Source organism: Spermophilus citellus, assembly GCF_964194105.1.
Source record: "Spermophilus citellus genome assembly, chromosome: 18".
Taxonomy (NCBI): Eukaryota; Metazoa; Chordata; class Mammalia; order Rodentia; family Sciuridae; genus Spermophilus; species Spermophilus citellus.
In genome coordinates, this window is record NC_138200.1 from 51,221,649 (window position 1) to 51,352,058 (window position 130,410).

Sequence of the window (130,410 nt, forward strand, 5' to 3'; positions counted from 1 at the left end):
TACAGATGTATATGGGATTCATCTTGAAAATTACAACTTTCTCTTAAGTACTTATTTGCTGTCTTTAGTTTTATTAGTTTCATTTTATAACAGAGTTGTTTGATATACAATGTAGACTACTCCACATGTCTTCTTACATTATTAAAAATGAGCATTACAACTTCCCAGAGTATCTACCCATTCTACCCTAAAACATATAATACATCTCATACTCTCCTAGCCAGATGAGTTCTGCTTCCAGTGACATTTATGTTATGTCAAAAAGAAATAAATGCTAAAGTAGTTAAATGTTTGATGTATTATAGGTAAAGAGAACCACTAGGTGTCATTGTAGACCAACTACTATATAGGTGTCCTTTACTGTAGCACTTTGGCTTCCTGAAAGATATATGCTAAAAAATTTAATAAAATGTAATTTTCAAATTCTTTAAGGAGCCGAGCTTTTTGTTGTTTCTTGATGGACTATTCTCTCTCTCTCTCTCTCTCTCTCTCTCTCTCTCTTCTTTTTTTGTTGTGCTGGGTGTCACACCACACAAGGTCTTGCACTTGCTAAGCAAGGCCTCTATATTGAGCTACACTCCTATACTTTGGTGGTCCTTTTGTAAAGCTGTCTGTATCCTACTCTGTGTTTTTAGGATATTATCAACTCGATGGTAACAACATTATTCATGGTCATCGTATCTGTTTTGGCACTGATACCAGAAACCACAACATGGACAATCGTTGGAGGGGTAAGTAAAGGTCTTCCTAGTTATTTGAAAACCAGAAGTACAGAAAACTGTAATATATTCTTTGGGTTCATAAGCCAATATATGGTGCCTACTGGCTTGATATTCTGTATGAATGAATACATGCCCCTATTCTTTTAACATGAAGAGATATGAGGTTCCTACACAGACCTTATTGGTATAAAGGCTATATCAGACTGAAAAAAAAGCTGGTAGAGTCAGTTTCAATACTTAGCCATGAGAAACCTGATATCAAGCAAAAGAAAAACATGATGAGGTATACAACGAGTCAAAATGCATTCTGCTGTCATATATACCTAATTAGAGTAAATAAATAAATAAATTTAAAAAAAAGAAAAACAGGTTTCGTAGCTCACATTTTTTAAAGAAAAAGATACATATCACTTGTTAAGGTGAGACAGATTGTTCTGATACTTTTTCAGGTGGACTATAATAGATATCCTTATGACAAAGGATGTGGTAGGAAGGCTTGCAATTAAAGGTTAACTTTAACACCACTTGAAGAAAAATAAATCAATTTAATCTGACTTTACCCTAGAAAACAACCAAAATAAAAGAGTCAAGAAATTATATTTCCATCTGAGATTCTTCTGGGGTTCCAAATCATTTGATTTCTAATTTCTAATCTGGAGAATTGAATTACCAAGTTCTTCTCTCCTGCTTCCTTGTTCTTTCACAATATGGACCACTTAGAAGAATGGACCCCTCTTAGACAGCCATATATTTCAGAACCCATGGTTTTCACCTCCCTTTGGCCTAAGCAACTTCTGGAGGGACCAGAAATGCTAGAAATGAGGCAACACCATAACAGCAATTTCCCCTAATTGTTTTTTAAGACAATCTTATTATCCCTCTCTAATTGGAAGAAAAACAGCCCAGGCATAGGACTTACATTCATTCGTCTATCTACTTAACTTGTTCATTCATCCTTTAAGTGCTGACACAGTAGAGGGCTATGCTACCCTATACAATAGTCACTAGCCAAATGTAGCTACTCAGTACTGGAAATGTGGCTAGTCTGGATTGAGATAAGATGTAAGTATCAAATACACACTGACTTTCAAAGATTTACTAGCCTGCCCCCCAAATATACTTCATTAATAATTTGATCATATTAACACTATGTTAGATGATAACATTTTAGATATATTGGGCTAAATAAAATATGGCAATAAAGTCAATTTTACTTGTTTACTTTTTTAATGTGGCTCTGGAAAAAATCTTAATTATGTGGATTATATTGACGACTCACTAGCCCTTTTGAACGGTACTGGGTTAGAGTATGAGCCCTGTTTATCCTCAAGTTGCTCAAAGCCTTACCCAGGAGATAGACATGCACATAGCTGCATAAAAGCAGTTGACAGTAATTCTGGGCATAGACAGAAGAAAAAACTGCTTCCCCCTGGCAGTGAAATTGCAGTTTACCTACAATGAGGAGAAGAATAGGGGAAAGTTTCCAGAGGGAAGAACCAACAATGTGCATAAATGCCAAAGTCATAAAAGGGTTGGCAGCAGGGACTTAGTGTGCTCAGGACCTAGGAGGCAGTGGCTTGAGACTAGGTGGAAAAGGAGACTGCAGGAGCAGGAAAATCAAATTTCCTGGTGGCTGGACAAAGCTGACCTAGTGGTATAGAGACAATAACATCTCCCTCCTCCATCCCAGGTGCTAGCTCTCAAATAGCCATCAAGAGTACCTAAAGGCCACCTCCTGTTCTATTGGTCCCTTTACCTCAATTTTCTTTCTTTATTTCTTTCTTTTTTTTTTTTTTTTTTGGTACTGAGTACCCCAGGGGCACTTTATCCCTGAACTACATCCCCATTCCTTTTTTATTTTGAAACAGGGTCACACTAAGTTGCCAAAAGTCTCACTAAATTGCTGAGGATGGTCTCAAACTTTCAATCCTCCTGCCTCAGCCTCCCAAATCTCTACGATTATAGGTGTGCACCACTACTCCTGGCTCAACTTTATTTTCTTAAAGCCTGTTTAGAATCTTACCCCTTTAAGCAGTTGTAGCCCAGCCATTGGGAGTTCACTGAATCATCACTCCAGTTTTCCAATTTTTTTTTTTTTAATCACAGTTGTAGTCCCCATGATTTAATCTTGAGCTGGTATTAGCTTTGACACTTTCTGCAGTGGTTTAGCAATAGAGAAGTCAAATAATTGAACACTTGGGATAGAAATGTTGATCGATAACTAAATATGGTCTGTAGGGTTGAAAGGAATACATGCAGGAGCAAGTTGGCAGAAAGACAAGTTGGGTGTGGTAGTGCCTGGCTGTAATCCCAACAGCTCCTGAGACTCAAGCAGGAATATCCCAAACTTGAGTTCAGCCTTGGCAACTTAGCAAGAATATGTCTCAAAGTAAAAAATTAAAAGGCCCAGGGTTATAGCTCAGTGGTAAAGTGCCACTGGGTTCAATTTCCAGTACAAACAACTTCACTAGTATTTCAGTTCACTTAAATTATCTTTTTCCTTTCTGTAGGCAGGAAAACTTGGTAAAGCCTTTTCCAATTTTAATTTCGAGGGCAGCAGCAGGGAGCAATCTCAGCACCCTATCAAAAGGGGAATTCCTTGGGCAGACCACTTAAAACGGGTATGAATGACAGAAGTCAATGAGACCATGTCTTTGTTCCAGGTGTTTGGACTTATCACAGCAGTGTGCTGCCTTGCCGATGGTATCCTGCTTTACCGGAAGCTTTTGTTTAATCCAAGTGGTCCTTACCAGAAAAAGCCTGCTCATGACAGAGAAGTGTTCTAATCTTGTGTTTCTTGTTAGTTGGCAATAAGTATTAAACGTGTTTCTTTATTCCACATATTATCTGCTGTTCTTTTTGAACACTCAGTATGGGAGCTGGAGGGAGAGGTTTCCCCACCCTGTACCCAGCCGGCCTTACTAGAACTCTGTGGGAGTGCCTGGAGCCCGGGGATGGAATCTGGTTTTCCCTGCTCCTGGGTCTGTGCCAGGGAAAGAAGCATCAGGACCCCTCCAAATCGTCTCCAGAACGCTGTTCCTCCCGGGCTGGCCAGCAGCACCCAAGGGTGGGTTTGAAGAGTAGAGATTCTAAGTTTCCATGCTAGGCAGTAGCATCACATCCAGGTGGCGACAAGGGTGGCAGACAGACTCAGCTTGGTGTGCTCGCGGCAAGAGCCGGGTGCACGCGAGGAGTAGGCGTTCAGCAGCCGTTGGGTTGCGACGCTGGCTCCAGAGAAAGCTGTGGGGTCAGTGCTGGCCTGAAGTCACAGGGCTAGCCTGACAAGGCCAAGCCTGAGGGCCCATCATGGATCCCCAGGACCCCGAACATGAGGAGCCTGCAGTACCTGCAGCGGCCCCGGAGTCCCCACAACCATCTGATCCAGCACCCTCTGCAGACCAGCCTTCTACAATCCAGCCTTCTGCATCGGTATCCAAGCCTCCTGAGTCCAAGCCCGGGGTGGCCAAGCGCCCTGCGTCCAAATACCCTGCATCCAAGCGCACTAAAAGAGCCAGAACCTTTGCTCCATCTGGACGTGCAGAGCGACCGTACCCTGCTCAGGGTCAAGCGCGCAAGGCGCCTGAAGATCGCCGCAAACCTACAGAACACCCTGGGACACCACAAGCCCCAAAAGAGAGTCCTGGTAAACCCCCTATGTCCAGAAGGGCGATGGTAGCTGTTCAAAAGCGTGCAGAGGGCCGAGCTAAAGTCCCGGAGACATTCAGGGACAGCGCCAAGTATTTTTGCTTCTCGCCTACTGGATTGTTGAAGATCCTGAGACTGGTGAGCCAAGAGCTGATGACCTGGCTGGGCGGGATGCAGGCCGCGAGGCCTCAGGGAGTGATGTCCAGGGGTGCCCCCTCTGGAAAGCGTCCATATCCCCTCTGCCACTCTCTTGTATCACCTTACCTTTCCTCCTCACTTCTTGCCCCTTCCACACTTAACACTTACTACTAAATTTGCCCCCTACCTCCTGCCCGTGTCTTTTATATATCTGAGCCTTTCCCTCACAACTGAAATTAGAGAAGCAATGAAGATAATAGAAAATTTGTAAGTTAGCAAACATAAATAATAGGTTTGATTAATGTAAGCATTGTCATTTGAAAGAACTATTGATAGAACTCTGACCAATATAATCCATTAAAAACTGAGCAAGAAGCAGGTGCGGTGGCGCATGCCTGTAATCCCAGTGGCTCAGGAAGCTGAGGCAGGAGGATCACAAGTTCAAAGCCAGCCTCAGAATAACCAAAGAGCTAATCAACTCAGTGAGACCCTGTCTCTAAATAAAATACAAAATAGGGCTGAGGATGTAGCTCAGTGGTTGAGTGCACCTGAGTTCAATCCCCGGTACCACCATCCCCCCCCAAAAAAAAAACTGGGGAAGACAGAATATATAAAGTTAGAAAGCAGAAAGAAAATAATCACAAACTCTGATGAAAGTGAAAGGATCTATAGGAGATTACAAAGCCAATGGATGTGAATAATTGGATGAAATGGTTGATTTGCTATGAAAATGTAAATTACCCAGACTGATCCCAGAATAGATAAAAATCTAAGCAAATATAAACAGAAGAAAATAAGAACCTTATCAAAGTAGTACCTTCCAAAATGAACCAGGCCCAGATATGTTCACAGGTAACTCTTTCAGATTTTCATAGACTATAATTCTGATACTACTCAAACTTCTTCAAAGATTAGAGAAAGAAGAAACACTTCTGAAATGTTTTTACCAAGTCAATTGAACACTGATGTCAAAACCTGATCAAGTTTAGAAAAATAAAACAAAGATCTCACTTGTTCCAAAGCAAAACAATAATATAAATGGGCTGGAGATGTGGGTCAGTGGTAGAGTGCTTGCTTACAGACATAGTGCTGGGTTAGATCCCCAGGAAGACCAATAATAGTAATAGTAATAGTAATAATAATAATATTTATTAGCAGAAAATGTTAATCAGTATTAAAAAACATATCACCGGAAGAAACATTAACATGATTCAATATTAGGAATCTATTAACATAATCCACCATATTATAAGTAATATGAGATAAAATTATGAGATTAGATAAAAAATAGGGTTCGGAACACATGACAAAATTTAACATTCCTTTCTGGTTGCCACAAAGGAGGATGAGGAAAAAAGAAGCCAGTAAAGCAGGGAGACATAGGTATTTCATCAACGTTGTAAAAATAAGCATTTCAACCCAAAAGTCAGTATCATCTTTAATTAAACAGCAGAAGTATTCCTATTAAAATGAAGAAGAAAAGGACACCTACTAGCAACAATATTATTCAATATTTTCTCTGGAATCACTAATCATCACAATTGAGAAAAAAAGAAATAAGTAAGAACATTTGAGAAGAAGCAGCAAAATATATCATTTCTTTCAGCTGATATGATTGTAAATCTGAAAAACCCCAAATCAATTTTAGAATGTCATAATTTAGGTGACAACTGAGTTAATGAATAAAATAAAAGCTTTTCTGCAAATAACCACCTAAAATATAGAAAATATTTCTTTTCACAACAATAATCAAAAGGATCAAATACCTACAAGCAAATTAAATAAATATGAAATACCTACACAAAGAAAATGTTAAGACTACCGAGAGGAAAAAAAGAAACACTAAAATAAAGGGAAAGACTTTTCATTTTAATATTCTTTTTTAGTTGTAGATGGACACAATACCTTTATTTATTTTTACGTGGTGCTGAGGGTCAAACCAGTGCCTTACATGTGATAGGCAAGTGCTTCATTACTGAGCTACCAGTCTATCCCCAGCCTTTTTTTTTTAATTCGGATTTTATTTTTATTTATTTATTTATTTACGTATTTTTGTGGTGCTGGGGATTGAACCCAGGACCTTGTGCATGTAAGGCAAGCATTCTACTAACTGAGCTATATCCCCAGCCCCTATCCTCAGGACTTTTGATCTTTTATTTTAATCAGGGTCTTACTAAATTGCTGAGGCTAATCTCCAGTTTGTAATCCTCTGGAATCACTGGGATTATAGGCACGCACTGCCATGCCAGACCCATACTTGGTTCTTGATTAGGAAGACTGAGTTTTGTAATCAGAAAAAGTTAGAAGGTATGTGAAATCCCAATCAAAAGACCAGCAGGCTTAGTTTGGGGAACTTGACCAAGATAAAAATGGGAATAAACAGTCCAAAAATGAAAAACAGGAGGAAGACTCGGCCACACAGCATAGGGTGAACTTTCTGATTTTTTTAAAAGTACTCAAAGGAGTTGGCGATTTAATGAGAACATTCAGATTCAGGTATATCTGAGAACTTAGTATATGACAAAGATTGGACTTCAGATCCATTGGAAAAACATTGGCATTTCCTAGTCCATGATGTTGAGATGATCAATAGTTGTTTGGAAAGGAAAAAAAAATAAGGCTCTACCTCACTCTATCAAAATCATACATATTTACTTCACTTTACCAGTATACGTACAGACTTCTTTCTAGAAATATAAACCTGGCAACAGTGATTAATTTTAAGGACAGAGACCAGGAAACATTCAAGATGGTGGATTAGAAGAAAGTTGTAATTCCAGTTGGTCCAGGGCTCGAGATTCAAGCAGTAGGAATATTGCTTCTCAGCAAGGTGGGTGGAAGAGGGAATTCCCTCAAATTCGATATTAGACAATTGTCACATCCCACGACTAAACACTCAAGGTCACTCCACATGAAATAGGCTGGCACGAAATAATCACACAGAAGCAGAGAAATACCTTTTTCTTTGGGTCCTGTGACAGCTCCTCTGACTTTAGGGGTCTGTGAAAAGAGAAAGAGGAGTACGTGCTGAACCCTTTTATTGGGAAGGAGCCATTCAAATGAGGCAAGGGGTAGGATTACAGTGGAATAGGTGAGTGTAGCTCAACCCCTCCACACACAGGTGATGCCTGCACCTAGAGCCACACTTTGCTATCGGAGCTGGAAAAACGCCCATGTCACCACGAAATATAGTGATTGGTCAGAGCCTCGTGCTTCAGGACTGGAATCCCTGGTCATTCAGAACAGCTCCCCACAGACAATCAGAGTCTGTTATAGACTTAAGAAATTTGCATGCCTGGAACAAAGAGCAATAAACAGTACTTTGAAGCCAACTCAGTTGCAGCAGCAGCAGCAATACTGGTTCACCAAAGAGGGAAGGAATAGCACAGAAACAGCAGATAAAATTGGCATGGAAAACATCTATAGATGAGAAAAGCAGCCTGAACTTTACTGTTTCAAAGGATGCACAGCTAACTGGTGTTTGGAAATTGTTCTTTATTTCTCAACGGGGAGCAGGGAGCTGAGGCAGGAGCCCTCTGGAGGCGACCACATTGCAGCAGCTACTGCTGGAACCCGGGAGAATGATCAGGGCAAACATTGCCCTATTGCCCCAGCAAGTGCCTAATGCATGGCCTAGGGTATATTTACCAGAATGTGAGTGAAACAGGGCACAGAGAAGATTGTACCTGGGGATTCAGGTCAGAAAAATGAAGTCAACTCCAACTCGCTTTCCCTTTGAATCTGGAGGCCCACGTGACCAGCTGAAGAAGGTCAGGAAACTGAATACACAGGGACTGAGCTTAGGAAGGCCATATTTGTGAGCAGCAGAGTGTATGAGAGCTGTGGAAGACTGCTTCCTGCCCTGAGGAGAATTCTTTGGAGGCTCCTGAGCCTCACACTCCCAGCAGAGATCAGCATCTTCCAGGCCCTAGAGGTGCGTTGATGGAATTTCTCCAGAGCAGATAACACCCACCAAAGCCCCTAAGTCCTGGTCAGACCTAAGTCCCAGTCCTGGAACCCCCCTCACAGAACTCAGCCGCAGCCTCTCCCTAGGAGTGAATTGAGCTGATATGTCCAGACAAAACTGCAATCAGCAGTATTTCCCAAACCATCCCGCCTTATGCAAGTGAGAAGGGAAGCTGAGAGCTGTTTCAATCAACTTAGGTTTTAGGCCACTCCACCTGGCAGCTCCATGAGCAAGCAACACAAAAAGAGGAAGGGGTTAAACTCTAGCCCTTGCATGTCTCTGTCTCTGTCTCTCTCTCTCTCTCTCTCTTTCCCCCCCCCCATAGTGCAAGAAGAAATGGAAAGAAGGATAATCAGGCATAAGCAGCAACCATCCATCCTTGTCTACTGTTTTGACCACCTCAGTGAAGAATTCTTTCATTTTTCATTAATGGTCATTAATATTTATTTTTAGTGTTCTTGCCACACTGATTAGTTCGTAGATACACATACATATTTCTTTTTTCTCCTTCTTAGCATTTTTTATGAGAGTTATTTTTCCTTGTCTTTTGAGGGTTAGGGTTTTGATTTGTTGATCTTGTTTTTGTTTCTCTTTGTTTCTCTTTCTCTCCTTCTTCCACTAACAACCAAATTGTCTTGTTCTCTCTTTCTCTCTCCCTTTGCTTTTCCTGTTTTTATCCTCTTTTTTAAAGCCAACCCTTTTAGCATCTCTTCTGCATTCTCACTCTTCATATTATGAACATTCTAAACTTCCTTATAAGCCCTACCACATATTCTTTTCTCTTAACTGAATTTTTACCATCCTTTAGAACGATTTGGTTTATGTAACTTACATCCCCACCACTCATGTTTTTGCAGTTACTAGCATTGTGCATGACAGAGATGACACCTGTTGTTTACTTTAATGCCAGATCTAGTTCACCATATTTGTGTTTGCTATTGGCAATTGCTGACACCACCATTCCTGGTTTTGTGGCAATTAGTGTTGTGAATGTCATAGTGCATACCAGATATTTATTTTGATGTTGTATACTGTTTGCATCCATTGTTACTATTGTTTGTTTCCCCCTTTTCTGTGAGGTGCTGGTAATTTACAGGGAAACTACCCATTCTCAGGGTAGAAACTCTCCTGCTAAACTAAACCCAGCCAAAAGACAATGCACCTTGCTCCACATACAAATTAACCAACTCAAACTTCAGCTATACTTTAATACAAGAAATTGAAGAAATAAAATCCCCTAGTTACCCAGACCCAAGCAGGAATGGCCTCAGGTCCCACACATGGATTTCTACTCCCACAGGGGGGAAAAAACAGAGAAAATTAACACAAAGACTGTGAATACCACACCTATGAAATGTTTCAACCTAGACCACTCTAGGACACTTTGGCAAGAGAAAGATGTGCCCTAAAAAGATCCACACATAGAGTGGAAGAAAAATCCATCCCAACAGATGCATAAACCCAACACAGGAATACAAAAAAAAAAAAAAAATATGAAAAAACAAGGTAGCATGACACCACCCTAAGTTTGTAATTTATCAGCTACTTCAAATAGTTTGAATGGATGAAATATCAGCTAAAGAATTCAAAAGTGATTATAAAAATGATCAATGAATTCCAAGAGAACACAGAAAAATAAGGAATTCAATAGAGGTCATCAATGAGAGATTCAATAAAGAAATGAATACAAAGCAGTTAAAAGTCTCTCTCATACAATAGATCATTCTGAAGAAAGAATCTCAGACCTAGAAGACAAAGATGGCTGGCCTTGAACATTCAGACAGTATTAAAGAAAATAAATAACCATGACTAGATTATACAAGAACTTCAGAACAACATTAAGAGACCAAATATAAGAATCACTGGAGTTGAAGAGGGTTGTAAGATGCAGGTTAATGGAATGGATAACCTCCTCAGGGAAGTAAAAACAGAAAATTTTCCAAAACTTGAGAAAAGGATGGACATCCAGATACAGGAACCCCAAATAGACAAGATCAAAAATGAATCACTCCACAACACATTATAATTAAAATGGTTAACATACCAAACAAAGATAGAATTTCAAAAGCCTTGAGAGAAAAATGTCACAGGTCAAATTTAAACAAGTCAATCAGAATTACAAAAAGAAAATAGCAGTCAGCCAAGATTAGTGTATCTAACAGAGCTATCTTCCAGAATCAAAGGTGAAAAAAGAAAAAAAAAAACCTTCCAGGATAAGCAGAAACAAAATGAATGCATATCGACTGAGTCAGCACTGCAGAAAATGCTTAAATAAATATTTCACAGAGAAGAATTCAAAAACAAGCCCCAGAGCTCATAAATGAACAAATCTCATTTTAAGGGTAATTAAGCAAATGAGAAACAGGACCACATTAAACATTAGAAATAAATCAAATATAAGCAGGAACTAATAAACACTTCTCTATAATAACATGAATGTAAATGGTCTCAACTCACTAGTTAAAAGACATAGACTGGCAGAATTATTTGAAAAACAAAATCTAACTATGTTATTTGCAAGAGACATACTTTACAGGCAAAGACGCCATAGGCCAAAAGTGAAAGGATAGAAATTAATATATTATGCAAAGTAGCTACTCTGTATTCAACAAAGCCAAAATTAATCAAAAGAGACAAAGAAGGTAACTTCATATGGGAAAAGAAAAATAATATAACAAGAAAATATAATGCTAATAAATATTTATGCCCCAAATGTTGGTGCACCTAATTATGTAAAAAAAAGACACTATTCAAAGACTCAGCTAAACCCCACTACTACAATGATAATAGGTGATTTCAACACACCTTTCTCACTGATAGGTCATCTAAACAAAAACTTAGTAAAGCCTCTTTGGACCTGAAAAATATTGTAAATCAAATGGACTTAACAGATATGGATAGACTATTTTATCGAACATCTAAATATACTTTCTTCTCAGTGCTCCATGGAGCCTTCCCCAAAATAGACCATATTTTAGGTCACAAAGAAACTCTTAGCAAATACAAGTAGACATAATTCCTTGCATCTTATTGAATCATAATAGAATGAAATTAGAAACCAACACACACACAAAAATCCCTACAAAAACTATATAAACACATGGAGATTGAAAAATTCACTTTGAATGATGAACAAGTGATAGAAGAAATTAGGGAAGAAAGGTAAAAGTTCTTAGAATGGAACAAGAATAGTGACACAACAAACTGGAACCTGTGGGGCACTATAAAGGTGGTTTTTAAAGGAAAATTTATTGCTATGAGTGTTTACATAAGAAAATCAGAAAGATTCCAAATAAACAAACTGATGATGCATCTCAAGGCCCATGAAAAATAAGAATAAACCAATTCCAAAGCCAGTAGGAGGAAGAGAATAAAATCAGAGCCAAAATTAATGAAATTGAGAATAATTTTTTTAAAAATCAACAAAATGAAAGGGTTTGTTCTTTCTAAAGATAAACGAGATTAATAAAACCTTAGCCAAATTAACCAAAAGAAAAAGAAGACTCAATAAAATTAGAAATGAAAAAGGAGAAACCACCACAGACATCACAGAAATCCAGAGGATTATTAGGAACTATTTTGAAAATTTATACACCAATAAATTGGAAAACGTAGAAAAAATGGATACCTTTCTAGATGTACACAACCTACCCAAACTAAATCAAGAGGACATAGAAAACCTGAGCAGACCAATGGCAATTAGCAATGACAGAGAAGCAGTAATAAAAAGTCTTTAAACAAAGAAAAGCCCAGGACCAAAGAAAAGCCCAAGAATTCAGCTGGATTCTCATCTGAATTCTACCAGACCTTTATAGAAGAACTAATGCCAGTGCTCCTCAAATGATTCCATGAAATAGAAAGGAATGGAATACTTTCAAATTCATTCTATGAAGCCAATATCACACTCATGCCAAAACCAGATAAGGACACATCAAGGAAAGAATACTACAGAACAATATCCCTGATGAACTTAGATGCAAGCATCCTTAATAAAATATTAGCAAATCGTGGGGGAAATCCAAGATGGCGGGCTAGAGGGAGGCTGCAATCTGTGTCTCTGAGACCTGGGATTCTGCGAGTTATTAGAGGACCCCTGACAGTTGCTCTGGCGCAGTGTTAGTACTCATGCAGGAATTCCAGCCACCACTCCCATGTGGACCTCCATCTACCAACATGGGGCTCCTCCAGTCACCTCCATCTTGGGGTATTGCAACCACCCCCACAGTCCCCTACACATGGTAGCCTGCACCTGGGGACATTGCACTGGGGCAGGTGACAGATGCCAGCCACAATACTGCATGCCACAGAGCTACATCTCTGAACATGCTGCTCAATGCCACCACCAAACCCCACCACACATGGCACCCCATTGCTGAAAGTAGCTGTCTCCATCTTGGGACACCTCTATTGCCATCTTTAGTTGGGGAAACTCCCAACTTGGAACACCAGCCAAGGCTTAGAAACAATAACAGGGTACCAAATGTCCCCAACTCCCCCAACTCCCTGGCAGCCACTAACCCAGCACAGTGCCTGCAGCTATGTGGCCAATCCGTAGCTTGCAAAACCAGGTCACAAAACCGGGTACTGAACTACCCAATATAAAACAGCTTTCCATGACAGGTGTGCAGCCCCCAGAGTGCAGCCCACAACAACTCTGAAGAGAAAGGTTCCTGACTAGGAAGTAGAAAGGGAAGGGGTGAGTGAGATACAGTTTAGAGACTAAATTACAGACCAGGAATTGTGAAGTCTACAGGCAATATAAGGAAATAAGACCAGGCACCCATATCACACAAGTGGGCCCCAAAGGAGATCCTTGAGTGCAGTCTCCCATCAGGGACCAGCAAGTATTATACCCCACCTCCAGGAGCCCTGCACCTAAGACCAACCCTCCCACTCTAATAACCCTCACTATCCTGAGGGTGGAGATACCAGCAAACAACAGACAACCCCACCTATTGGATAACAAGGGAAGCTGGAAAGATTCTGATCTCCAACAAAAACAATCCTTGTATTTTCCTTGGAAAGTTTTCTCTCTCTCTCTCTCTCTCTCCCTCTCTCTCTCTCTCTCTCTCTCATCCCATCCTCACACCCCCAACATTTGTGAAACCAAGTATTTTTCATGAATTAGGCTACTGAGGACTGGGATGTTTGAATAGTATATTACACTGGTGTTCTATATTCTTTTATCTCCTATTTTTACATTTTTTATTTTTCTTAATATTTATATTTGTTTGTTTGTTGTACTCTACTGTCTTCCCACTTACTTGTATCCCCCAAAATCACTTTCTCTCTCTTCTCCTGCTACTAACCAACTTTTTAAATTCTTCGATCACATGTTCTAAGATCTAATAATTCTATATCCTCACCTCCTACGCCCTCAACATCTCATCCTACACCCCACCCCCGGTTCTTTGTCCCCCATTAGAAACTGTAGACCCTTTTGCAAACCTACTGTTTATATTGTAGTTAATAATTGAACTTGCCATTTCTGTATATTGAGACAAAACCGTAAACATCTTAAAATAGCAGCTATTTGGTTTAAGGTTGTATATTGTTTGTTCTCCCCATAAAAGGAGAAGTTTTGGAAACCTGCAGAGACACTATAAGCCTACAGGGTAAAAACGGTAAGGTCTCAGATCTGCAGTGCTAGAAGGGAAGACACACAAATAACATGAAAAAACAAGGGAAGAAAGTGCCCCTCAAACAAACCAAGATAATACATTATTAGAATCCATGGCCAGCATAACAGAAGAAATGACAGAGAAGGAGTTCAGAATGTACATAATTATGGTCTCTAAATTAAAGTGTGCTATACGAGAAATAATACAGGCAGCAAAAGATTATTTCAGTAAAGAGCTACATAAGCAAATACAGGAAGCAAAAGATTACCTCAATAAGGAGATAGAGGATCTGAAAACAAACAAACAAAACAGAAATCCTTAAAATGAAAGAAACAATAAACCAAATTAAAATGTCAACAGAATGCATCACCAACAGATTAGATCACTTGGAAGACAGGACCTCAGACAATGAAGACAAAATATATAATCTTGAAATGTTGACCACACAGTGAAAATGGTAAGAAACCATGATCAGAACATTCAAGCATTATGGGGTAACATAAAAAGACCAAACTTAAGAATTATTGGGGAACACACCCTGGGAGAATCCTCTGCTGCTCAATGAAGGCCATTCTCTCCAGAGGGGCCGCCCATGACAATTAGGTTTCTAGATAAAAAAGCATGCCTATTGCTAAGCAAAAGATTTTGGGAGATGAAGTTCAGAAAGAAAACTATGGAGGTTGAGCTTCTTTACCTGCTGTCCACACTGTGTTTTAGGAAAAGACGTGAACACAGCCACGTGAATACAGCTCTCAACAAACAGCTGTGACTCAGCATTAATCCATCCGGCTGAAACAACTGGTCAGCCCTTCTCATCCTACGGAGGTAAATGCCTACCGAGCCTTCATAAGTAGTGGCCACAGGTTTGAAACGGGGCTTGGGAGAGACAGTAAGGACCCACACGTTGCATTGGTCGCCCGGCAAAGGGAAACGAACTGTCGCCATTTGCAAGAGACACCACTATGGCAGAGAACTGACGTCATCAGACTGCGGCGGAGGAGATAACTTCATTGAAACCTGCGGCTACAGCATCTAATAAATTTATAGGAGTAAACAGTAACTCAGCAGTCAAACAGAACAAGAAGTAACATGAGCAGCTTCAAAAAGGAAGGAAGAAAAGGAGTACAAACAATGCAGGACAGCCTAAATATTCAGGAGGACCTAGAGTCATCAGAAAAATGGTCATATAAAGAAGTCAAGGAACACCTTAGACAGATGGAATGGAACCTTAAAGAGGATACAAGACAGCAAATTCAAGCAGCGAAAGAACACATTGAGAATGAATTACATAAACAGATAAAAGAAGAAGTTAAGCATCTTTATCAGGAGATAGAGATTATAAAAAATAATCAAACAATAATTCTAGAAATGAAGGAAACGATAAACCAAATTAAAAACTCAATTGAGAGTATCACTAACAGAGTGGAGCAAGTAGAAGCCAGAACGTCAGATAATGAAGACAAAATATATCATCTTGAAAAGAGTCTAGCCAACTCAGAAAGGCTCGTAAAAAATCATGAGAAAAACATCCAAGAGTTATGGGATAACATAAAAAAACCAAACTTATGAGTCATCGGGATAGAAGAAGGTACAGAGATTCAAACCAAGGGAATGAGTAACCTGCTGAATGAAATAATTACAAAAAACTTTCCAGAAATAAAAAAGGAAACAGATATACAAATTGAAGATGCATACAGGACACCGAACACACAAAATCACAGTAGACCAACGCCAAGACACATTGTTATGAAGATATCCAATACAGAACAAAGAGAAAATATTAAAAGCTACAAGAGAAAGGAGACAGATTACATTCAGGGGTAAACCAATAAGGTTAACAATGGATTTTTCATCACAGACACTGAAAGCAAGAAAGTCATGGAACAATGTATTTCAAACACTGAAAGACAATGGATGCCAACCAAAAATTCTGTACCCAGCAAAATTAAGCTTCAGGTATGACAACGAAATAAAAATCTTTCATGATAAACAAAAGTTAAAAGAATTTGCAGCCAGAAAACCAGCATTGCAAAGCATTTTGAGCAAAACACTACACGAGGAAGAAATGAAAAACAATAACCAAAACCATCAGTGGGAAGTGCCTCAGTAAAGACAGAGGGCGAGGGGAAATATAATCATGGAGAAACAAACTAAATTTTTTAAAAAAAGGATAAACAATCAAACATGGATGGAAGTACAAACCATATATCAATAGTAACTCTGAATGTTAATGGCTTAAACTCTCCAATAAAGCGACATAGGCTGGTATCATGGATTAAAAAAACAAATCCAACAATATGCTGCCTCCAGAAGACACATCTGATTGGAAAAGACATACACAGGCTGAAGGTGAAAGGATGGGAAAAAATATACCACGCACACGGTCCTCGTAAGCAAGCAGGGGTGGCCATCCTCATATCGAATAAAATCGACTTCAAGACTAAGTTAATCAAAAGGGATAAAGAAGGTCATTATATACTGTTAAAAGGAACCATTCACCAACAAGACATAACAATTATCAATATTTATGCACCGAATAATGGTGCTGCGACATTCATAAAACAAATTCTCCTCAAGTTCAAGAATCAAATAGACCACAACACAATAATTATGGGTGACTTCAACACACCTCTCTCACCATTGGACAGATCCTCCAAACAAAAGTTGAATAAAGAAACTATAGAACTCAATATCACAATCAATAACCTAGACTTAACTGACATCTATAGAATATATCAACCATCATCAAATGGATATACTTTTTTCTCAGCAGCACATGGATCCTTCTCAAAAATAGACCATATATTATGCCATAGAGCAACCCTCAGTAAATATAAAGGGGTGGAGATAATACCATGCATTTTATCTGATCATAATGGAATGAAACTGGAAATCAATGATAAAAGAAGGAAGGAAAAATCCTACATCACATGGAAAATGAACAATATGTGACTGAATGATCAATGGGTTACAGAAGACATAAAGGAGGAAATCAAAAAATTCTTAGAGATAAATGAAAATACAGACACAACATATCGGAATCTATGGGACACAATGAAAGCAGTTTTAAGAGGAAAATTCATCGCCTGGTGGTCATTCCTCAAAAAAAGAAAAAACCAACAAATAAATGAGCTCACACTTCATCTCAAAGCCCTAGAAAAGGAAGAGCAAAACAACAGCAAATGTAGCATAAGGCAAGAAATAATTAAAATCAGAGCGAAATCAATGAAATTGAAACAAAAGAAACTATTGAAAAAATTAACAAAACTAAAAGTTGGTTCTTCGAAAAAATAAATAAGATCGATAGACCTTTAGCCATGCTAACGAAGAGAAGAAGAGAGAGAACTCAAATTACTAACATACGGGATGAAAAAGGCAATATCACAACAGATGCTACAGAAATACAGAAGACAATTAGAAATTATTTTGAAAACCTATATTCCAATAAAATAGAAGATAGTGAAGACATCGATAAATTTCTTAAGTCATATGATTTGCCCAGACTGAGTCAGGAGGATACACACAATTTGAACAGACCGATATCAATGGATGAAATTGAAGAAACCATCAAAAGACTACCAACCAAGAAAAGCCCAGGACCAGATGGGTATACAGCGGAGTTTTACAAAACCTTTAAAGAAGAATTAATACCAATACTTTTCAAGTTATTTCAGGAAATAGAAAAAGAGGGAGCTCTTCCAAATTCATTCTATGAGGCCAACATCACCCTGATTCTGAAACCAGACAAAGACACTTCAAAGAAAGAAAACTACAGACCAATATCTCTAATGAACCTAGATGCAAAAATCCTCAATAAAATTCTGGCAAATCGAATACAAAAACACATCAAAAAAAATTGTGCACCATGATCAAGTAGGATTCATCCCTGGGATGCAAGGATGGTTCAACATACGGAAATCAATAAATGTTATTCACCACATCAATAGACTTAAAGATAAGAACCATATGATCATCTCGATAGATGCAGAGAAAGCATTCGACAAAGTACAGCATCCCTTTATGTTCAAAACATTAGAAAAACTAGGGATAACAGGAACTTACCTTGACATTGTAAAAGCTATCTATGCTAAGCCTCAGGCTAGCATCATTCTGAATGGACAAAAGTTGAAGGCATTCCCTCTAAAATCCGGAACAAGACAGGGATGCCCTCTATCACCACTTCTATTCAATATAGTTCTCGAAACACTGGCCAGAGCAATTAGACAGACAAAAGAAATTAAAGGCATAAAAATAGGAAAAGAAGAACTTAAATTATCACTATTTGCAGATGACATGATTCTATACCTAGAAGACCCAAAAGGGTCTACAAAGAAACTACTAGAACTAATAAATGAATTCAGCAAAGTGGCAGGATATAAAATCAACACACATAAATCAAAGGCATTTCTGTATATCAGCGACAAAACTTCTGAAACGGAAATGAGGAAAAACACTCCATTCACAATATCCTCAAAAAAAATAAAATACTTGGGAATCAACCTAACAAAAGAGGTGAAAGATTTATACAATGAAAACTACAGAACCCTAAAGAGAGAAGTAGAAGAAGATCTTAGAAGATGGAAAAATATACCCTGTTCATCGATAGGCAGAACTAACATCATCAAAATGGCGATATTACCAAAAGTTCTCTATAGGTTTAATGCAATGCCAATCAAAATCCCAATGGCATTTCTTGTAGAAATAGATAAAGCAATCATGAAATTCATATGGAAAAATAAAAGACCCAGAATAGCAAAAGCAATTCTAAGCAGGAAGTGTGAATCAGGCGGTATAGCGATACCAGATTTCAAACTATATTACAGAGCAATAGTGACAAAAACAGCATGGTACTGGTACCAAAACAGGCGGGTGGACCAATGGTATAGAATAGAGGACACAGAGACTAATCCACAAAGTTACAACTATCTTATATTTGATAAATGGGCTAAAAGCATGCAATGGAGGAAGGATAGCATCTTCAACAAATGGTGTTGGGAAAACTGGAAATCCATATGCAACAAAATGAAACTGAATCCCTTTCTCTCGCCATGCACAAAAGTTAACTCAAAATGGATCAAGGAGCTTGATATCAAATCAGAGACTCTGCGTCTGATAGAAGAAAAAGTTGGCTCCGATCTACAGATTGTGGGGTCGGGCTCCAAATTCCTTAATAGGACACCCATAGCACAAGAGTTAATAACAAGAATCAACAAATGGGACTTACTTAAACTAAAAAGTTTTTTCTCAGCAAGAGAAACAATAAGAGAGGTAAATAGGGAGCCTACATCCTGGGAACAAATTTTTACTCCTCACACTTCAGATAGAGCCCTAATATCCAGAGTATACAAAGAACTCAAAAAATTAGACAATAAGATAACAAATAACCCAATCAACAAATGGGCCAAGGACCTGAACAGACACTTCTCAGAGGAGGACATCCAATCAATCAACAAGTACATGAAAAAATGCTCACCATCTCTAGCAGTCAGAGAAATGCAAATCAAAACTACCCTAAGATACCATCTCACTCCAGTAAGATTGGCAGCCACTATGAAGTCAAACAACAACAAGTGCTGGCGAGGATGTGGAGAAAAGGGTACACTTGTACATTGCTGGTGGGACTGCAAATTGGTGAGGCCAATTTGGAAAGCAGTTTGGAGATTCCTGGGAAAGCTGGGAATGGAACCACCATTTGACCCAGCTATTGCCCTTCTCGGACTATTCCCTGAAGACCTTAAAAGAGCATGCTACAGGGATACTGCCACATCGATGTTCATAGCAGCACAATTCACAATAGCTAGACTGTGGAACCAACCCAGATGCCCTTCAATAGATGAATGGATAAAAAAAAATGTGGCATCTATACACAATGGAGTACTATGCAGCAATAAAAAATGACAAAATCATAGAATTTTCAGGGAAATGGATGGCACTAGAGCAGATTATGCTTAGTGAAGCTAGCCAATCCCTAAAAAACAAATACCAAATGTCTTCTTTGATATAATGAGAGCAACTATGAACAGAGCAGGGAGGAAGAGTAGGAAGAAAAGAGTAACATTAAACAGAGACATGAGATGGGAGGGAAAGGGAGAGAAAAGGGAAATTGCATGGAAATGAAGGGAGACCCTCATTGCTATACAAAATTACATATAAGAGGTTGTGAGGGGAATGGGAAAATAAACAAGGAGAGAAATGAATTATAGTAGATGGGGTAGAGAGAGAAGATGGGAGGGGAGGGGAGGGGGGATAGTAGGGGATAGGAAAGGCAGCAGAATACAACAATTACTAATAGGGCATTATGTAAAATTGTGGATGTGTAACCGACGTGATTCTGCAATCTGCATTTGGGGTAAAATTGGGGGTTCATAACCCACTTCAATCTAATGTATGAAATATGATATGTCAAGAGCTTTGTAATGTTGTGAACAACCAATAAAAAAAAAAAGCTTAAAAAAAAAGAATTATTGGGATAGGGGAAGGCATAGAATTCCAAACCAAAGGAATGAACAATCTATTCAATGAAATAATATCAGAAATTTTTCCAAACATGAAGAATGAATTAGAAAATCAAATACAAGAGGCTTACAGGACACTAAATATACAAAATCAAACAGATCCACACCAAGACACATTATAATGAAAATGCCTAGCACACAGAATAAGGAGCAAATTTTAAAAGACACAAGAAAAAGCAATCAGATTATATATAGGGGGAAACCAATTAGGATATTTGTAGATTTTTCAACCCAGGCCCTGAAATCTAGAAGATCCTGGAACAGGGCTGGGGTTGTGGCTCAGTGGTAGAGTGCTCACCTACCACGTGCAAGGCACTGGGTTTGATCCATAGAACCACATAAAAATAAATAAATAAAATAAAGGTTAAAAAATAAGAAGATGATGATCCTGGAACAACATATACCAAGTTCTACAAGAAAATGGATGCCAAACAAGAATCTTATATCTAGCAAAATTAAGCTTTATATTTGATGACAAAATAAAAACCTTCCATGATAAACAAAAGTTAAAAGAATTTACAACAAGAAATCCTTCATTACAGAACATCCTCAGCAAAATATTCCACAAGGAGGAAACAAAAAACAACAATCAAAATCAGCAAAGGGAGGTATTACACTAAAGGAAATACTAATCAAAGGAGAAACCAAGTCAAGTTAAATACCAAATATAAACAAATGTGTCCGGGAAAACAAATCATGTCTCAATAATAACCCTGAATGTTAATGGCCTAAACTCACCAATCAAAAGACATAGAATGGCAGATTGGATTAAAAATAAAAAAGACCCAACAATATGCTGCCTTCAAGAGATTCATATCATAGGAAAAGACATCCATAGACTGAAGGTGAAAGGTTGGGAAAGAACATATCACTCACATGGACAGCAAAAACAAGCAGGGGTTTCCATCCTCATACCAAATAAAGTAGACTTCAAGCCAAAGCTAATCAAAAGGAATAAAGAAGGACATTTCATACTGCTTAAGGGAACCATACATCAAAAAGATGTCCCAAAATCTCTGGGACACTATGAAGGCAGTACTAAGAGGAAAGTTCATTGCATGGAGTTCATTCCTTAAAAGAAGAAAAAGTCAACAAATAAATGACCTAATATTACATCTCAAAGTCCTAGAAAAAGAACAAATCAACACCAAAAGAAGTAGAAGACAGGAAATAATTAAAATCAGAGCTAAAATCAATGAAATTGAAACAAAAGAAACAATTGAAAAATTGACAAAACAAAAAGTTGGTTCTTTGAAAAAAATAAATAAAATTGATAAACCCTTAGCCATACTAATGAAGAGAAGGAGAAAGAAAACTCAAATTACTAACATCTGTGAGGAAAAAGGAGATATCATAATGGACACTACAGAAATTCAGAGATAATTATAAATTATTTTGAAAATTTGTACTCCAATAAAATAGAAAACATCAAAGGCATCAACAAATTTCTAGAGTCATATGATCTACCCAAACTGAACCAGGATGATTATACACAAGTTAAACAGATCAATTTCAAGCAATGAAATAGAAGATACCTTCAAAAGCCTACCAACCAAGAAAAGCCCAGATAGATACACAGCTGAGTTACACAAGACCTTCAAAGAAGAACTAATACCAATACTCCTCAAATAATTTCATAAAATAGAAAAAGAGGGAACACTTTCAAACTCATTCTATGGGGCCAATATCACCCTGATTCCAAAACCAGACAAAGACACATCAAAGAAAGAAAACTTCAGACCAGTATCTCTAATGAACATAGATACAAAAATTCTCAATAAAATTCTGGCAAATCAAATACAAAAACATATCAAAAATATCAGGCACCATAATCAGTGAGGTTCGTCTCAGGGATGCAAGGTTGGTTCAACATACAGAAATCAATAAATGTAATTCATCACATCAATAGACATCACATCATATGATCATCTCAATAGATGCAGAAAAAGCATTCAACAAAATACAGCACCACTCCATGTTTAAAACACCAGAAAATCTAGGGATAACATATCTCAACATTGTAAAAGCTATCTATACTAAGCCCCAGGCCAACATCATTCTAAATGGAGAACAAAGAAATCAGAAAAACAATTCCATGTACCATGGCCTCCAACAATTAAAGTACCTAGGAATAAATCTAATCAAAAAGGTGAAAGACCTCTTTTTTTTTTTTTTCCTTAGTTCTCGGCGGACACAACATCTTTGTTTGTATGTGGTGCTGAGGATCGAACCCGGGCCGCACGCACGCCAGGCGAGCGCGCTACCGCTTGAGCCACATCCCCAGCCCTGAAAGACCTCTTTGATGAAAACTACAGAACATTAAAGAAATAAATCAAAGAAGACACAAGAAGATGAAAAGATCTGGGTTCATGGATAGGTATAATTAATATTGTTAAAATGGTCATACTACCAAAAGCAATATACAGATTCAATTCAATTGCATCAAAATACCAATGACATTATTCCTACAACTAGGGGGAAAAGAACAGTTCTAAAATTCATTGGAAGAATAAAAGGCCCAGAATAGCAATTCTAAGGAAAAAAAAAAAAGGAATGCTGGAGGCATCCCAATGCCTTTCTTCAAATTATACTCCAGAGTTATAATAACAAAAACTGCATGGTGCTATCATGAAAACAGACACATAGACCAATATTACAGAATAGAAGACACGGAGACAAACCCACACAGATATGGCCATCTGATCCTTGACAAAGTTGCCAAAAACATACATTGGAGAAAAGACAGACTTTTTAACTAACAGTGCTAGGGAAACTGGTTATCTGTGATGGTTTAAATATAAGGTGCCGGTTGGGCACAGTAGCACATGTCTGTAATCCCAGCAGCTGGGAAGTCTGAAGCAGGAGGATCTCAGATTCAAAGCCAGCCTCAGCAACAGGGAAGCACCAAGCAACTCAGTGAAACACTGTCTCTAAATAAAATACAAAATAGGGCTGGGGATGTGGCTCGGTGGTCGAGTGCCCCTGAGTTAAATTTCTGATACCCAGAAGCAAAAAAACAATAAATATGAGGTGTCCCCCAAAAGCTCATATATGAGACAATTCAAGAAAGTTTAGAGGTGAAATGACTAGGTTATTAGACACTTAACCTAATCGGTGCATTAATCCACTGATAGGGATTAATTGTGGTAACTATGGACAGGTAGGGGGTGGCTAGAGGAGGTCAGTCATTGGAAGCTTGGCTTTAGGGGTTGTATTTTGTCTCCAGGCAAGTGGACCCCACCCCCTTTCTCTCTTCTTCCTAATGGTCATGTCTTGAGCTATTTTCCCCCTTCATAACCTTCCACCATGATGTTCTACCTCACCTCAGGCACAGGGCAGTAGAGTCAGCCATCTATGGAGTCGGCCATCTATGGACTAAGACCTCTGAAATTGTGATCCAAATAAACTTTTCCTTCTCTAGAATTGTTCTCATCAGGGCTTTTGCTCACAGCAGCAAAACATTATCCATATGTAGAAGTCAGCTTGAAGTAGATCAAAGATCTAGGAATCAGACCAGAAACAGTGCAACTCCTAGAAGAAAACATAGGGTCAACACTCTAACAGACAAGCATAGGAAAAGAACTTCTCTATAAGACCCCCAAAGCTCATGAAATAATGCCAAGATTTAATAAACGGATGGCTTCAAATTTAAAAGCTTCCACAGAGCAAAGAAAACAATGAAGAATGTGAAGATAGAACGGGAAAAATTATTTGCTAGCTACTCTTCTGACAGAGAATTAATATCCGGGATATATAAAGAACCAAAAGAAATTTTCCAAAAAACCCAATTAATAAATGGGCAAATGAACTAAACAGATACTTCTCAAAAGAAGAAATACAAATGGCCAACAAATATATAAAAAATGTTCAACATCATTAGCAATTAGGGCAATGCATATCAAAATTACACTGAGATTTCATCTCACTCCAGTTAGAATGGCAACCATCGGAATACAACAATAATAAATGGTGCAGAGGACATGGAGAAGAAGGAAACTTTCATGTGGTTTTTGGAATTATAAAATCATACAACTACTATGAAAATCAGTATGGAGGTTCCTCAAAGTATGAGGAATGGGACCACCATGTAACCCAGCTATAATACTACTCCTTGGTATTTATCCTAAAAAGTTAAAGTCATCATACTGTGGCAATACATGCATACCCATGTTTAAAGCAGCACAATTCACAATAACCAAACTATGGAGCCAGTGGAGGTATCCGTCAATGGATGAATGTAGTATATCTACACAGTGGAGTTCTAGCAGCCATAAAGAAGAATGAAATTATGTCATTTGCAGGAAAATGGATAGAACGTTAGACCATTATATTAAGCAAATTCAAGGAAAGTCAAGGGTTGTATGTTTTCTCTCATTATGTGGAAGCTAGAGAAGAAAACGGGAAAGAAAGGGCAGAGGGATCTCATGAAAATTGAAGTGAGACCAGAAAAGTAGAGGAAAGGGACCAGGCAGAGGGAAGAGAGGAGGGGAATGGGAAATACTGAGGAATGATATTGGCCAAGTTATATTGTTATGTTACGTGAATGTATGAGGATGTAACAACAAATTTCACCATGATGTACAACTATAATGCACAAATAAAAAAATATGGAAAATAATAAAATAGTAATCAAAAAAAAGAGAGAGAGAGAAACTAGGGTTGGGTAGAGGAGGAGAAAGAAATTGACCTCTTTTTTTAACCTTTCTATCTTGTGTTCATTTTGATTATTTTCATTTCTTACAAATATAAGAATTTTCCAAAAAAATGTATGTGCAAAATAATACAGGCAATTGCCATATGATCAGACTTACATGATTTTTTTCTTTAATATTTATTTTTTAATTGTAGTTGGACACAATACCTTTATTTATTTATTTTTATGTGGTGCTGAGGTTCAAACCCAGGACCTCACATGTGCTAGGAGAATGCTCTACCACTGAGCCACAACCCCAGCCCCTCAGGCTGATGTTCTGACTATTTTTGTTGTTGTTGTTGTTTTTAAATGGCATGTGCATTTAAAGAAATTCTGTTTCTTTCATTTCAGATTCTCCTCATAGTAGCAACCGCCTGTTTTGTCTCCGGCAAAGCCCACGAGACATATATAGCAATCACAATTCAGGAAGCCTGCATCGTCCTTGTTTTCATTCTAGTATATGTGGTAACCCTTCAACACTTGCTGGTCTTTTTACATTGGCCTTTATTTGTAAGTGTTCATTTTCATAATTCAAGCATAAGCTTTGCCCTTGGCCCCAAGAGTAAAGGCCCTCCTCAAGGCAAAAACAACAGAGCTTTCTCTCTAGACAAGGACATTAGCTGAGCTACAACAGTGAGGGTGTTGCTCTGGTCCCAGAGGAGAAACCAGCCTAATGCGCAGAAAGGTTCTTTGGACCCCTCTGCCACAGGAAAGCCAACGCCACCCACGCCTACTTTCAGAGTATAAAACCCATCTCGTTAACATACCAAACACATGGTGCTTTGGAGATGCAGAGAGGGAAAGTGTGATGATAGTAACTACCTCATAGTGTTCCTATAATATTTCAATGTGTGTAGAGCTGGCACAGTAGTTGACACAAAGTACACATTCAATATGAGCGGTTCCAAAAAAGAAGACCAACCCAATCCACCCATCAGGTGGTTGGAGGCTTTTGTCACTCCATCTTGCACAGTGAACAATCCTGGCTTGGAGCCCACACCTCACTTCCTCATAGCACATTGTTCTAACCTTAAAGTAGGATTGGTTGCTGTTGAACTAAAACTCAAATATTTTCTTCAAATGCATGAGGGGTTTTCTGAAAAGGCTGCTGAGCTTACTCTGTCCCACAGAGTACCAAGCAACAGGAAGCAGACAAAGCAAAATATTTGGACATTGGAAGACCCTTAGTTATGGAGAGCTATAATCATGGAGAGGTTTCTGAGGGGAAACTAAAATCTCTGTCCATGGAAACTGTCAAGAAGGGAAGGTAAAGTAACCATTTTTGAGCACATACCATGTGCCAGATACTTCTTCCTATATTGCCTTATTTAATTCTCACAACAACCCAGTGAGGATGTGGTCACCCCCCACCCCCATTTAATAGATGAGAAAATTAAAGACATGGAGTTGCCCAAGGTCATGTGTGGGTGCATTGAAACTCACTTTAAAGCCCAGGGCTGTCTGTCTCTAAAGCCCAGACTCTTCCCAGACTTGATGGTTTCTCTAGCTCCATCCTGCCTAACGCCTCCTTAAGGCAAGGAATTCCATGAGACTATATTTTCCCCTCATCCTCAGATTCTCTAAATTCTCTCTCTGTATCTTCTCCTGTTTCCTCATGTTTTTCTTGAAATGTGGGGCCAAAGGTGAATCGATTATCCTGCACTGTCAGCTGTAGTCAGGAGGACCAGAGCCCACTGAGAAAAGAATTCACTCAGCCTAGATCTACTGCCATAAAACAGGAGAGCTATTCATGGCCAGCCTGGGCAACTTACAGAGACCTTGCCTATTAAAAATAATTTGGAGAGCTGGAGAGGGTCATGAGACATCAGGGTCCAGGGCCAACGTTCAGGAAGTATCCCAGACAGGCTAGATAGAGGTAGGGTCTCTGGGGATGAACCGTGTCGTGTCTTCTCACAGTGATCACAGGGAGCTCACATCAGCTCTCAGAGAATTGCAGTCTTTGATCAACTTCAGTAAAGCCAGGTCCCCTTGCCTCATCTGTCTAGAGTAAGAGAATCCTCCTTTCTTTGAAGACGGCTATGAGAGTCCAGATTTTGATTCAGAGCCCCTGCCTTTTTCTTGCTACTCTTCTCTAAGGTACAGGCTAGGGTCATAGCATATAGATATGCCTGGTGAGCTCTCAAAAGCTTCAGAGTGGAGAAACTGTCTTACCAAGAAGATGGCCCAGTTCTGATGCTCCACTAACTAATCTTATGTGTATTGAGCAAGCACACAGTTGGTTAGATGGTAAGTGATCTAATTGATTTGGGAGTGCTTAAAGACCCATCAAAAAAGGACCCAAACTCTCCTATCCGGTCTCTTCCTTTCTAATCTTCCCTTTTGGATTCCATGAGATGTAATATTTGTACATACCTATTTCTCAGGGGATAGGTAGCTACCGCTTGGTAATAATAGGGAGGCCTTGGCCCAGCAGGTAAAGTGCTGGTGTAGTGAGGGGTGTTGGTGCTAGAAGGTGATGACTTGGTACTTCAGACTGCAGGTGGACTTGGAAATGTGTTGACCTTAAGCTGCAGGAATCACTTGGGATCTTGCCACGAGATCAGTACAGGAAGCCACAGAACCCTCAACCTGTTTCATACTGGAACGGTTTTCTGGGCTCTGCACGGGCTCATCAGCCAACAAGAGTCACCCAATACTCGTGGCTGCCACTTCCTTTCAGTCTTTCTTTCCCAGGAAAATAGTTTCATTCCCAGGAGGTAAGATTAGGGTAAGTGGTGATTTCTAACACCAGGGTAGAGTTCCTTGTTTCCCTGTTCTCATTCTTATCTGGCAAAGGACTGAGGATAAAGGTCCCCACCAGGAAGACAGAAAGTCTAACACATCAGGGCTTTAGATCCTCAGCAGGGCAGCTTCAATACTGAATTCAGATACAGGTGGTCTGCTGAGATCTGTGGACTCTGGGATTACATTTTGCCAGGACCACCTTCTGGACAGTCTCACACTAAGTCTGAGTTTATCTGCATTTTTTTTTTAAAGAGAGAGTGAGAGAGGAGAGAGAGAGAGAGAGAATTTTCAACATTTATTCTTTAGTTCTCGGCGGACACAACATCTTTGTTGGTATGTGGTGCTGAGGATCAAACCCGGGCCGCACGCATGCCAGGCGAGCGCGCTACCACTTGAGCCACATCCCCAGCCCCCTTATCTGCATTTTTTAATAAGTCTGTGCCAGGGACCCTGACACCATGGGGAGGTATCATTTTGAGGGTTATCAACTTTACCTATCATGGTCTCTTGTCATCTGCCAATATAGCCAACAAAAGTATTGTCTTCCGAGTAGCCCTTTTTTAAACATTTCTCTGCTGTCAAAAGTATTACCCAGGATGGTCAGAAAAACTGAGTTCCAGTCAAGGAGATGTTTTTGCCAGTAGAATGCAATTCTTTTTAAAAAAAGAATATAATAAACATAAATTAAAGCCCTATAGAAGTGATGATTCCAAAACTATCTGCAACATCTTCACATTTATAAGAAACAGCATCCACTTTAGAATGTCCCCTTCAGCAGGGCCTGGTTGTATATGAATGTAATCCCCATGACTCAGGAGGCTAAGATGGGAAGATCACAAGTTCAAGGTTACCCTTAGTAACTTAGTGAGACACTCAGCAATTCAGTAAGAACCTATCTCAAAATTAAAAATAAAACAGCCTGGGAATGTAGCTGGGTTGTAGAGTGCCCCTGGGTTCAATCCCCTGTAACAGAAAAAAAATTTAAAGTAGAATGTCCCTTCAAATAAGTTTATTGTAAAACAACAATTTCGGTGATTTCTGGTCAGCTTCTGTCATGTGTTTGGAGAACTCTGGGAGTAAATGAAACCAACAAAAGTTGCCTTTAGTTATTGTTATTGTTTGTAAATTCCTATTGCAAATTCCACATTTTGTAAAACAAATTATAAGTGTTTAAATTTGTTTCTGATATTCAGTGATTTTTAAAAATAAGCATTCAATATTAAAGCATACTTTTTCTTTCCTAGTTACAATTTTATGCAATTTTGTATATCTCAGAGGCTGATTTGGAAGATTTATCTGGAAAATAATAGTCAAGTAGTAAACCTACTTCTCATTTTAGTCAGAGGACACTATTTGAGTCAATAGGATATTTGGGAAAAAATGAAAAAGATAATGAGTAAGGACAGCAGCCAGGGAAACCTGAAGTCCTGCAGCATGTGGCTGGGTCCAGCTGCAATCATAGTCCAGCCATCAGGCAGAACACATCTGTCTGTCTGTCCAGATGAGGCCAATAAGGTGGTCTGTGTCTAAGGCAAAGGGAGGAATATGGTTGATAAGGTGGCCTTGGGCACTGGAGTCAAACTGCTGAGGGTCCTAGCTACTGGCTGGCTCAGCCATCCTTGGGCAAGTTGCTTACCCATCTTTAAATTGGGGATAATAAGAGTTGTTGTGAAAATCAAATGAAAACACATATTGACAACTTGGCACAATGCATGACACATAGTAAGTGCTCAATAAACGTGAGCTACAGTAGCAAGCTACAAGGCGACTCTGAGTTGTGAGGGACAGTTCAGGACAGTACTTCTTTGTGAGCAGGGACCAGAGCAAATTATTGTGTCCAGTCGTCTACTGAGGAGATAGGACACGGAGTCAAAGATTAGCTAGGCCTAGTCTGTGGCTGGTTTATTTTATATTACTATTATATCATTATTAATGTGCTTTCATCCAAATTCTTAATGATCCTGGACCACGGCTGGTTCATTGGGATTTTTAAAAGTTCACACTCTGCTTCTTAGTTGTAAGCGTTCTCATTTGCATCTTTGAACATTTTGGTTAACACAGCCCTCAAGTGCTAAGCCTTCTGCACTGCTGTCAACTCTGTGCCTGCTTCAATTAGGCCTACCCACTGTAGGCAGACTTCTCACTTAGCCTGCAGAACCCTACCGGGACTTGCTCTTTCCAGAGGCAAGTCATGTTCCATAATAGAGGTCCTGGCTCACCAACCTCAACAGGAAGAACACCTGGAGTTTGTAGAAAGTTTACTACTGTGCACATTTGGGGGGCAGATGTCAGGAATCCATATTCTGATGCACTCCCACTACCTACTAGAGTCCTATTATCAGATGTTTTCAGATTCGTTATACCATTTAATCCTCAGATCAATCCAATGATGATTCCCATATTAAATTATCAAATTGGCAGAGGGGCAACAAAACTTGCTCCAAGTCACACATGTAAGAAATGACAGGCCAGAAGAGTTCAGCAACAAAAACACTCTCAACTTATTTGTTCCATACGTTTTGACCTTCCAGACCCATTCCACAGAAAATGTCAAAAGTGGATTAAGGGCTGGGGATGTGGCTCAAGCAGTGGCGCGCTCGCCTGGAATGCGTGCGGCCCGGGTTCGATCCTCAGCACCACATACCAACAAAGATGTTGTGTCCGCCGAGAACTAAAAAAAAAATATTAAAAATTCTCTCTCTCTCTCTCTCTCCTCTCTCACTCTCTTTAAAAAAAAAAAAAAGTGGATTAAAACCAGTCATGGTGGCACATGCCTGTAATCCCAGTGACCCGGGAGACTGAAGCAGGAGGATTATAAATTAAGAGGCCAGCCTCAACAACTTAGTGAGGCCTAAGATACTTAGCAAGATCATGTCTCAAAATAAAAATTGAAAAGGACTGGGGATGTGGCTCAGTGTTTAAGCTCCTCTGGGTTCAATCCCTGGTATCAAAAAAAAAAAAAAAAAAAAAAAAAAAAAAACAGATACGATACTACACTTTTAGTTTAGGTCTCTGATCAGAGGCAACAGTGAGCTGAGTTCTGTTATTCAATATTAGGCAACTTAATAATCTTATCTATGCCTCCTTTATGTTTACTGTAAAATGGGGATCATAATATTATTGACTTTGGAGGCTGCTTTTTGATGGTTAAGTGAGAAAATGACTGGAAAATGCTTGGCACACTGATGATGTTACTCATTCGTAACATCCTGATCCCATACACCGAATGGCAGGGCTCCTGTCTCTGTTTGAGCACTAGAATGCTCTATTGCCAGTCAGGCCATCAATAGTTCAAATATTCAAATTAGGTATCTGGACCATCGGGTGATTCTAGCACCCCAGGCTTTGGCCCCTACTCACACACGGGTGCCACTGGCTGGTGTTACTTGGCCATGGAAGTGCAACATCTGCTCACACTGCCCTGGCTCACCAACCTCAACAGGAAGAACACCTGGAGTTTGTTCATCCTCACCCTTTCTTTCAGCATAAAAAGAGGTAGGTTGAACTATCAGTTCAAGAGCTCAATACTGAAATCCAGAATAAAGCCTCGAAGCCCAGAATGGTGGTGCAGGCCTGTAATCCTAGTGGCTGAGGAGGCTGAGAGAGGAGGTCAAAGCCAGCCTCAACAACAGCAAGGCCTAGCAACTCAGTGAGACCCTGTCTCTCAATAAAATAAAAAATAGGGCTGGAGGTGTGGCTCAGTGGTCGAGTGCCACTGAGTTCAATCCCTGGTACCAAAAACAAACAAACAAACAAACAAAAAAAAACCCTCAAAGAACCTGCAGATGTTGGGGCAGACAATTCTGGTCACCTCTCAGGAAAGAGCAAAGTCAACTGCACAGCCATTCACTCCAGAAAATCAGTCCTGGTCCTTAGAGGAGTTCACTCATTCTCAGAGCATGTAAACCCAGAGAATGAATGTGACCGCAACTTAAAAAGCATTGAAGATTTAGGAGTGGAATCCAGTCAGTAAAGTGATAATCTAAAATTATACTTCTCCTCCAATATTATTTTTACGTTAAAACAAATGTGTTATAAATAGAATGCATACTTGGCATAAGTTTAAAATATAAGACTTCAGAAAATCATATTGAGGCAGTGCCAATTTGGGCTAGCCCCTAGACCATTAGGGTTTTTTTTTTTAATATATATATTTTTTTAGTTGTGGTTGGACACAATAACTTTATTTATTTATTTACTTATATGTAGTGCTTTGGATCAAACCCATCGGCTTGCACATGCTAGGTGAGCGCTCTACCGCTGAGTCACAACCCCAGCCCCAGACAATTAGGTTTTTTTTTTTTTAATAGTTGTAGATGGACAGAATGCCTTTATTTTATTTGTTAATTTTTATGTGGTGCTGAAGATTGAACCCAATGCCTCACACATGCTAGGCAAGCACTTTGCCACTGAGCTACAGCCCCCATTAGGTTTTTAATGCTCACTTTCCTATGCACTTTAAGTTGTTGGTAGTGGTGGATTTTTTAATGGTGTTCCAAAAGGAACCCATCTCTGGAAAGTCCCTATCCAAGACAAAATATTACATAAATTCATGTCTCTAGAAAATATAAGAATTATGCTCTGAGGGTTCTTTTTAATCTCAAAGGGAAAGTGTATAAAAGGCATCATTCTTAGATGTGTAATTGACCAATTTAAATATTTTATGAAATTACATTTTCATAAAAAGTTGACCATTTTTAACTTGCATTACAGGATCTTATCAACAGTATCATTTCAACTGTATTCCTTTTAGTAGTCGCCATCTTGACAGGGCAAGAAAAGGAAAGAAGGCCATTATTTTATATTGGAGGGGTAAGTAGACTCCATTTGAGATGGGTATTCTAAGACTCTGAAGAAAGGAAACTGGCAGACTATCATTATGCAATTAACAGAACAAAATCCCCACTGCCATGCCTTGTTATTTGCAGTGACTTCTTCAGATGATATAAAGTTACACAAACTCTAAGCTCATGAAAATCACAATCCTAATATGCATTTTTCAAATAAATACAAAAAAACACCAAGAATTTGCAGAAATCCTTTTGAGAATCATATACACTACTTTTGAAATATTATATAAGATTTTTTTTGCCTATAAGTAAGACTGACTTTTCTGGGCTAGAGAATTATATTTTAGAAACAGATGAAAAGAGAGATTGTAGCACATTGTCAAAAGTTGAGTAACCCAGCCCCTTCAGGAAGGCACTTCTGCCTCGAGCTCAAGTGCCAGTGAGTGTCATGCACCAGGCTAGGCATGTTCTGACTTCATCTTTACAGACAAAGTTCAATACCTTGCCCTGGGTCACAAGACTGGGACAAACTGGGACTCAAACCCACATCATATGAGAGAACACAAGAAATGGCACGTAAAGGCTTGGAAGATGGGGGTGGGTGGGACTTTGGTTCAAGGAGTTAAACAATGGGGACAGAAATTAATCCAGAGGGGAAGGAAAGAGTTTAAATTCTTTGAATTTATTCCACCATCAATAAAAAATTTGTCAATACCACTGGATTATGTGAAACCACAGCTCAGTGCTGATAGTAGGGCCCTGTCACCCTGGGGAGCTCACACATTAGCAGAGGCAAGACCTACCAAGTAAACTTCATTAAGCATCCAGGGATCAAGTAATCAAGTGATCATGAAAATAAACATCCAGTTCTATTGCCCTGGTCCCCATCTACTAACTCAGCGACTAAGTCTTGCAGGGGTTCCTACCCATTGTTGTCTAAGTATCAGTAGCCCAACACACACACACACACACACACACACACACACGCTCCTCCTTGCTCCAGCCTTGTTCACGTTCCATTTATCCCATGACCACTGCAAGTGGGTTTTTCTGAGTTTCAAGCCTTTTTCTCACCAGACTCTGCATGGGGGCAACCTCAAGTCTGACTCTTCTCTCAGAGGTTTGGCCTCACTACATTCAGGAGATTTCAGTCTAGTGCCTGGGTTCTTTTCTTCCCAGTTGGGTCCCTTGGGCACTCCATTTTGCTCTTGCAAACAGATCAAGAATTCTTTCCACTGAGACCTTCTCAGAAGCCCCCCACCCCTACCCCTGCAAGAGTTTCCCTGGTGCTTTCCTGATGCCTCAAGGCATGGAAGTTGTAAAGGTGGGGGGATGGGGGCGGGAGTGTTACACTCTGGCAGCACAATCACCATTTCCAACATCGCCATCTGGAAGAAAGGCAGGGCAGGCAGCGAAAGGGTATGGGAGGATGGAGGTTACAGGAGACCCCTCTCAACAGCTCCTGCCCTGCGGTTGGGAGAGCCTTGAGGGGTTGGCGCTGAGCTGCAAAGTAACCCAACTTTCCCTTCCCTCCTGTGGCCTTGTGTGTGACAGGTCTTCTGTCTGGCAGCGACAATCGTGTGCCTCATTGATGCATTGGTGGTCACCAAGGAGATGAGGACTGCCATGAAAAAGGCTGCCAAAGTCAAATTCGTGCTTCCCAAAGCCAAGAAACCCACGCCCCAAGCGAGCTGAAGGTCGTGCCAGCACCTTCGCGGATCCACCCGTTTGTGTCTGTGTGTAACCACTCCCTCCGTGCTACATCCAATCCGGCCTCCATGTGAACATAAAATCAGGACTGCTAAGTCGGAGGCACTTCTGCCTCTTCGTGTTGCCTTGTGTGAAAGTCCTGTGCACGGTATTGCGCCGGCGGAGCCCCCAGCCCCCGAGGCTGCGAGGAGGGGCGTGGCCCCAGGGTTCCTGCCTACCGGGGCCCCAAGGCATGAGCGAACGGCGCCCACAGACCTGGGGCTGCCTGGCAAAGTCTCGCTAGGAGGAAAGTTCCTCCCTGAAGTGGGACCCAGTGGAGGCTCCTGCGTGGAGGGTGGGCGGATGTGGCCGCCGCCGAGTGGGTGCGACCTGTGCAGGGCCACGCGGTGAGGCAGGCGGGCGCGCGCGGAAAGGGCGCAGGCGTTGGTTTTCGCTGATGAAGGCAGTTAGCTAAGCTGGGGGCGCCCTGAGAGGTCAGTAGCACCAGACTCTCCCACAGGTCCGACCTGGCCACGGACTGCAGGAGAGGTTAGCAGGCCGCGAGAAGGCGAGGGCCCCTGCCAAAGATGGCTGATAAAGCCAAGAAGCCAGAGCCCGAGGATGAAGTGGGCACCAGGACCGGATTTACCCGCTACAAATGGGAATTGAAAAGCAGCAACAAAGAGTTCTGGCGCTCAGGGCACGCAGTGGTCAAGTTAATAAGTGTGGTGAGACGGACCGTAGTTCTAAGATCAGGGATGGGGAGGAGGAAGAGCTGGCTGCAGGGGTCCTCGGAGGGGCTCGGGAGTCAGGGACAGCCCTCTGCAGCTGCTCATGTATATTTTTGCCACGCAGATCTGCCTGTTCATAGCACTGGCATACTTCAACGCAGCCACGGCGCATCCTGCCTTGACTCTCATCATCACCTTGGAGGTGTTCATCTTTTTCTTCTTCATTGTCGTATACAGCTTTGCCATCCAGAGATACCTGGTTTTCATCTTGTGGCCAGTTTCTGTAAGTGAGGGGCAGTGGGAAAGGCCGGGTTGGTGTGCCCTTCCTATGTCTTTGTTAGCAACTGGAAAGTGACTGAACAGAACAGCCTCACCTCGCTTGCTCGTGCTCAGGACTTAGATGCGGTCCAGGCAGGGGCAGCTAGGCAGGTGGGGGAAAGCTAGGCAGAAAATGCTCCCCCAAACCAAGCTGTGTGTGTTGGGGTGGGTGGTGTAGGGAGGGGACTCTTATTGCCAGTCAAAAGCTTCACCGTTTTTGAAGGGAGCAAAGATGTAACAACCAGCTCTTCCTCCTAACGCGTTTGCTGGCATACACTGATTGGGAAGATCATTGCAGAATTCAAAGAATAAAATCAACCAACTTGTAAGTTAATAAGATAAAATGAGAATTTCTTTAAAATATCATTTCTAAAGCAGCCTTACATCTCCTGTGAGTATTCCCATGAAGGATGTTTAGTTCAGAAGGCTGTCAGCCCAAAGCAGTCCCCTAACTGCTGGGCATCTACTCAGCCTGTTTCCTCATCTATAACATGAAGACAATAATAATCCTTGTGGGGCGGGTGTGGCAGCACACACCTGTAATCCCAGGAACTTGGAAGGCAGAGGCAGGAGGTTCACAAGTTCAAGGCCAGCCTGGGCAACTTAGTGAGACCCATCTCATTCATAAATAAATAGGCTGAGGATGTAGCTCAGTGGTAGAGCACCCCTGGATTCAATCCCCAGTACCACCAAATAAATAAATGAACCTGCCAAAAAGTAAGTGACTTACGTAAAAATTATAAAATTTTTATTAATGGATCATCAAAGATAAACCTAGATAAATGGAGAAATACATCACATTCACAGGTGTGAAGAGTTGCTATCATAGAGATGACAATTCAATTCAGAACTTAATAGGAATTTTCGTGGAACTTTACCAGGCAATTCTAAAACTCTTAGGGAAGAATTAAAAGAATTATAAGGGATGGATTTGCCCAACAAGACCTCAGATTTCCTAGCTCAGGGACTGATAAAAAAAATCTAATAGGATTGTTAGAGCCCAAATTTTTGTGTCCTCTCCAAATTCATATGCCAAGGACCTAATTCCTAGTGTGGCTATACTTGGAGATGGGGCCTCTAAGGAAGTAACTAAGATTAAAAGTGATAAGGTAGGGACCCTGATCCCATAGGATTCATATACTTGTAAGTAGAGACATCAGATTGATATATATATATATATATATATATATATATATATATATATATATATCCATCTCCATGCACACACATTTAGTGAAGAAAGGTTATATGAAGACATAGGGAAAAAGTCATCTCCAGCCAGGAAGAGCCTTTGCCAGAAACCAATTTTAGCACCTTAATCAGGGACTTCTAGCCTCTAGAGCTATAAGAAAATAAATGTCTGCTTTTTAAGCCACCCAGTCTCTGGTATTTTCTTATGGCAGCCTGAGCAGAGTAATACAGAAATAGAAAAGAGAACTTAGACTCCATTATATGGTGGCTTGATATGTGACAGAGGTGGCATTACAAAACCGTTGAACAGAATAGTCATCAAGTGTTCCTGGGAGTACTGCGGGAGATAGGAAGAGAGAGGGACAGACTATGTATCCCTTACAATTAAAACTTTACAACAGAAGACATAAAAATTTTAAAACAAACAATATACAAATAGGACAAGGGATGTGAAGAGGAGGTCCACATACCTAAAACATGTGTTTTTTTAATATTATTTTAATATTCATTAGTGACCAAAGGCATCAAAATTAAAATAGCATGGAGGCACCATTTCAATTTATCAGATTGGCAAATATATTAATAATCCAGATGATCCTGGGTGTTGGCAAGGACATGGGAGACAGGCGCATGGGAGACAGGAGCTGTTACTCATGGCTGGTGCAAGTGTAAAACCTAGCTAAGGAGGTTGGCAGGGGTAGGTGGGGTGCACAGACAAGGGGGATTATCATTGCAGCAGAGTTTGGAAGAAGGATTTTTTTAAAAGGTAGAAACAAACTCTCTATTGGTTCATTCCTACAGTAAACTACATCAGCTAATGGTGATAAATATGTTTCTCAATATGGATAAATCTTAAAAACTTTAAAAAGCAAGTGTCGGCTGGGCATGGTAATCCCAGCAGTTCAAGAGGCTGAGGTAGGAGGATTGTGAGTTCAAAGCCAGCCTCAGCAATGGCAGGATACTAAACTCAGTGAGACCCTGTCTCTAAATACAATACAAAATAGGGCTGGGGATGTGGCTCAGTGGTTGAGTGCCCCTGAGTTAATCCTCAGTAACAAAAATAATTAAATAAAAAGCAAGTGTCAGAAAATATGCTACCTTTATTTAAACTTTTGAAACACAAAATATATTGTTTATGAATATATAATATGTAGGAATATTCAAACTCAGGAAAAGTGCATATCAGTTTCTGGGAGACGGAGGGACAGGAAGAGGGATGGGAGGATGAGATGGTAGCTCATTCTGTAAAGTTAAGGTCTCTTCCGTGTTTTTAAGAGATCGTGAAGCAAATATTGCAAGATGTTAATATCTATGAAATTTCAGGGCTTGGTGATCTGGTGGAGGTGGGATGCTGTATTATTTTCTGTGCATTTGAAATGTTTCAAATTCAAAACAAAAGACCTGAGATGTAGTGGCCAGGGAAGGACAACCAGCAGAAGATGGCATGATGGAAACCCAGGGGGAAGTGGTGTAGCCAAACATTGCAGGATTGGCAGCCTCTCATGGGCAAGCACATTTTTGTCCCAGGCTCTCATCCCAGGACATTAGAAGGGGAGGCTGGTCTGATAATGGTCATCATTTGGCCAACTCAAAGAAGCTTTATTAGTAGGGCCAGGGAGGCAAGAAGATGGCAAGGGCAAGACTGAAGCCGCAGGAATGGAGGGAAAGGTCTACGAAGGAGGCAGCCTTCCTGCCTTAAAGAGGGCAGGGGATATAGGAAGAAAGGCAGGGGCAGGGCTGAAGAGGGAGCTTCCAGGCTCCCAGTGAGGGACCTCCTGCTAGCAATGCAGCTCACCCCTGCTCCAGAGTGCAGGCCCTGAGAACAGAAAGAGCACGCCAGGCAGAAGGAACACCAGGAAGTTGTATGTGTGGTGGGGGGACCAGATGTGTGATTTTATAGAGGAGATGGCTGGTGGCAGTTGTGTGTCTCCCCAGGCTCTAGCTCAGGGCAGTTAAGCATGGACTTTGAATCCCCTATTTAAAGACCCCAGCTGGGAGGCACTGGTATATCCACCTAGCCTGGGCCACATATACCTTTTAATATGTTATATATAGGTTTTAAAAATCAGGAGTTTGAAAAACAGGAAGCTATGCTGGGTCAGATGTTGCTGGGGATTGGCCCTTCAGAGGCTGACTCTCTCTCCCACTCTCAGGACCTCCTCAACGACCTATGCTGCTTCGGGTTCCTTGTGGGCGGCATACTCTTTGCTGTAAACAGTCGAGAAACAATGCCAGTGGAGTACGTCATTGGTGTGGTGAGTCTTGAGTGATTGGGGTGTTTTCCTTATTTAAGGAAAGAGCTCATTTTCACACACACACACACACACACACAAATTATTGAGATGAAAGCCAAGTTTAAAACTAACATTGGTAAATATTTCCAGTGAAAAAGCCATTTGGTTAATGATGCCTAGGGAGCTGACCCAAGTTAATGGCTTCCTTCTTGAAGCTGCTGACCCCAAAGCAAATGGTCCCATCTAGTTGGTTCTAATACTTTTTTTTTTTGTATTGGGGATTGAACTCAGGGAAACTCGACCACTGAGCCACATCCCCAGCCCTATTTTGTATTTTATTGAGAGACAGGGTCTCACTGAGTTGCTTAGCGCCTGGCTTTTGCTGAGGCTGGCTTTGAACTCGTGATCCTCCTGCCTCAGCCTCCTGAGCAGCTGGGATTACAGGCCTGCACCACCACCTAGCCTGGTTGGTTCTAAAGAGAAAAAGAGACTTAAGGACAGGGGAGGGGGAGGATTGAACTCATCAGTGTGGAGGTTTGAGTGGACAAGGGGGTATGTTAACTGGCATCAGTGGATGAATTACAAAACAGGATGTTTTTTGCAATGTTCTGAGGATCCTTTTGTTTTCCAGGCCCTCATGGGTGTGGCAGCACTGTTTGCTTTTATCGATTTATGTCTTCAAAGAAAACACTTTGGCAAGAAGGGCCCTCCAGCTGCTCCTCCACCAGCGTCATGAAGGAGATTCCCGTTTCAGAAATGGAAGTGTATTTTACAGCAAAACACTTGGACTGTCTTCCTGGTCTGCTTTCTAGAATGGTTTTCTTTTCCATTTTAACAACCTCCTCTTCTTGGAAAAGAATTTTCTCCTTAAATGAATTTTAAAACTCGAAGTTGATGTAAACATTCTTTGGTTCACTTAACAAAAGTTACTGGACCTTATGGTACAGAGGGAGAGACCTGAGACCCAGGGCTCCCTGGGATCACTCTTGGGCCAAGGCACAGAGAGTTTAGGGGACCAGATACACCAATGACACTGGTGTTTGTCAACACTGACCAGCCAAAGGGGCCAGAGGAAAATAAGAGATTGGAAAACAAATGAATGCATACATTTTGTTCACATTAATATTCTCATTTTATATTTTTTAAAGCATCCAAGTGGTCATTGTGAGAAAAATACGTGTGTTGGACTTCCTTGCTCTTACATTGGCTGATCCTCATTTGAAGTTCACTAAAGAGGGGTTGGGGGGAATGTCATCACCTCAGGGCCTAAACTGGGCTGGAAATATGGGCTGAACTTGGGCATGAGGGGACACTGGGGGTACTTCACTCAGAGATGACCAGCTACTTTTCTGGGACCTTGGGACCTGAGTCAGACTCCAGCTAAACCCTGAAGCCACAGTCTCCACCAAGACCCCTGTTTTAGTTAGCTTTTTCACGGTTGTGACTAAAGGACACAACCAGGACAACTGTAGAGGAGGTAAAGTTTGAGAGCTCACAGTTTTAGAGGTCTTGGTCCATAGAAGGCTGGCTCCATTCCTCCAGACTCAAGGTCTTGAGACAGAACATCATGGCATAAGAGTACGGCAGGGGAAAGCAGCTCATATGATGATCAGAAGCAGAGAGATTTCACTCTCCAGATACGAAATATACACCCCATAGCCACGCCTCCAATGAACCACTTCCTCCAACCACACCCCAGCCTGTATCCACTTACCACTAAGTTAATCCCTTCAGGGATGAATTCAGTGACTAGGTTGAGGCTCTAACCTAATCATTTCTCCTCCAAACCTTCTTGCATTGTCTCATGTATGAGCTTTTGCAGGACACCTCATACCCAAATCGTAACAGTCTCCCAGGCCTCCCCACCAGGATCCTGCTCTCACTGGACAGACCAGCCATCCTGGCTTGAGAAGGGCCATTCTCAAGAAAAGAAAGTAAGCCTCCAAATGGATGCCTGAGGAAAGGGGTTTCTTGGAACCCTAAGCCCAGACAGGGACAAAGTGGGAGAGAGGTTGGGAGGAGGGTAGGCTGGGCCTTGGGGGCCAAATAAATGACTTGGGCCTTTATCCCAAGTGACTTGGCACTCCATGAAGATGAGGGAGTGACAGGGTCCACTTTTCTCCAGGAGAGAACCAGACTTGGCTGCTGCTGCAGAGTGGGTACTAACTGGAAGGAGGCTGCAGCTTGTGCAGGTCAGGGAGATGGGTAGCTGGGACAGTGTGAAGACCTGAAATGTGGAGGACTCAGGCCGGCTCCTCCACCCCACCTGTCCACTACTCCCTCCTCTGTGCTCCCAAACCACCCTGTGCAGGCTGCAGGCAGTGTGAAAGCAACTAGAGGGAGCCCCATGATAGGAAGAAAAGAAAGGAAAAAAGAAAAAACCCACTACCCTGCCATGTAACCCAGAATTCCTAAGAATTTAGCCAAGAGGAATGGTACTGGATAAGATAGGATAGATAGTAAATAGACAATAGAAGAATGGGATTCCATTAAGGTTTCTCTAAAGCCATCTGTGAAATTAATCTATAGAAGGAAACCAAACATTCCAACCAACTCTTTTATCCAGGGATAGTGGGGAAAGGGAGGCAAGACAGACCTGAGTATAGGCTACAGACTCAAGGGCTAATCAGTAGTCTTGGTACTTTTCCAATTCCTGATTAGCATAACCAATCGATGCCTATACCCAGTAGCTATATAAGCCTCTAGATTAGTACCCTTAAGAGGCAATTCCTATTGGGTCCCCCCTTGCCCTCCAGGAGGTATATCTGTTCTCACTTGAACAAATCTTTTACACTCACTTTTCCTTGTCCATGGATTTCACTGTTCAAATTCACAAGACAAGAACCCAGAAAGAAATTATGGTTGAGCTGCTAGGGCATTCTGCAATACTGGGAGACACAGCTTGCCACTGAGAGCTGCTAATCAGAATGGGCTTTCTCAGCTGCAGAATCCTATAACTTACACAGATCCTATCCACTGGCAGAAGCAGAGAATCTGATTTTGTCTTAAACTCCAGTTTCAATATACTGGAATGTTCCTAACAGCCAAAAAACTAGACAGATAAACTGTGCTGTTGTGGAAATCACGTTCAGCAAGAGACCAAGCACCACTCAGGGTTGAAGAACTCAGGTTAGTTATGCCAGTAGACCCAAATTAGCTAGTGCTCTGAAATTCTGGACCCTGAGCTGAGGTAACATGGGACTTTTATAAGAAATGTGACTTCATTTCTTAGCTATTACAACATTGGTGGGTTTGAATTCTTGGCCTATGTGACCAAAGACCATGCACAGGAATTCTCTCGATAAGCAGTTCACAGATGCAGGACAAAGGCAGAGAAACACCTGCGAGTGATATCACAAAGTGGCCTTCACTACAGGCAGCAGTTTCCCAAGATAACTGTAAGCTTACATCTCTAATATCTATCTATCTAAAAAACCTAGCATAGAAATGTTACAATTTAAACAAGTATTTAAAGGACACTCTTAGAGACCAGTAATTAAGTAACACTCTTACAAAGAATGCTATAAAGTAATATTCCCCTCCTCAGTGGTACTGTGCCACTATAGCTTATTTTATTTTATTTTTTTATTGGTTGTTCAAAACATTACAAAGCTCTTGACATATCATATTTCATACATTTGATTCAAGTGGGTTATGAACTCCCATTTTTACCCCATATACAGAATGCAGAATCACATCAGTTACACATCCACGTTTTTACATGTTGCCATACTAGTGACTGTTGTATTCTGCTACCTTTCCTATCCTCTACTATTCCCCTTCCCCTCCCCTTATAGCTTTTTTTAAAACTGATACTTTTCCCCTTCCTCTTCTCCCTTTCCCCTAATCCTGGGGGGTGGGGAGCAGGAATAACTTTCTTCCCATCTCAGGAGGAGTTATCTGTCCTTTGGCTCACACAGGAAAGAAGAAGTCAAGACTTCAGAGTTGACTATTAAAAATACATCGGCTGTGTTTGTAACGGTTAAGTCTTTGAACACCCACATGCTTTGCTTTCACTTCTACCAGGTAAATAGCATGAGTAAAATGGCTGGGTCACACAGTAAGCCAACGTTAAACTTTTTAAGAAATGGCCAAACTTTTCCAAAGCAGTGATAATAATTGACACCCCCTATCCCCAGTATAGGAGAGTTCCAGCGACTCTACATCCTCACCTGTACTTAATAATGCTCTCCCATTTTAAGGTATTTTAATAGATATATAGTAGTATCTCACTGCAGTCTTAATTTGCATACCTAGATGTCTAATGAGGCTGAGCATATTTGCACTTTATTGAATATTCATATACCTTCTTTGGTGAAATATCTGTTCAAATATTTAAAAAATCTTAAAAATTGGGTTCTTACCTTCTTATGACTGAGATACAGTCAGAGCCATATTTTTAATAACAAATCAGAACAGGGTTCTGCTCTTTTAGGACTCCCACCTGGCCTCTTGCCTAGGGAACTGTAAATAAAATCCAAACACCAGGTTCTCCACAACCCCAACCTGCCCCTTCTCTGATCAGTTTCCTCTTCAGTCCTTTCTTTGATATTACTGGCCTGGCTGTCCTCTGAGCCAGTAGACACCTATTACCAGGAATCATCTTATTTGGAATTCTTTGACTACTTAGGACTCTTTGCTCCCCTGTAACTCCCCAAACAGCAGAGTTTCTCCACAGTCTGGGCTTCCAGCACTGCTATTAAATGAACAGATGAATGTTGAGAAAGACTTCTCTGAGGAAATGACACTGCATTATGGTCCCTGAGGAATAAGAATTTAATCAGATAAAAAAAAAAAGTTGAGAAAGAGCATTCCAGGTAGAAGAGAGAGCATGAACAAAGGCCCTGCAACAGGAAGGAGCATGGTTTGTTAAACAAACTATAAGAAGGTCAATGGTTGGGAGAGACAAGGGAGGAAAGAGTCACAGGGGCGTTTAACTTGTGTACACCAAATCCTGAGCAAGATGGGAAGTTGCCCAGATTGGGTTTGGTTTGGTTTGGTTTGGTTTCGGGGAGGGTGGTGGTGGTGGAAGTGACTGTGATTGGTGATTTAATCATCCTTCTGGCTGCCAAAGGAGGAAAGCAAGATGCTTCTTAAAGAGCAACCACAATTCAGGAAGAAAGGAGCAGTAAGAAATGGACCGAAGGAGGCGCTGAGGTCAGCACCTCCAATCCCAGTGACTTGGAAGGAATGTCGGAAGTTCCAGGCCAGATTCTGCAATTTACTGAGACCCTGTCTCAAAAATTTAATTAAAAAAAAAAGGCTGGTATGGGGGAGTCGAGGTTTGTAGGTCAATGGTAGAGCATCCTGGGGTTCAATTACTAGTACCTCCCCCCCCAAAAAAAAAGATCAGAAAGTTGGATAGGCCTTGGTAGTGGACTGTGAGGGTGAGGGTGGAGGGGGACAACCCCCAGTCTCTATTTGTGAGACTCAGGACAAATGGTAGTGCCCTTTACAGAGGCCAGGAGGACGCTGAACTCTAGACGCCCTGGAGACACGTGGTGTGTGGCGGGGTGGGGGAGAGGGAGAGAGAGACGGGGGGGGGGGGGGAGGAGGGAAGATGGGGGTGGGAAGGAGAGAAATAGGGACAGCAGCGATGCGTGGACGTCCCCCGGGATGGACTGGAAAACCCCGGCCCGGGGCAGCCAACAAAGAGGCCCGGAAGGAGGAGGCGCTGGACTAGGACGGACGCGGGTTGACCAAGGAAGTCGCAGGGAAACTTCCAGCTCCGAGAAAGAGGAGGGAATGGAGCGGGGAGCTGGAGGCCGACGCAGGGCCAGGGCCGAGGGAGGACGAGGCGGGGGTCTTTGCAGTTGAGATGCCTACGTGCTTGGGCACGGGGACGGGCAAGAAGTTCGACAGACGACAACGAATGCAGACAACCAACCCTGCCCAGGGACGGATGCGGGAGCTCCGTCGGGTGCTCAGGGGCGGGAAAAAGGGGTCTACGCGGACGAGCGAGGTGGCAGCGGCTGACCGGGCGGCCTGGTGGCCCGGGTGCGAGAGAGGGGAGGGGAAGGGAGAGGAGAGGAGGGGACCCGGGGGCGGGGCGGGGGCGGGGCGGCACGGGATGCACCCCGCGCTGGGCCAGTCTTGCCTTTTTCTCCTTCCGCACGGTCTGGGTTTCCGCTTCCCTCCCAGGCGCGGAGTGAGGAAGGAGGCAGAGCCTCGGCCCTGCAGCCGCTGCCATGTGGCCCCCGGACCCGGACCCGGACCCCGACCCGGAGCCCGAGCCCGCGGGCGGCTCCCGGCCTGGCGCTGCGGTCCCCGGGCTCCGCGCCCTGCTGCCGGCGCGCGCCTTCCTCTGCTCGCTCAAAGGCCGCCTCCTGCTGGCGGAGTCGGTGAGTGCAGCGGGGACCCTGCCCGCGACCCTGCCGAGGCCGCCCCGATCCCCGCCAGTCAGCCTCCGCGCCCAGCCGGGCTGCCACCGCCCGGCTCCTCTCGGAGGCTGACGTCGAGGTGGCGGGGGAACGGATGTCGCGCTCCATCCCCATCTGGGCGCCCCACTCGCGCCTCCCCTTGAAAGCCCCCGAAGTTGGACCGACGCCCGCGAATTTTGGAAGGCTTCACTGAACCCGAAGCCGAGTCGGCAGCGAGGCGGGTCCCGAACCCAGGCCTCCCCGAGTTCCTCAATCCGCGAAGCCCAAGTTGGGGGCCAGAGGACGCGGTGTGGGGGACCCTGGTGAGGAGTTTGTCCCCGCGGGCGCAGCGGCCCGCGCTGTGCGGTTTCGGGCGCCTCTACCCTCTCTGGGCCCTCGGGAACCCCGCTTGGCAGCGTGCAGAGAGGATCTGGCTGCTGGACCTTCAGGACTCGCGGCCGTGGGGGAGGGTCTGCTTTCCGCCTGGGCCTCGAGCTGGGGCCGGAGGCTGGGAGGGGACCGCGTTGAGTGGGAAGCCCCGGCCCCGGGACTGGGTGAGGCCTGGATCTCGCACTGGGGGCGCGGGTAGCCCCAGCGGCTCGGGGTGGGGGGCGGGAGCCAGCGGGGTGACTTCATCTCCCTCTTCCCGGCCCTGGCTAAGCTCCTTCCTCCTTCCCGCAGCTCCCCACCCCTCTGTCCCCACCCTGCCGGGCAGGGCTTCTTTGTCCCTCCGACACTCCTGATAACTCCCACACTGTCGCATGTGGGGCGGGGACTGGCGAGGGGCCTCCGGGAGGGGGGAGGAGGAAGAGGCCGGGCAGAGGGGAGACCAGAGGAGGGACTCTGCAACTTGACAATACCTGTTTTCATTCCCACTTGTGGATTTGGGGAGAGAATGCTAGCAGAAGCAGTTAGGGGCTTCAGCAGGTGGCTTGGTTGAGGGGCCAAGTTATAGGAGGAGTGTGGGGATTGAGGAAATATTCTGCCCCAGGACCTTTCCCTGGAACCCCATGGCAGAGGGCAAGAGGTGGTCTACAGCCTTTTCTGACTTGGTCAGCAGCCCAGCACCTACTTAGCTCCCAAGTGAGGCCAGGCAGACCCAGGGACTACACTCCCAGGGACAGCCTCCAGGTTGGCCACCTCTACCTGCCCCCTCACCTCTGGACCTCCAGCCCCACCCCACCAGCACAGCCTCCTGGGTAGCGGGTAGGATTGCCAGCCAGGCACACAGGCCCTTTGGCCTAACTGAGTGCAAGAATCCAGGAAAGAAGGGTAGGGGTGGGTACTCAGGATACAAGGGAGATCTTCCTAGTCACTCCTTCCCCCTGGTCACCTTCCTCTCACCCCTAGGCCCAAGCAAGTGGGAAGGCTGGACAAGGAGCGGGAGGGAAGAAAGTGGCCACCAAAAATGAGGGAATAATAAAATGGGAATCAAGGTGGGTTCCCCAGAATCCAGTTTGAGGGGGCATGGGAGGCTGGAAAGGGAGGAACCAAGAAAGCCTTTGGCTGGGGAAATAGGAGCTGTGGACAGGGCCGCGCAGAGCCTTGCCTTCCTGGCAGAACCTGGCAGCTTCAGCGCCCCTCTGCCTTCATTTCCAATCTGTCCAAGATGGCAGTGGGCCCCTGGGGAGGCTTAGCTACCCTCATGGCCCTGTTCAGGGCAGACCAGAGTGCCCTGGGGACTCCCTGGAGTTCCTGCAGCTCATTTGTTTGAAATAGCCACAGTGCTTCCTGTGGGGCATCTGATGTCCTTGTAGGCCTCCACGCAGCCAACCCCTGAGCCCCACTTCAAGCTAGTCAGCCATGGACACTCTCAAATCCAACCACAGTGACAGAAACCAGGGTAGATGAAGGCCTCCAGGGCCCACAGATCAACAAGCCCTGGTTCAAATTCTGGTGCCTCTTATTAGCTGTGTGTCAGAGTCTGCTCATCTATGAATAAGGGCTGTGAACAGCTCCTGGCCAGTGAGTATCAGAGGAGATACCCATGAGTCTCAGCAGGCACTGGGAACAAAGGAACCACTGACCCATCCAACAGCCCCATGTTCTTGGTCTGCCCTGCACTGCACACCATCTGCAGGGCTAGCGGGGCCTCAGCATCCTCTACACCTACTGCCTTTTGGGCAAAGCTGCAGTGAATATTTTGATTCTTATGTTCAAGTACAGCTAGCTCCACCTTTCATAAAGGCTGGCTGTATGCAGGCTACAGCAGGGCCCAGGTGTCAGGGCCAACGTACCTTCCCTGGGTAGTTTTTTCCTTCTTATTAAGAAAATTTTATGTGACTACATAAAAGAGCTGAAAGATTTATATTATTCATCTCATGCATCCACCACCTAGATTGTATAGTGGTTAATACTTTGCTATATCTGCTTTGTCACCTATCTCCAACCCATTTTTATGTTTTGATGCAAACTAAATTGCAAACCTCAGTACATTTCAACTGTAAACACTTCAGCATGCATATCATTAACAGATCAAGATTTGTTTTTTGTTTTTCAGATAAAATTTATATTCAGCAAAAAGTCCATATCATGGGGGTTGGATGTTACTTTTTTGAAACTGGTTGCTATTTAGTTTTGGTTTGCCCCTGCTAGGCACCATTTGCATTGGGTGGATTCTGTCAGAAAGCCAGTAAGGGGAAGGGTAAGCAGCCCCAGGAAGTGGCCTCCTGGGGGGCTGGATGCACATGGAGGGTGGGGCTTCAAGATTGGGTGCTGGCAAAGGCCAAGGCTCAGCATCATGCCCAGAAGGACTGAGGCTGCCTGGGTGTGGGCCTGGGCTTCATGAGGGCTTTCATCCTAGCTCTGCCATTTCTAGCTACAGGACTGAGATATTCTGGACTGCAGGGCCTGGACCAGGCAAGAAGAGGCTCTGACTGTGCCCTACTTCCCTACAGGGTCTTTCCTTTATCACCTTCATCTGCTATGTGGTATCCTCAGCGTCTGCCTTCCTCACAGTGCCTCTGCTGGAGTTTCTGCTGGCCCTCTACTTCCTCTTTGCTGATGCCATGCAGCTGAATGATAAGTGGCAGGGCTTGTGCTGGCCCATGATGGTGAGGACCAGGGGAATCAAAAGGGAGGGGTGGGCTCTGATGATATTCATCACAGAGCATCCATATGAGGAATCCAGAGTCCTGCATTTCAACCATTCCCGGTCTTCAGAGAACTGGTGGGACAGTTTGCAGCTGGTAATCTTCAGATAATCCAGGCCCCACCATCCAGCAGCTGGACCTAAAGCGGGTTGTGGCATCTGCAAGGCAGATCTGTGAAGCAGGGAACCTGGCTGGAGGCTGTCTCTGACCACCAGGTGGCGCTGTTGCTCCCAGTGGGGTCGTGGAACCCAGGTCAGCCACAGGAATTCAAGTCATTTTCAGAGGCAGGGCAGGTTAGCTTACTTGCAGAGCTTACCCAGACTTAAATATATGGCATCCTAGCATTGTTTGATCACCTGGGAGCCTCAGACCCCGGCCAGTGGCCTCTGCTAAATGAATGTGCTGTAGAAAAAAGACAGCAAAGGCTGGGCTCCAACCCTGGTCTCTTGGCTTTACCTCCAGCATCCATCCTTTCACCCTCTGGGGAGGGCTGCTCCTCCATCCATAAGCAGAAACCAGGATCCATAAAGAGATTGGCCACAGTGTGTGGCAAAGCGAGGCCAAGGGCCAGGTCTCCCTATTGGAGAATCTGAAAGGAGCAGGTTGACCACATTTCCAGCTTTCACCACCACCAAAGGGCCAAGCCATAGAGCAAGCAGGGTCAGGGTCAGGGCAGTGTCAGCCCTGACAGGAGGCATGGCAGGAGGGATGACAAGGTTCAGGACAGGGCAGGACTCCACAGTTGCTGGACCTGGGTATGCCAGGACCTGGCTGCCAGGCCCCCTCCACTCTGTGCCCCACTCCAGAGAGCTCAGGATGGTGTGGCCATGCCCCTCTCTCCCCAGGACTTCCTGCGCTGTGTCACCGCTGCCCTGATCTACTTCGTCATTTCCATCACAGCCGTCGCCAAATACTCAGATGGGGCTTACAAAGCAGCTGGGGTGAGCAGCAGCTCTGCCTCTGAGAAGAGGGTGCCAAGCAGTGTCCCCCTCCGAAGCTCTGATTCTTCTCTGGATACTCGATGGGGTGGGACCTGGGAACATCCTTTTCCTGCTTGGACCTCTTGGGATCCCTGTAGGTCTCAACTATTCCAGAGTCCTCTTATTAGAGATTTATTCTGCCCTGAGTTTTAAAACGCTGATTGTCAAACCAGGCTCACAGCTTATTTCCCCTTATTTGGAGGGTCTGTGCCTATCTGGCTGGGCAGCTTCTTAGTGCCACCCCCCACCATGCCCAGCTTCTTGGACCAGGGACTCCATGCTTCTAGTGATGTACTCTATCTACCCTGAGCAATGTCCCCTGCCACATTCCCTGCGTCTGTCCCACAGGTTTTTGGCTTCTTCGCCACCATCGTGTTTGCGATTGACTTCTACCTGATCTTTAACAACGTGGCCAAATTCCTCAAACAAGGAGACACCACAGAGGAGAACACAGCCCAAAGGGCAGAAGGTCAGTGATTGCCCTGAGGTTTCTGCCAGGGAACCCAGCTGAACACCTCTAGGATCACTACTGGGGCCTTGTCCTCCCTTGGGGACACTTTGCTAATCTGAACCTGACATAGGGCCAGGAAGTGTTTTTATAGCCTCATTGTCATATCCCCTCATGCAGTCACAAAACCTGTCCTACCTAGGGCCTTGGGCTTTCAAGGAGGGGCAAGCTGAACACATGCCCAGACCTTGGGCCCTACAAGGCTCCCATCATAGATGAATCCTCAGGGTAGCCAGTCATTCTCAGGACAGTTCTCCACCTGGGATCCAGAGTAAACACATCCCTGGATCCTGCTTCCTCTGTAATCTAGCCTGCCTCGGCCTGGGGACCAGGGACCCAATCTCTCATCCTTTTCTGCAGCTCCCAGGCAAACCAAGGAGTGTTTGGGTTTTATTCCCATGAAAAGTACAGTAAACATTCTGGCCTATCAAGCCATCCTTGTCCAACTCAGAAAGGCCAGCATGTATATTACCTGATCTCTTAAAAAACAGAAAAAAAAAATGCTGAAAGTTGGAAGGTTCATTGATCTGTCTGTAACAACACAGCCATACTGTTTTGCCTTTACGTGCTTACGCTCTGCACAAGGCCTGTGTCAAGGCTCTGCACAGGTTTATCAGGAGGTGCCACAGCTAGTTTGGAACTGCAGCCTCTCCAGGGCCTGCCTTAGTCACAGTCCAGAGAGGCAGGAGGGACTGCATGGATATAAGTGCTGACCCAGAATGGAGTCCTCCTCAAGGGCTCCAAGGCCTGTTGCCCATTTCTCGGCCCTGCCCCCAGGTAGACTTGAAAAAGAGGCCACTGCAGCTCAGAGACCTTGCAACTGGGTTGATGAGATGTTTGGCTCAGCACCAACCTCACACCATCCTGGTGTCCTCTGTGCTTGCCCAGGCCTTTGTGTTACCCCTTCTTTGACCATCATGTGCTGGCATTAGGTATGCACAGATGGACATGAAAACTCAGTCCCAACAGGAGTTGAACCCCAAAGCAGAGCTACATTGGACATAGCAGGGCATGTGCCATACTAGGGGTGCAAGAGGAGGTATCAGGGAAGATCTCCAAATGGGGTGCCAATTACAATAAAATGGAAGCTAACAGGTAAGAATAAAGCAACTGAGGGTGGTCCACTGTGTGGCAGCCTTATGGAGGTAACCAGAGACTTAATAGAGGAACCCTGGAAACCCTAGAGCTGGGTCTTGATGGATAGTAGTGTGCAGGAAGAAGAAATGGGGCTGGTGGGAGGAGAGGAAAGCAGAAGATAGGGTGCTTGGTCTAGGTGAGACAATTCTCTGGAGCCATCAGTGCTCATAGCTGGGCAGATAGACAGGGAGCTCTCAAGGCCTATAGGCCCCACCTTGGAGTTGAGACCCTCCCACTGAGTGCCTGTTGTCCCAGGTGGGACCCATGCTTATTAGGAACCACCAGGTTCCCAACAGCTGGGCTCTAGGGCCATGGAGATCTGTGCAGCAAAAGATGAGGTTGAAGATTCTAAGAGTGCTGGGCTGGCCACAGAAGAGACAAACATCTAAAATAGCAACTGGCACTGGGGTTGGGGCAGGAGTGGGGTGTTCTCCTTTCCTGGGCTGGGGAGTTCCAGAGGGCTCTGATCTTCAGTAGTGGGATTTCAGGAACCCTGAGTCACACCTCACTGACAGGCCCTTAACATTATAAAACTGTGATCACAATATCAAACAAGGAAGGAGGAGGAAATTTGAAACTATGAAACAGCTAAAAATGGACTGCTGAGTTTTCGGTATATTTTAATTTGGGGAATAAGAAAGTAGTTATTTTTGCCTTCTCCTGCTAAATAAATTGGGGACATCCTCTGGAGTCTTGTGAGGGTATAGAGAAGGGGCAACCAGACTTCAGTCTGGAGTGGAAGTGTCCCCATCCCCCCCACCCCATCCCCTACTCAGAGACTGCCTGGGGCTCCTGCCAGCGACCTAGCGACCTAGCTGTGCCTCTCCAGGGACTACTCCCAGGCACTACTGCCCTAGAGACTCCTCTCTGCTTTCCTTTCAGAGGAAAATTCCGACTCTGACTCCGACTGAAGGCCTGCTCATGCCAGCAACCTGAACCACACAGGACCTTCAGGCCAGCACCTGCCTGACATGCTGAGGAGCATGTCCAGGGGAAGCTATGTGTCAGGAGGAAGACTGCCCAATGGCCCTCCCCACTGCCTCAAGTTTACATTCCTGAGCCCAGCACACGAGACTGCACTCCTTGGCTTAGTGCTGTTGAACCACTCCACAAGTGAGGGCATCTTGAATATTCCACCTCTTCCCATTTCTGTCTGCATACCTTAAGCCCTTCAACCTCAATACCAAAGACAAGCACAAAGAGACGCAGCAGACAGAGCTGTGTTACTGCCTGCCACAGCTGTCAGCTCCGGCTGCAGGGCTGAGTCAGGGCGGGAGGGGGATGGCCTGTTTCAACTAACAGGCGTGAACAGACACAGAACCACCGCAGGCCAGCCCACCAGGGCCCCGTGGCCTTTGCATGGAGTGCCCCTGCTCACGCAGCACTTTGGTAAGGAATCTTTTGTTCAAGGAGCACAAGTTCCTTCCTCATTGTGAAACAGGAAGGAAACTGACCTTGGCCTTACTGTCCAGGAGTGGATGACACCCACCCAGCACTTCACACTTGGAAACATCTTCAGGTGAGATAACTGTTCCAAGTCTAACCCTGTTTCAGACAGGAGCTCACAGATGCACAGATCAGGGCAACACAGAGGAAACCCATTGATCCGTGGCAGTGACCATGTCATGGGCAGCTGGGCAGGCCCAGCCAAACCTTTCTGGTGACAAATGTTCTCATCATCCTTCCTCTCATCATCCTTCCTTCTGGATACGGGGGCAGGTCTACTGACCACCTCATGAGAGATGAGCCCTCTGTATTTGCCTAAGGATTTTTTAGTGTTATATATCTTTGATGGCATTTTGTACCTTTTTATAATTTTTTATACAAAAGCAGCTTTAGCAAATGGCATTTTCTGTGAGGCAAGAGGCCTCATGAATGAGCCAAAGTTCTGACCCATGTCTTGGGCACTTATAACCTTATTCTTCTCATGCATGTGAATCTCCTAACCTGAAAAAAAGCGTTTAATGGATTAAACCAGACTGACTACCTGCTTGCAGTGTGATTGAAAAACTCTTCCACCACCCAGAGCAACAGTGTGCAATATCCTAGCATGCTTCAGCACAAACTGGTAACACACGAGTGAACCCTTACAGCTATAGGTCTTAGCAACAAGGCATGCATATTCACTCGTATGCCAGGCCTAGCATAAGAATCTGGCCAGCATTTGATCCTCTTATTTCATCTCATAGTCAAGGAAATGGAGAGAAAGGGTAGGACTCTGGCCCAGGGCCCTATCACACATCAGGATAACCTCCCACAGCAGCCAGACCCTAGGCCTTTTGAACAAGGTACCTGAGTTGCAGCCTGGAGGACCCTGGTGAGTGTCTGGCCCAGGCTGATGGGAAGAGGCAACTGTCACACACAAAGTGTCCTGAAAATGTGATAAAAGTAGAATGGGAAGAAGCTGACAGAGGTCCCTGGTGGAGTTTCTGCTTCACCTTGCCAGTCCATCAGAGCTGGTATCACAGAGGCCATTGCATCCTGTGGACTGAGTCTCTGTTCCACCTCCACTGAGCAAGACCATTTCAGAAGCTGGGTCCACAGCCTTTTGGGGGGCAGAGGCAGCAAGGCAGAGAGAAGAGACAATAGCATTTTTATATGTTCATTTATTAAACAAGAACTCCTTCATGACAATTTAATACAATATTTATTAGCGATTAGTGTTGAGAAAATTATTTCCCTCTACATACAAAAATACAGATTTGAACAATGAAAACAATCAAGACAAGTACCATGAAAAACTGGTCCTTCAAAAGAAATAAAGGGGGAAGATCTAGGGTAATGTTAGGCTTTGTATGCTGTCAGGGACAAATCAACAGGAGCAAATGCTTTGGGGCCCACAAACCACATCAAATGTGTAGGAACAAACCCAAGAGCCAGTCAGAGCCACAGGAGGCTCACCCCACAGCACCCATGTCTACTTGAGAGGTCAGGATAGAACTCTGTCCCAAACAGCACAAACCAACATTTGTCCAGTGGCCATCACCTCAGAACGCCCCACAGCTGTGTCCATAAACTGCCAAAAATACTTTCCACAAGCAAAGTGGGACAATTAACATTGCCCCCCAAAAGTGCCACTAGCTGAAGTACCGATGAATGATCTGTTGGAAAGTTATTATTTAGCTTTTGACTGGACTTCCATCATTATAGAATTACATGTTTTGAATCTTCAGAAGGACAAAAAAAATAAAGCTACAATTTCATGTTTCAGTAAATATGTACCTTCATTCTGCAATGGCTCAACTGGTTTGCAAGATTATCCTTGACCAGACATCCTCAGTCCTACAAGGGTGGGAAAGCAGAAGGAGCCACTATAGAGTCTGCCTGTGCCCTGGTTTCACCCATTCCTCGCAGCAAAGCAGCTACTGCATCCAGGCCTGAAACCCCAAGAGAGCCATGAGACACCCAGGTCATCCATGAACCCACATAAAGTCTGAGAGGAAGTGACGCCTAGAGAAGGCTAATGTGTTTCTGGGAACCAAGTGACACCCAGACTACCCTGGAAGACTCCAGGCCTTAGAACACCTTCAGGTTCCCAGGGGAATGGGACAGGGAGCCAAACACTTTCCACCATTTCAGACTCAATGAATGGGAAGTCAGGGCATGGGTGACCTTTTCTTTTGGAAGCACTTTCCTCTTATTGTTCGAGGTGAGTTACACTTAGTCTCTTCTAACTGAGCAAAGGATTAAATAATGCCAAATGCAATTATACTGACTCATAATTGTTTCACAGAAATGTACTATTACTCTCAGACTATTTAAATAAGCAGAAACAAGATGTGGGGGACATTCAGCAGAGAAGAGACAGGAGTAGCAGGGAAATTTTTTTTGTTGTTGTTTTGGTTTTGTTTTCTTTTTTAAAATACTTATTAAGTTTAAAGGAAAAGTGGCCCAAACCTCAAGACCAGCATTGTTGAAAGGAAAGCAATATTAAAAGGACACAGTCTAAAATCATACTACAAAAATAGTGTTATCTGTTTTAACTAAATGTACATCTTTTCTTCCAATTCCATGATTGACAAGAGTACTTATGTGACACATGGAAGGCACCAAAGGTGAAGTGATTATTTATCTTAAAATATACAAAGACAGAATTAACTGCTTTGAAAAAAAAAATACAGTCATACCTGTAATAAATAGTTTAGTGTTTTGCCTAAAATTTCAACATATACAAATAGTTTTAATCCCTAGCATTCTCTTAGAGGGAACCACGTCAAACTAAGTCAAGTTCCAAAAGCACTGATTTTATGCAAATAGATCAACTTCATTGTGATTTGAAAACTCATTTTTAAGAGGTCGAGAAGAGAAAGCTGGAAGCAGGCGGCCCCAGCTGGGCCTGGGTCAGTATGGGGTTGGGGGAAATCCTAGGCATCCTGTCCTTGCCCATGTCTTCCCCAGCCCAGGGACCAGGCAGTTTTCCCTTCAAGGCCTGAACATTTGCATTCCACACTTCCACAGAGAGGAGAAGGAAAGCTTGACACTTGTAATATCAATTTGGGAAAAATCGGAAAGGCAAAACAAGAGTCTGGAGAGGGGAGCAGTCATCAGTTAGGCCTGGCCTGGCCTTGGGTGGGCACCAGATCTCCCTTCACTGTCCTTAGTTCCTGGTCACTCCTTGGGTGCCTTGCCTTATAAATAGGGGATACTTTCAATGGGGTGTCAGCAGCAGCATCCAAGACAACTCACACTAGATGGTTCAGATTGTTACTGAACCCCACAAATCATCAGAACCTTCTTTCACACCATTTCTTTTTTCAGGCATAATTATGAAAAGAAACTCTAGACCTTGCCCTAAATCGCATCAACAAAGATGATTAAGATAGTGCCAGACACATTCTTACCATAAGAATTAGAACATTAAAAGTTCCAACAGCTCACCAGAGTCCAAGCAGTATTAACCCTTCACCAAAGGCTCGCCTGAGTTCAAGTCTCAGCACAGTGTGTGAACAACTAGCTCAATGAAACAAATCTGCTAAACTTCATTCTGGGCAAGCTGCCTGTTGATTCAAGCTCACTGGGCTAGTGGGTCATTCTTTTCTTTACTGTTACATTTATGGAATAAGAAAAACTAGAAAGGAAAAGAATTCCAAAGGTTGAGAAATTGTATTCAAATGGAAAAAGAATATATTCCAGACAAAAGAAGGGAAAATATAAGACTGCTGCCTCTGTTTCAAGCCAAGGTGTGTGCGAATGTTTACGGTCATGAAGAAAATTCAGTTTCAGAAAAAAAATTCTTCTAGATCTAACATACTGAAGGTAACTTTTAGAGACAGTTTATAAATAAAGGAAACATAAAAGGTCAAATATTTCAAATTACTTTCTCAACCAGACAGATCTTCTGATTTTTAAGGTATCTGCTGAGAAGAAAGATTTTAGAGTCAGGAAAGTTTAAAAAGCAAAAGGGTGGCCCTCTTAGGTCTGTGTCCTTCCTGGGGTGCATCTGAGCCAGGTCAAACCCAGAGTAGATGTCAGGAGGCAAGAGCATGGAGGAATACCAGTCTCCAATGGTCAGCTCTTGTCTTCAGGCTGATTCTGAAACCCAAGATCTCACCCTTCTAAACATAAGAGCATAGGAAGGTGGTGAGCCAAAAACACATTCCTTAAGTAGCCTGAGGTATAAACACACCTGGTGCCAACAAAAGCCCCCTTTCCCTTCCTTCTCACTTCTCACCCACCCCTATGTTGACCTCATTTGCCCACCAAGTCCCTTGCCTAGTTGGTCCTAGGAGTGGGTACTGATCAAAATCAGACAGACCAAGGAAACAGAAAGACTTGGATCCTGCAACTTCTCAAGAAACTTAAAAGGCACCTGGAGACCTCCTAGGTGACAGCAGTCCCTAGAGCCAGAAACAACTTTTCTTCTGCTCATGAAAATTGCCCAGCAGCTCTCAGCCTAGAAAGTGTGTTACCAGTTCTGCTACAGACAAGGTCTAGAGAAAATGACAATCAGGTAGTGGCACAATGATTTCATGATTGCTTTGTTTTGGACACAGATGGCACAACAGTAACCACTTAATACTAACTTGGCCACAAGTCTTCATGCTCCTTTTTTTTTTTTTTTCTTTTTTGGTTAGGACAGGTCCCAAGACCTACCCACAAGAAATCTGGCACAGACAGACATGAGACCCTGGTCCACCTCTGAAAGCACATTGATAGGTAAGGGGTTTCTTCCAAATAGTGCATGCAAAACTAGGAGTAGAGGTGAGCTTGGGCCACACACAAGGGTTATCTGAGGCTCATTCACAGCAAGCAAGAATTCACATACAAGTGCAGATAAGAGTTAGGGCTTCCTCTCCTCAGAGAATGCCTGTGGCTTAACCCACGTCTGAGTCACTAGGAAAGCTTTACAGAAGGTGGATAAAACTGCAAACTTGAAGAGAGTAGGAATGTTTTCACAAGGCTCTTACCAGAATCATCTAGCCCAGGTTGGAGGCCAGATACCCTTGGCCTGTTGCAGGGGATGGTAAAGTGGACCCAGGGCCAAGCACTCAGAGTCTGGCGCCCTTGCTGATTTCCCTGTGGCTGTGCAGCCAACTGCAGCACTTCAGTGACCATTGCTAAGAAAGATGTGGGCTGGAAGTAGGGTCATTACTACATTTTTTTTTGTAGATAAAAAACAATCTCCCTTGGATGTCTCTTTGTTTTAAATCAAATTCCACTGAGAAGATTTTAATCTGTTTGCCCTTACCATAGGCCAACAAGCATTTTTAGGTTTTCATGGCAACAGTCTCTCTGTATGAAAGGAAAAGGGGTTGCCTTCCATGTCTTCAGCAGTACAAAAAAGGGTAAAGGAATCAGAAAAGAAAAGCACCCAGCTAACAAAATCAATGTCAAAATAAACTTCCTCTGAAGATGTCAGTGTTTGCATCCATCAAAACCGCCATAGGTTCTACCAAGTGCTGCGGGTTGCCACATCTCCAGGAACACATCTCCCTTCAAGTTGTACTCCAACAATGAAAGCCAATTCATCCCACCAGAAAACAGAAATCTAAGGTTGCCTTAGCCTTAAAATACCTCAAACCTAAGTGACACTGGTCTAAACTGGAACTACTAGTTGCAAAACTGCTTCTTCAATTTGCTAAGAGATCAATTTAAGACCTCCAAATCTAGATTGTCTTTTGTTTGTACACAGAGGCAACATTAAGAAAAATGCAGGTTTCTTTACATTCGCAGTAGACAGCCGTATTCCCTTCATAACTTTCCCTCACCACATTATGGGTATGTGAGGAGACAAGGCTATGCACTACACCAACTAGAAAGTGTACAGGCCACTTCATGGAGAAGCCTCCTGACAAATGATATTAAGTAGTTACAGGGACATAAACAGTCCAAAGATTCTGTCACTAAGATGCAAATTAACTCCAAAGTCTCTCTGGGTATAGGCATCATCACTTTTTATCATGCCTCAGCATTTCTGGTCTTGATTGGCCTCAGAACTTTTTTCAGCTGACAGTACATATTAGGAGGCAAGTCAACAGTCTCCTTTCATCAGATGACAAACTGGTTTTACTGAAGTGACTTGGAAAACTTGAGCAATGATCTTGCCTGAATGGTTTTCTCTTTCAGTCTCACTTCAAAAGTAGCCTTAATAAAAGGCCAAGTAACTTGACTCCCAGCAGATATCTGATAAAGTTCAGGGTGGTCCTTCCAAGTAGGCCCAATCCAATGCAAGCCTCAGTCTTTGTGATCCTATTTTAAGTGGAATTCTCTTTTTAAGTGGAAGATAACCTCAGTTTTGATTATGTAGACTCACTCATCAATGCAGAACAAATATGTAAAATGAACAAATAAAATTCAGATGTCATCAGCTTCCCACACATCATTACATATCACAGGTTCAAAGTTTGTGAAGCATGCTACGTACTGACTCACAACAGGCACGGGAAGAGGGCTCCATCAGCCACACTGCACACTATACTCAGCTGTAACCAGGCCAGGCTGACCTCTGTGGGAGAAGAGGGGAGTAACCACAAGACTAGCTGGGTCATCCTCTGATGCAGACTTGTGCTTGAACATGTGATCTGGGCCACTGTCTGGACAGGAAGTGCACCAGAACTGATCTATACTGGATGTTGGGTTAGGGAGCTAACCTTTAACCTGACCACAAGGCACAGCTTGGCACCACTTCCTGTAGAGTTCTAATCTAGCAGACACCCATCCTCACTGTTGAACAGGATGCTGCTCTTTTCTGAAGAACACAATGCCACACGTGCACTGGAGGGGGCTTCCTACAAATATTCCTCTCCTTACCCCAAACATATACCACCCCTCTTCTCTCTTCCGGGTTGTCTACCTCACAAGACATTGCTAAAGCTATAAACAGTCCTCAGTACAAGATCCTGGGGTTTCTCCAGACTACTACAAAATCCTCCCACCAGTGGTACCTTTTCCTTGGTGAGGGCTAAACACAAAATATGAGAGCTTCAGTGATGTCTGTAAACATTAAACAGTTTAAAGAGTGAAAACCTGACAAACTAAAACAAATTTTTCATTAAAAGATATTAGTTTTTAACAACAACAAAACTATAACATTATAGGGTCTTATTTAACCCTCTCATTCACCACACACACACAAATCTTCACTTTTATCAAGAATCAATCAAAAACCTTAAGTAACTAGGACTTCCCCCAACAACTCCCAAGAGCTGCTATTGATAGTGATGGCGCTCAGGCCCCCAGGGCAACAATCAGTGCCTACTGAAATGTCAGTGAAGGACGCGTCCTAGTGCAAATTCAAGTATTTTCAAATCCTGGACAAATCTACTCAGAATCACTTTAGAACTCACTTAGAAAATGAACACACACCCCTAAAACAGAGGGAAGTGTTTGTGTGTGCTAATTTGTAACACAAATGTGGTCCATGAAGGCAGCAAACAGGCAAGTGCTTTGGCTGCTAAAATGTACTGTTTCTTTTGTGGCTTTTACCTGAGTCGGTAAAATTACAGACACCCCACAATTCACTCTCAAAGTATTTAGGGTAGACAGGAATCTGGAAAACAAGGTGGTCTCCATATTCCTGGAAAAGAATCTGGGACTCAGGAAGATGATTCATTTGAGGAAGAATCAAGTGATTTCTCAGCAGAGCAGGAAAGAAAAAGTGACTCTCCCGTGAAGCAGGCAGTCCTGTGGAGCTGTCCCCCCACAGGACACCAGCTTTTCCTGTCCTGTTATGACCAGGCAGAAGATCTACCAGCACATTCATCACCAAAACCCTCAGAGTCCCCTGTGGCCTTCAGGATGTGCTAGCTGCCTGGACACCAGGTGCAGGGAAGATGAGGAGAGTGGATCCTGGTACCCAGACTCAATCCTGCCCAGAGCACTGGTGACTGTTTTAACCCTAACCTTCATTCCTTGACATGTATTTCCCCTCTTTAGCAGCCCCGTTTAACCCAAAGTCTTGACTCATCACAAATACATGACAGGATGGCTCAGAGTCAGATGGGAGCCTGCACTCTGGGACACTTAAGCCCTAGAGTAGACACAGGAGGTCAGCGCGGCCAGAGGCTCCCACAGCCACCCAACACTCGAGGACATGGGTCTTTTCTGGCCACCACACACCTGTCCACTGGGCCACTCTGGATGCCCTTTCCCAAAGTGAACTTAAGAAGACAAAATTCAACTAAATCACATGAAAGTTTGACGTGCCAAGGGAAAGAAAACTTGATTGGAAAGATGGGCATGAGGATGAGAGGAAGGAGGACTCCAGCAATCCTCACGTGTCCAGGCACTGGATCTCGGGGCGACTGTCCACGTCTCTGGACTCAGTGCGGGCTCGAATGTAGTCATTGGCGCTCTGCTGGTGGATACTGACTCTCCATTTCTGCACAGCCAGGAATGTGCTCACCGCATAGGCTGCTGTGGCCAAGGAGCCAAATATCTAAAATACAAAGACACAATTCACCTCAGGCATGCAATCCAAGTGGCTTCATGGGGACCCCAGCTAGATGCAGCTCCTTCTAGCTGCACCCCATCTACAGCCCTGTGGAATGTATGGCTGTTACACCTGGTGGAGGTACTCCTCGTGTGATCCACAGAAAATCCTGCCTCAATCAAAGCCAGCCTCAGCAATTTAGCAAGGCCCTGTCTCAAAATGAAAAATAAAAAGGGCTGGGGACATAGCTCAGTGGTAAAGCATCCCTGGGTAAAGCACCCTCAGCCCTCTAGTGTCATCTTTTGTTGTTGTTGTTTACTGGGTTAAACTGCGGTACCCTCCAAATACATTTTGGACCTTTTTTAAAAATCACATAAGTATCTCTTTTACTGTTTGTATCTTCATGCCCTGTAGTCTCAAATGTGAGAATGAAATGCAGACAAAATGTGATGAAGAGAGAATAGTAAGAGTCTCACATGTAAGCCTCAAATCAAGCCACAGGGCTGAATTCCAAATCCCACCCCCATCTGCTGCCACTCACCTAGGCAGCTCCAGATGAGTCACGGTGGGGTTTTAATTACTTGGTAAGGTTTGGAGAATCTACTGCGAGGCACTGGGAGAGAAGTCTTTTAACTCTCCCCAACTACAAAAATGAAACTTGTTCTTTGTGAATCAACAGCAACACAGAAGCCTGGTGTGTGGGGAGAGAGCAGGTCCCACGCATCTCCCCACCCTCCACATCAGCCTCCACACTCAAGAAAGAATTCAAGGAGGATGAGTAGTAGGACACATGCCAGAGGACAAAGGACAGAAAGTCACAGGAGGTGTGAAGTCAGCCTGCATTTTACCAACTCAAGTTATCTTACCATAGCAGCAATTTCTGCTCCGGTTTTGTGGTTTAAAGCAGCCAGTACAATTGAGGCAATAAAGAAAAAGAAAGTGCTGAGTCCAGTGTTGACCAAATCCTAAACAAAAAAATAAAAATAATTTGAAAAGAACAATTTGAAAATCAACTGAAGATCTTCCAAAATAGGACTCACAACATGCAACCTCCAATGGCCCTGAATCTCAGCCTTGAAGACACAGAGATATTGGTCACACAAAGGAAGACAAAAATAATAGTTCACAGTTAATGGTTGCTTGGCAAACTGGCACAACAAAATCCACGTTTTAACCCACCACATCACCAATTCCTGACTTAAACAACAGCCATTATTTACTGTTTAGCATCCTGGTATCTTTTTAATTTTTTGCAGTGCTGGGGTTAGAAATCAGAGCCTCACAAGTGCTAGACAAGAGCCCCACCACTGAGCTACACCCTCAGCCCTCCAATGTCATCTTTTGTTGTTGTTGTTGTTGTTTAATATTTTCTTAGATGGTGCTGGACCTTTATTTTATTCATTTGTTTATATGTGGTGCTGAGAATCGAACCCAGTGCCTCACACATGCTGGGCAAGAACTCTACCACTGAGCCACAACCCCAGCCTCTCTAGTGTCATCTTTTTAAAAAGATGCTCACACAATGGTCTTAGTGTGGACAAAGCATCCTAAGGGTCCAAATGTACTGAGACTGATGCAGTCCCCAGCATTCCTCGCCTCCATATGTAAGGTTTAAAGCACATTATTTTCAGACATTGCGAACACATGTTCTTACCTAGATTTTCAAACCTCTATGTCACTAAAGTCACTGCAGAATTTTCTCCTGAACCTCTTGCAAAGCAAATGAAGTTACTTACCTAGTGTTTCACAGACTTAACTTCTGTCTTATTTATGAAAAGACTATAACACTGATTAAGAGCCATAGCCAGCAGCCAGGCTCAGTGGCGCATGCCTGTAATCCCAGCAGCTTGGGAGGCTAAGGCAGGAGGATGGTGAGTTCAAAGGCAGCTTTAGCAAAAAGCGAGGTGCTAAGCAACTCAGAGACCCTGTCTCTACATAAAATACAAAATAGATCTGGGGGTGTGGCTCAGTGGTTGAGTGCCCCTGAGTTCAATCCCTGGTACCAAAAAAAAAAAAAAAAAAAAAAAAAAAAAGAGTCATAGCCAGCCTAGGGTCTAACTAATACTATGACTTCAGATGAACTGCTGTGTTCTATCTTATGTGGAATAGCAGCCCCTTTTCCCCAGAGCTGTTCTGGAAGACAAGTAGAACTATGTAGGTGACAAGCCAAACACAACACCTGGCCACAGTTGGATCCTCTACACTGGTACTTCTGTTATTGCTTTGGCACTAGACCCCAATAGCCTGGGTCATACTATATGGCCTCTGTGAACTATAAAAGGGATGAAAATTCAGGAAAAAGACCAAACTGCTTAAGTGCTGGTTGACTATACCATCAACACCTGGTGGTTCATCCAGTCTGGCCTGACTTCAAGATTGACTTGCTCTTTTTAAAGATGCAAAGAGACAAGTTTCAATTTAATAGTACTGAGTCTGGGTAGTAGAAACCACCTGGAGTTCTGCTACGCTTCTTCATGGGCTAGGGCAAAACTGTAATGTAGGGACTGTGAGGCTCTCTTCAAAAACACCTGCCAGCAGGACAGGGTTCAGATGTGATCTGTGAAGCCAGGGAAATTTCTCACAAATTCAAGCCAGAAAGTATCTAGAAATACTTGGCTCTGGGATAAGATACTATTGGGGTGAAAAATATAAAACATACTTCCCAAAGCAAAGATTATTCAGAAAAGGAAACATATTTTATGATATAATGTTGGAAGTCAAGCATCAAGCAAAATTGTGACTATGTAAAAATAGAGATGTGATAAAAAGGGCTAGGAAATTTTTAAAAAAATTTAGTTGTGATGAACACAATACCTTTATTTAATTTATTTATTTTGCTGTGATGCTGAGGATCGAACCTAGGCCTCATACTTGCAAGGCAAGGGTTCTGCCACTGAGCCAAAATCCCAGCCCAGGGTTAGGAAATTTAAGGGGAAAAATTTAAAAATTGTAGGAGTACCAGTGATTTTAAACTTGTTTTAGCAACGACAATCAACATTAAATGAAGACTGAAAAGATAAATATGATCAGAGAATATAGTAAAAAAATTTAAAAAGATGTTTTACAAAGACAAGATAATATCCTACTATGATCCCCCACCAGGTTATTCAGCCAATAAGATGAAACAAGGGGGAAAACACAAGCAACTGCTAACATGAGCACATCGGCCTTCAAATTCCACTGAACTAACCCATTTTTGAGGCTGAAGCCCTCGCCTCAATAATGAACCTGCGTATTACTGTGCTTCTAGAGCTGTGCTGTCTCAAACACATGTGGCTACTGAACATTAAACCCACTGAACTACATAAAATAAGAAGTTCCATGTTTCAATCACATTAGCCCACTACAAGTACTCAGTAGCCACCTGCAGCTCATGGCTGCACACAGAGCAGTACAGATCAGAAAACATTTCCACTGTTGGAGAAGCTTGTTGGCCAGAGTTGCCCCAGAGCCAATAACCAGGTCACACACAAGACAGGGACAGAGGAACAAGTAAAGCCTCACCACCAGGGCGCTTGCAGCTAACTCCAGACTGTAAAACGCTTCACAGGATAGACAAATGACCCAGTGTTTCTAACAAATCAATAAAATAAAAGGAATGAATGGAAGGGGGTTATTTGTGTGAACCTCGTGTAGACTGTGACCTGAATAAGACAAATGTAAAAAGATATTTTGAGACCAACGGGAAAATAGAGTATGAACTGAATATTAATCAATATTAAAGAATTGCTAATTTTATTGATATAACAATCATATAATGCTATCTTTTAAAAAGAAAGATAGTGAAGAAACAAAGGATTTTGCTAACTAATGAAAAAAATCATTTTAAAAATTTGTATTTTTATTTAACACTATAAACCAAAATAAAACAAAGAAAATAAAAATTATATGAATAAAGCAAAACCACAAAGTCCCATGTGTATGTTTAAAAACCCTTCACAAAAAATACTTTTTAAGCTTTACACCAAATATAAGACATCCAATAAAATCTTGATAAATAGTAAACCTTTAATAAACATTTGATAAAATGACCAATATTCTTAAGAAAATGTAACAAAATAAGGAAAGGCCATGAATAAGCAATTTTTTTTTTTCCTTTGATACTGGGGATTGAACTCAGAGGCACTCAACCACTGAGCCACATCCCGTGCCCTATTTTGTATTTTATTTAGAGACAGGGTCTCACTGAGTTGCTTAGAGCCTTATTGTTGCAGAGGCTGTCTTTGAACTTGCGATCCTCCTGCCTCAGCTTCCCAAGCCACTAGGATTACAGGCATGCACCACCATGCCTGGCTATAAATAAGCAATTTTTTAAAAGTATAAATGGGGCTGGGGTTGTAACTCAGTGGTAGAGTGCTTGCCTTGCACATGTGAGGCCCTGGGTTTAATCCTCAGCACCATATAAAAATAAATAAATAAAAATAAAGATATTTTTAAAAATACAATGGAACTTTAAAAATGAATAAAACTTTAAAGTATAAATGGCCAATAAGGAAGAAAAATGTTCAAATTTACTTGTAAGCAAAGAAGTGAAAATTAACTTGGCAATTGCATGCTACTTTTCTGGAAAAGACTACAACTTTGTATATGTATATATGTATGCATGTATGTATGTGAGAGAGACAGAAAGTCAGACACTGACACACAGACCAGCCAGCAGGGCTCACATGACATAACTTTCAGGAAAACTATTTGCTAATAGGCATACAAGATTTTGAACAGGTTCATATTGTCTACTTATAAATTCCACACTTGGAAATTCACCTTAAGTACTAATAGAAAGTGCTAATATACCAAAGGTCTAAGTATAAGGACGTCCTTCGTGACATTATTTAAAGAAGTAAAAAACCGAAAGCAGGAGCTGGGGCTGTGTCTCAGCAGAAGCGCACTTGCCCATGTGTGAGACACTGGGTTCGATTCTCAGCACTGCATAAATATAAATAAAGAAAGGTCTATCAACAACTAAAAAACTATTAAAAAAAACAAAAGCAAACAAAATGCTCAAGAATAGGGTATTTTACTAAATAAAATGGAATTTCCATAATAACACCATGCAGTCATTAAAAATAATGATGTAGCTTGTTATAGTTTGGATACAAGATATCCTCCCAAAGCTCTCTATTAATGAGGAAGTAAAATGATTAGATTAAGAGAGCAGTGACCTCTGATTAGGTCAGTGATTAGAACAGTGATTAATCCAGTGGATTAATCTATTTGATGAATTAATAATTTGAAAGAAGTAACTGGGTGGTAACTATTGGCAGGTGGGACATGGTTTGTGCCCTGTAAGTATTCATCTTCCCTGAAGCCCCTTCTTTTTCTTCTCTCCTCTCCTCCCTCTCCCCTCTCTCTCTCTCTCTCTCTCTCTCTCTCTCTCTCTCTCTCTCTCTCTCTCTCTCTCTCTCTCCTCCCTAACTTTGCCATGAGCTAAGCAGCTTTACTCCACTGAGCTCTTTAGATTAATGGTATCACATACACTGACAAAATGGAATTAGGGGCATAAAGTCTAAAGGAGAATGGCATAGTTCATCAATAACACTTGAGAAAAGATATTCTCATACTGGCAGCAGCCCTACTGGTTTGAGAGTTTACTACATGCCGTTATTCCCATTTTCTTCATTTTATATTTAAAACAATCCTGCAAGGAAAATATTATCTCCATTTAACCAATAGTGAGACTTCACTAATAGAAGGCTCATGTGATTTACCCAGGTTCATGCACAGCCCTTAAGAACAACCCTGGACTTGATCTGACCAGGTCTATTGGCTTAAAACCTCTGATCTTAACCTTCCCAGAAGCTACTTCTTTGTCAAACAGGTCTTTCTATGGGGTGTTGAATGCTCTATAGCCCAGCCTGCCCTCAGAAAGCACCTACTGAGAGGACCTTGGAAACAACAGGCAACTGGGATACCAGCAAACAGGATGAACACCTTGACCTTGTCCCCAGAGTATGCATTAGTTGGGAAGGTTGCAAGGCTCACTTAAGCTATCTGTCTACTACACTATTGGTTGAGGTCACACCTCAAGCATTTTTTAAAAAATATTTTTAGATGTTAATGAAACTTTATTTTATTCATTTATTTATATGTGGTGCTGAGTATCAAACCCAGTGCCTCATACATGTTAGGCAAGCGCTCTACCACTGAGTCACAACCCCAGCCCCCTAAGCATTTTCTTACATATAACACAAACTTCATCTAAAAAACAGTTGAAATGTTTAAACTTCTCACAAAAACTTACAAAGTGCTTCCAGTTATCTTTTGGTTTTGAACAAAGTTAAATTTAAAATACCATCACATTTTCCTTAGCTTTCAGTGCTAAGACAAAACTTGTAGAGTTTTCAACTGACATTAACTTTTCCAAATCAGTAACTCTCCTTTCATTTTTCTCCCCAAAACAGTTTGTGAGAGCATTCTGTCAGGAAGATCTTCCTATCTGTACACCCAGGGACACCATGCTAGCAGCCCTGCCAGGCAGAGCGACAGCTCAGGCTTCCTCCCACAGTGTTGCCCCCCACTCTGCATGGAGCACCAGCCAAAGAAAGAAAGAGGTGTTCTGCAGTGCTCTCCTCATACCCCCAGCAGCTGTGAGTCCACAGGCTTCTCTCACAAGCACAGAAGTGTGAGGTGGCTGGTTGTACTTCTGAGTTTCTCCCTTACTGATTCCCCCTGAGCTCTTGCACACGCTTGTTTACAAAGAAATATTAAGAAAACCGAATTATATTAAAATTCCTTCTTGTTCAAGAACAAATAAGGACAACTAACACAGTTTAGAAGAGATAGCCTGGGATTGGCCAGCCCTCAGCTTCCCATGCCATCTGACAGGGCTGTCCAAACAGGGCTGAGAATTCAAAGTATGGAGACGAGTGGACATGTATCCACTCAAGATTTTCTGATCAAATCACCCAAACCTTCAGTCCTCCTAGTTACTTTGAGTTTAATAATATTCCTAGGCTTTACACAATATTGACATTTTCAATTCTTCCAGAATCAATATTTTTATAGATGGCTTTTGTGTGTAGTCTGAAAAATATGCAAATGTATTAATTCCATTTCTTTCCCATATTCTGCAAATACCAGTATAACTAGTCTTCTAAGGTGATCATAAAATAGAAATGACATCTTTAAAAGGACCAACATAATTTTGTTATGTTTCTACCATTAGTTAAGATTCAATTTATTTATTTTTTCACTCAATGCAGTAAAGAAATATAAAATTTCACAGCTGAGTTATAAAGGAATGTTAAAATATCAAAATAAACTAGAACCAAACATGTCATGGAGAGATTCCAACTTTCCCTTGGAGCCAAGCAGCATTTGATCCTTTCACAGAAAGAATGGTAACTTCTACTCACTGTCAGGTTCCAGTTGATCTGGGGGATCCTCATGTGAAGGTTGAGACTGAACAGAATCAGCAAGACTCCAGTCACCACAAATGCACTACAGCTTACAAACTCAAAAAAGTAGAGGCCTTCACATGGGGAGCACTCCATGATGGTCTCGATACAGATGAATGCAATCAGGGCCAAAATCTAGGAAGAAAATTGGAAACATACATGCATGTATATATTTAGTACACATCTGTGAACATACATGCCCATCATATTTATGCTCAGCTGCAGAGTTTTCCTCTGGGGACAGCAGTATAACTGTCAGAAATATGAATTACTTCAGTTTCTACTTAGGTAGAAACAGGTAGAGGGGCCTGAATGAAAGGTTGGAATTCCTAATGTAAACAGCGAAGGCTCTACCACTACACCAAAACCAGTCCAGGGAGGAATGCCCCCGCCCGTGTGAGTCACTGGCCCTGGGGAGGAAGGAGGAAGTAGAAAAGAACACCTCTGTGACATTTTAGTTCATCCTTTGCCATCATAATTTCAAGTTGCTTGTTTCCAATTTATGATCTCTACCACAGTCATGCCAGACATGGAGAGGATGGAATCTTGTGCTATCTGCAACTACTTTGGTGATTCATGTTGGAGTCACATAAGCTAACTAATGATTGGTACAATCTCCTCTTTCCTCAATTAGAAGCCCCTGAAAGAAGAGGCCCCCTAATTAACCCATATGCTTGTGAAAGTGTTATCACTGGACTATATTACAAGAAGATAGAGTGGCAGCTTATTAAAAATTTAAAAATCTGCCATTAACAGAAATAATTTCTTTCTGAAGGACCAAAGTAACATTATAAGCATTATGTCTCACGAATGTAAAAATCATAAAGTCAAACAGATTAAAAATGGAAATTACCAAGTGAACTTTTAAAGGTAGAGTTCAGGAGAAGAGGTGGCCCAGGGTTAAGCTGTTGGTCCTAAGATCAAGGGAGGTCAAGTAGTCTTGAGCAATGAACAGCGGTTCAGCCTTGGGCTCCTGGCCTCACCTCTGTTCCCCAGTGTCTCACAGCCCACCCCATGTCAAGCCCACACTACCATGTCCAGGCCAATCCCCACCCTGCAGCTCAATGCAGAAAAAGCAGGAAGGCAGATGCAGGCAGCCCTGACATCCTCCAGAGACATGTCCCCCAGGGCCAGCCTCCCAGCATCCCAGTAGCCTTGTGAGCAATGGGGAAACTCTGTCTCCCTTCCTTGTCCCGTGGAGTCAGAATCTGCTTCCTGACAAGATCCCCAGATTAACTGTGAAAAGCAGCCAAGACACAGGCTGTTCTGGGGCTCTTCCCTGCCTACTCAAGTCCTACTCACACATACCAATGCTCCATTCTCAGTGCCACCTCCTCCTCATGCTGTCCCTGAATTTCTCCCTGCCACATGTCATTTTATTCTACCCTGTCCCAAGAAAGCATTTTACCCCTACCCCATGCATCTCCTCTGCACCCTGAGTGTTCGGTGTGCAGGCCACCTCTGTCCCTTCCTAAGGCACCAAGCACAGTAACTTGCAGAGTTGGCAAATGTGGGCACAATGACTTGCAAAGCCCCACACCTTCCTGTCAGGGTCTCTGTATAAAAGGAAAGCTGTTTCTGCTATTACCATCAGGGACAATTCCATGCTAATCTTATGTGGCCTTCTTACCTTTCTAGTCCAAGTTAACATATTAAAGATGCAGATCTTGTTGATCAAAGGATACAAGATTTCAGTTTGCAAGGAATAGTTTAAGAGATCTATTGTGCAATATAAGGGCTACAGTTTTTATAACAATGGATTTATTTTGAAAATTACTGAGAGAGTAAAGCTTAAGTCCACTGGAAAAAAAAATAAGTGAGGTGATGCTCAAGTTCATTAGCTTGGCTGGACCATTCTACAATGTATACGTATTTCACATCATATTGTACACAATTAATATGTACAATTTTTAGTCATCCATTAGAAAATGAAAGACAAGACAGGGATCTCTAAGTACACGCTTTGTACTTTTCCTAAAGACTCTCTTTATAATTCTCCACAGGACCACAGCCTTTAATTCTCCATCTGAATTACATGCTTAACTTGCAATCAATACACAAAAGAAACAGTTCATATAAGGCAAACTCCTAAACATCCTTTTTTTTTTCCACCCCTGTAATCGGATCTACTAATCTTGGGCAAAAATAACATACTGTACTGATGAGTTACAAATGTTTCTGGTATGTTAACTTCAACCATATTTGTGTGGAAAGGTAACACCTAAATTCTTAAATATTAAAAAAATGGCTTCAAGAAAATGCAAATCCAATTGGCTGTTCGTTGTAATAGTGAACATAACAAAATATCCCTGCTCAACAGCTCATAATTTAAGTGTTTTAATTAAATAAAAAATAAAGTAAGTTAGACAATGATAAGAACAAAGGAGAAAAAGCAGGGAAGGCAAGTGAAGTGTAACTGGAGCCAGGGTGTGAAAACTGTGGACTGTGGACCCTAGAAGGCCCAGCTGAGAAAGAACTACAGGAAGGCAGTAAGGTCCTGGCTTGCAGGAGGGAAGATCAGATACACAGAGCCCAGAGACATGGGCAGACCTGGATGTGATAGCCTACTGTGCTCTGAGTGTGAGGAAAGAACTAGAGAGAGGCACAATCTGATTTGGATCTTAAAAGGGCCACCAGCTCAACAGACCAGAGGCAGGAGGCTAGGGCAGAGACTAGAGAAGAGCTGGAAGGCCTCTGCAACACCCTGGAGAGAAGATGGTGGTATGGATCAGGGTGGTATCTGAAGGTGATCAGCCCAGATGGTGAGAAGTGTTGAATTCTGGGTGTATGTTGAAGGCAGAGCCACAGGATCTGTGCTGACACATGATGGGATGTGAGAGGAAGAGGAAGGCAAGCACATTTCTAAGGTTCCTACTTGAGCAACTAGAAGAATGGCATTGCTGCACAGGGATAGAGAAGCCTGCAGGGGAGCAGGTTTGGGGAGGAGTTCAGTTTGGGACATGCTAACACTGTAACAGCTATCAGGCTTCAAGCGGAGCTGATTGTTAGATATATGAACCTTTAGTTCTGGGGAAAGATTGGAATGGAGATGCAATTGGGAATTGGGGGACAGGATGGAATGGCCACCCAGAGTGTGAGTAACAGACAGAAAAGAGGGCTAAATGCTAAGCATGTGATACTCCAACATGTTCATGACAGAAATAGCCACACAGCCTAAATTTTAATTTGAGTTTGCTAGCTACCAACTGGGTGTGGCAGCCAGTCCCTCCAAGATGGCCCCAACAAGGAGTCTTCTTAGTAGTCTCATCTCTGTGACACAATGAAGAAGGCTGACCCTCTTGCAGAAAGAACTTCACAGGTTAGGCCAGAAAACTCAAGTGTGAATTCTTCCTTCCTCTCTGTCTCTCTGGGATCACTTACTCTGGGGAAAATGAGCTGTCATGGTCATGAAGATACTCAGGTAGCCTTATGGAAAAATCTAAGTGCCAAAGAACCAACAGCTATGTGAATGAGGGGTCTTAGAAGCAGGTCCTCCTGTCCCAAGTGGGCGGGCCTTAGGTGATACCATCCCAGACAACAGCCAGACTGCAACCACACGAGAACCAGAGCAAAGCCACTCTGGGATTCCTGACCCACAGAAACTGAAGGATAATAAAGTTCTATGGTTTTAAGCCACTAAGTTTTGAGGTAATTAGTTAACAGTAATGGATAATATATTAGGGAGGGAACCTCAATAATATTGTAATCACTAATATCAATAAAAATTAACTACCAGGTTTTGGACAACATGGCGGCCAGCGAGGAAACAGCACTGTCAGTACCTCTGCTGTAACAGGATCAGAAAGAATACACCCACAGGCGTCCTACTGAGAAACCTCTAGCAAAATTCAGCTGAAAGGAGACCTGCCTGGAACTAGTAAGTTTAATTGGAGGTGGCAGCGTGTCCCAGACGCCTGAACCTCGGCAACGCAGAGCTGGGACACAGTCCCGCCGGCTGCCGCCAAATGGCGGCAGTCCACACGTTGCGGTAAACAGAGAAGCGGGCGCTGTCTGCCTAGTCCCACGCCGGCGGTTCTGGGAACCGGCCCCAGCCGCTGGCTGCAGCGACCTTGGGGGCGGGCGCTACCTGCCTGGACGCATCCCGGTGGCTCGGTGAACTGGCCTTGGCCGCTGGTTGCAGCGACCTTGGGAGCGGGAGCTCCCTGCCTGGAACCAAGCCGGTGGCTCTGGGAAACGGCACGGCTGCTGGTTGCAGCGACCTAGGGGGCTGGCGCTACCTGCCTGGTCCCACGCTGCGGCTCGTTGAACCGGCCCCAGCCGCTGGTTGCAGCGACCTTGGGAGCGAGCGCTACCCGCCCGGACACACGCCGGCGGCTCGGTGAACCGGCCCCTGCCGCTGCCCATACGTTGCAGTGATTGTGGGAGCGGGCGCGGCCTGACTGGACCCGCGCTGGCGGCTCTGTGAACCTCCGCCAACAGCTGCTCACACGTTGCAGCCAGTTTAAGAGCGGGCACTGCCTGCCTGGGCCCCCGCCCATAGGGCTCTGTGAGTGGCCGTCAGCTGCCGCCAAACGCCCACTGCCCACACGTTGCAGCGACAGTGGGGACGGGCGCTGCCTGCCTGAGCCCGAGCCCGTCCAGCTCTGTAAATTGACACCAGCCGCAGACAGGCGGCCGCTGCCCACATGCTGCAGTGAGTGGGGGAGAGGGCACTGCCTATCCGGCTCCAGCAGGCCCAGATCTCTGAACCCCCTCTGGCGGAACAGGGCTCCAGACGACCACATCCAAACTGCCAGCCCAGAGCCACAAACGACCCCCGCCGGGCTAGGCAACAGGCCCCGCCCACAGGGCGAACAGCAGGAGTGGAGACCCGCCCAGTCCGGGTGGAAGATCTGCTGCACAGAGATTGAATCCCGACCACTGAGAGGAGGATCTTGGCCCGGTGGCCACAGCGCCATCTACTGGAAGAACAGTTAATCGCACTCTAGGGCTGCATTTATAAATTTTTTTTTTCTTCTTTTTTTTTTTTTTTTTTTTCTTGTTAATTTTTTTTAATTTAATTTTATTTTATCTTATTTTATTTTTTTTTATTTTTTTTTATTTTTTTTATTAATTTTTTTATTATTAGTATTATTTTTTTTATTGTTACTGTCTTTTTTAAATGATATTTTTAATCCATTTTATCTTATCTTATTTTATTCCATTTTTAAACTTCATCTCTCATTTCTATTACTATTATTTGTCCTTAAATTCTCTTTAATTCTCTATCCTTTTCTCTCTTTCCTTCTTTTCCTCTGTCTTTACATCTCTTTTCAATTTTCTTATTCCCCCTTCCTTGAATTCTACCTGCTTACTCTCATTCTCTTTAGTGACCTCCTCACTTCCCTTCTAATACCTTTCATCCCAAGCATCAAATAAATTTATAGGAGTAAACACTAGCTCAACAGTCAAACAGAACAAGAAGCAATATGAGCAGCTTCAAAAGGCAAGGAAGAAAAGGAGTACAAACAATGCAGGATAGCCTAAATATTCAGGAGGACCTAGAGTCATCAGAAAAATGGTCATACAAAGAGCTCAAGGAACACCTTAGACAGATGGAATGGAACCTTAAAGAGGATATGAGACAGCAAATTCAAGCAGCGAAAGAACACATTGAGAATGTATTACATAAACAGATAAAAGAAGAAGTTAAGCATCTGTATCAGGAGATAGAGATTATAAAAAAGAATCAAACGATAATCTTAGAAGTGAAGGAAACTATAAACCAAATTAAAAACTCAAATGAGAGTATCACTAATAGAATGGAGCAAGTAGAAGCCAGAACTTCAGATAATGAAGACAAAATATATCATCTTGAAAAGAGTCTAGCCAACATTGATAGGACGGTTAAAAACCACGAGAGAAACATCCAAGAGGTATGGGACAACATAAAAAAACCAAATTTAAGAGTGATTGGGATAGAGGAAGGGATAGAGAGTCAAACCAAGGGAATGAGTAACCTGCTAAAAGAAATAATTACAGAAAACTTTCCAGAAATAAAAAAGGAAACAGATATACAAATTGAAGATGCATACAGGACACCGAGCACACAAAATCACAGTAGACCAACGCCAAGACACATTGTTATGAAGATATCAAATATACAGAACAAAGAGAAAATATTAAAAGCTGCAAGAGAAAAGAGACAGATTACATTCAGGGGTAAACAAATAAGATTAACAACGGATTTTTCATCACAGACGCTGAAAGCGAGAAGATCCTGGAACAACATATTTCAAACACTGAAAGACAATGGATGCCAACCAAGAATTCTGTATCCAGCAAAATTAAGCTTCAGGTACGACAACGAAATAAAAATCTTTCATGATAAACAAAAGCTAAAAGAATTTGTAGCCAGAAAACCAGCATTGCAAAGCATCTTGAACAAAACACTACACGAGGAAGAAGTGAATAACAATAACCAAAGCCAACAATGGGAAGTACCTCAATAAGGACAGATGGTGGGGGGAAAGCTAACCATGGAGAAACAAACTAAACTATAAAAAAAAAAAAAAAGAGATAAACAATCAAACATGGCTGGAAGTACAAAATATACATCAATAGTAACTCTAAATGTTAATGGTTTAAACTCTCCAATAAAGCGACATAGGCTGGTAACATGGATTAAAAAAACAAATCCAACAATATGCTGCCTCCAGGAGACACATCTGACTGGAAAAGACGTACACAGGCTGAAGGTGAAAGGTTGGGAAAAAATATATCATGCACACAGTCCTCGCAAGCAAGCAGGCGTGGCCATCCTCATATCGAATAAAATCGACTTCAAGACTAAATCAATCCAAAGGGATAAGGAAGGACATTATATACTGTTAAAAGGAACCATTCACCAACAAGATATAACAATTATCAATATTTATGCACCAAATAATGGTGCTGCGACGTTCATAAAACAAATTCTCCTCAAGTTCAAGAATCAAATAGACCACAACACAATAATTATGGGTGACTTCAACACACCTCTCTCACCATTGGACAGATCCTCCAAACAAAAGTTGAATAAAGAAACTATAGAACTCAATATCACAATTAATAACCTAGACTTAACTGACATATATAGAATATATCAACCATCTTCTAGTGTATATACGTTTTTCTCAGCAGCACATGGATCCTTCTCAAAAATAGACCATATATTATGCCATAGGGCAACCCTTAGTAAATATAAAGGTGTGGAGATAATACCATGCACTTTATCTGACCATAGTGGAATGAAACTGGTAATTAATGATAAAAGAAGGAAGGGAAAATCCTATATCACATGGAAAATGAACAATATGTTACTTAATGATCAATGGGTTACAGAAGACATAAAGGAGGAAATCAAGAAATTCCTAGAGATAAATGAAAACACAGATACAACTTATCGAAATCTATGGGACACAATGAAAGCAGTTTTAAGAGGGAAATTCATCTCCTGGAGGTCATTCCTCAGAAAAAAAAAAAACCAACAAATAAATGAACTCACACTTCATCTCAAAGCCCTAGAAAAGGAAGAACAAAACAACAACAAATGCAGCAAAAGGCAAGAAATAATTAAAATCAGAGCAGAAATCAATGAAATTGAAACAAAAGAAACTATTGAAAAAATTAACAAAACTAAAAGTTGGTTCTTCGAAAAAATAAATAAGATTGACAGACCCTTAGCCATGCTAACGAAGAGAAGAAGAGAGAGAACTCAAATCACTAACATACGGGATGAAAAAGGCAATATCACAACAGATGCTACAGAAATACAGAAGATAATTAGAAATTATTTTGAAAACCTATATTCCTATAAAATTGAGGATAGTGAGGACATCGATAAATTTCTTAAGACATATGATTTGCCCAAACTGAGTCAGGAAGATACACACAATTTGAACAGACCAATATCAATGGATGAAATTGAAGAAGCCATCAAAAGACTACCAACCAAGAAAAGCCCAGGACCGGATGGGTATACAGCGGAGTTTTACAAAACCTTTAAAGAAGAATTAATACCAATACTTTTCAAGTTATTCCAGGAAATAGAAAAAGAGGGAGCTCTTCCAAACTCATTCTATGAGGCAAACATCACCCTGATTCCGAAACCAGACAAAGACACCTCAAAGAAAGAAAACTACAGACCAATATCTCTGATGAACCTAGATGCAAAAATCCTCAATAAAATAATGGCAAATCGGATACAAAGACACATTAAAAAAATAGTGCACCATGATCAAGTAGGATTCATCCCTGGGATGCAAGGATGGTTCAATATACGGAAATCAATAAATGTTATCCACCATATAAATAGACTTAAAGATAAGAACCATATGATCATCTCAATAGATGCAGAAAAGGCATTTGACAAAGTACAGCATCCCTTTATGTTCAAAACATTAGAAAAAATAGGGATAACGGGAACTTACCTCAACATTGTAAAAGCTATTTATGCTAAGCCTCAGGCTAGCATCATTCTGAATGGAGAAAAATTGAAGGCATTCCCTCTAAAATCTGGAACAAGACAAGGATGCCCGCTCTCACCACTTCTGTTCAACATAGTTCTAGAAACACTGGCCAGAGCAATTAGACAGACGAAAGAAATTAAAGGCATAAAAATTGGAAAAGAAGAACTTAAATTATCACTATTTGCAGATGACATGATTCTATACCTAGAAGACCCAAAAGGGTCTACAAAAAAACTACTAGAACTAATAAATGAATTCAGCAAAGTGGCAGGATATAAAATCAACACACATAAATCAAAGGCATTTCTGTATATCAGCGACAAAACTACTGAAACGGAAATGAGGAAAAACACCCCATTCACAATATCCTCAAAAACAATAAAATACTTGGGAATCAACCTAACAAGAGAGGTGAAAGACCTATACAATGAAAACTACAGAACCCTAAAGAAAGAAATAGAAGAGGATCTTAGAAGATGGAAAAATATACCCTGTTCATGGATAGGCAGAACTAACATCATCAAAATGGCAATATTACCAAAAGTTCTCTATAGGTTTAATGCAATGCCAATCAAAATCCCAATGGCACTTCTTGTAGAAATAGATAAAGCAATCATGAAATTCATATGGAAAAATAAAAGACCCAGAATAGCAAAAGCAATACTAAGCAGGAAGAGTGAATCAGGCAGTATTGCAATACCAGACTTCAAATTATATTACAGAGCAATAGTAACAAAAACAGCATGGTACTGGTACCAAAACCGGCGGGTGGACCAATGGTACAGAATAGAGGACACAGAGACTAACCCACAAAGTTACAACTACCTAATATTTGATAAAGGGGCTAAAAGCAAGCAATGGAGGAAGGATAGCATCTTCAACAAATGGTGTTGGGAAAACTGGAAATCCATATGCAACAAAATGAAACTAAACCCTCTCCTCTCACCATGTACAAAAATTAACTCAAAATGGATCAAAGACCTTGATATCAAAACAGAGACTCTGCGTCTGATAGAAGAAAAAGTTGGCTCCGATCTACATATTGTAGGGTCAGGCCCCAAATTCCTTAATAGGACACCCATAGCACAAGAGTTAATAACAAGAATCAACAATTGGGACTTACTGAAACTAAAAAGTTTTTTCTCAGCAAGAGAAACAATAAGAGAGGTAAATAGGGAGCCTACATCCTGGGAACAAATTTTTACTCCTCACACTTCAGATAGAGCCCTAATATCCAGAGTATATAAAGAACTCAAAAAATTAGACAGCAAGATAACAAATCACCCAATCAACAAATGGGCCAAGGACCTAAACAGACACTTCTCAGAGGAGGACATACAATCAATCAACAAGTACATGAAAAAATGCTCACCATCTCTAGCAGTCAGAGAAATGCAAATCAAAACCACACTAAGATACCATCTCACTCCAGCAAGATTGGCAGCCATTATGAAGTCAAACAACAACAAATGCTGGAGAGGATGTGGGGAAAAGGGTACTCTTGTACATTGCTGGTGGGACTGCAAATTGGTTAGGCCACTTTGGAAAGCAGTATGGAGATTCCTGGGAAAGCTGGGAATGGAACCACCATTTGACCCTGCTATTGCCCTTCTCGGACTATTCCCTGAAGACCTTAAAAGAGCATGCTACAGGGACACTGCCACATCGATGTTCATAGCAGCACAATTCACAATAGCTAGACTGTGGAACCAACCCAGATGCCCTTCAATAGATGAATGGATTAAAAAAATGTGGCATCTATACACAATGGAGTACTATGCAGCAATAAAAAATGACAAAATCATAGAATTTTCAGGGAAATGGATGGCACTAGAGCAGATTATGCTTAGTGAAGCTAGCCAATCCTTAAAAAACAAATACAAAATGACTTCCTTGATATAATGAGAGCAATTAAGATTAGAGAAGGGAGGAAGAGCAGGAAGAAAAGACTAGCAATAAACAGAGACATGAAGGGGGAGGGAAAGGGAAAGAAAATGGGAATTACATGGAAATGGAGGGAGAGCCGCATTGTTATACAAAAATACATATAAGAGGCTGTGAGGGGAATGGGAAAATTAATAAGGAGAGAAATAAACTACAGTGGATGGGGTAGATAGAGAGGATGGGAGGGGAGGGGAGGGGAGGGGGGATAGTATAGGACAGGAAAGGTAGCAGAATACAACAGTTACTAATATGGCATTTTGTAAAAATGGGGATATTTAAATGATATGATTTTGTAATCTGCGTTGGGGGTAAATATGGGAGTTCATAACTCACTCAAAGCTTATGTAAGAAATATGCTATGTCAAGAGCTGTGTAATGTTTTGAACAACCAATAAAAAAAAAAAAAAAAAAAAAAAAAATTAACTACCAGTACTGGTTACCTACAATTTCTTACTCTTTACCATTCAGTCCCTGACACAAACCTATGAGGTAACATTAGTCCCATTTTATAGACAAGGAAACAGAGGTCCTATGAGATAGATAGCAAGAAGGAATGCCAGTATTTCACAGCCAAGATTTGATCCTCATCCTCTCTAGTTTTTATTGCCTTACTATGCTATTCTTCTTATCAATTCCTCATCCCCATAGCTGTCTTCTTTGCATATCTCAAATGGACATTATATTCAAAATCAAAATATACAAACGAGAACTCAAACAGTAACATGCTGTATAAAAATAAGGAAATAAATGGTGTATTAAGAATTGTAATGCAAAAATAAATAAATAAATTTTAAAAATAAGGAAATAAAATTATAACCTATACATACAGTTTTTAAATCAGATAATATGTATTATACATCTTGTTTTCTAGCCTTTTTCTTTTACATAGTATCTGCAGGCATTTCCATATAAAAAGAAACATACATGTTATTTTTTTGACTACATAGGATATACAAATACATAATCTATAATTTCATCAATACCCTGTTGATAGGTGTTTAGGTGGTTTCCAATACTCAGCCATTATCACCAGTACAGTCTTTTTTGGAGGGGAGAAGGTACCAGGGATTGAACTCAGGGGCACTTGACCACTGAGCCACATTCCCATCCCTATTTTGTATTATTTAGAGACAAGGTCTCACTCAGTTGTTTAGTGCCTCGCTTTTGCTGAGGCTGGCTTTGAATTCATGATCCTCCTGGCTCAGTGTCCTAAGCTGCTGGGATTACAGGTGTGCACAACCACACTAGGCCCAGTATATATATATTTTTTGCCTGATATTTAGCACAGCAAAATATCAAAACATCTTCCAGCACTGTGAAATCTAATAATCACTGGTGAATTAAGCCCACCTATTGCCTGATAAGGACTCAGACCAAGTCAGATTGGAAGCCAATAACTTGTAGCAACAGAGGAATCAAAAGTAACCTATCTTCTAAAAACTTTGCAGTGGACAAATATCAAGTATAAAAATATATATAAAGACGTTAATGAGATATAAATATGGGAAAGCTAAGGTATTGCTAATCAGAGAGCCTTTTCTGTGTAGTTCTTACCAGCTGATCTAGAGTATTTTCGTAGCTGGTAAGTAAATTGGCATTATAAGATTATCAAATTTACCTAACTGTGGCTAATTAAGGTTGGCAACATCAAAAAGGAAGAGAGGAGGACAAGGGGAGGGCTATCTTACAACACTTTGTAAATGCTCATAAAGTCCAAAGTTAAACTGCTAAGTCCTTTCTGGAGGCTGTGACGTGAACAGGACTGTTCACCAACACATCCGAGTCTCCTCTATCCAGGCACATGGGGGTGCTGCAGAATTTTCCAGAGGCAGATTTTCTCTAGAAGACGAAGTTGATGCTTCAAAGCCCCTCCCTTGTGTCAGCTCCAGAAATGTATTCACAGGGTTCTGTTTTTGTAAAACCTAAAAAGCAAGTTATTTTAACTGAAGTTAGCTAAGACCACTCCCTACCTCCTTCCATTCCAATTTCCTCTTTGGGCCAGGTGATGATGAAATAGCAATGGGCATTTTGGGGATCCTGCTAATTGTAAGTTGAGGGAGGGATACATTAAATTTGGGGTTAGCTAAAATTCCCACATATGGTTAAATTCCTATAGCCCTCCTAGGTTAAGAATGGCTTCCAGATATGCTTCAACATCCACTGCACTGACTGACCAGACAATGTAAAAAAGGGACAGGCCCCCAAATTCATGAGATAAACATACCCTACAATGCCCAACTAGAATAGTCTGTGAACAGGGGAGGAAACATAAGGAGCTAGAAGCTCATCTGTGGGAAATTCATTAAACTAATAAACTGTGAGTGTCTCCACAGAAGCTGTGCCTTATCAGGGATATACTCAGTAATGCCGCATCTCTCTCCAGCCATGAGTGCACTCTACCTTTTCCTCCCTTTCATGGTGGAAATCACATGAAATTGAACTCATTCCAGGGCTTGTAGGTCACAAACCTACAGTGTAGAATAGATAGCAAGTACACATGTGGGAGGCTGCAGTTTTGTGTATCTCAATGTACTGTACTGAATTTTGATATTTCTGACAAATTTTGAACTGACAAAGTCTGACAGTTCCAATTAGAATGGCACACAAAAACTGCCTGCAACTCACTGAAACATCCTGAAGAAACAAGTGTTTCAGTGACAAACTCCTACACATATTCACCAATAAATCAATGTATGTAGAAGAGCTTTTGCAGGGGGAAGGATGAGTGCTAGGGATTGAATCAGGGCCTCATACATGCTAGGCAAGCACTAGACCACTGAGCTAGTGCCCCAGCCCCTTAGAAAAGAATACTGATTGTACAACAATGTTCTTAATACAAGGTACTGGCAACTAGAATCTTAGAATTTCTTGTGTAATAAATCTAAATTTCAGAGTGATTTTGTGTACTTTTTCAAAATACCTAATCATACTGAAATTGAAATACAATAGGAAGGATCCATTTTAATGGAGGCCAAAACAAAAACAAAAACAAAAAGCCTTCTGAATTCATAATTTAGTGTGCTTCTTATTCTAAATAAATATTTACTATTGTACCCGGTAGATTCACAACACTGGGATCTACTTCTGGGCTTGGACAATGAAACATGAATTTGTGAAACATCTGTTACTTCTGAGAGTAGCATTTAGGTGCCATGAGCAATTTTACCATGTGCCTTTCCCTAGCCATGGCGGCCAGCAATGTTCCAGACAAGGGCAGAGGGTGAAAGGCAAATGACAAATAAATACATGGACACACACACTCAACAAAAGAAATGCAAATTAGGATATCATTCTCACCTATCAGATTTATAAAAATATAAAGTGGTATATTGAGCTAAAGCAGAACACCCCTACACCAATGGAGAGGGTACAGACTGGTCCAGCATTGACAGTGATCTTGAGATTCCTCTCAAAATTATAAGTGTCCAGGGCTGGGGTTGTGGCTCAGTGGTAGAGTGCTTGCCTAGCATGTATGAGGCACTGGGATTGATTCTCAGCACCACATATAAATAAATTAAAAAAGCTATAAAAAAATAAATTTTTTATGGGACTGGGGTTGTGGCTCAGCAGTAGAGTGCTTGCCTAGCACATGCAAGGCCCTGGGTTCGATCCTCAGCACCACATAAAAATAAACAAATAAAGATATTGTGTCCAACTAAAAAATAAATATAAAAAATTAAAAATAAATAATTTTTTTTTAAAAAATTATAAATGTCCAGCCGGAGAGCAAGGGTTAAATAAGTGATAACACATCTACATACAATGAGAAGCACAAAGCAGAGAAACAGGTACTTGTATGTGCTGGAGGGGAAAGATGTCCAGGGATACTTAAAGAACCAGAGTGCAGAATATTAGGCCTATAGTAACCCCATTTTGAGGAGGCACAAAAACCATGAGGCTATCTGTGTTCACAAAAACATAAACACTAAAAAAAGTGGAGACTTCTATGAGTTAGAATTGACTAGGGTACAGGAGAATCAGGGAGATTTTCTTTTTTATTTTAAACACTCCTGTAGTATATGAATATATAAGAAAGATGTACACTTAAAATTCAGGCATATGCATTTATAATACATTCATACATATTAGAAATATAAATGCATGTATAACCAACATATGTATGTATACATAATATATATAGCACAGGAAGATTCTACAGTAAAATATTAATAGTGAATCCATTTACAACCATATAGGATAGATGGTTTTATTTTTTGTAGGCTTCTTTTATTTTCTAAGATTTCTACACATAAAAAGTGTGTTTTAATCAGAAAAAAAGTAAGTGTTCCATTATGAACACTTTTGAAATATCCAGGTTTATTTTGAGTTAAATGTCAGTGATCTCTAAGAATCAACCCCTATTTGTTTTGAACTACTCATGAATATTTTACAGTGAAATTAAAAACTTCAATGGAAAATGAAAGCCACCCTGAAAGCCTATGTTGATTCCATTTCTTTATCACAAGAGTTCATCATTCCAGAGTCTCTTTGATGGCATGCAAACCTATTTCCTGGCCACCAACGAACTACAAGCTGATAAAGCAGGTGCATAGTAAGAGTCTCCTCCTCCTGAACACACTGACAAAGACAACCAGGAAGGAACAGTGCCATTAATGTCTTGGAAGGCATCTCTTAAAGATTGGTCAAAATTCACTAATTTATCAAAGGATCTGATGAAGCATTTTAAAATATATGTACCTAAAAACAGCAGCATTTACTACATTTTTTTTTCATTCTAAACTACTTGAGAGGCCTTAAACACCCCCAGATGCTAAAATGACTCCCCATTTGAAATGTCTACAGCAACACAAGCCTGGAGTACTGTGATATTCGAAGGTGAGCTTCCTAGCATTCTACAAAACAATGCTTCTACTGAAACTGTTTCTAGGGTCATGTTTCATAAAAACATCACAAACATTGAGAAATAACCTAACCATTACTGTGTAAAATGAATTCCAGTCTGTCATGATAGCTGTAGATGTCCTTAGTGCTGATTATCAGATATTTGATGATCCAGAACATGAGATGCCTCTTCTCACCTCCCCTGAAGTAGAATGGAACCAGGGGATTAATTTTGGCTAATAAGATGTGTGTCAATTTCAGGCAACATAGTTTATTGCCAGTGAGATTTTCCTGAGATCTTCCTCTTAACTCTGCCTCAGTACCAACAAGATTTGGTAGTTACTCCAGCAGTCTGAGTCCCGAAGTAAGGATGCATGGAATAGCCTTGGTTTGTTGTTACTGCATTATAGTCTAACTCACCCTGACAAATAAAAGAGATGGGGCCTTCCCCTATTTGGGAATAAGAGTATCTACTAAATCTGGGGTTTTCAATCCCCCCATAATATTTTAAGGAATGTTAGTCCCCTCATTGGTTCTAAGACACTACATCCTCAAAAGTTCCTTAGATGTCTAGGGCATTTGTCTTTAAATTTTAAAAGTCTCAAAGTAATATTAAGATGATTATTATCCCTTTATTTAGCTAAAATTAACTGATCATCTGCGATGGGTCAGGTACTACTCTTACTCTAGGGAGGCAGCAGTGCACAAACTGCAAATGTGTCTTCCCTCCGACCTTATATTCCTGTTTTTTTTCCTGCCGTGTGTGTGCGTATATCCAAATTTATTCTTTTTTTTTTTTTTTTTTTTTAAGAGAGAGTGAGAGAGAGGGGGACAGAGAGAGAGAGAATTTTAACATTTATTTATTTTTTCTTAGTTCTCGGCGGACACAACATCTTCGCTGGTATGTGGTGCTGAGGATCGAACCTGGGCCGCACGCATGCCAGGCGAGCGTGCTACCGCTTGAGCCACATCCCCAGCCCCCAAATTTATTCTTTTTAAAAAATATTTTTTAGTTGTAGATTGGCACAATACCTTTATTTTTTTTTAATGTGGTGCTGAGGATCAAACCCTGTGACTCACATGTGCAAGACAAGCATTCTACCACTGAGCCACAACTCCAGCCCCACAAGTTTAATCTTAAACAAGGCTCAGGCATAGCCTCGTGCTGAGTTCACATCCTCCTATGACACACAGTCAGGCCACAGAGTGAAACCATCTAATCACGTGAGACAGAACAAGCTCTTCACCCCTCCTCTTCCTACAGCATGGCTTCCTCTGGGCTCCCAACTGGGGTATACCTCAGAATCCTGATAGAGACTGGCCAAGCACCAGGCAAATTGGAGGCAAGGTAGGACAGCTGTTTGTGTGATCCTGATTGCTCTGTGGCACTTGGAGGCTTGCTGTGTTTGGGTCTCACTCTAACCCAGCCAACCTATCAGCTCTGTTATACACACAAAATCAAATAGCTAATGAGGTGCCAGGGGCTTGGTGTCCAGGAAGGGGTGAAAAAGCATTGCTGTGGTGTGGAAGAGGAGGAGGGTCACTGAGGACTGAGATAGCGGTAGAAGACTTGAGAAGCCTTCCTGGACAGCACTGGACTTTGGACAAGCAGGCAGGAGAATACACAAAGCAGGGCCTCGCTTTCCAATTGCATCCTTGGCTGGGGGAGGCATGAAGGATTGGGATAAACCTAGTCCCTCATCAAAGCACTTCTGTTTTATATTCCTATTAGCAGTGGTTCCTAAGCTTTTCTGAGCTAAGGACAGATATATTTTAGCCTTCTAAATTAATGTCCCAGGAAGAGTGGTTTGCAAAGCATCGCTCTGATTTCTATGTTAGGAAAATATTTCTGTTGTGCTTACTTTGAAACTACTGACACAGGCTGACACTTTCAGTTATGGAGAAGTAGCTCAAAATTCACACAAGTGTGCATGGCTAGGGCCAGAGCAGCCATGCAGCTCTGCGTTTGCTTGTGCTAAGCCCTGTGCTATTTCCACCTTAACTACATCCCTAGTACTCATAGCACATCAGCATCTTAACAGTTCTGAAAAGTGCAGTCAAACCTGTTTACCTTTATTTGATACGTGGATTATGTTACATGGGCCCAGAATTCCCAACCCAGCATACCTATTAACACTTGGCACAGAGGTGTCTGGAGGAAAACTGGTTTGGGAAATATAAAAAGCACACGCTGATCCATACTCAACTTTGTCAGATCATGCACAATTTTCAGACTAAAACACAGAAACTCATTTACTCAGCAGGGTGGCAATAACACAGGACACTGTTAACTGGGTGATGACCACATGTACACAGAGCAGAGTCCACAGTATCTTCAGAACCAGGCAGAACTCTAATCAGCTCCAGCACATTCAAAATTAAAATGTCTCTTCCCACCAATACTGAAAACATACTTGAGGAGAGAGACACAGTTTTGGTTTGGATTCAGCCACAAAGACAGCAGACAAGTTGTTCCAGCACTGCTTCTGCTGAAAGACCTCGTGACTATACGGGGCAGAGATGGCAGGAAGTGTTGGGGACAGGGATTTCTCTTCAGAAACCAGCTCCATCCTCAGGACTCACAGAACACATTAAGATGGGATCCTGAAACCAGACAGAATAAGAAGGCCTCCCACCAACACCTTCTGAGTCCCTAGAACAGGGATTTTACGCTACTATGCATACATCCATGTTGAATTGCAGATCTCCTTAAAATCTAAACAACTGGCCCAGTGCCTGTAATCCCAACAGCTCAGAAGGTGGAAGCAGGAGGGGCCAGCCTCAGCAATTTAGCGAGGCGCTAAGCAACTCAGTGAGACCCTGTCTCTAAATAAAATACAAAATAGGGCTAGGGATGTGGTTCAGTGGTCAAGTGCCTGAATTCAATCCCTGGCACCCACTCACCCCCCCACCCCCAAAAATCTAAGCAACCAGGTTAGAAGTCATGTTATATTGTCTGCTAAGAGGCCCAAATTAGCTGTGCCTTGCCAGGCACCTTAGAATAACAATAGCTTGTAACTAGAGAGCATGATAATGTAAAGATGCCATCTGGCTCTAGGACCACACATTATCTCTGATCCTCACACATTCAGGAAGCAGATGGCAACTGTGTGTGGCCCAGGTTTGTTCAAGGGCTCAAGTACAGTATCTTTCCCCAGTACCATGATCTCCCACATTAAGTTATCTGGAGTTTTTTCACACCTTTGGCCACAGGAAAACCATTGGTTATGCCTTCTCTTCAAGAAACACAGCATGAGAGCAGGGAGGGTAGCAGGAGGAGCCTGTGTAGTCAGTGCCACGAGGGTCTCATAAAAAGCACACAACAAGATCATCATTCTCCAAAATGATCCATGGGTTTTTCCCTCTTGAGAGAGGTTATTTCATGAAGAAGGTGGATTTAAAAATATATCCTCTTCTCCCCTGAGACAATAGAGCAAGGAACAAATATTTTTTTGGTTCTGAAACAAAGAAACTGACTGCAGGTGTAAATTATTTAACCTGCAACCAATGTCCCTGCATGTGATCTTTGGTTTCACTGTTTTTATGCAGCTAAATAAACAGTGCCCAAGCTACAGTTTTAAGAGTTGTAAAGGAATTAAAGAATAAAAGAAAACTACCTGCTCCTGAAGGTCAGAAACCAGGAACCAACTACCCTCACCCCATCCCACCCCCACACACTAGCAGATGAACAAATTAATCAGTAGCAATTAGCTGAGCAAAGGAGTCAAGAGGCAGAGGCAAATAAGTTCTTTATTGTTAAGAGATAAGGACAAAAGGGTGGGGCTACCGAGGGCTCAAGGCCATTCGGAAGAAAGCGGGGGGGGGGGGGGGGGGGGGGGGGGGGGCACCCATGGGAGTTCTCAGAGGACTGCAAGGTGTAGCCCCACTGGGCAGCCATACTCCCAACAGAGCTGCCTTGGCCCCTAAGGTTTTGTTTCCATGGAAGAGAGAAGAGTGTAGGCTGTTAATGCCCCAGGAAGCTGTGCTTGGTTTGATCTGAGCTTGGCCTCCATCACAAACGCCTACTCAACCAGTGATCCTGACAGATTTTTCAAGCTGAGTTCTACTGTGTAAATAATTTTGCTATTTTGGAATCCTAAAGCCATAAATAAATTATGAGTAGAACTTTGAAGATTGCATTCAATTTCAGACTCATTTTTTAAAAAAATTTTATTAGTTCTTTTTAATCATACACAATAGCAGAATGTATTCCGAATCATTGTACACAAATGGAGCACAACTTTTCATTTCTCTGGTTGTACACAATGTAGAGTCACATTACATGTGCAGTCATACATGTACATAGGGTAATAATGTTCAACTCATTCCACCATCTTTCCTACCCCCAAGCCCTCTCCCTTATCTTCCTTCCCCTTTGCCCAAAGTTACTCCATTCACCCCACGCCCCCACACCCCCCCACCCCGCATCATGGGCTTACCAGAGAGAACATTCAGCCCTTGTTTTATTTTTTTAATTTTTTAATTTGTTTTAATTAGTTATACATGACAGTAGAATGCATTTATGCACTTTGATATATCATACATAGATAGGATATAATTTCTTATTTTTTTAAATATACATGTTGCAGAATTATATTGGTCATGTAGTCACATATATACATATAGTAATAATGTCTGTTTCATTCTACTACCTTTCTTATTCCCACAGGCCCTCCCCTCACTTCCCTCTACCTAATCTAAAATAACTCTATTCTTCCCTAGTGCCCCCCACCTTATTGTGAATTAGCATCCACATATTAGAGAAAACATTCGGCCACTGGTTTTTTGGGATTGACTTACTTCACTTAGCATGATATTCAGACTCTTCTTTTTTTTTTTTTTTTAATCATACATTTTGAAATTTCCAACGTAAGTAAGCTCTAATACACACATTAAACACATAGGACACTTGTTAACAATAGTTGATCATAAGATATCGGTTGCAGGCAAAATAGAATTATTTTTGGATATCCAACTACTTAGAGGGTTATCCAATGAAGTGTAAAACTCTTGTTTTTAAAAAAAAATCTACAAAGTTTTATGTGGTTTGACGATATAATTGCACATGATTTTAGAAAACCACAGGATGGTCAGCATCTTTCTTGCCAAGAGAATGTCCACAGAATTTTACAGCAAATGCCACCCTGCCCCAAAAGCTCCATTTTCAGACCATTTAGATTAGTAATGGAACAAAAACAATGTACATGCAGAGGACACAGGAAGCACACTGCCTTCAAACCATACACATCTGAAGACATTTAACAAAACCGCTGGCATCAGGATTTTCTTTACAGCCTCCCTTTATCATGGTCCTAGTTTTATGGATGAAGGTGAAACCCAGCAGGCAGGCATCCCCTTCTCCTTCCTGTTTTAATTCCTGGGCATCTCCCCACCCCAACATCCCTGAAAGCCCCCATTAGCCAAGTGGAAATAGGGCACTGCATTTCTCACTAAATGAGAAACCAGCAGGCCACAGCAGCTTTTTACTAGAGACTGATTAAGGCCAAGAAAGTGAACTGTACATTCTCAGAGGCCAGGCGTAAGTCTGGAAAGCCCAGCTCACTGAGATCCACTATCCTGACAGCCCACCCAGCATCTCTGCACCATCCAGCTAAGGGAGGTCCCAGCCATATTTCTGCCAGAGCAGGAAGCAGTGAGCTATGGAGTAACCAAACAGGGAGGGAGGCATCTCTATGTGCCCAAAGCCACCATTCCTGGAGCCTCCATGCTTAACCTACAGATTGGGGGACTACTGTTCAGCAGTGTTTGTAAATGGTGTCCCCAGCTCCAGGGATAATAGCAACCCTTAAAATGTGTGACACTATGGCTCTCCTTAAAAATCATCTTCTGCTGTGGCTTTCTACTGTGGGTCAAATGCTGTGCTGGGATAGACACTGCCATAAGTATTTGCTCCTTTATACTTTTTTTTTTCCTATGCTGTCCAGGATGGCCTCAAGCTTACCATCCTCCTGTCTCAGCCTCCAGGGTAGCTTGGACTACAGTATACACCACTGAACCCCATTTAATCTTCATTCCATCCTGTGAGGAACAAGATTGGTTAATTTTTAACTGAAATACAATTTACAAAATTCACAATTCAGTAGCTTTTAGTACATTCAAAGTTGTAGCCATCACTATTATGTATAATTCCAGAACATTTTCATCACTCCAAGAGATACACAGTTTTTGTTTTTCACAAGTGCTGAGGCTCAAGCCTGAGGCCTTGCACCTGTTAAGCCACTGAGCTACATCCCAACCAGGGAGCACAATTTTTAATCTTCATCTCAGTGATAAGGAAAATGAGGCAAAGATTAAGCAACACTCCCAAGATCACACAGTCTCATTAATAGCAGAGTGAGACAGAGCAGTCCCCAGAACCCTCTGCAGTGCTGGGTATTAGTGAACATCCCCCAACTGCCTTGAGTTCCACTGCTCCTTTTCGTCCTGCCTCCCCTCAAACAGAGGGTGCTCCCCAGGGTTCTGCCTCTGCTGTACTCTCACCAGATACACAGGCATACCCAATAGATTTCTTGCTTCAGACTCCCACTCTCAGATCCACCGCCCCAGTCTAAACTCTTCTCTAAGCCCCAGGCCTCAACACTGTCCCCCTCTAAAATTAGGCATCTCTACCCTAACATCCCCAAGCACCCACATGGGAGTGCAGAAGTACCCTTTCCTAACTCAGTGGATGCCATCACCACTTAGCATAGCAATTTAAGAGCTGGAGATCTGTGGAGTTCCACAGTTCCAAATTTTGATCTCAGCTCTGCTACCAATTAGCTCTGTAAACCTGGGCACATTTACAAGAGCAGTAATTTAAATCTGATTTAAATCTGAGCCTCTATTTAAAAAATTGTTCAATGGGTGTTTTCTTCCTATTTTTCCGTAAAATTGATCAAGGAACAGTTCTGTGGCTGTGAAGATTAAATGTGAAATACATAGTGCCATGCCTGGCATACAGAGAGTGTTAATTAATAGTAACCAGTATCATGGTATGTGGAAGGTCCAACAAAACTCAGACACGCCTGCCTTTACCACACTCAGGTCAGGGGTATGAAAGTGACAGGAAATGCATCACTACTGTCTTCCTTTGGTCCATACCACATTTTACTTATCTGTTCATCTTTCAATGGCCACTTGGGTTGCTTCCACATTTTAATTATTGTGAATGATGCTATTATGAACATGAACATGGTGTACAAACGTCTGTTCAAATCCCTGCTTTCAATTCTTTGGGGTATATATACTTGGAAACAGAATTGCTGGATCATATGGTAATTCTATTTTTACTTTTCAGGGATCAAAATTTTAAGCCTAAGAGAAAAGAGATGAAAGTATGAAAATCAAAGTAACTTACTTTTTCTTTTTTAAAAATAGCTATATCCACTAAAAAGGCCTAGAAATAACAACTCAGCAATATTGAGCCCCCCTTAGTTCCCAGACTGACATATCTAAATATTGTTTCCAGCTAAAAGGAACAAGGATTTCTCTGTGAAATGGCTAATTCAGGTCTGGAGGAGGATAACACATATATGTTATATATGTATGTCCAAATTTTGATTTCTAAATACTAGCATTTTTCACTTAAAGGAACCAGGGTGCCTTAAAAACTTCCAGGACTAGGGTAAGAGTCCAAGATGTATCTGAATACTTTATACTCAGAGAATGAAAGGAGCAAAGTTGGAGATCAGTTTAAAGGGGCTCCCATTGGCCAAATCTGGGACAATGTGAGCATCAAAATAAATAATGGGGGCTTGGGTTATAGCTCAATGGTAAAACATGTGATTACCACGCATAAGGCCCTGGGTTCAATTCCCAGCAAGAAAGAAAAAGCGTTAAGTATAAAAATTACAAATAAAACCCAAACTCATGAGTTCATATGAATATAAATATATTTATATTCATATTTATATATATTGAAAAAGGGAAAACTCTTTCTTTTAGACAAAAGTTCAATTAATAAATACAGAAGGAAGGGTAGATTTATAAAATCACCTTTTAGAAACCATCATAACAATACTTGATTTAGGCAATAATCACCAATGAACATTAAAACTAATGGATGAAAATTTGAGATGTTACAAAATTTGAGATTTCACAGTCTAAAAGTATATCACCATAAAAATATCTAATCATCACACAGGAAAAATAACAACTTCACAGTGGAGAGTGCTGGTAGACAAGGCTTTAACCAGGTTAAGATGACCAGTAATGGAACAAATCTACATATTCACCTCTGATATTACTCACTGAAAAGATGTACCGTCGTTTCTGTGGTATTCCTGACCATACCACAGGATAACCAGAATCCAAACAGGAGAAAACATCAGACAAACCCAAATTGAGTAATGTTCTACAAAATAAGTGGCCTGTATTCTAAAATGTCAACAACATAAAACAAGGGATGAGGGACTATTTCAGACACAAGGAGATCAGAAAGACATGGCAAGTAAATACACCACACAATCCAGACTTTCTTTTGACAAAGAGGAAACATAAATAAGATATACAGATTAGCCAACAGTATTAAATCAGTGCTGATTTCTTTGTTTAGGTTATTATACTGTGGTTATGTAAGAAAGTGATCTTTTCTTTAGGAAACTAAAGTTTTTAGAAATAAAAAAGCAAGGGCTGGGGTTGTGGCTCAGCAGTAGAGCCCTTGCCTCGCGAGTGCGAGACCCTGGGTTCGATCCTCAGCACCACATACAAAAATAAATAAGTGAAATAAAAGTGTTGTGTCAACTAAAAAATAAATGTTAAAAAAAGAAATAAAAAGGCATCAAGTCAGTCTGGGATTGTGGCTCAGTGATAGAGTGTGCTTGCCTAGTATATGAGGGTCACTGGGTTCGATTCTCAGCTCTGCATATAAATGAATGAATAAAATAAAGGTCCATCAACAGCTAAAATATATATTTTAAAAAAGGCATCAATCTGCAATGTAGTCTTCAACAGATTTAAAACATACATAAATATATAGATATGCAAATATAGACAAAGAGAAAGAATAAAACTAATGTGATAAATATTTTATATTTGGAGACTCTAGGTGAAAAAAAAAAACCTATTTTTGTACTACTCTTAAAATCTTAAAATTATTTCAAAATAAAGTATTTTATTTACTTATTTATTTTTGGGTACCGGGGATTGAACTCAGGGATGCTCGATCACTGAGCCACATCCCCAGACCTATTTTGTATTTTATTTAGAGACAGTGTTTCACTGAGTTGCTTAGTGCCTCACTGGCTTTGAACTTGTGATCCTCCTAGCTCAGCCTCCTAGCTCAGCCGCTGGGATTATAGGCGTGCACCACCATGTCCAGCTTCAAAATAAAGTCTTTAATGACCGCCAAATATTGAAATATATTAAATGTGTATGGTTCCACAAGTTTGTATTGAGATTATGAAGGGGAAGAACAATATTTGTCATTTAAAATTACTCATCAACTTTTCACCAAAAGGTTGATGATAGTAACAGTTTGTTATTAGAAAAACTGATAAAAGAAAAGAGTCAAGCATTTACTTTGCTTTTTCTGAACAAAGTGCACTTCATGGTAATCAAATAGATGATGAGAAAAATTCCTTAAAGAATTCCTGCTAATAAACACAGAAGGAAAAAAAGAGAAAAATCACCATTTTGTAATGCATCTAGTCCAGGGTCTCTGTATGGTTGCTAGACTCAACCAAAAAATACTCTATAGCTAATCTATTCGCTTACCAAAGTCATCCCCATCAAGATAACTTTCTTCCACTAAAGCTTTCTCTGGTTCATTTCTCAGCCCAGACCATTTTATCTCTAATTTCCTGCAGCCCTTGCTCTACGCCAGAGGTTCATATATTTGGTTCACTGGGAATCTTTTCAAAGACAGGATACCCATGCTGCATTCCAGAACAGGTTCTCCAACTTGGTCTTATTGCTACTTTAAATGGGCTCAGTCTTTCTTGTGAGGGGCAGTCCTGTATACTGTATGATGCTTAACAGCCTCCACCCACTAGGTGTCAGTACTCAACACACACCAGGGGTGACAACAAAACATGACAAACATCGAAAGGGGATATTGATTGGAAGGGGCCAAATCTCCTCTCACTCCCATGAGAAAGGACTGATCCTGGCCATGATCATCAAAGGCTATTAAAGTCACTAGGTAAAAGGTTGATGAGGAACTGTAAGTAAATGGCCCAGCACCCACCAATCTATCTCACTGAAACTGAGACAACAGTTGCCTGCCTGCTGATGTGTCTGCAGTGGGACACATGTGGCAGGTGATACAGCTCTCTTATACTGCCTCCCAGCCCCACCCAAACCTCCAGAGGTCACCAGGTCATGGGAAATGGAAGAATGAAAGGAGCAGATTAAAACTACACTCAGGAGGCCATTGGTCAAAGCCAAAACTTGGAACCAGCTTCAACAAATAAACAGCACAAAAGGAGGGGAGTGGGCTCTTAACATATCAAGCAAATGGAATTGTGGATCTTGTTTAGATCCTAATTCAAACAAACCAAAAAGGCACTGGAGCAAGTTAACATATACTGGTTATTAGATATTATTAAGAAATTATTATTTAGATGCATTATTGACATAAAAAAATTTTGGTGTTTTTTGCAGTACTCGGTATTGAACCCAGGGGTACTCTACCACTGAGCTACATTCTGATCCATCTCTATTTTTCGAGAGAGGGTCTCACTAAGTTCCTAAGGCTGGCCTAAAACTTGTGATCCTCCTGCCTCAGCATCCTTCCTGAGTTTTGGGGATTACCAGTGTGTGCCATCACACCTGGCATAGAAAAAGTTCTTAACTGGTGGAGACACACACTATTTACAGTTAAGATGCAATGCTATCTCAGACTTGCTTTAAAAATTACAACAAAAAAAATGAAGGGAAGAGTTGGTGAAACAAAAATGAAAAACAATGATCACTGTTAAAGCAGGATGAAGATACATCAGGATTTTTACTAGTATATGTTTGAAAATTTCCATATTAAAAATCTAAAGTTTTTAAGAATGTTGAAGAACATACCCAGAATATAACATCAAAACTCAAATAAATAGTAACAAAGTAATCCAGCTAAAAAGTAGGTAAAGCATATGAACATACCACTTCATGAAAGATGACAGAGAAGGCAAATAAGCACATGAAAGACCCTCAACATCCTTAGCCATTAGGGAAATACTAATTAAAACCACTAAAACATTTCACACCCACTAGAATGGTTATAACTTTTTTTTTAAAAGAGAGAGAGAGAGAGAGAGAGAGAGAGAGAGAGAGAGAGAATTTTTTTAATATTTATTTTTTAGCTTTCGGCGGACACAACACCTTTGTTTGTTTGTGGTGCTGAGAATCGAACCCGGGCCGCACGCATGCCAGGCGAGCGCGCTACCGCTTGAGCCACATCCCCAGCCCCGGTTATAACTTTAAAAATAACAACTATCAAAGGATGGCCAGGATGCAAAGTAAGTTGAGCTTCACACACTACCATTAGAAATGCAAAATAGAATAGCCACTCAGAAAATGATTTGGCAGTTTCTTATAAACATATATTGGCCACATGGCCCTGAAATCCCACACATAGGTTTTACCCTAGAGAAATGGAAATTAAAATCATACAAACACCTATACACAAATGTTCATAGGAGCTCTATTCATTATCATCAAAAATTGGAAACAACCCAAAAGTTGTTTAGTGTGTACATAAGCAAGCAGTGGTACATCTACAAAATGGAATACTACTCAGCAACGAAGAGGAACAGATACACCCAACAAGAATAAACCTGAAAGGAACTATGCTAAGAGAACAAAGCCAGACTCCAAAGCTACATACAGTACAATTCTATTTATGTGAAATTCTGAGGAAGGCAAACCCCTAAGGAAGGAATCAAGCCACAGGTTGTCAGGCATCAGCTGCAGAAGAGGGAAAGGACAAGGATGTAGCTCAGTGGTTGTTGTGGTCAGCTCTTTTGTTGCTGTGACTAAATGACCCAATCAACACAACTATAGCAAAGGAAGAGTTTATTTGAGGGCTCAAAGGTCTCAATCCATAAACAGCAGCTCCATTCCTCAGTGCTCAAAGTGAAGTAGAACATCATGGTGGAAGAGTGAGGCAGAGGGAAGCATCTCACATCATGATCAGAAGCAGAGAGACTCCACTCACCAGATACAAATATATACCCAAAGCCATGCCCCAATTCCCACCTCCTCCAGCCACATCCCACCACTCCATAGTTAATCCTTTTCAGAGGATTAAATCATTGATTAGGTTTAGACTCTCAGAACCCAATCATTCTTCTCTGAACCTTCTTGCACTATCTCACACGTGAGCTTTTGGGGGCCACCTCCCATCCAAGCCATAATAGTGGCAGAGCACATGCTTAGCACGAACAAGGCCCTCGGTTCCATTCCCAGCGTACACACATGAATAAATACACACAGAAACAAAAGCATTACTCACAATGTGAACAGTGCTCATCTCTGATTAATGAGATTCCAGGAAATCTGTTTGCTTCTTTTAATATACTGGTATTTTCTGATTTTTTCCCCTCAAATTGGTGTTGTATGATTTCCTTAAAAAGCAATTTTAAGACAAGCAGATAGAAAGATAAGGAAAAGTTCCTTCGTAAAGCCTTTCCCAATCCCTCACCTATTGTATATTCCTGTCACTGAACCTTTGAACCTTAAGTCTGTGTAGGTTAGAGTCTACCTGTAGCACCAGTCTGGCTAATGATTTTTGGTGACATCAGTTATGCTGAAGCTGGATGCCTGTCAGTTAAGGATGAAGCAAAAGACTTTTAATTTTTAGTGGGGAAGAGGGTTTACAAATCTTTTCTCTTCTAGAATTTTGCTCTGTTTTCACATCCATAGCAAAAATCTATTTATTAATATGAAAAGATATTAATATTAAGTACAAACTTTATTAAAATGGATACTTCTACATGATTCTTACACATGCCAGGAATATCCCAGAGTGACATTTAAAATATTTTCTTACAATAAAAACAAAACAAACAAAAAAGTCAAATCAAAACACTACAACACTGTGACTTATCTCTAGCATAAGCAAACCAATCGGGAAGCCAATAGCCTATTTGCTACAGACAACAAAAACAAATTAGAAAGCTTCCAAATATCACAGTTTTAGGATTTCAGTTCAATTAAAGAAGTAGGTCCAACTCCAGCCTGTCTCTCCACTGAATGCTGCTCCCAATGTTGGAAACAATGCCTGCAGCAGGTTTTCAGAGCAGGATTCTGAAAAATAAATAGTAGTAGGCAGATGGAGAAGATGCCCAGAATTCAAAGCGCTCATGAGCTAGCAGACAGATTCTTGTTTTTCATCCAATATCCCCAAGCTTAGACCCAAGGGAACCTCAAATGCAGAAAAGAGAACCAGGTACAAAGCCAGGACAATCCCTCTAGTTCTGGCTAGAGAAGGTATTAAGGGAATTACTGACACTCATAGACATTGAAGAAATCCTAGGTTTTATTTTCCTTTCTATTTTTTTTTCCTAATTTTCTCTTATCTCCTAGACCCCAGGCAATCCTGAGCAGCCGAGGCAGATGCAAATTCCCACAGTTCTGAGGATGTAGAATTTTCGTGTACCTTCAGAGGAACTAGGGTTCCTGTGCTTTCTGCCTTTCCCTGTCCTCCCACCATGCAACCTAGAACACAGAACACAGTGTGGGAAAGGTACAACAGAGCAGGGTAACTAAGCGGCCAGCTTTGTGTTCACAGACCCAAAAGGGGATTCTAAGGAATTGGAGAGTATCTAGGAGATAGAATAAATTGAAAAGCAAATCCAGAAGTTGTTTATAAACTTCTGGACTCATCCCAAGTTTACACATGTAGATCTGACTCTAAATAGCACAACAGAGACTTTGAGAATTTAACCATGGGATAGATCACCACCCAGGTCCCAGACTGACCACTGAAATGAAACATCCAAATAGCATTGCAAAGATTTTGAAAGAACTGATATGGAATCCTCACCCACCAAATGACTGGTCCAAACCGACCACTTGAATCCAACCAGGCTGACTGCTTTCCGAAGCAAAACAGGCCAAAATCAACATTCTTCATAGCATTTAAACAAGACCAGATTCATAACATAACCATCAAATGCCCATGATATAAACCAAAAATTACTTGGCAAACAAAGAAACACCAGGAAAATGAATGGAAAGACAGTCTCAGCAAAGACACAGAAGATAAAAAAGAAGAAACAAGTAGAAATTTTAGAACTATAAAGCACATATCCATAAAAAAAAATGGGTGAATTCAGTAGCAGAATGTAGTTGTCAGAGGAAAAGGATCAGTGAACTTGAAAATAATCTGAATTACAAAGAGGGATGAAAAGTGAACAGAACTTTAGGGTCTTATGGAACAATATGAGAAGATCTACTATCTATGTAATTTGAGTTCCAAAAAGAAAGGGAAAAGATTACTAAACAGAAAAAGATTTTGAAGAAATAATAGTTTCAACTTTCCCATATTTGGCAAAAGACATCAATTTAAAGATTCAAGCCCAGTGTGGTGGCACACACCTATAATCTTAGCGGCTATGCAACTGAGACAAAAGGATTGTGAGTTCAAAGCCAGCCTTGGCAACTTAGTGAAGCTCTCAGAGACTCAGAGACTTAGAGAGACCCTGTCTCAAAAAATAAAAATGGTTGGAGGTGTCACTCAGTGATAAAGCACCTCTGACTTCAACCCCCAGTACAATAAAAAAAAAAGAAAAAGGAAGAAAGAAAGAAAGATTCAATAAAAATCAATTGTGTGCTCAAATGTATCATTCATACTCAAACACTGAAAATGAATAAAGTTTTAAAGCAGCCAGAGGAAAATGATGTATTTTACACAGGCAGACAATTATCTGAATGATTTTAATAATGACGCAGAAACTTATCATTAGGAACAATGAAGGTTAGAAAGAAGTGGAATAACATTTTAAAGTACTGAGAAAGTGACAACCTATAATGCTATATCCTTCAGGAATATAGGTGAAATAAAGACATCCTCAAGTAAAGGACAAGAAGAACTTAGCCAGGAAAACTACTGCAAATGAAATGCTGCAAAGTTATTCAGATAGAATGAAAATTAATCCAGAGGCAAACCGGGAACATGAAAGAAAAGCAATAGAAATGGTTAAATCCTAGGTAAATACAACATGCAATTCCTCTCAATTTCTTTAAACTCTGTGTGATAGTTAAGAGAAAAATTAATAACACTATCTAACAGGGTTTCAATGTATGTGACAAATAAAACAAGGGAGGAAAAGGGAACTATGTAGTGGCAAGGTTTCTACATTTCATTGGAAGTAATAAAATATCAAGTATAAAATAGATTGTAAGAGGTTAATGTAAAGTTAATTATGTATAATGTAATTCCTAGAACAAATACTTAAAACCTGTATAAAAAGGCTGGACATGATGGCACATACCTGTAATCCCAGAACTCAAGAGGCTGAGGCAGGAGGATCACAAGTCTGAGGCTAGCCTTAGTAACTTGGTAAAACCAGGGAACCTCCTCAACTTTCAAAAGATCATCTAAAGAAAATGTATAGCTAACATCAAATTTAGTGGGAAAGAATGAATGCTTTCTTCCTAGGAAACAGACGTTGATGTCTGCCGTCACCACTCATACTCAACATCATACTTGAAGTCCTAACCAGTGCAAAAAAACCCCAACTAAACAAACAACTAAATAAATAAAATACATACAAATTAGAAAGGAAGCCTGTAATCCCATAACTACAGAGGCTGAGGCAAGACGATCCCAAGTTCAACCCAGGCTCAGCAACTTAGTGAGACCCTATCTCAAAATAAAAAATAAAAAGGGCTGGCGATATTGCTCAGTGGTTAAAAACCCCTCTGTTTTCAATCCCCAGTACCAAAAACAAAACAAAAAAACCCACAACTGTCCCAATTCATAGAAGCATAACTGTCAATGTACATAAGTAGATAATCCCAAAGTAATCTATAAGAAAGCTCCTAAAATAAATGAGTTAACAAGACTGCAAGATATGGAGCCAACATTAAAAAATCAATCACTGGTCTGGGGTTGTGGCTCAGCGGTAGAGCAGTTTGCCTAGTACGTGCACAGCCCTGGGTTCTATCCTTAACACCACATAAAAATAAATAAATAAAAATATAAGTATTGTGTCCAACTACAATTAAAAAATAAATATTTTTTAAAAATCAATCATTTCTACACTCTAGCAATAAATGATCATAAACATAAAAAGAAAAAAGTATGTGTGATGTGTGTGCATATGTACATCTCAGTTATCACAGCTCTGAAGAGAATGAAATACTTTGATATAAATCTACCAAAACATGCACAGGAACTAAACACTGAAAACTATAAATCACTGAATAAAGAAATCAAAAGATAGCCTAAATAAGTGAACAGGTCTACTGTGAGCATGGTGGAAAAATATAATTAAAATAACAATTCTTCGCAAATTAATCTACAGATTTAACACAATCTCAAAATCCTGGCAATGTATCTTTTAGAAATAAGCTGATCCCAAACTTTATATGCAAAGTCAAAGGAACCAAAATCAGCTAGTCATGTTGGATCCCCACGAAGGCTCTGTCCTAAGAATGGATTATTGTCACTATAAAAAGGACACAGCAGCTCTGCTTCTGTCATGTGAGCACATAGTTTTAGTTCGTTTCTGCCCCTCTATCTTCTGTTACATAGGATGCAGCTAGAATGCTTCATCTGATGTTGGTACCTTGATCTTTAGCATCCCAGCTTCCAGAACTGAGAGAATAAATTTCTGTTCTTTATGAATGACCCAGTCTGTGCTATTACGACTTGGTCTGAGTGACTTTGAAAAAGAACTAAATTGGAAAACTCTTACTACTTGATTTTAGTTACTATAAAGCTACGACATTTTTTTTTCCTGGTACCAGGGATTGAAGTCAGGGGCACTTAGCCACTGCCACATCACCTGCCCTATTTTGTATTTTATTTAGAGACCAGGGTCTCATTGAGTTGCTTAGTGGCTCACTGTTGCTGAGGCTGGCTTTGAACTCAAGATCCTCCTGCCTCAGCCTCCCCAGCCGCTGGGATTATAGACATGTGCCACTGTAAGGGCTAGTAAAGCTACAATAATTAAGACAAAGAGATGTTAATAAAAGGATGGATAGGCTAATCAATGAAACAGAATAAAGAGTGCAGAAACACACAGACAGAACCAACTGACTGTTGACAACAATGGAGAGATGGTTCAATGAAGAGGAATAGTCTTTTCAACAGTGTTGGAACAGCTAGACATCAACAGGCAAAAATCTAAACCTCAACCTAAACATTTCACCTTGAATAAAAACTTAAAAGAGATCACTGACCTTAATGTAAAATGTAAAACTGCTAGAAAAATGGGAAAAAATCTTTATATACTGACATTCTTAAAAATAACCAAAAGCACAATGCATGAGGGGAAAAAAAACTGATACATTTCATGAAAATGAAAAACCTGTTCTGCAAAAGAGACTGCTAAGAGGATGAAAAGACAAGCCAGAGACAGAGCTAAAATATTTGCAAGTCACATATCTGACAAAAGTAGTAGAATTATAAAAATTCATAACTTAGAAAACAAACTGTCCAATAAAAAAGAAATGACTTGGATAAGTCATCCAAGAGAAAATATACATTACAAATAAGCACAAGATGCATAACATCATTAGCCATTAAGAGAAATGCAATTAAAACCACCATGAGCTGTCACTACTACTACAAAGCTATTACCAATTAGACATGCACATACCCTCTGACCCAGCAATTATCTCCTAGGTATTAAGCCCTGTGAAAGAAAAAGCTATGTTCACATAAAATAATATATGATTATTTATACTAAATATCATAATCACCAAAAATTGCAAACAACCCAAATGTCCTTCAACAGGATAAATGAGTAAAGAAACTGAGGTACATCTGGGCATCTATACTCCCAGCTACTCAGGAGGCTAAGGCAGGAGGACTACTTGAGCATAAGAGTTCAGGGCAGACCTGGGCAACATGGAAAGACTCCTACTCTTAGTGGGAAAAAAAAGAAAGTATCTGAGACATATACCTACAATGGCAAACTACTCATCCATTAAAAAAAAAATGAACTATTGATAAAACACAACCACATGAATGAATCTCAAGTGCATTATACAAATGAAAGACAGTCTCAAAAGTACATATTGTATGACTTCATTTCTATGACATTATGGAAAATACAAAGCTATAGTCATGAGAAACAGATGCGTGATCACCAAAAATTGGGAGAGACTATGAAAGAATAAGTGTTATGGGCTAAAACTCTTCTGTATCCTAATGTGATAGTGACTAAATGAATGTGTGCATGAGTGCATATGTGCATGTATACATTAAAACTCATAGAATTGTACATCAAAATTTTTTCAATGTACTGCATATTAATTTTAAAAACAGAATAGTGGAGATGACCACCATCGTTGGCATGTGCCCAAGCTTCTATAATGCAAATTTTTGCCAGTTTATTTATGCTCTCAAAGAAAATGATGTACATTCCCTAATTAGATTTTTTTGTTTAATTCAAATTCAAGATATGACAAATTATAAATCAGTTTTAGTTATTTCTTCCAGATTCAAAAGAGAAAACACAGCCTTCAATTTTGCCACTCAATCTTGAAACAAAAGATGAATTTTCAAAATGGTAACCAAAGCAAAAGCAAGAGAGTGTCTACTAGACAGGGCCAACCAGAGAGGCTAAAGCATACTGCTCAGAAATTTGCTGTAGGGCTGGAGATGTGGCTCAAGCGGTAGCGCGCTCGCCTGGCATGCGTGCGGCCCGGGTTCCATCCTCAGCACCACATACAAACAAAGATGTTGTGTCCGCCGAATACTAAAAAATACATATTAAAAAAAAAAAGAAATTTGCTGTACACATGATTTGTGCTCTTTGGTACATATTCTGTATTTCCATAAAAGGTTCTTAAAAGCATCGGGTACAGAGGCACACATCTGTAACCCCAGCAACTTGGGAGGCTGAGGCAGCCTTAGTAACTTAGCAAGATCCTATCTCAAAATAAAAAGGGTTAGAACCTGGTGGTAAAGTGCCTCTGAGTCCAACTCCTAGTTAAACAAAAGTTCTTAAAAACAAAAATTTCTTAAAATTAACAATGTAAATTTATATTTGTAATTCCAAAAGTCAGTCTGTTTTATACCCAATGATGAACTATAGAACAGCATTTATAATATCCCATTTCTTTAGGTTTGCACACCCAGAAACAAGTCTAGAATGACACACCTAATTACTAATGAAGGTCATTCTCTCTAACTGATGAGAACACTGGCAATTTTTACTTGTTTCTTCATTTTTCCACTATAGTCTGATTTTCTTTTAAACAGACACAAATACTTTTATAATCAGAAAGTAATTTTTTTTCCATCCTGGAAAATGGCATTCAAGTTAAAAATGTGGTATTTATAACACAGACAAATGTGTATATGAATTTAACTGTGAGCTCCTTGACATAAAGGAGCTTTGTAAGCCTCGTCCAGCACCAGATTCCCCAAAGACACTTCGCCAGATGTGAGGCTGGAGCAGGAAAATGGAAATAGGGAAGGTTTCTCAAGAGAAGCAGTAACTTGGAGAGTCTGAATAAAGGGGAGTAAGGAATCAGACCAGTGGCAAGGGTGACTGGATGGAAGTAACAAAGAGGGAGAGTGGCTACTGGGAGAGAACAAAAGTATACAGGGGGACATGGACATGTGGAAGAGGTGTCAGGGAAAGAGCAGAGCTGAAACAAAGGCCTGTCATGGGGACAGAAAGAGTGGTTTCATGGAAGACCAGTGTCTGACCCCTCCTGGAGCTGCCCATCCCATCCCTATCCTTTCTCCTCCTGCCCCAAGGGAAGTGGCCCCAGGCTGTTCCTCACATAGGGTGTCAAGCTCAAGACCCTGGGGTATTATACACAAGGGGGATGGGTACCTCGCAGCAGGGCACCAACCCCCCTAACTTGGCCTAGCTGGGAAAACTCCACCCAGTCATACACTCTCAGGGATTTAATCACCAACAGCAAACTGGCTTCAGAGAGAGGAGGTGATCAGGAAAGAACATTTTAAATACAGTCTATCAGAACAGATCATACGTATAATCTATTACATGTAGAAAACGTAATGCCTGCAACTTTACTTTAACATTTAAGACTCCTCTGACCCTTAAGAGTTGCTGGGGGCAGTGGCACACATCTGTAATCCCAGTTGCACAGGAGGCTGAGGCAGGAGGATAAAAAGTTTGAGGCTAGCCTCAGCAACTTAGCAAGATCCTAAGCAACTCAATGAGAACATGCCTCGAAATAAATTAAATCAATTGGGATGTAGCTCAGTGGTAAAGCACCCCTGGGTTCAATCAACACCCCCCACCCCTGCCAAAAAAGTTGTTTTGGGAGGTTATGAGAGTATAAAACAGAAAATGCCTAAGTGGTACACACCATAGATGCTGAATGTTGTACTGCACTGTGTGCAGCCAGTTAACAGTGCAATGTGGCTTGTTCTACTAGGCCTCTTAATAAGGCATTCATTCCTTAAAGCCAGGGATTGTGTTTTCCACTGCAAACGAGTCAGGCAGCAATATTTTTCACATACTTCCCCTTGCAGTCTACTTACTCAAACACAGTATTTTCTCCTCTTGGCAGGGATCCACAGGTCCCGAGAATACTCCTTCCCTTTTAGTTCGCACCTTCCACTTGCTCCTTGACAGACTCCCTAATGGGACTCTTTCAGGCCAATGATGGCCAGTCCTCAGCTGTCTAGACAAGACAGTGCCATATCCTGCCCTCCATATTGGGGCCATAGGCCCTGTATCACACCAGCCGATTTTTGTCCCCAAGTTCTCAGACCAAGGCAGTCAGTGTTCATGAGTCCCTGGCAAGCATAGACAAGCCTGACAGATGGGTAACCCTCCATAAGTTGGCAGCTCTTGGTTGGCCTCAGGCTAAAGCAAGGCCAGAGTGGCACCGGGCAGAGCCAACATCACTTTCAGACAATATCGGGTCACAGTCTATGAAGGGAGCTCATGGGTCCTTTGGGGCTCCGGGGCCACAGGATGCCTTGACCAGGCAAGCTAGAAAGAAAAATTGAGCACTACTGAGTAAAAGTAAAAGCCCCAAGATTAGTGAGCCCCCGTTGCTGCCTTACAGTTTCTCTTGAAGGCCTGGATTTCCTGCAGCAAATCCAAAGGAACCCCATGAACCTACACGTGGCAACTGAGAGCTGACCAGCACCCGCTGCAGTACTAGCAGCAGCCTGGCCATTCACAAAGGCCTCTTGCACATCTCAGCAGAAATCCCAGAGTGGAAAGCCCATGGTAGTTTGCACCCACCTCTACTCCTGTTATGGTTTAGTTGTGGTGTCCCCCCAAAGCTCATGTGAGACAATGCAAGGAGGTTGGGAGGAGAAATGATTGGGTTACAACCTTAATCCAATCAGTGAATTAATCCCTAGTGGGATAAACTGAGTGGTAACTGAAGGCAGATGGGGTATGGCTGGAGGAAGTAGTTAATTGGAGATATGGCTTTGGGGTATATATTTTATACCTGGAGAGTGGAGATATCTGTCTCTCTCTCTCTCTCTGCTTTCTGATTATTATGTGAGCTGTTTCCCCTCTACTGCACTCTTCCACCATGATATTCTGCCTCATCTCAAGCCTCAAGGAAAGCCAGCCTTCTATGAATTAAGACACCTGAAACTGTGAACCCCTAAATTAATCTTTTCTCCTTTATAGTTGTTCTGATTGGGTCCTTTAGTCACAGTGGTGAAAAAGCTGATTTAAAAAACTACCCAATGGTAGTTTTGATAACTTAAGTTTTGACATTTGATAACTTAGGTTTTGAGAGAAACTCGGAGTTTTTAATTATATCCAACAAATGAAAACTCTAGCTAAAATAAATTGGCAAGTCATCTGTTTATCTGTATTCATTCAGTCAGTCATTGGTTTTGAATGCATCATCATCTGCACACATGGAAGAAAATGCTGGAAGGTGCTGCATATGCTTATTAATTCAAAATAAATCTGTTTTAAATACTGTATCTAAAGCATACCTGAAGTACACTTTTGCTTGGTTTATAATCACCCTCCTATTTAACTTATCATCACAGTTAAGCCATGTCTATAAAATACATGTCCCAATTAAATAATCAAGACATAAGCTACTGGGAGAGCATTTGCCTAGTATTCCAAAGACCCTGGGTTTGATCATCTAGCACTATCAAAAGATAAAAATTAAAAATTAAAAAAATAACATAAGCCATTCCATATAGTACTTTTGTGCCAATTCAGAAGAGATCCTGGTCTGGATGGGAGCTTAGCTTGACCAGAGGATAGCAAATTTAAAATGGCAACCCCCTCTGAGCTGACAAATTGAGAATAGACAACCTTTCCTCCCAGCGGATACTCCAGACCTGGGACATATAACTGGACAAACAGAGCATTCAAGTTGGATCTCAGCCTCCCTCATCCTCTCAACTAGACTAATTGTGCAGTACACAACCTGTCCAACTGTGCAAAGTGGCCTTAGACTATAGTGACTTACAGAAGGATGTTGGGGAACTTTCTTTGTTCTTCTTCTTTTTTAAAATATTTTTTAGTTGTAGATGGAAACCATACCTTTATTTTATTTATTTTTATGTGGTGCTGAGGATTGAACCCAGTGCCTCACATGTGCTAGGCGAGCGCTCTACCATTGAGCCACAACCCCAGCCCCTCTTTGTTCTTCTTTGAAAAGAAGATCATTTAATCAATCTGACTAAATTCTGTACTTGGAAGGTCTAAATGATCTGTGTGTTAAGTATTAAGAAGTTTATTGTTGCAGGGCACAATGCCACAGTCCTATAATCCCAGCTGTTCAGAAGACTGAGGCAGAAGGATAGCAAGTTCCAGGGCAGCCTCAACAACTCAGCAAGGACTTAAGCAACCAAGACCCTGTCCCAGGGTCATACACATAAACATAAAAAGAGCTGGGCACATAGCTCAGCGGTAATTACCCTGGGTTCAATCCCCAGTATTAAAAAAAAAAAAAAGAAAGAAAAGTAGTGGTTTACAATTGTATACAGCTACATTTTTTTTTCCAAATTTAACTTTGTTTTCATTTATACCAATCTGGTCCTGAGACACAATAATAGATTTTATAATTGCTTGAAAAAAAAAATGCAAGCAGCCTTCAGAACTCCATGGAGCTAGACACAATGTTCTACAAACCACTGGCCCTGCAGGGCTCCCCTTGGGCTTCATTCAGCCTGGCAACTTCATTCATCTAACTAGCTTGACAACTCCTGGGCCTCTAAAGCTGAAGCTTTTCCAAAGCATCCAACAAAGATGATGGAAGTGAAGTGCAGGCATACACAGCATCTGCCAGGCAACCTTACCAAAGCCTTGGAGCCAAATACCAGGAACACACTCACCATCCCTGCCACTTCAGTACCACATACACCATCATGCAATGCAGAATGACTTACCTGTGACAGTGGGGACCTTTTTGCCCAGTTTCAGCTCCAAAACCACACTCTACAAAGAATATAGACAAATATGCTGACAAATTATCCTGATCTCACTTCACTAGCATAAAAATTAAGGAACTAAAAAGCAAAAGTACATCTATCAACAAGAAGGGTCTCTTAGGGGCTCGGATGTGGCTTAAGTGGTAGCGCGCTTGCTTGGCATGTGTGAGGCTCTGGGTTTGATCCTCAGCACCACATAAAAATAAAATAAAGATATTGTGTCCACCTATAACTAAAAAATAAATATATATAAAAAAAGAAGGGTCTCTTAAATCCAAGTCTGGGGCTCCTCCCCAGCTGCCTGGTCCAGTATATTCACTCAGGCAATTTGCCTAGACTGGAGTCCTTTAAACAGAAGAGCAAAGATGAAGACTTGATTTGTCATATATAGTGTTTCTTTCCTAAGCTACTATCCTAAAAATGCCTAAGGCTCTTCACAATTCATTAATCTCCCCCATAATCACATAATGAATAAGAAAGATTATCAAGGGGTTAGGGGATGTAACTTAGTGGTAGAGTGCTTGCCAAGCATGTGTGAGACCACCAAAAAAAAAAAAGAAAGAAAAGACAGAAATATGATGAAAATTCATAAACTGTCCCTGTTATAGTTTGGATCTGAATGTTCCCAGTGGTTCCCAGATGGTGGTGCTATTGGGAGGTAGCTGAAACTAAGAGGTGCGGCTTAGGTGAAGGAAGTAGGTCACTGGGGGTATGCCTTTGAAAGGAATACCAGACTGACCCCTTCTTCCCTCCTTTTCCCTTCTCTCTCTCTCTCTCTCTCTCTCTCTCTCTCTCCCTCTCCCTCTCCCTCTCCCTCTCCCTCTCTCCCTCTCTGCTGCTGCCATGAGGTGAGCAGCTTTGCTCCACCATGTACTCACTGCCATATGTTCTGCCTTGCCAGAGGCCCAAAGATAAGGTTGAGTAACCATGAACTGAAACTATGAACCAAAATAAATCTTTTTTCCTTTTAATTTTTCTCAGATATGTTGTCACAGTAACAGAAATCTAATTACTACAGTCCCATATCTGGCTTCACAATAAGGAAAGGATCAAACCTGTACCCCAGGCCAAAGGAAAGAACACCAGCCCAAGATTCAGGTTCCAGGACCACCAACAAACTGGATTGCCACTGGCAAGTTACAACTTCTCTAATGGTCGTGCTGAGGGCCATTGCCAAGTAGGAATGACGCATCAAAATTTCCTTGCTAGTGTACCCCATGTTAAATGGATTTCGCTGTTGACATTGCATGTAAGGTGACCTTGCTCAAGGACCAAGGCGGATCTGGGTTTAGAGCTGATCAGGTTTGAGGAAGTATCCCGGTCCTTGGGTTTAGGGCGTTCCCGGTTTAAGACAATAGGGGTTTTAGGGAAGTTGGAGGTTGAAGATTATTGCTGCTGGGATTAGGGTGTTCCTGCTGCTTGTTCCCGATGAGTTCTATGAGTTCTCATGAGATTCAAAAGTATTGGAAAAGAAAGCCTCGTGGAGTAGGTGAACTGGACGGCAGCAGAACTTGGATTTCAGGAGAACGTGTTTGTAGAGGCCGGTGTGAGTTCGGGAATAAAGGATTGCTGTTTGAATCTACAAGGTGTGTGGTGGCTCATGATCTTGTGCCCAGCCAAGACTACGGCATGGTCGGATTTCTCACCAGTAGGACAAAGGAGAAACACTTGTGGATGGTCTCAAAATACTGAGTTTCTGACTATACTGAGAAACATTGAACTTCCATTATAGATTGCCATCATGCTGTCACCTTCAACATGAATTAGCTCTTTTTCTTTTCTTCCTGGACTTGGGACTTGTACCAATTATCAATCCATCAGACCAAACTTGTATGAGCTGGCAAATACTTGCCAAACATCCAAGAATTCACCACTATGGACCCTGAACAGAAGAAAATAAGGTGCTCGGGGTTGGAGTCATGCCTCAGTGGTAGAGCACTGCCTAGCACATGTGAGGCACTAGGTTCAATCCTCAGAACCACATAAAAATAAATATAAAATAAAACAAAGGCATTATGTCCATCCACAACTGAAAAGAAAATAGGGTCCTGCTATGTAAATAAGTATAAACTCATCACAATAAAACAGAGATCCATCATCCAAGTGTGTTCAGAAAGCCAGTGTCTTGACAGAAGGACATACGTGATGTAAGCTAGTGCTCTATCACAGTACATCACAGGACATGAATCAAGGCAAAGAATAAACAGTGAGGAAGGGCCAGCAGGAAGAGGGAGGAACAAAGGCCTCTGCCTCACCCCAACCCAGTCAATTCTTGGGGTGTCTCCTGGCTGAGCAGGGGGTGGAGCAGTCCTGCAGCAGCAGTCTGCTACTGCAGAGGAAGAAGAAGTTTCCAGCCAGGCTAAGGGGGCAAATATATTTGGATAGAACCTAAAAAGAAGACTGACTGGACCAGAACCTGGCCAGATAAGGCAGGAGGCACTGGCAATCAGTAATGGCTAATATTCACCAAGTTCTAGTCTGGGTTAGATAACTTCCATTAAATCTCACGCCAACACTCTGCTGGCAGGTAACCCTCCTACCTGTACTCCTGACCCTCTGGGCCTCACTTGAGGCTCTTAAAAGCCAGTCTGAGGCCTAAAGGGCATGGTTCTATGTGCAAATGGTCAAGATCTACTTTTCTTAAGAAAAATAACCAGAGGGGCTCGGGTTGTGGCTCAGTGGCAGAGCACTTGCCTAGCATGTGTGAGGCACTGGGTTCAATCCTCAGTACCACATAAAAATAAATAAAATAAAGGCATGATGACTATCTACAACTACAAAAAAAGAAAAAAGAAAGAAAGAAAAGTAACCATAGAAAAACAAAAACAAAAAACAGTAGAGAAATCTAGAGTGAGGACCAGAAGGCCAAACAGGATGCTAATCCAGCAACCCAGATACTTAAGGATCACCCTCAAGCTACAAGAGCAGAGGAAAGGGAGAAAAGGAGATAAATGAAATTTGAAGAATCTGACATGTATGGCTTTGATATAAATATCTGCCCAAACCCTTTCCTGTGAAGTCACCATCTCAAGATAAACTGAACAATTCTGAAATGGACCAAAAAGGTTACTGAGTAACTTCAATGGAAAACTAGACCTTGTTACTAACTTTCCAAGTTCTAATCCTATGGAACTTGGACTCTTCGTATCTTTGAGTTATTTTACAACTGTTAAGCTGTATATAACTAACAGCAGTGCAAATGGTTCCTGTCCATAGACAGGCAAATGAATTCTGTCTGAGAAACAGAATTGATCCCACTAAAGTAAAGCTGCATCCACATGAAATCCATTTCATGGAATGTATACATACCTACTCTAAAAATTTTTCTTTGAAGGGTTTATAATTATACACACACACACACACACACACACACACACACACACACACACACATCTTTTACTTATTTATTTTTATGTGGTGCTGAAGATTGAACCCAGTGCCTCATGCATGTGAGGCAAGCACTCCACCATTGAGGTACAACCCCAGCCCAGTTTGTAACATCTTACTGGCTCCCTCATTAATAAAATCATTTATATTTGCATGAGTCGTGACATTATCCTTTAAAAATTATCCTCTAAAACTCAGAAACCCAGGGCTGAGGATATAGAGTGCTTGCCTAGCATATATGAAGCTCTGGGTTCAACCCCCAGCACAAGCAAAAATAAATGCACAAAAAATGAAAATGAAATAAACAAACCCAAACTCTGTATTAGCTGCTCTAAGAAGGGTTCAAACCCCAGTATTACGGGGAAAAAAAAAAAGGAAAAGGCCCCAAAGGTTGATAATTCTTCCAACCCCAATACCCTGGTGGCAAACTGGAGGTCCATCTCATGTCTCTCTCCCCCACCAGCAATCAGGGGCTGCAGCTTACTCCTGAGTTTTGGCTAAGCACCTAACCTGATCCTGGCACTCAAATTTATATGAAGAAGTATCCACCAAACTGGGTGTGGTTACATATGACTAGAATCCCAGATACCCAGAGGCTCCAGAGTCTGAGACTAAATCAGGCAACTTAGACCCTATCTCAAAAACAAAACAAAACAAACAAACAAACAAAAAATCAGCAACTACCACTAGAAGAGTTGCTATCCCTGGGTTTTTCTTCTCTTTTCTTTTTCCTCCCCTGACCCCCACAGCCCTGGCACAAAAATCTTTGAGCCTCAAACTGTTTTTCATAGCTGTGCTGGAATAAATGGGAAACCACAAAAATGAAGGCTTCTACTGCTCTCGTCATCAAATCGCAGTAGCAATAAAGAAATTATCCAGAACTCTCCACGATTTAACTTTGAGCATTTTAAGTGTTTGTTAACTCATTTAAGTCCCAAATTTAATCAGCCATATGAAATTTTCAGAAACAAAATTCAAGATTTTTTTTTCCAGGGCGAACCCAGGGCATTATGCACACTAGGCATGTGCTCTAACACTGAGCTATACCCCAGCCCCCAAGTCAAAATTCTGGACTACAGTACTTCTTAGGACCCTCTCCAGCCCTCATTGGGATCACTCCATGGTCTTTACTTTAAATCAGAGAGCTTTGTAAAAACAGCCACTATGACCCTTGGCCCCAACCCCAGCTGGAGTTTTTTACATTTACACTGTCTACTACTCTAAGGGGTCTCAAAATATACTGGCTTGGCAGAGAGGATCAACTCTTTCTTTCTCTGAACATGTTAATCAGAAAGCGGACAGCTTCAATAATGATAGAATCCCTGGTTTTCATTTTACACTTTTCTAAGCAAAACGCTTGGCAAAGCTTCCTATGGTTTCCCCCCACTTTTACAAAAATCTGTCTCCTAAGCAAAAGCTTCTGTTTCCCAGTGGCAGTAGACACTCTTTAAAAAAAAAAAAAAAAGTTAAAAACAGAAAAAGTCATTACGATAGCATTTTATTTCCATATTTTCTCCCCAATATTTTCCACTTAAAACAGAGTCCTTTAGTTTATAAATATATATTGTTTTTCCATGAATTCCATGTTTTCAAATAACTTGGCCACACAAAATTGTGTTAATTATCTATTATTTTTTCTTTCTTTTATCAAAACAAACACATATTCAAGTGTTTATTCAGCATCTTATTAGTACCGGGCACTATTTTAGACACTGGGCACACAGCAGAAAACTCAACAGGAAGACTCTGCTCTCATGGAACTTACCAATGAAGAGTAATAAAGCAGCGCAGGAGGACAAAGAGTGGGAGAAGCGTCCTGCCATAAACACAGTCAATAGGGAAGGGCTCTCTTTAAGCAGGTACCTGAAGAACAGAGCCAAGTGGGCATCTTCAGGAACAGGGTGAAGGATGGAAAAATAAATCCCAAGTGCCAAGACTGAGGTAGAAGTATATTCATCAAAACATTAACCAATACTAAGAGTTGGGGATGTAGCTCGTGGTAAAGCACTTGCCATGCCACGTGTGGGGCCCTGAGTTCCATCCCCAGCACCATAAGAAAAAAAAAAAAAGTTAAACAAAGCATCTGATCCATATGAATAATCAGTACAATAAAATTCTAGTTAAAGAAATTTGCCTTATTTTGCTTAGTATAGTTTATATTAGTGTTTCTGAAATATAATTAGTACTCAGTCCTTCATTCTATCTCAGTCCCCCATAATTTCCTTAATAAATTCTAAGGATGACCCCAGAGAACCCCATTCTGAAAACCAATGACCAAACCCTCTCATTGTATGCAAAACAAATCCACACTCAAGGCACACTGGGATGAAGGCTGAACCCCTTTTGAAGGGAGAATTTTTCACACAAAAATCCTCCCCATCAGTAAAGTTTTTAAAACAGGGCAGTTTCAAACGCTAAAAAAGCACAATCTTTTCTCCAAGGAGGTGCTACTTTCTGAATTCTGTACCCTTCCACTCATTTGTCCCCTCTTCAACCAGATGTAGCCTCACTCTTGAGCCCGGAACCACTCTATACTGAGTTTAAATTGGCTCTTTGCTGCCACCCGGGATGCTGAAGTCACCCCCTTGGGCAGGGCTGCCTTGCTCTCTACTGTTCTTCCTCCTTCTGAAGTCTATCCTTCTTCCTTCTGAAGTCTCATATTGCTAAGGAATCCAAATCCCATCTCATCCTGCCCTGCTTTTTACTTCTCTTGTATATATAGCCTGTCTCCAAGGAATAATCTTATTTTTCCAAATAAAAATATCAGGACACATTGTAAATACATAGGTATGTGTTACATGAATTGCTATAATACAGTGTCTGAATTTCATAAATTAAAGTAAAATAATTTTTTAAAACTTAAGACTACTCTTATTCATAGTCTGATGAAGAAACATAGGAAACTGGGACTGTTTAGAAAAATATATTATCTGTGATCACTGTCACAGGCCTTCTGTCTCTATTCCATAAAAAATAACTTTATTTTTCCAATGAAATCTACCTCATCCTACAAAAGGATTTAAAGCTACTTAATAAGGACACAAGAGGCAGTGGTAGCAGCTGTTTGTTAAAGGCTAAAATGCTGCTATGTGCAAGTTACTTTAACACCATTGGGAGGATCACTGAGGGGTTAAAAAAAATCAGCTGTGATTGTCATAAACACTCAGCCCTAATGGGGTAAACCAAGCGAATGGTGCAGCTCAGGTATATCCTGTACCACTTCTAGGCTGGAAATAGGTCTCTCTCAGGCACTCAAGTAAGCATTTCTTTTAGTCAACAACAGAATACCTGAGACTGAGGTAATTGATAAAGAAAAGAGGCTTCTTTTGGCTTACAGTTCTGGAGGCTGAGAAGTCTAAGAGTGTTATGGTTCAGATGTGGGGTATCCCCAAAAGCTCATGTGTGAGACAATATAAGAAGATTCAGAGTATATTTGGCTTGTGAGTCTTAATCAGTGAATTAATTCCCTGATAGGGATTAACTGGGTGGTAACTGAAGTGGAGGGGTTTGGCTGGAGGAGATGGGCATTGAGGGCATGGCTTTGGGGTATATACTTGATTCTGGCAAACAGAGGACTCTCTCGGCTTCCTGATCATGATATGAGCTGTTTCCCTCTGCCACACTCTTCCACCATCATGTCCTGCCTCACCTCGAGCTCCAAGGAATGGAGCCTACTGTTTATGGACTGAGACCTCTGAAACTGTGAGCCCCTAAGAAAACTTTTCCTCCTCTAAAGTTGTTCTGATTGGGTCCTTTTAGTCACAGCAGCAAAAAAGCTGACTAAAACAAAAGCCTGGCTCCAACAGCAGCTTAGCTTCTGGTGAGGGCCTTGTGTTGCTTCAACTTATGGTGGAAAGCAGAAGGACTAAGGAGCATGTACAGGGGAGAGAGAGAACATGAGCAATAGACTTGCTTCATAACAACCCATTCTCATAGTAATGAATCCAGTCCTGCAAGGGCGAGAACTCACAGGAGAAAGGCATTAATCCATCCACGAGGGCTATATACCCATGGCCTAGACAATTCCCATTGCGTCCCACCTCCCGACACTGCTGCACTGAGAAATTAAGGTTCCAACTTAACCTCTGAGGGACACACTCAAACCCTGGCTTCATTCATTCTGGCAGGAGAGAAACATCCAAGATTCAGGAGGCACACTCAAGTCCTGTCCTTGCCTCTTGGCAACCTCTGCTGTTCATGACCTGGGAGAGATGCTCACTAATTTCTAATCAAGAAAAGTTCCTTAAGGGCTGGAGTTGTGGCTCAGTGACAGAGTGCTCACCCAGTTCATATGAGGCTCTGGGTTCCATCCTCAGCACCACATAAAAATAAATAAAGGGGGCTGGGGATATATCTCAGTTGGTAGAGTGCTTGCCTCACATGCCAAGGCCCTGAGTTCCATTCCCAGCACTATAAAAATAGATAAATAAATAAAGGTATTGTGTCCATACAAATAAAGAAAGAAAAAGAAGGGCTGAGGCTGTAGCTCCGTGGTAGAATGCTTGCCTACTGTGTGTGAGGCACTGGGTTTGATCCTTAGCACCACATAAAAAACTAAACAAATAAAGGCATGCTGCCCGACTACAACTATTAAACAAAAATTAAAAGAAAAAGCTCCTCCAGAGCTGTCAGGAAAAAAATAATTTGTTCCTGTAATGGTTAATCTGAATTGTCAACTTGATTGGATTAAGAGATGCCTGAGATTAAGAGGCTTCCAGGTGAGTCCCTGAGTTTGTGTCTAAGAATGATTGGGATGTGGGATAGCAAACTGAAGTGGAGACCCTCCCTAAGTGTGTGGGCAGCACAACAGGTTGGAGGCTTGGATGGAATAAAAGTTGGAAGAACAAGGAAGTAATAACAGATACAAGCTTTTCTTCTTTGTGTACAGGTTTTTGACTGCTTCAGGGATTGCCTGAGGACATGAGACTCCAGCTCCTTCACTCTCCCAAAGTGGTCTCTGCCAGTGACTCTCCAGCAAGTATCCAGAAGCCTTTGGTCCCAGACTAGGGTAGCATCATTGATCCCTCTTGTTCTGAGGTTTTGGTGTATTGGACTGCACAGCTACTGGTTACTACAGCTCTCCAGCCTGCAGATGGCCATTGTGGTACTATACAGCTTCTGGTTGTATAAGCCAATCTAATAAATCCCCTTTTATAATCATTCTTACATATACATATATGTATCTCCTGTTGGTTCTCTTCCTTCTAGAGAACTCTGACTAATACAGGCCCTGTGGCAGGGGGAACTATAAGGACTTAACGGAGTTCACCCTTTCCCAGTCATCTGTATATATGGATAACCATATGGGAGACCAGTCATACACTGAGCCCTTCAAGGTAGGTTGTGGGAGAAAATATCAACCAAACCTGGGTTTTATTTTGTTCAATTTTTTGGTAACAGAGATTGAACTCAGGGGCACTTAACCACCGAGCCACATCCGTAGCCCTTTTTTGTATTTTATTTAGAGACAGCGTTGCTTAGCGCCTTGCATTGCTGACGCTGGGTTTGAACTCACGATCCTCCTGCCTCAGCATCCAGAGCCTGGGTTTTGTTTTTTGCAATCTCAGGGATTAAACCTAGAGCTATGAGTATACTAGACAAATGCTCTACTACTGAACTATACATCTCCCAATCCCTTAGCAGTATTTTTTTTTTTAATGTTCAAGAATGTGATGGGGATTGCCCTTTGATGTAGTAAAAGCACTCCTTGAAAATTAATAATGACAAAAAAGTAAGTAACAGTTCAAAAGGGGAATTCAGGCTCTGTTCATGAGAACATTTACTATACAGTCTAATAGCAAAAAGTTTGAAAATCATGGTCACAGGACTTTGCCACAGAGCCTTTGGAAACAAAAAATTCCAAAGTCCTGATCATTTGAGCCTGTCATACTGAGATGATTTCTTTCTTTAATGTTATAATGTCTTAATAAACAAAATCCATTAGCAGCAACAAATTTATTAATTACCTGATACTGTACATTTGAGAGAATTTGGGACTGATGAGCTCTACACCTTGGCTATGGCCAGGACACAAAATTGCATCTTTGTAAATGTGGCTATTTTTACTTCATGTAGTTCCCTTAATTTATGTTCACAATGGATTTTAGTAAATATGCAATCTGGAGTTTTTGTTGTTGTCCTTTGTTTTTTAATACTGTCCCACCCCAGAACATCCTCCAGAAAGCAATTTTCAGTCAGAATTGTATTGACTGTCTTGAGATGAAAAACTGACAAAATTCCCATCAAATAAAAGATATGCCATTACCCAACCTGAAATGCAAATACCTCAATTTGCCTTTGAGCTACCTAAGAAAGCATCTTATTTTAACCTCCTAATTCTTACACTTCCTAAAATTCCCAAATAAGTCAGAGGTGATATGGTTAAGATTTCAAAATCAATAGAGCTTAAAAACTGGGGAAGGTAGGGGGTAGTGGAGATTAAACCCAGGGGAGCTTTACCCCTGAACTATTTCCCGAGTTCTTTTTATTATTTTGAGACAGGACCTCACTAAATGGCTGAGACTGGCCTCAAATTTGTCAAATTTGGGATACTCCTGCCTCAGCTTCCCTAGTCACTGGAATTATAGGCATGTGCCACTATGCCTGGCTAACAAAGCTAAAATTTTAATTTAACATCTCCTATTACCTATCTTATGTTATACAAAGTCCTAAACAAAGCATTGGGCATGGAGGGACTCAATAAAGGGATATGAAGCAACCAGAGGTTTCTGAAGGGTCTTTCTGGAACGGACTTGTCTTTGAGAAGCCTATCCCCTAGTTCAGTCAGTGGAGAAGCGCAGCACCACAAGGGACCTACAAGCTTAGGAATAGCCCATGAAGAAAGTAAAAACCCTTCTAATCAAGTCTATCACTCCAGCACTGGAAAAACTGACCCACAGGATACTGGGCTGCCTAACGACCATAAAAATATCTTGATCTGGACAACTTCACTATTTAAAAAGTCTTGTCCTATCCAAGGCCTGTTCCTACATCATAGTCTATACTATAGTATGCCCATATCATCCCAAGAGCAAAACTCTACTTTCAACCACGTTGATTAAAAAATAATAAGCAAAAGGTCTACATACACTACACATATTTCATTAAATGGCATCTGGGAGCTAAAAACCAATATGCTCTCACAGAATTCACACTTGAGGAGGATGGGGATAATGTAAGTCAATTGTTCAAATCAACTTTTTCTACAAAATGTGAACATTTATTGTTTGATAGAAACACTGTTGACATTGTCCCCAATAAGAGATAAGTCTGGGTTTTGTTCTGAAAAGATATAATCTATGCAATTGCACTGATTAATTTTCATAATAATTCAGATTAGTGTTACTATTAAATGACATTCCACTTAAAAATTTAAATCATCAGCAAGTAAACTACATTTAATTAAAATATATAATTATGATGGAGGGGCAACACTTCAATTACATTTCCTTAGAGACAGAAAATATTAATCAGCAATAATGACAGTTAACATTTATTACACACCAATTAAGTATCTAATGAGATAGCTGCTGATTTTTATATGTTATCTCATTCTCTTAATCTTTCAAGAGAGGTACCGGCTCATTTTCCAAACAAACCTCGGGCTTATGGTTGACTTTTATTATGAGTGGTACTGTTAGAGCTGGTTGTAGCAGCTATGGGAGATTTTTTTTTTTTTTTTTTTACCATTAAGATGACACACACAGGTAAGTCTCACACATGTTTGACCACCTGGGGAATTTTATTAAAATGCAGATTATTATTCAGAAGGTCAAGGTAAATGAAGCCCCTGATTCCAAGAAACTCTCAATCTCAAGGATTGACCTTTGGGGCACTTTACCACTGAGCTACATCCCAGGCCTTTTTATTTTTGAGACAGGGTCTTGCTAAATTGCTGAGGCTGGCCCTGAACCTGTAATCCTTCTATCTCAGCCTCCCAAATCACTGGGATTACAGGCATAAACCAGCACACCCAGACAAAAACCCAGATTTTTATCAAGGCTGAGCATCCAAGTACACCAAGACCACCAAGACACACCCTTCAAGTAGGTAAGTCCCTCTCTCTCTCTCTCTTTCATATATATATATATATATATATATATATATATATATACACACACACACACACACACACATGCACACACATATATTTAGTTGTAGGTGGACACAATACCTTTATTTTATTTTTATGTGGTGCTGAGGATAGAATACATGCTAGGTGAGCACCCTTACCACTGAGCCACAACCCCAGCCTGCTGGCTATCTCTTGATGTTTAAATTCTAAAGAACAGACAAATTACAGAATTAGGAGAGATTTTAGGGGCCGAGCCCCAAAGTTCTTTCAGATTAAGGCCCCAAAAACCACAATAGTACTTTTCTGAAAGGTAAATAAATACCATTGACTTCCATTCCTGGCCATAGGTAAAATGTCCCACTAATGAGCTGATAATGCACACTCTGTACAAACTACTGAATTTCAATTATTTTACTAGATCTGTTGAGTGGCAAGTTAGTTTTCCAGTGGCAAGTTCTATTTACTTTCAAAGGCCCACAGAGTAAACAAAGCAAGGTACTTGACAAGGTATTGTATTCCAACCAGGTCCAAGTTCAGTCCTACTGGGCCCCTTTCTGATTATCTGAACTGTATTCAAACACTGGCTAGCTGCTGCTTTTAAAAGTGATTATATAGCTCCTCCCCACCTCCTACATTCTCTTTGCTAACAGCAATGATACCTAACTACAAAACCAATATACCTTTGAGAACATTCTGGTTTACTAGATTAAGTTCAGTTTAAAAGTCTAGACAGATAACCTACTCCATTTATCTTTCTTTAAAATTCTTCAAAAATACCCCCAGCAATCATCAGAACAAGCCTCTCATCCATGACAGAGATAAAACAGTCTGTGATTTACAAACACTGGGACCTTTATTTTATTTTATTTAAAGAGAGAGTGAGAGAGGAGAGAGAGAATTTTTTTTAATATTTATTTTTTAGTTCTCCACGGACACATCTTTATTTGTATATGGTGCTGAGGATCGAACCCAGGCCGCACGCATGCCAGGCGAGCGCGCTACCGCTTGAGCCACATCCCCAGCCCACACTGGGACCTTTATTTAAAGGGTGTTCACAAACGATATTATTCCCAAAGAATGTTTATGTATGCACCCAAGTAAGTAAGCACAGGAGGACCAATGCTTAAAGCAATGAAATACTCATACATTGCAGTTCCATACAAATGGCTTTTGAGGCTAGGGAGGTCTACCTGTGTAGAGGAGTATGTGGGACACACAGGTTTTTCAAGCTGCAGTATGCCTTGTCCACAATTGAGCTAAGCAACAGCCCAAAGAGCCCTAACAGGAACAGAACTGACCGACCCATCCCCTGAACACCATGAGGCTAAAAATCAGGACCCTGAGAAATGAGTTCTACTATGGACAAGTCCAACAGAAAGTTCCTTGTTTCTGTTACCTCCAAAACTGGCTGCCCTACTGGAGTGAATTAACTCTGGGTATCAACTGGTCAGTGCCAGACATCGGTATTGGGCAGAGGATTCCGGGATGCAGAGGACTCAAACCTCTGCAGTAGAAACTGGAGACAGCAGGCAGATCTAGGCTCTCCACTGCATTTGGGCTACATGCCTCCCATTCAACAAACATTTACTGAGCGTCCACCATACACTAGGCACCCTTCTAGGCGCCAGGGAAGAAAGCAAGCAGCAGTCCTCAGTCTCCAGAGGCCGAGGCAAAGACCGTACGGTGGCTGGACGGGGCCCCTAAAACCTGCCACAGGTTGCTAAGCCAGAAAACCGCAAGATCCCTGGCGCCAGGCTCCACACATCACCAAGTCCAGTAATGAAGGCGGGAGTGGACAGGTAGGCCCGGGGACAGGTATGCAGGTAGACGACACACCTGAGGCTACCAGTTTGGGGAGGGCAGGCTCTGGCCGTGGGCCAAAGAACGGGGTAAGGGAGGACGGCCTGGGAACCCTGCCCGAGAGAGAGGTACCAGAAGCAGGGGCTCTGGCCCCGGGACGCGGCGGAGGCCGGCGGGGCCTGCGCCCCCGCAGCGGGAGTGGGAGCGGGGCGCGCGGAGGGAAGGCGCGAGGCTAGGCCGCCGGCCCCGCACCTGGGGCCCCGCCCGGCACCTACCACTTGGGCGACCTTGAGGCGGCCGAGCGTGCCGCGCAGGTAGTCGGGGTCGCAGCGCAGGCCGGCCAGCCCGCGGCGCTGGCTCACCGGCTCGGTGGTGGGCTGGTACGGACTGCTGGCGCCCGAGATCATGGAGGTGCTCGAGGCCTCGCCCTCGAAGCCGTCCAGCTCCTCGCCGCTCCGCATGCTGCCGCCCGACCCGGGCCGCCTCGCGCGGCGGGCCCCTGGCGCCAGGAGCGGGCGGGCTCAGCGGGGACGCCGCATCGCCGCCGCCGCCGCCGCTGCCGCCCGACTGCCCGCCGCGGCCCGCCCCGCCGCCGCCTCTGCGCCCGCCGCCCGCTGCGGCCGCGGCTCGGTCCGCTCGGGCTCGGCTCCCGCCGCCTCGGCAGCGGAAAGGGAGGGAGGCGGGAGCGGGCGCAGAGGGAAGGAGGCGGGAGCCTCGCGCCGGCCGGGAGGGGGCGGAGCGAGTGCCCGCCCGCTGGCCGCTCGGCGGCGCTCCGCGGCCAGGCGAGGTGCAGGCTGAGGGGCCGCGCCTCGGCCTCAGGGGCGGGGCGTCGTCTTCTCGGCCCCGCCCCCAGCCCCGCCCTCACCTGCGCCGCGCGCTGGCCGAGCCACTGGTGGTCGCCAGCGGTCCAGGCTCTCGGGAACTGGGATTCCGGAAAACCGGTCGTGGGGACCTGGAGGAATCGAGGGAGGGTCGAGGAGGGCCGAGGAAGCAAGGAACTGCTTTCCTAGGGCCTCAATATCTCCTTTGGAGAAAGTGGAGTCCTCAACAGGTAGCTGCGGGACTTACCGGTGAGGACCAAGATGAGATGTGCCACCTGAATGAAGACAAGAGTGACCGACAAGATGGGAAAGTGTGTGGGCTTCTGCACGGGGCGCCCTGCAATAATCCAGTTTTGAGGAACAGCAGACTAGAGTGAGGGGTCGGGATTAGTAGAGTCTCCAGGACCCACACTGTCGCGTCTGAATTCTGGATCCCTAGCCTGCTGAACACAATAGGTTCTTGGTGACTAATGCTGTTTCCTCTCTTGCCTCAAAAGGTTTTGCTACCTCTGTCTCAGCATCAAGCCAGGTTAAACATAGATTTTGCCCTGAAGATATTAATTAGGGACCAATTTGCAATTCAAGTGTGAAGACTAATTTTAAGTTCAAGTAAAACGCTAGCTTTCTAAGAATTGTCACTTGAATACTGAACCCTTCCACACCACATATATCTAGGGCTTCCCTTGCTCTAGGCACTAAGCAAGGCACTTGGATAGGGTGTTAGTATTATTGCTATTTTACAGAAAAGAGAACTAAAACTTCCAGAGTCGAAGTGGTTTGTCCAAGGTCCAAGGTCAATTGGTGGGCAGAGCATAGGTACCAACTTTTTTCAAAGATGGAAGGATAACGACTAATAATTTATTCAACCAACAAATATTTTGGGGGCACTTACTGTGTGATAGGGAATATGCTAAGAATTGAGGAGAGAGTGCCAGTTCAACAGTTAAAATAGGGCTGGATGTAGGCTTTGATGTCTTCTGGTGTCAAGTATGTCTAGAAGTTGCCGGTAAATACAAGAACAAAAAATTAAAATGATCAATTGAAAACTTTTTAAAGAGGGATTTGTCTCCCTGGATCCCTTCCCAAACCCATGTTCTAACCTGGAGTTGTGTTCTCTCAAGTAAAATAGAAGGTCTCTTAGCCAGGGATCACTCAGCAAAATGATTACCCAACATAGATAGTTGAGAAATCCCACCTACAGGCACAGACCTTCCAATGAACTTTTTAGGGCCCTACTTTGAAATATAAATGACAGCTAAGAATCACCAAACATTTGAGAATGGCCTGTAATATAGTAAAGATCAAAACACAAGAAAAAGCAAGGAGGGACTAAGATATATGTCATGAAATGTTTGTGATATATATTATATATATTCCATATGTATATATATACACACACATATACAAACCATTTTATACATACATCACTGTATGTACATATATATCTATATGTAGATATAGATAGATTTTTGTATTTTCAAATAAAATTAGAAGATGTCGTAACATAAAAAAATTTAGAATAAGCCGGGGCTGGGCATGGTGGCACACAATTGTAGTCCCAGCATTCTGGAAGCTAAGGCGGAAGAGTCACTTAAGCCAGGAGTTCTCAACTGGTCTGGGCAACATAACAGGACCTCATCTCAAAAAAAAAGTCCCATGTGTGAGTGTGCATCCTGTAATTCTCAGTCACTCAGGAGGCTGAGGCAAGAGAATCCCAAGTTCAAGGACAGCCTGGGCAATTCAGCAAGACCCTGTCTCAAAATAAAAAATAAAAAGGGTTGAGGATGTAGCTTGGTGGAAAAGTTATTGTCTAGCATGCATGAAGCCCTGAGTTCAACCCCTAACACTGCAAAAAAAAAAAAAAAAAAAAAAAAAAAATTAAAGAAAGAAATGATGAGAAAAATAGAGAAATAGTCCAAAAAATAATAGAATAAAACTTCCATAAAGTTAGAATAGAGGAAATGGAGAGGAGAAAACATAAAATGATAATTCAATAACATTTATTGAGGAAAAAAGAAGTTTTTATTTAAGGATCCACTAGTGCCTAGTGAATATAAGTGGACCCACACCCAACGCACTCAGACCAATGAAGCAAAGAGAAGATACCTTGAGTTCCAAAAAAAAAGAAAAAAAAAAAAGAACAAAACATATTTCATTATAAAGAATCAGGAATCAGAAAGGCATCATACTTCTCCACAGAAACTTTGGAAATCAGAGTGGAGTAAAGTGGGGCGCAGTGGCACATGCCTGTAATCCCAGTGACTCTTGAGGCTAAGGCAGGAAGAGCACAGGTTCAAAGCCAGCCTCAGCAATTTAGTGAGACCCTAAGCAATTTATCAAGACCCTATCTCAAAATTTAAACAAAAGATAAAAGGGGCCAGGCACAGTGGTATATGCCTGAAATCACAGTGACTCAAGGGGCTGAGATAGGAGGATTGCAAGTTCAAAGCCAGCCTCAGCAAAAGCAAGGTGCTAAGCAACTCAATGAGACCCTGTCTCTAAATAAAATACAAAATACAGTCTTGGCTCAGTGGTCAAGTGCCCAGGGGAGTTCAATCCCCAGTACCAAAAAAATAAAAAATAAAGATAAAAGGGTTAAGGTGTAGCTCAGTGGTTAAGCACTCCTGGGTTCAGTCTCTGGTACCAAAGAGAGACAGAGAGCGAATGAACAAACTCTTCCACATCATGATAGAAAATAAACCCCACCTAGAAGTCTGGTTCATCTGAGTAGAGGCCCAGGTATAGGGTTACTGAAAGACTCTTGGATGTGCAAAGATGCCTTCTTTCTCAAGATACTGCTGGAGGAGGACACCAAAACAAGGATTTAAACCAAGATAGTGGAAGATAAGCAGGAAAAAGTGGATGCAGCAAGAGGGAGTGAAAAGGAACCCTAGGGTGAAGCAGCAACAGCCACTGTGCAGCAGGGCTGGGGTCCAGATGGAGAGCCAGAGTCTTTGAGAGAGACTGCTTTTAGACAAAATTAAGAATGTGTTTGATAGCTGGACTTCTGTAGTTCTAGCTACTTGGAGTCTGAGGCCCAGGAGTTTGAAGCCAACCTGGGCAACATAGTTGAGATGCTGTCTCAAAAAAAAAAAAAAAAAAAAAAAAAAAGGCCTAAGTATGCAAGGCTCTGAAGTTCTAATCCCCAGCATCCAAAAATAAATAAATAAAGTTTTGGAACACACAGTAAAGAAAATACATAGTTTGGGGATAGTTTGAGATAAATGAGAGAAAAATGCTTAGAAAACTAAGCAAATGTCTATATTAACTTCCAGGAGAATAAAATGATGAACAGAAAGGGGGAAGTAAGAATGGCATAGCTCAACTGTGAATAGCATTTGCATAATTATAATGACATAAGTAATGAATGCATAACTTACCTAAAAGACATACTCAGAGGCTAAGGATGTAGATCCGTGGTAGAGCACTTGCCTCACACGTGTGAGGCACTGGGTTCAATCCTCAGCACCACATAAAAATAAATAAATAAAGATATTGTGTCCATCTACCACTAAAAAAGTATTTTAAAAAAATAGGGGCTTGGGTTGTGGCTCAGTGGTAGAGCGCTCGACTCGCACGTGTGAGGTCCTGGGTTCGATCCTCAGAACCACATGAAAATAAATAAATAAAATAAAGATATCGTGTCCAACTAAAAAATAAATGTTAAAAGAAACAATACATGGGAAACATTATTTTAAAAATACATACCTATATTAGGAAGAGAAGAAAGGGAAGTATGTTTGTCTGATAAGGAGAAGGGAAGATGGGCAAGAGACTGGAACACTCTTCATCCACCTAAGGAGATCAGCAGATGCTTAAATTGAAAAATCTAGGGTAGCAGTATATGTGTTAATTAAACCTACAAATATAAGACTGATGCAGTGTGGCAGCCTCTAACCCCAGCAACTCGGGAGGCTGAGGCAGGAAGATTTCCAAGTCTGAAGCCACTTAGCGAGACCCTGTCTCAAAATAAAAAGTAAAAAAGGGCTGGTAAAGTTCCTCAAAAGAAAAGAAAAGAAAAAAGGAAGAAATACAAAAACTAGTCAGTTAAAAGAGTTAAAAAGTGTTGCCTCTGGGAAGCAGGAAATGTCATGGCGATAATGGGCTTTTTAGAACTATTTGATTCTCTTAACTATGTGCCCCTGTTACTTTGATAAAAATAAAGGTTGGGCTAGGGGTGTGGCTCAGTGGCAAAGAGCTTGTCTCACACATGTGAGGCACTGGGTTGGATCCTTAGCACCACATGAAAATAAATAAACAAAATAAAGATATTGTGTCCATGTATAACTAAAAAAAATTTTAAAAATAAAAGTTAAGTTTAAAACAAATTTTTAGAAAAGGATCTCAGGAGTCGGTGTTAAAACAAGGCAGGCAAAGTCCCCTTCAGGGACATGGAGAGCAAGTACCAAAATCTGTAAGGAGAGCAGAGTGTGTGCTGAGTTGTTGAGGGAAGGTGTATGAATTAACAGCAAAAGAATTTAATTACATCTGAGGGTCAGAATTTAAGCTGAGATCAGAAATATGAGCACCAGCTAGCTAGACAAGAGGACAGTAAGGGTTGGTGGAAGAGTATTCCGGGCAGAGGGAACAACATGTGCAAAGGCCCAGAGATGAGCACATTCAGCAACACTGAAGAACTCAAGTGCAGAGTTAGTTCAAGGAGAAGAGACAGACAGAACTGAAATGGAGCCATGGACCAGTGTTAGGAGGACCTTGGGGGCCATGTTAGGGGGTGGGCTCCAACCGGAAGAGTATTCAGCATGAAAGCCGTCCCAGGAGGCCTGCCTCATGAGATGCTCTCTCTGGCTTTGGTGCCAGAGGACACGGATGGAGCAGAGGCAAGACTGGAGGCTCTTCTCCAGGACTCATTAACTGCTCTCTGTTCCTGGACACTCGCCCAAGTTTATTTTTAGTTCGAGAAACAGACTCAAATTTTTCTCTTCTGATTTTTAACAGAAGTTCACAGACTTCCAAAGGGTGTTGTTGGGAATCCCACATGGATCCTTAAATAGTAGATAAAAATTAGCATTATGGTTCCTTCCTCTGTGTTAAATTGTAATACATCACAAGTCCCTGGCAAACCTTGCTTTTGGTGTCTACAAGTGCTTAAGACAAAATGAAGACAATAACTGACAAAGAAACAGATGGCCCTTGGACAGGTCCCCATTCCAGGATCTGGCCCACGTGTCCAGGGCTGACTAAAGCACCCAGACTGAGAGGAGACTGATGAAGAAGCCAGATGCTACTTTATGCATTGTTGCCAGAGTACAGACCGGGCCAGGTCACAGACCCTGAACATACCCTGATGTATCCTCTGAGCAGCCAGATTATGTGGAGGGATAGCTCATGCCTGCAGACGTGCTTGGGCTTTAGGAGACTCTTACAACAGGGTCTTTTTCAGCCTGGGCAGTTTTGGGATGCTGACAAGTTCTTTATCATTGACCCTTTCTCTGTGTTTGCAGTTGTCTGTTCTTTGTACAATGCTCAACTTGTAGCATCTTTACTTCTGGATACTTCCATTCACCTGGATCAGATTTAGCACCTCCTCCCATTGAGCCCTGGCTTAACTCCCTCCAAGAGCAACAACCTCCAAATCTGGGAATCCCCCACACTATCCACTCTGCACTCACATATACATGCACCCTGATTCCTTTGAGCATCAGGACTCATGGAGACCTCTGATCTCAAAGCATTGGTCTTATAAGTTTAGATTCTAATTCCACAAAGGCCTGTGAGCAAAACACCTTCTCAGATTCTAATTCCTTCATGTTTTGTCCCTAGAGGCAGTGTCTGAAAATAATGAGAGGTTCCCACTTCATTTCTTAACTAGGCCTCTCCTCATTGTATCCTTGCCAGTGTTGGGGGTAGGGTAGGTTTTTCTGTAACTTCAATTAAGCAATTGATCTAATCTTCTTTTAATAAACTCAGTAATTAGCAGAAGCCCTTAGAGACTTCTACCTCAAACGGAAAATACAGGCAGTGGTCATAAGTAGATTTCAAGCATAAAGTATATAATGGAAAGCCTGATAAAGTTTATATTAACAATTATCAACATTAAGCAAAAAACCAAATGCACAGTAAATTGTGTATTTAATGTTTCAAGACTAACAACTTGGTTTGAAATGATTCTACTTCAAAAGGCCTTTTTAGGTACCAGTATAACATCCATATGTCTGAAAGATTAGACTGAAAGATGTAAAGATAAAATCCATTTTTGTGTTTGAAATAACCAATGTCCCATCCCTCTCTTCTGTGGCAGTGCCAGACTCCTCCAGCAATGTTCCCACATGCGTAGGGCAAAGGTCCAAGGCCTGGGCAAATTCCAGGCAGGAATGGTTGAGGGGTTAGAGTTAACTGCGGCTTCTGCAAGAACTTGTGTCTTCAGCCGGAAAAATGCTTTCCAAGTCTCCTCTAAAAATAGTGCTTGCTGGGATTTTCCAGTTTGACATTCCTTTGGCTCCAATGATCAAGGACAACCCAAACAAATCCATTTTGCACCCCTCACTGTAGCCTTTAATGGCATCTTACCTTATAGGACCCCAATTTATGGTTCCTGACACCCCTAAGCCCTGCTCGTGCTTGGTGATACAAGGGAGAATTCATCTGCGCAGGAGCTGCTGAGCTTCACTCCCTCTTCCTTCCACCAGAGAGAAAGGGAGTGTTTTTCTGGGGAAGAAAAAGTTGAAAAAGTGCCCACAAGAAACGTGGGAACTGCCTTCATTTAACTCCAGTACTGGTGTTATTAGCCCTGAGGTTCACTCAGGGAGCCACTGAGGTCACCAGGAGGCAAACATCTCCTGATGTCCCACTCCCATCAGCCAGGTATTGAGCCATGTGCTGAGACAGCCAGGCTCTTGACTAGAGTGCTGGGGTTCGGAGAGTAACTGTGGAACTATGGTGGTCCATTCAGCATCCATTCCCGTCATCGTTAGGCAATAGTAGCCCTCCCTGTTCCTGGACAGGTGGTGCCTACCCAGGAAGAGTGAACAGCTGACCCATGATTCCCTTCCAGCCTAAGGATCAGCTCAGGATGGGTACAGGACCTGGGTTGAGCCAGTAAGAATCCTACTCTGGGATTTTTCTCTCTAAAATGGAGGGATTCTCAAATTTAAGGTGCACAGGAATTATTCAAGGGGTAGATTCTCAGTATCTCCTCCAGATACTCTGATGTGTAGACCCAAGAGGGGGACAGGTATCTGCTGCTACAGGTATTGATGGAACTACAAGGTCAGTACAACCACCCGGGGTGGGGAGAGCAGGGAAGCCTTCACTCAACCGTGTGTGATCCTGCCAACTGCCCCTGCCTTCCCACTGACTTTTTGGTGCTAGGGATTGAACCCAGGGCCTCCAACATGTCTCCTGTCCTCTTGAGACAACCTCCTTGCTTGGCAAATAGACCCTAGATAGGATTTTCCTCTCTGATAGAGCAGGACATGACATTTACACAGTGCCACCTTTGTACCAGACACTACTTGGTTTTTATATATTAACTCACTTAACTCTCATAACAGTTGAGTGAGGAGGGCTAACTCCTGCACATCCTCTAGGGCTCAGCTAAATGGGAACACTTTCCTGAGTCCCCAGGTTCAGTCAGGTACTCCTATCCTGGCTTTCACAGTCCCTTGCATCAAAGAATTTATTACACTATATTATGATCACAGTTTCCTTATTTATATGCTGTCCTTAGAACATGAGTTCCTACAGGGCAATGCTTCAAAAATCTCTGGCCTGGTTCAGGGCCCAAAGCATGGCATGGCAGTGTAACCTCAGACAAAATACTAAACCTCTGTGGGTCTCCTTTCCTAATCTGCAGATTGTAAACAGTTAACACTTGTGCTGAAACGAAGTCAACACTCTGCAAATGCCCACTCACTGTTGGTGTCATGGTTCTGACCAAGGAAGACAGGGCAAGGCATTCTGGAAAGAGGAGCCTGTTTTAAGCTCAGGACCTGGTGGAAAGGCCAAGGGGTTCAAATGGAAGTAAGTAGTCTGGGTTTTTGTTGACACACGGGGAGGGTTCAAAGGTATGTGAAAGGAAAGGAACAAATGGGCAGAAACAGTAAGTTGGGACAGATTCTGAAAGATTGCTATGGTCCCTCAAAGGCCCATGTGTGCTGGACATGGTGGCACTCATCTATAATCCTGGTTACGAGGGAGGCTGAAGCAGGAGAATCTCAAGTTCAAGGCCAGTAAGAACTTGTTTCAAAATTAAAAAGAAACAAAAGGGCTGGGGAATGTAGCTCAGTGGTAGAGCACCCTGGGTTCAAATCCCTAGTACTGCCAAAATAAAAAGTCCATGTGTTAAAGGTTTGGTGCCCAGAGTGGGAAGTGGTTCAACCTTTGGAAGGTGGGGCCTTGCAGGAGGTCTTTAGATCATTGAAGGTGTGCCCACAAAAGGGAATTTGGGAACTGAATTTATCAGTTTTCCTCTCTTGCTTCCTGGCATGAGCTGAGCGGTCGGCTCTACCATGTTCTCCCTGCATGTCCTTGCTATCCTAAGCCCAAAGCAGTGGGATCACCCAATCTTGGAACCTTCAGAGAACTATGAGATTAAGAAACCTTTTCTAAGTTAATTGTCTAGGCATTTTGTTATAGTGATTTAAAAAACTGATTAATACAAATCCCTTGCAGTCAGGAAGCCATGGGAGCTGCACTTTGTTCTATAGGCAAGGGATCAAAGTGATTAGATTTGGGTGGAAACAATAAGTACAGATGAATAATTCAAAGTCTTATCTCTTTAGTATCAGATAGTAGAGACACTATTACTTTGAATAATATATAGAGTCCTTTTAGAGGGAAAAAAGACTCAGGGACCCTGAGAGTACGTCTGTGGATGGTTAGGGATCCCCAGATCTATTGGGGGAAACCCTGGAGCAGTTAGAAATACACCAAGACTTCAGGAAGTCAGCTCCATAAACAGCTGAACTAAACTTTTTTTTTTCAGTTTTAATTTTTTTTCAAGATACACATGACAGTAGAGTATATTATTTATTTATTTATTTTTAATGTGGTGCTGGGGATTGAAACCAGGGCCTTGTGCACACAAGGCAAGCACTCTACCAACTGAGCTATATCCCCAGCCCTAGTAGAGTGTGTTTTGACATATCATACATATATGGAGCATAACTTCCCATTCTGGTGGTTGTACATGATGTGGAATTACACTGGTCGGGTATTCATATATAAACATAGGAAAGTTACATCCAATTCATTCTACTGTCTTTCCTGTTC

General features: G+C 41.9%; 4 protein-coding genes across 9 annotated transcripts in view; 3 read left to right on the top strand and 1 right to left on the bottom strand.

The window, feature by feature from the left end:
- LOC308638166 (chemokine-like factor) overlaps positions 1 to 3,557 on the top strand; it is a 14,151-nt gene extending 10,594 nt beyond the window's left edge. For 2 of the 3 annotated variants that reach the window (XM_081275298.1, XM_081275300.1), the window contains 2 exons: positions 636 to 731; positions 3,386 to 3,557. In XM_081275298.1, coding sequence (XP_081131424.1) covers positions 636 to 731; positions 3,386 to 3,508 — 219 coding nt within the window. In that variant the 3' untranslated portion in view covers positions 3,509 to 3,557. The remainder of the gene's footprint in view (positions 1 to 635; positions 732 to 3,385) is intronic. The other variant, XM_081275299.1, reaches the window with a different exon arrangement.
- Positions 3,558 to 34,683: 31,126 nt separating this feature from the next.
- CMTM2 (CKLF like MARVEL transmembrane domain containing 2) lies at positions 34,684 to 39,822 on the top strand. The gene is made up of 4 exons (XM_081274831.1): positions 34,684 to 35,253; positions 35,381 to 35,539; positions 38,919 to 39,020; positions 39,631 to 39,822. The coding sequence occupies exons 1-4, from the start codon at positions 35,113 to 35,115 to the stop codon at positions 39,733 to 39,735; spliced, it is 507 nt and encodes a 168-aa protein (XP_081130957.1). The 5' UTR covers positions 34,684 to 35,112; the 3' UTR covers positions 39,736 to 39,822.
- A 4,775-nt stretch (positions 39,823 to 44,597) lies between these two features.
- CMTM3 (CKLF like MARVEL transmembrane domain containing 3) lies at positions 44,598 to 53,063 on the top strand. Of its 4 annotated transcripts, XM_081274382.1 has the most exons (8): positions 44,856 to 44,996; positions 45,141 to 45,340; positions 46,709 to 46,794; positions 47,954 to 48,002; positions 48,256 to 48,411; positions 49,296 to 49,391; positions 49,779 to 49,899; positions 51,958 to 53,063. In XM_081274382.1, exons 2-8 carry the CDS (start codon positions 45,188 to 45,190, stop codon positions 51,984 to 51,986), a joined length of 690 nt encoding a protein of 229 aa, XP_081130508.1. In that variant the 5' UTR covers positions 44,856 to 44,996; positions 45,141 to 45,187; the 3' UTR covers positions 51,987 to 53,063. The 4 variants fall into 4 exon arrangements, with proteins under 4 accessions (XP_081130507.1, XP_081130508.1, XP_081130510.1 ...); XM_081274384.1 differs by lacking the exon at positions 46,709 to 46,794 and having other exon boundaries at positions 47,954 to 47,990; positions 48,317 to 48,411; XM_081274381.1 differs by lacking the exons at positions 46,709 to 46,794; positions 47,954 to 48,002 and having other exon boundaries at positions 44,598 to 44,996; positions 48,317 to 48,411.
- CMTM4 (CKLF like MARVEL transmembrane domain containing 4) lies at positions 52,791 to 120,998 on the bottom strand. The gene is made up of 4 exons (XM_081274385.1): positions 120,634 to 120,998; positions 68,302 to 68,478; positions 61,813 to 61,911; positions 52,791 to 60,952 (listed from the first exon to the last, which is right to left on the bottom strand). The coding sequence occupies exons 1-4, from the start codon at positions 120,817 to 120,819 to the stop codon at positions 60,788 to 60,790; spliced, it is 627 nt and encodes a 208-aa protein (XP_081130511.1). The 5' UTR covers positions 120,820 to 120,998; the 3' UTR covers positions 52,791 to 60,787.
- Positions 120,999 to 130,410: the final 9,412 nt, after the last annotated feature.

Bases quoted from the DNA above. Each gene is read 5' to 3' on its own strand.
- CMTM4 (XM_081274385.1), bottom strand. From the start codon at position 120,819: ATGCGGAGCGGCGAGGAGCTGGACGGCTTCGAGGGCGAGGCCTCGAGC. The intron at 68,479-120,633 runs GTAGGTGCCGGG...TTTTCTTCCTAG, and splicing joins GCCTCAAGGTCGCCCAAGTG to ATTTTGGCCCTGATTGCATT. The intron at 60,953-61,812 runs GTAAGATAACTT...TTTGTATTTTAG, and splicing joins GAGCAGAAATTGCTGCTATG to ATATTTGGCTCCTTGGCCAC.
- CMTM2 (XM_081274831.1), top strand. From the start codon at position 35,113: ATGGCTGATAAAGCCAAGAAGCCAGAGCCCGAGGATGAAGTGGGCACC. The intron at 35,254-35,380 runs GTGAGACGGACC...TTTGCCACGCAG, and splicing joins TGGTCAAGTTAATAAGTGTG to ATCTGCCTGTTCATAGCACT. The intron at 35,540-38,918 runs GTAAGTGAGGGG...TCCCACTCTCAG, and splicing joins TCATCTTGTGGCCAGTTTCT to GACCTCCTCAACGACCTATG.
- CMTM3 (XM_081274381.1), top strand. From the start codon at position 44,818: ATGCCTACGTGCTTGGGCACGGGGACGGGCAAGAAGTTCGACAGACGA. The intron at 45,341-48,316 runs GTGAGTGCAGCG...CCTTCCTCACAG, and splicing joins GCCTCCTGCTGGCGGAGTCG to TGCCTCTGCTGGAGTTTCTG. The intron at 49,392-49,778 runs GTGAGCAGCAGC...TCTGTCCCACAG, and splicing joins GGGCTTACAAAGCAGCTGGG to GTTTTTGGCTTCTTCGCCAC.